The sequence below is a fragment of the Trachinotus anak genome, unplaced genomic scaffold, assembly GCF_046630095.1.
Source record: "Trachinotus anak isolate AG129_WGS33_773 ecotype Australia unplaced genomic scaffold, CSIRO_AGI_Tana_v1 ptg000016l, whole genome shotgun sequence".
In the NCBI taxonomy this organism is placed as follows: Eukaryota; Metazoa; Chordata; class Actinopteri; order Carangiformes; family Carangidae; genus Trachinotus; species Trachinotus anak.
The window spans coordinates 7,239,901-7,365,815 of NW_027273867.1; the positions used below are offsets into that span (position 1 = coordinate 7,239,901).

Here is a 125,915-nt window from a genome sequence, read left to right on the forward strand (position 1 = left end):
TTATAAAAGCAGTTTTGCTTCTCTCAGCAATTTTGCACAAACAAGGACCAATATGCTCGAGAGAAAAGCACTCGCTCAGTTTGTTTACTGCTTTTTTTCTAAGAAGGAATAATATTTTAAGACTCAGACTCGACTACATGACTCATAAGGATGGATGTTTCTTCAGCTTGGAGCAGCACTGTTGATATGACTTTCAATTCCTCCACTTCCCTTGCACGCTCTCCACAATCTGCAGCCTCCACTGCTCCGCTCTGTCTCCCCCTCTCTCTCTGGTTTTCTCAGGAGACCTGGTTAGATAAGACCGCCTGGGCTATAAAAGCAACAAAGAGCCTGGGGAGAGGAGTCTGACACGCAGAAACATTCAGCAAGTGTAAAGTACGGAGGCAAAAAACCAGAATGTGCTGTTCTGAAGTGATGAACACGCACACACACACACACACATATGTGGGCGACAAACACAGACAACCCATTTTCTTTCTCTCGTCTGATTCTTCCTCTCCCTGTCTCCTCCTCCTCCTCCTCTCCTCTTGAAAGTTTCTATTCGTGGAATCCCTCCAGGCCTGTGCGTCGTCGTTGTGCTGTTATTATTACAGCCCGGTCAGTCTGGGCCAGTGTGAACTGTTCAGCTGCTTCTCCTTCAAACACACACGCACACTCACACATGTAGATTGTCATCAGAAAACCGTCCATTCCACCTGTTCTGCGTGTGTGCCAGCGGTCTGCTATTACTGTACATACGGATCCACACCGTTGACTCAGTGTTGTGTAACAAACAGATCTCACTCCCCACTGCTCTGCTCGCATTGGCAATTGTTTGATTTCACAATCTCACATACAGTGCTGCGGCGGTCAAATTAATGAGCAGAAATTTCACCCTTCCCTCAGCGCGTTAGAGGAGGGCTGTGTAAAAATAAGCCACAAGCAAAGCGAGAAATCTCCATTCTAACAAGCTGTTTAGTGCTTTTATAAAATGTTATGTTTTCTAACACTGGTGGGTAATTCTGCCATGTGGGAGATTCACATGTTTCCATTTTGGTGTAAAATGTTTCAGGGATGTATTATTATTATAATTATTATTATTATTATTACTACTACTACAAGTTTAATTACATTTCCAAATAGCTTTTTGCAGAATTATGTAGCATTGTAAGTGCTATTTTTTCCACAAAGTAGCAGGACAGTGGCTATGTCCAAAATCACTCACTACTCCCAATATTGACCACTATACAGGCAGTTTTGTGGTACTGTCTGAATGTACAGTCAGAATCATTATCCTACAGACTAAAGATGGATGTAGCCTCCATTACATCACCCACAGGTTTCTGAGGAGTGGTTTTGAAGCTCAGAGTGGGCTGCTCCACTGTCGCCATCCTGCCAGTGCCTGACTCCACCTAACTCCCAGCTAATCCAGAAATGGGCAAAGAGGTGGGGCTCACCTACCTGTCACTCAAAGCAGCAATCCCTCAATTATGCATATTTAAGCCTTAATAAAATTTAAATGGGTGAATTATATAAAAATTCAACCCTGTAGAATTGTCATGAAGAGAGAAATTAGCTGTAGAGACCAAAACCATTTTTTATACCGGGCTGTAAACATGGGAGTCTATGGGGACCAACTAGCTTTTGGAGCCAGCCTGAAGTGGTTTTCACTTCGGTGTTGGCTTTGTTTTTCAACCTCTGTTTTTTCCCTATCTAGCGGACTCATAGTATCCCACAATGCATCGTGAAAAGTTGTGTAAAACCGCTGGTCACTAACCAAGCACTATATACCATCATACATTGTGCTTGGACTGAAAACAAGTGCAGAGAAAATGCTCACTATATAGTCCTCTGCATAGATGTGTCTAGATAGTGAGTAGGGAGGAATGAGTGAGTGAGTGATTTTGGACCCAACCAGTGTGACTAAATGCTACACTGTTAGATGTTCCTCCAGCTACTTCTTCAGAATAGATGTCAGCACTTGACTTGGTGAGTACAATGTTATCAAAACCAACAGAGGAGACGGCCTGATCTGGAGATAAACATGGATTATGTTTTCCACTTTTATCTACTATCTACTTCTCTACCATCACAACTCAAAGTCTGAATGAAAGGCTCCAGCCTGGTCCCCACAAAACTGTCGGACCCCACAAGTATAGTAAAACGAGCCCACACACACACACACACACACACACAAGCACAAGCCTATAGGAATGAACAACAGGCTGCCTCTCTAAAGGTTCCCCTGTCATGGCAGTAACACCACTACACTGCTGGCTCAAGATGTGACCAACACTCAGACACTAATCAATGCAATACACCCTGGGCATTGCTAGGGAACGACCCGTGTGTGTGGCAGTGTGACATACACACACCTCTTCAGACAGCCAGCCGATTACGCATCATAACACAGCTGATTTGCCCCATGGGTTGACACTGGCTGTCCGGTTCAATCACATTACCCTTCCCGGCCGGCCCAGTGGTGTGTGTTTGTCTGCGCCCAAGTGTTTACATGCTCTGGGTTCATCTAGATATTGCTGTTATTCCATAGCGCTTTCAGCAACTTAATTTGTCACTACTTATGAAGTGTTCAGCAAAGAAAAAAGCTGAGGACAACAGAATGGAAGAAAAAGTATGTCATGGATTGCAACTGGGTAGCGCAGATTTTTTTTTATCTATTATTTTTTCAGAGGAAGAGGTCATGCTGGGAAATACTTGGAAAACTCTGCAAGGGCTTTGACAGAGCACTTTTGGCTTTAAATAAATCTATGCACAAAAACAGTACTCAGACTGAGGCTATTTGTGCCATTCTGATGATATACAAACACTTTTCTATAACTTCACATGCTGAATCCCCCCTAAGATCGAGGTGGCCCCATCACAGCGGATTCCTCCTGACCTGTGGAGCACAGAAACACTAAACTCTCACCGCGAAAAAAACACTGCTTGCTCGCCTGTAAACTCCCCATTAAAAAGATCTGCGGGTCAAACCGCACTCCTGCACCGCTGTCAGATGGCTGTTTGTGATGGCGGAGGCACAGCATGAAAGGGTCTGGGGGTTTTAAGGCAGCTACTAGTTTGGATGTCATACAAGAAGGACATTAAGACAAAAGAAAAAGGCAAAACTTAAAAGCCGATGTGAAACACACCCTGTAGTTATGATAAAATTGTGAGATTTACTGTAGGAGAACCATGCACACAGGCTGGGATGTATGTGCAGATGTAAGATATACGCCAGATGGAACCAGACAGACACACACACACACACACACACACACACACACACACACACACACACACACACACACACACACTAACTCTGAGTCCGCTCTGTGCTATTTTGGGAGACGGGGAAGAAAAGGGTCTGACTTGGCAAGTGTACATATGTGCACTAGTGTAAGCAGTGAGTCCCTGTACATATGGGGAAGTATAGGGTCTGGCACATGTTGAGTGTGGTGACCCACTTTTCTTTGCATCTGGACCTGATAACTCCTCTCTCCAGCAGTAACTGGGAAAGAGAGTTAGACGGTGACATCTCTATCTGTGTCTATCTGGACTGACTTTGAAAGTTGGCTGCAGCAGTCCAGACGTTCATCCATAATCAGGCAGCGGGGAGTGTGCCATGTGAAATGAGGAACATACTCCCGTATAGAAACATATACATAAATTACAGCAGGGACTGACTCTGGTTTTTAAAGCTGCTCTTGTTTTTGTGATTTAAGTGGATGTTTACATTTCATATGGAACAAATGGAGGGCTCTGAGAGAAATTTCACCATTGTTTAGTTTTGAGTGGATCAAACAAGTCATTAATTTTTAAAATATAATTTTTCTTAAAGGTGCACTCCCTGATTTAGTCATAGCTCCAAACTGCACCTTCATATCCCTGAATGAAAAAACACTTTGTGAAACTTTCAGGTACTATTCTGCACTAGAACTGTTCCAGATTGTGCATTTGGCTGTAGCTCATTTCATTCAAGGCAAAATGAGGAGGGAGGGATGAGAGGGAAGCTCTCTCTCTGCATTTGACAAAACAATCTCAACTCAATGTCCACTTACTCACTTGTTGTGGAGCTTTTGACTTTATCACATAATCTCATTTGGCAGATGGCGTTTACTTTGTTTTCAGGGAACTGTAGATGTTCAAACTCTCCATTGTTCTGAGCACTTGTAGGACTTCTTGCCCATGTTGCCTTAAATGTTCTTGAGTTAAAATAGTTAGTCAGCTGCTGTGTAGAAGGTCAGGAATGAAATGATGTGTTCAGCCTATTTGCATTGCTTCACATTCAGCAGAGTAGAGTTATATATAATTAATAAATGATGTGACAAAACGGATATGATAACTTCGTCTGTTCCCTTCATTCCCTCAAAGGTCACCACTGTCAAGCCAGTTTGTCAATAGTGGAAAAACAAATGTACTTTTGCGTAACTTTGCCTCAGCAGAGGAAAGTCCCTTGAAATGATTCAATTTTGATCCAGAACTTTTTTTTTTAAAACACTGGTATGACAGAGGCCTAACAAAATCAGTGAGTGTAACTTTAAAGGTCCAATATGTTACGCTTTTTGGGTGTTTTATTTTAAGTGTTGATATCTAAGAAGAAGATAGTGATAAGAAGATATATTTGTGGTTTTAAGAACTAAAACCATCTCAATGTTTTACATCTCCTCTTGCGGGCTTTTCCCTGAAGCTCTAGTAACAACATGTTGGTCAGCCAATCAGAAGAGAGGCTCTGATACTCTCTTCTGATTGGCTGACTGCTTCCTGAGTGATTGAATAAAGAAAAAAGCAGATTTCAGAAAAACACTGGAAGAAATCAAATGCTGCAAGTTTGGACACTGGGTCCCGGTGGGCCGAACTGGGAGCAGACCGCTGAGGGCGGTGACTGTTTTCTTTTGACATCACAAAGTTACGCAAGTCCTGATGGCTCATTTTAAGACTCAGTTTTTGAATACAGGCTGTGTGCATTCTGTTCATTGATTGCACATTTTCATACTTTGATAAGCTATTTATATTAGCACCTAGACCTGCTTTATAATAAAAAAAAAAGATGGACTACTCACTTTCTACAATATGTTACCTTTAAAAAAAAGGTTAGAGAGTTTGGGAAATGCTTTTTTATCTATTTCTTGCCAGGAGTTAGATGAGAGGATCAGTGTTGCTCATATGTCTGTATACTGCAGCTAGGAGGTGATTATTTTAGCTTAGCATGAAGACTAGAGGCAGAGTGAAACAGCTAGTCTGGTTCTCTCCAAAGTTCAAGAATACATCAAATGTTGCTTCTCATTTATCATCTCGTCATTTAGCAGCACAGGATCATACAAGATTCAACAGTGCAACACAGTTGATGCTACAGTTTTCTCCTTCTCCAGTTTCTTGGTTCTCTCTGTTCCCTCAAAGGTCAACACTGTTAAGATGGTTTGCTGTTTGTCAACGGCAAAAATTTGTGTGTCAGAGTTCACCACAGTTGAAATTTTCTTTGCGCCTGCAAGCAAATCCATGGACTCCATTCGCACTGAAATAATCAGTTTCAGTCTTAAGATTTCACGTTACAAAATATCCATTCTCTTGGCAACAGTTAGAGGAGCAGATCGATACCACCCATCCATTGGTGCACTAAGTACGGAGCTAGAGCCAGGAGGCAATGAGCTTAGTTTACCATAAAGAGTAGAAGCATGGGAGAAACTAGCATGGCTATATGTCAGCACCACTCAAGCTCACCATTAACACATTAGATCTCATTTATTTAATCTGTATACAATCATTTATGACAGGTTGTGGTTTTATGAGCAGCTACGTCCTGTAACTATTTTATTTATTTTTTTGCCAGGTGCAGTGAGTTCCTTAAGTCTCTGCTCAGAGCCTGGCAATCTCACTGTAAAACCACAACCAGTTGTTTTGACATTTCTGTTTCTGTTTTTTCACTCATGACTTACGTGAAAAATGACATTTGAAGACTTTTTCTGTGGGTGTCTCTTTGTAGAAACTGCGCAGAAGGTGAAGAGGGGGGATTTTCTTTTCTTTCGTTTTTTTTTTTTTAACAACAGTATTTTGTTTGATTGCCACTGATCTGTTCAATCTCAGCAAACCAGCTCCTCTAATATGTTCGCAGACAAAACACAGGGGTTAGTCCCTCATAGATGAACTGTGAGGACTGACAGCTCCCGATAAATCAGGCGGGCTTTCAGAGAAGAAAACTAACTAACCCTTTAAATGCCTGGACCATCTTCAATTTTCAAATCTCTTTGTGAGTCGCTGACCTTACCAGGATACACTGACCCCGCTGGATTTTACTGTATCGTCTAATACACTCGCCTTTTTTTTTCTAACTCCCTTGGGCCTGTAGATGTTCACCTCAGGATAAAGACATTGTTAGTGTGACTGAGAAATGTTGCTTCAGAGGCAGACTTCCACTGTCACGTGGGGTCCCGGGGGAGCCACGCCAACGTTAGCCTGATCTATCTACTTTACTGTTGGTATTGATCCCTGTTTAGTGTCAATGCCGTCACTGGGGAGTAATGATCACGCACAGCTGGTCAGACACACACAGGAATGGACACAATCAGTCTAAGCAGTGAAGCTGATGCATGGACAATTGTTACACACAGACACACACATAACCACACCCGCCTGAAGACACACATGGTACAAAATGTTCCACTCCTGCCACACTGCAGAGCCTCTGCTGCAGCGACAGCAAGAAAAAAAACAAAAAAAACAACAAAAGACAAACACTCACAATAAACTGAGTCGAGCTGATACAGCCACAACAACTCAGCAAGTGATGCCAACCTACCCCCCCTTCACACACGCACACACACACACACACACCTGCTCCTCCTCTCCTCCGCCTCCTCCTCCTCTCTCTCTCTGCAGCCGAAAGCCAGAGCAGACAGATAAGCAGGCAGCCGGAGACGGACTAATCCTCCCACAGTGAGAGACGTTTCGGGTGGTGTGTGATGAAAATCAAGCTGAACTGACAGAGAAAGAGAGGGAGAGGATGAGCGAGGAAGAGGGATGCTACATGGGGAGGGATGAGGGAGAAGTGAGGCGAGGGTAGAGATTAGAAAGAAAAAAAAAACATGAGGACAAAAAGAGATTTTTTAAAGCGTTATTAGTGTGAACGGTTTGAGTGTTAGTTAGGAATTAGATCCAGCAAGTTTTTTTCTTTTTTTAAATTTCTCTCCTTCCATCTCTCTTCTCCATCCCCTCCGCCTCCCTTCTTCTTTGCATCATACCACTGTCTTGCACCTTTTTTTTTTAAATATATAAATTTTGATATTTCGTAAGCCCATCCACCCGTTTGCCTGCCTACCAGTCTCTCAGTCATTCTCACCCATCCTCTCTCACTCTCTCTCTCTGCACCCTCCACCCCCACCCAGCATCCCTCACTCTCTCTCTCTCTCTCTCTCTCTCTCTCCGTCGCTCTCTCCCTGTGTGACTGAGGCTGATGTAGGTCAGTGCGTCTGGAGCCTGTCTGGAGCTGCGTAGAGCCTCAGAGCTCCACGCCTGGTCCTCGCCGACCCCTGCAGCGGCTGCTTCCTGTGCCCGAGCTGAGGACACCGCTCCCTGGGCTACGTGAGGACAGGACCGAGCCTGCCTGACCTGATCTGCCTCGGAGGAGGATGCACGTGCAATAGAGGAGGAGGGAGGAAGGGGGTGGAGAGGGGAGGGGTTGCAGGGTGATATGAGGTGTCTGTGTACTATCGAAAGCTTAGTCAGCGTATGTTGTTTGCATGTAGGTCTGATGCGTAGATCTGCATGTGTGCAGGGAGAGACACGGCGAAAGGTAAAGAAGCAGGAGATTGAGGCAGATCGGCGACGCAGTCGTCTGTCTCTGCGTGGTGATGTGCAGCACCACAGAGAGGTTGGGGGAAATTTTCATGCAATGTTGCCTCCTTGTTCCCCCCTCTTCACACACACTCTTTATACTCTGCCGTCCCCTCCACGCGCCGCCTAACTTCTTCATCATGCTTTATGTCTCTTCCCCAGACTTGATTCTTCCATTTCTGCAGCCGTCATCTATGTTTCTGCAAAAGCCACAGCGACCCGGCAAACTCCAAACTCCGATGCGACTTCCTCTGCCCGAAAAATAGGAAGAAAAAAGAAAACTCTTTGTTCTTTTCTTTCTTCTTTTGCAGTACATCCATTCCTGTGCAGCTCGATATGCATCCAGGTCTGAGAGACGCCGTCTCCCGAAAATGCAGAATATCGAAAGTGTCCGTCGTCCGCCCGTCCTATGTTGAATGCCATTTTGATGGAAACCAGCAACCGCGAGGACGATGACTTTTGCAAAAGATCAAAAAGCTCCGCTGATGACTTTTCTATCTCCTGATTCTGCTCTCCTTTCCTTTCCTTCCCCCTCCTTCTCCTCTGCTCTCATTCTGCGCTCCTTACCACTCCTCTGGCTTTTAGACAATGCCCCCAAAAAAACGATCGTTGCATCAGAGTGTATCAGAGTGCAGCTGTGAGAGTGGCTGAGTGTCTGTGTGTGTGTGTGTGTGTGTGAGCGAGTGTATGTACGTTTGTGAGCGAGTTTGGTGTGTGTGTGTGTGTGTGTGAGAAAGAGCGTGTGTCTGTGCTCTCAATTTGACTCTGCCGCACGTCTGGGTCCTGCAGCGGTACGTTGGTACTTAGCTGGCTCTGTGCCGCTGTGAGTTTGTGCGTGTTTATGCATTTGTGTGTGTTCTCCTGCGTTGCCATAACACAGCAGATCATCTGACCTGCCTCCTCACTTTCCAGAGCGAGGGATGTTGGGAGTTCCTGGGGCGTGGCGTCACCGGCCTGACCACACCTCCGTCTTGCTCTCATTCATACATCTCTTCCCCTCATCAGACTCCCATCACTTGACCAAATCCTCTGGATTACAGCGGCGGCAGAGGAAAGGCTCTTCTTCTTCTTCTCTCTTCTCAACAATTTATTTTAATTTGCCTTCCCCTCTCTTTTCCTGCTTTGCATCCTACTGTCAAGGACGCTCTGTCTTCATCTTTACATTCACGTGACTCACTTGCTCCTCTGCTGTCATGCTTTCTGTTTCCGTGTCTCCTTTGACATAGAGATCGAGGAAGGAAGAACTGCTTCTCTTTAACTTTTCCTGTCTGTGCTTTTCCAGATAGAAGCTTGATTATCAAACGTACAGAAGGAGGCAGAAGAAGAGGACTTTGGGTCATCCAGAGAGAGCATGTGTGGTGTGTACAAAATAACATGTACACCTGTGTAGTGTAATCGAATCCACTGCAGCAGCATTTCAAAATAAGGCCTCAAAAATCATGAACCGACCGCTCCAACTCCAGCCTTGTTATACTTGATTGCATTATATTGTACAGTGTTTCCTGTTATTTTGTGTACTGGCCCGCTTCAGAATATGATTAATGGAGGAAGGAAGGCATAAAAGAAGTTATCTTATCTCTCCACATCTCTCCTGCTTTCAGCCCTGATTGTCAAAGAAAGACGCAACGATGCGAGGAAGCATCAGGGACTGTGTGTTCCATGGCAACTTAAAAATAACTGTCTTGGATGGTGGTTGTTGTGTAAGGGCTGACAGCAGTAGGTGGGTGACATTGTGAGATGGCCACCTGCACTGTCTGCCACATCCACACAAAACACAGAGAGGACAAACTCACTGTGGATGAGTCACACACAGGCAGTGAGAGAGAGAGAGAGAGAGAGAGGGAGAGTGTGTGTGTATGCAAATCAGTGCTTAGTCTTCAGTTTTTCTGTTTAACTGCAGGGTGGAGGGGGACTTCCCACTGGTTTTTAAACTTTCAGTCCCTGGAAAAGCTCCAATTCAGTTAGCTCTGGACACACATACACACACATGTGCACACACACACATACACAAAGACCTCATTGTGTTTGACCCCGGATGACGAGCATGAGGGTCAAAGTAGCACGTCAGTCCTCGGCGGCTGAAAAAGGCGAGTGCACTGTAATGACTGCCTCTGTTTGACCGCACACAGAGACACACACGCTCGTACGCACTTTCTTTTCAAACTCAGCTCGCTCCCTGCGTTGTCCATTTCCATCTCCTCACTTTCTGTCACTGGATTCTTAACTTAACCCCTCGCTTTTACGACACATTATGACGACTGTGTTCCTTTTTTTTTTTTTTTTTTCAGTCCTTGGTTATAATAAACCCAACTCCCCTGCAAAGAGGCACACACACACACACACACACAGTCATGTGCTGTATGCTCATTTAGCCCGCAGTTTGCTTTAGGGTTAGCCTGACATATCGGGTTAATGTTTATGTTTTATTAAAAAAGGCATATTAAACAGCGTGTCAGTCAGCTCTGAAATAATGGAGAGGCCTGCCTCGCTGCAGCTGTAGTAAATGTGATTTTAATGTTATTTTTTAACGTCCTTAAAATAACGTAACTACCGCAGCTTTTAATGGAGTGTTTTAGTGTCCCGAGGTTAGCAAAATGCTATTTTACAGCTTTCTCCACTGCGATCGGAATAAAACCCTGTCAAAAAAAATCCCAAAGTTAACCTGTATTTCATGTCTCTACACATGAAAATACTCTGAATCTAACCCAGAAACATCAACATCAGCACGTCATCAAAAAAATAAATAAATAAATAAAATAAAAAACACAAAACAAAAAACCCACAGCAGCTTAACTCGAGTCACCGCACACACTTTTAAGAAGTCGCTGTAAGAGCCCCAGTCTCCCACAGCACTCTCTCATAATGACACCATCCCTTTAGGCGTCAACAGAGCTGAGACAAAGCGCCGGTGTATTTGGGGTAAACACATGGCTCCGGCAGCTCTGAAGATGACAGAGCGATAGGCCAGTGTGATGAGGCACGGTGTCCCGCCGCTGCCGGAGCCGTACATCTGCCAGTGACAGAGTGGAAAGCTACCTGACAGCTGCTTCTCACACATCAGATAAGATTACAGGTATACCTGCTACACCTGTTTAAACAAACCTACGTGCATGCCACTGTGTGTGTGCGGTGGCCTGTGTGTGTGTGTGTGTGTGTGTGTGTGTGTGTGTGTGTGTGTGTGTGTGTGCGCTGAGCCAGGGAAGAAGATAGAGAAAGATAGCAAACTAATCCAGTGGCAGGTGCATGCTTGTCATTGAGGCAGCTAAAGATATAGACTGATGAAAGAGCTCATTATTATTTATGTGTTTGATTTATGTAAGCACCGAGGGGGGTAAAGAGGCTGAGCTCTGAAATTTTAAAGAGTTTATGGGGTGTTTTTTTTTAGCTTGACATAAATCTTGTCATAAATTAAGAATACACATTATGACTGCATAGCTGATGTTATGTTCCAGTGCATTAAGATCTAACCAGACAACATGCATAGATTTTTATTTTCTATTTTTTTGTTAGTTTCTGCTTCTGCTTTCGGCTCTCTGTCCCTCAGAGTCCAGCCACTCTTTATTTATCTCCACCCTGTGCTGTGTGAAGGTGGTGTGAAAAACACTTATGTCAGTGAGTTCTGTTGCAGGATTAAGGGGGAGCCTTCACAACCAGCTAATGACATCACCTGCATGACTTAGCGATGGTGGCTCGCAGCAGCCGATCACAGGACGGAGATAAACCTGCTGTACGCTGTTAACACACAAGCACATACATACATACACAACGTACACCTCATCAGCTCCCATTGGCTCTAGCCTGACATCTAGTGACACAGGCTGTAACGTGATCCTATATGACACAGACATGTTAACATGATGGGGCTGTGTGAGGAGCAGGAATCTGAGCATGGTAGAGCAGGAAGCTCCTGAAGTGTGTATGAAGTGTGTGTGTGTGTGTATTTGGCCCAATTCTACCCACTTTCTCACTGTTCCTAATTATTGCTTTTCACGTTGCTGGTTTTACAGTAACGCACTGATGTAGAGCGTAAATAAAAACCATCATCACCTCACTTGCATTCTGTCTACGCTGCCTTCTGTGATGTCACGGTGTTGAGGTGGTGTCGTAACGATTTGTAAATAACAGGTTGGGTGAGCTATGTTTGGGTGGGTGTACCCTCCGCTGCAGCCCCGCTCACCACACTGCAGCCTGACTAACACAACATGTTGTGGCTGCTTTTGTGTTTTCTCAGCATTTCCTCTCTGTTACACGGGATCTAAATTTAGCCTGGTACTCATCCTCATGAAACTAATGTAATTCTCAGTATATCCTTGTAATCGTCCCTTTGCAGTACAGGAAAGGACACTGTGTTCCCTTAAAACACACACACTCTTATGTATATATAAATATATAAATATATACACACATACACACACCAAGTTCGTCTTTCTTCCAGTGGAGTCTGACAGGAATGAGGTCAGACACACCGATCCTCGTTGCACATTATTATTATTATTACCCGTTTTTTTAATCGGCCAATAGGAGGCCGGGGGGAGTGGCTTCGGTGAAAAATCAGGATGGAGACAGGCGCTGATTGGTTTTTATATCTCGCGATGAGGGTATATAACGGCGAGGTTCTCGTTGTTGTGTTTACAGTAATATTACAGAGCGCTAAGGAAACAGGGAGACTATGAGAAAGCGCAGCTGCTCCATTCAACCACATGGTTCCTCAACCGCACAGACAAGCTGCGCTGCAGACAGCCAGGTTCACATAAGGGACTTGCACTGCTGTTTCCCACAGCGGCGCGTTTCCAGTCTTGCAGGGCGAGTTTTCAGCCGCACCGGCAGTTGAAAGTTGCTGTTAAATAGAGTCGGGATTTATTTTTACTGTTTCCGTGAAGCGCACTGGTAAAAAAAGTTTAGAGACTGGGTGTTTTTCAAAACGGGCTGAATTGAAAAGAGACAGAAGAGACTTGGATGAACTTTTTTTTTTCTGTGTCCATCAGTGATCAGGCTCACGGCGCCTGAAATCAGAAGAAGTGAGGAATAAGCCTACAAGTCGTTTTTTGCGCACTAGAACTTTGTGGAAGCACGGCACTGAGCAGAGTGTTTCCAGACACCTGGAGGAAAGGATGGTGCAGCACATGAGCCAGACAGAGAGCGCCCACGCTCACTCCCCCGGCGGGGACTCCACGGACACAGGAGAAATGGACTTGGAGATGGATGCGTCTCCGACCCCCGAGTCTCCCTCCTCCGGGGAGCGGAGCGACTTGGCGTGGTGCAAGACTCCGACGGGGCACATCAAGAGACCCATGAACGCGTTCATGGTGTGGTCGCAGATCGAGAGGAGGAAGATCATGGAGCAGTCGCCGGACATGCACAACGCGGAGATCTCCAAGAGGCTGGGGAAGCGCTGGAAGCTGCTGAAAGACACGGACAAGATCCCGTTCATCCGTGAGGCGGAGCGGCTCAGACTCAAACACATGGCCGACTACCCAGACTACAAGTACCGGCCCAGGAAGAAGGTCAAGTCGGGTGGCGGAGCGAGTAAGCAGGCGGACCGCGGGGAGAAGAGCGGGGAGCGCAGCGCCAAAGCCGGTGTGAAAAGAAGCCCCGCGTCCAAAGGAGTGAGCAGGACGCACAAGCAGGGCAGCGTGAAGAGCGCTGCGGGGCAGGACTATGCGTCTCCCGGTGACCACCAGGCGCTCTTCAAATCCAGGTCAGTGTCTGGGGCCAGGCAGATCCCGGAGAAGCGCAGCGGAGAGGCCAGGCGCGGCCACATATTCGGCGGGGCAGGCAGCCTGGAGAGCGGGCCTCCCTCCGTGGGAGTCCCGGCCAGTCCCACGCTGAGCAGCTCGGCGGAGTCCAGCGACCCGCTCAGCCTGTACGAGGAGCAGAGCCCCGCGGCCAGCGAGCCATCACACACGGCGCGCCTCAGGTATGTTCGCGCCTCCTCTCCGACACCGTCAGCCTCTCACTCTTCCTCATCGGTGTCATCCTCATCATCGGATGAAGAGTTTGAAGACGAGCGGCTCGACCTGAACCCGAGCCCCGGGTTTGAGAGCATGTCTCTGGGCGGCATGGGCTTCTCCGACGCGGAGCTGGACCGGGACTTGGACTGGAGCTTCGGGGAGTGCGGGGCGGGATCTCACTTCGACTTCCCCGACTACTGCACCCCGGAGGTCAGCGAGATGATCTCAGGAGACTGGCTGGAGTCCACCATCTCCAACCTGGTGTTCACCTACTGAAAGGACCACGGTGGAGAGGAACCGCGACGTCCCCCCACGTTTTGAACTGTTCAACCCCCCCAGACAGGCGTGTGAGTCCAGACCAGAATATTTCCGCCATTCTTTCACTAAATAAGGGAGAGTGAAGACAGGAAAGAAAAGGTGGCCTGTGTGCGCGTTGAAGCCCAGGTACGCGCCGCTCACAGACTTGGACAGCGCTCGGTGCGCTTGACGGGAACGCGCAGACGGGGGAAATGCTTAGTTTGCATTTGGACACAGAGGAGGAGTGAATGTAAGCAGAGAGCAGTGAAACACACGGACTTCAGCTCAAATGTTCAACCCAATCCGCAAAGGATGAGGACTGAGACTGAACTCTGAATCTTAATGTTATTTCGGGGTCGGGAAAAGGGACACTTAACCGGAGAACTCGTCATGTTGGGTTTTGTTTAAGATACAGCCAATTCACATTGACCATCAAGTTGCTATTCAGGTGTAGTTTTTTTCCAAACTCGAAATAGTTTCAATATCAACACGCATGCCCTCCGAGATTAGGAGGATTTTGTTGTGGTTAAATGCGTAAAAATTGTTCATTGCTGCGTAATTACGCAATTTGTGTGACCATAGGACACAATTCACTATCACCAGCTTCTCTTTCAACGGCAGGACTTAAAACAAAGACTGACTCAAAACTTCAGAAACCCTTTTCTGAACCTTTTTAAACACTCAGTGCACAATTCAGGACCAATGTTCCCCGACGCGCATCCTTTCTGCCTAGTGCTTCAACTTTGTAGTTCCTCTGTGTCAGATGACGTTTTTTTATATTGATGTATTTATACCGGCCAAACTTTTTTATACATAGAAGTATTGTTCTCGTACAGGTCTCATTTGTGTTTGTGCACATACACCTGTCTGTATCCTGCGCGGAAGGGCTAGAAGTGTATCTTATTTAAAATGTCTGACTTCTCTCACTTTTAAGGAGATTTGAGTGTGTCATGATTTTCTACTTGTATTTTTGTACAAAATCTATAGAAAGGGGGTTTTTCCGGCGAGTGGGTAGCCTACAACATTGTTGTTTGGATCTACATTGGTGTTTAGACGTGCAGATGGGGGGTTTGTTTGGCACAATCTGACCTCACACAGTGTTTACAGTATTTACCCACATGCTTCTTAATGGCACAGTGACTCCAGTTTCACCAGCCAAGTAAACAAAGCGCCACTGAGGCTCCCAGTCTGAGTGGTGACTGTGTTTCCAGTACTACACATAGACCTAAAGTATATGAGTGAAAGATCCCAGAGAGTCACTGTTTGGATAGAGCTAATACCTCTGTGTGCTTTTTATCAAGATAAGTTTTATTTGAACCACTGGATGGAATTTCACACTCATTCCACTTTGCCTAGACTTTGGAGGGAGGGAGATGTATGAAGTGCTTCATCTGTTATTGCGCAAATTGCATCAAAAAAATAGTATTTAACCTTTCTGTACCTGTTGGCTAAGTATAGCAGGCTAATTGTTTTCCTATATTATGGCATGGCAAATAGCATTTGTATTTCAGATTCAGGTATATGTAGCTATAGCTGTTGTGTTTAAGATTTTTAAAAGAATAATAACATGAAGATATTTATGTAAACTGACTGTACTATAAGCAAAGATTGTGTGTTTTATGTATGATGATGATCAACGACAGGCACTAGGACAGCCATCTTTGGACATCCATATGTTGAAGATGATTGTGGTCCAGGAGTTTATTTTTTGTTTGTTTTTTTTGTTTGTTTTGTTTTTTTACCTTCAAGACATCTTTTCTATCGTCCTTTTTCTTTTTTCATTGTGCAATATGCTGTGTATGATCATGTTTTGTCCAATCATGCCAATATCATTTGATGTTTATTGCTCAAAACCAGCCAATGTTTGGGTCAATCACTGCCTCTCAGACCTCTGTACAGATTGTCGTTTTTTTATTTGTTTTTCTTTTCTTCCGAGAAGGAAATAAAATCAGCTGGAACTGAAAAGCACAATGTGTTTTTATTTATTTATCTTTTCCCCTCACTCTCTTGTGGTTTCCCCATTATCTGGGCCTTTAAAAGAGCAGAAGTAAGTACCATCCACTGGTTACCTAACAGTTGAAGAGATAACTGGAGCGGTCTCAGGTGAAAGCATGCTCCACAAAAGGTGAGCCTTCATTATCACATTCCATAGCTGAGCCAAGCTTGTTCAAAAGCTCCAATCTGATGCTGGATGTTGACACTGTTTTGTGCATGCGTGCGTGTGCATATGAATGTGTGCACATGCGTGTTTGCTGTAGGTAAGTGTGCAGCTGCAGACTGAATCAATAGCAAGCCAGTGAATCGATAGGAGTGGTCTCTTTCTCCCTCTCTTACTCCGTCTGATTCTACACGTGCAGAAAACGTGGCTGCCATGGAAACACTGTATCCAAGAGAGAGGGTGCAATCCGCTGGGGAGCAGCGTGCCACTCAGTGTGTGTGTGTGTGGGGATATATGTGTGAGTGTGTGTGTGGGGGGGATAAGGGACACAGACTGATCCATCAGGGTGGGGGGTGTGGGGTGGAGGGGCGACAGACATTTCTGCAAGGCATGACTGGAATAAAGGAGGAGGAGGAGGAGGTGTGTGTCTGGCTGTGGGTGGGAGGGAGTGTGTGTGTGTGTGTGTGTGTGTGTGCGCCAAAGGGAGGCAGGCAGGGAGGGAGGAGAGGAGGGTGCAGAGGGAGGTGTTTGTCTGTCCTGGTGGATCGAGCAGGAGACTGCTCCCAAATCCAATTAATTCCTTCTGGATGCATTCATTTGTCTGGTACATCTGACGAGAAGGAGAGAGAGGGAGACAGAAAGAGAGAGACCCCTAAGGTACAGTATTTAGTGTGTATCAATTTACGCCCTATTCCACAAGAGACATTGGTAATTATTTCCATCTCTCTCCCTCTGTCAGGAGAGCGGGGTCGTCTCCAGCTTTCCTCTGACATCTTGGGCTGGGTAATGAGAAAGATAAGGCATGGTCATTACACACACCATCCCAATGACGAGATGCCGCTACCCAGATGTCTGCAGTGAGCCTGACATCACACAGGAAGCAGCGAGTGTGTGAGGTGTGTTCGAGGTGTCTCATTGTCTCCAGGGTCTGATGGATATTGATGGATAAAAAGATGTGGGTGCCCTCCTTATCCACACACACACACACACACACACACGTGTTCGCACACTGACCCACTTAAAGACACATGTATGAGTGTAAACACAGTTGCTCTGATGAGAGGACCGGTGTGTTCTGTGCACTCCACCTTCACGGCTGATCACAACAGGTTATTGTTTCCTGTGTTGAGTCTCAGAAGATCAACAACATACAACACGCGTTTCGGGTTCTTTGCTCCAACAGCAGAGAAGGTAACTAAGTACATTTACTCACAAACTGCGCTTTACTATGAGTTTGACTTTGTTCATCCCCCTTACTTGACTCCGTTTGTCTGACAGCTATTTTACATTACAGAAAACGTGATAAACTTACAACACATTAGATCACATAAGATCAAATCGGTTGCTCTCTACCTCTTAGGCTTGTAATAAAAACAGGCGGTGTCACATTTCAGATGTCTGTGAGATGTTTGCAGTTCCACCACAGAGATGTTTCCCCTCCAGACTTCTCCGATAGTTTCAATGAAATGAATGTTTAAGGCTCAAAGAGGAAAAATGAACCAATATCAAACCAGAAATCAAATATAAGAAAAGAAGTTTTTGAAAATGGATTCAGCTTAACTTTGTTTTTTTATTCTTTCTGCCCCATTAATCATCTCATGATCCTCCAGATTTATCTTGCAATCCTTTAGAGGGGGCTCGACCCCTAGGATGGGAACCACTGGAACAAACTGTGCGATTGTATATACAGTTATTAAAAATACTTCCACTTCATGTACACCTGCAACAGCCAAATAATGCAATATATAAAAACACATCAGTCACAGTGGCCATTTCTCTGCAACAAATACTGCTTTTACTTTGACAGGATTTTTATATGCAGGACTTGTAATGGAGTAGATTGTTTGAATACTTCCTCCACTGTGTTAGTGCTTAATGACACTGTATCCTATTATCCCCACTGAGCCCATTCTGCAAGTTCCACTATGTCTGCAGTGACATTTATAGTCAGCTAATTTACATGATTCAGACAGTTGTATAGAGAATGTAGGATGGCATCATAGTCGTAATGGTTTGTATTTCCACCATGTGAGAGTAGAAGGTTTCATTTATTGTTTCTTTACACATCAAAGTCCCCAAGAACCAAACAGTGCATGCACATGTAGATAGAGTGAGAGGAGATCACGGCTCACTGCTGGGCTGATGCCCTGTAAACCTCCCTGGGAATATTATAGGGGTGATATAAAATATTATATTGATAGCACAGGAGACACAAATACCATTAAGTCAACATAAACGCACATTTGAACATCACAGACGCTCCCACGCTCCCCACAGTAACTCTACAGGGGCATTGAGGGAGATTTTTTTTTTCTTTCCCTCGCTGCCGGTGAAGTTGAAGGCGGGACACAAAGTCATAAGACACGCACAGACGAAGAAATATACAAACACCGCTGTCATGGCATGCAGCCCAACTTTTTGTTTTCATTGATTTCAGCCACTTGCGCCCCTGTCGCCTGCGCAGCTGGGAAGGGTCGGATAAACCAGAAAAAAAGAGGGCTGGAAAATGATTTGATACGAGTGGAATGTGGGAGATAAAGAGTTTGAGAAGTGAGACTAAACTTTTATCCCGAGTCATGTGTCAGCGTCATGATTGGAGACAAAGGAAGAGGAGTTGAAGTCGGGATGTTGATGCGTAAAGTTCGGAGAAATGGGACCAGCAGGAGCTGGAGGAAGGCAGGTAGGCTGCAACCACCTCTCTGTCATTAATAACGTGATGTAGTGTTTGTTTTTTATTATTATCATTTAAAGCAGCATGTCCATGTGTTGTTTATTTTTTGTGTCACAATAGTTTCTTCTTACAGTCATTGCTCTGTCATCTTTAAGATAAGCCTCAGTTTGTAAAGAAACACTTTCTCTCAGAGGACTTGCATGTTTTTATTGCTGTATAAAAAACGGCCGTAAAAGTACTTTGTAGGAGGTCCAAGGATGTCTGATACTGATTCTGCACTTTAAACGCAACCTCTGCCAGGCGAGCTGCAGCAGCTGCTGTCGGTAAGAGGCGGCTGCAAAAGTAGCTCCAAGTTTGGTCCAGTAAATTATTCTGACAATTAAACGCTGTGTGGAGAGTCTGCTGGCTGTTTCAGCACAGCAAGGGCTGGACAGCGGCTGCCTGGAATGGTGTGTGTGTCTGTGTGTGTGTGTGTGTGTGTGTATCTTTAAACAGTTGTGCACTGAGCAGTAATGACAGTTTGTTTGCTTAACCTACAGTATCTGATGGGTGGGAACTTGAGTGGCCAGATGTACATTAGAGTACAATCCAATATAGAGGACAGTTAGTCGAGGGTTAAATGATGTCTGGCGCTGCGGGGGGGGGGGGGGGGGGGGGGGGGACGACATGTTTGCCCCGGGGCTCCTGGCAGGATAAACAGGGTAGTGCCCCCACCATTAAAATTCCATCAGTAGATAAACTGTGGACTGACACAAATTGACAAATCACAGCAGAGTAACAGTTGTAAACATATGACTGTGGCTCTTTACTGGCGAACTGCTTCTCATAACAAACAACGCATAAATCAGTCATTGCAGCTCATGTACAAATCATCACCTGTCACATATCAGTATGTCTGTCAATAACAGAGTCAGTTAAAATAAATCCTGGTGGTTTCTTTGCAAGATGCTTAATGTTGATTTAGGGACTGTATGAAAACTATTGGAACAGGGTGTTGGGGGGATACATGCAATGCCCTCCCCTAAATACCTTAAAATAATATAAAAGTATTTAATTGGTACAACTCAATGAATTACTAATAATTAAAAGAAGCTATGCACTAAGAATTTTGCATCTTAATTAATTTATATCTTAATGGAATAGTAATTCTCACATAGCCACCAACTGTACATAAAATAATAATTAGCAATTTCCAAATTTAGGGCAATTATAATAAAATGGTGAATGGGCTAATCACTTTTTTTAAATAAAGAGATGCTGAGCAAACAATTATTACAACCACTTACTGAGCGAGCTGATCTTAAAGTGTCGCGTTGATCTCAAATCATATTATGGGCTAACTTTACATACTTTATATTTTGGGATTGTAGTCAGTTAGTCAAATAAAAAAAATGCAGGAATATGTGGGGAATTAGGATTTTTCACTATTGTCAGACACTCTAAAGACAAAATAATCAATAATTTAATCAAATAATCCTCAGATTATCCAGTAATGAAAATAACCCTTAGTTGTTGCAGTAAATACCTTTATGACCCACTGTGTACACTAAAAGCATCATTTACTATTTGATCCTTTTATATTTTGGAAGGGAAGGCTGAAATGAAATATAAATCATCGGTGAGAAAACAAACAAAATCAATTCAGACAAGCCTCCCTTCAGTAACAAGCAGAAACGCATATACCTTACTTTCCTCACCTCACCTTACCCTGTGATAATTTCCATACAGTCCTCTACTGCATCAGGGTCTGAATCACTTTGCAGAGTACATGAAGTCCAGAACACTTTAGGTGGCATGAGTGCAACAGGAAGAGAATTCGTGAGAGTAGACAGTGGCAAATAGCAGCAGGTCCTCACGATAAGTGCTTACGAACACTGCGGGACACAAGAGACAGTATCACTCCACCTACATATAGACTCAGGCCTCAGTGTGCATTCAGACTCTGTGGCACACTGTGTACAGCACATAGAGATCTCATTGTTAAGCACTGTGCTGAAGCAGTTTAGCATGACAGAGGAATTCTGAGTCATAGTGGTAGGTGTTGTTCTGTAGTGTGCTTGAAAAGATAGGGAAGTTCAGAGAACACTGAGGCTTGGATCATAATTTCTAAAGGCTTACATGGCAAAGTGAACAGTCTGGTAACATTGACACCGCAGCTAATAGAGGCTGAGCCGTGTATGTCTTCTTATATCTTGACACAGACATGGCGTTTTTCAGTTGCTATCTGGATCATATGGGCCTGAGATTCAAAACTGCATCCCGAGACAGGCGACCTACATGCGGCTTAAATTCAAACTGAAATGTGTCATTGTTACTGTGACACAACCTAAATTACATCATCTCCTTGGACAGTTGTCATAATTTCAGCACTCAGCCTGACTGAGCCTGTGCCAACACGGAGGACAACAAAAAGAATAATGAAACAAGAAGGAAACAGTGTGACTTGTTAAGTAGATTCAATTCAACACTTCGTTCAAACAGTACAGTCAAACACACACACACACATGTGGGGTAAAAAATACTCAGGTTGGTTATAAAGGCAAAAGCACATCCAGTTTGGCTGTTCACCCCACTGAATGCAATTGGCAGTATTCATAAATGGGAAGCCAGTGAGGGATCAATCCTTGTCACTGTGAGCTTCCTGAACGTGGTTAAGCTCAACACCTGAGGTGGTCTGTGGTTAAAACCCAGTATCTCCGAAATGTAAACCTTTCATACGTTGAAGAAAACAGGCGTGTTTACAGCTTATCCAACTGTTCTTGAGACATGCTACCTGCACGGCTCTGGAGATGGCAGTGTTGGTTTGTCTGGTGTTTGGTCCGCCGCTTTGATCCAGGTTTTGAGATTTCAACAACCACTGGATGGATTGCCATGAAATTAGATAATTGCCCTCTTGGATGACTTAAGAAAAATGCCCGCCACAACCCCATAAGTTACCTGCGTCATTCACCTCCAACCAACCAACACCCTGCCGAACTGATCACTACTATAAACCTAATGTATCTTTCCTTTGCAGTTATGGCAAAAATAAAAGTCAGTTATCTTGCATGGATGCAATAGATTGCTTTAAACCACTCACGGAGCCCGTCTGGCTTCATAAATCATATCATTTTGATGCCAATCAGTCAGATTGTCGTCTCTCTGAGTTGATACCAGTCAGGATCAGCAGCAGACGGATTGTAAAATATATACAATCTGTGAACCATCATGGCACTGGCAGAAAATCATCAAAATCATATTAAACCTGCTACATTGAAGTCTGCCACTGCGCTGGCACTTTTCATTGTGAGATCTTTAGTTAACAAAACCTCCCTAGTTAATGACATTTGACATATATGTTAATAACATATCATATGTTCCAGTAAACCTGACTATCCTGCTCACTGAGCTTACCTGGCTCTACAAGACAGGTAACAATGCGCTGACTGAAACAGCACTTGCTGATTCTGAATTTTCAGGTTGCACGGGAAGCAACAGAAAGAGCCGAGTGATTGTTGCTCTCTGTGCTGAGTACTTAAACTGTACAATTGTTTGATCCTGCTGAAAGGCTGAATGTAAATGGTGATAGACCAAGCTGAATGCAGATTATCAAATTTATAAAAACACACTTACCTGCTTTAACAAAGAAATGGAAACTTCAAGACAACATCACATCTCACGAATTTATAAATGGCTAGATTTTGGTTCTCCACAAAAAGCAGAGAACTAAAAGAATAATCTAGACCCATCCATGACAAACAACTATAGGCCAATCTCCAACCTTCCGCTTAGTAAAATCCTTGAAAAGATTGTCTACAAACAGCTGCACTGTTACCTAGCTCCCCCACAACCAGTTTGTACCAGTCGGGCTTTAGAGTCAATCATAGTACTGAAATGGCTCTTGTCAATGTAATCGACTGTTTAAAACTCAAGAGTCATGCAAACAAACTTTCTATTCTAGTGTTGTCCCACCCAAACTGTACTGGTGTATATGGACCTGTTTTTCAGTGGTTCTACAGATTTAACAGGAAGGATTTTCTCTGTATCTACTTGTAACTTCACATCTGAGCAGGTCAACATTTTCTGTGGGATTCCACAAGGGCCAGTTCCTGGTCCACCGCTAGTCTGTCTATACCTGGTACCATCATACAGAATCGTAGTGTATCCTACCGTTCCTGTGCCGATGACACAGCTGTATGTCTTACTTTCCTTAGACTACCTCAGTCCTGGAAATGAGCTTGTCAGATGCAAGGATGACGTCAACTACTGGATGTCTCAAAACCTTCAACAACTGAACAAAATAAATAAATACATTTCTGATAGCAGGCCCAAAAGTACAAAGCAGGAGATTATATCCCTGCTATCATCTTTTTTTCTCTCAAGTTAGCATTTTATTATTGATGCCAATCTTAACTGCCAGCATCACATCACAAAGAGAGCTTCCTCCCATCTGAAAAACATTTCCAAACTTTGTTGTTTTTCCTCCGAAAAACTGGCCCATGCATTCATCTCCAGCAGATTAGATTACTGTACTGCTCTTTTTGCAGGACTTTGCAGAATGACAATAGGTAGGCTCCAGGTCATTCAGAATGCTGCAGTGAGAGTGGGACTAGGAAAATACAACACAGTACACCTGTTCACTGGCTGCAGGTAAAGTATGGACCGACATGAAAGTATTACTGATTGATCACAAGGCTCTAAATGGTATGACTCCTACATATATTTCTGACCTGCTCACTGGCTGTAGCCCAATCAGATCCCTCAGATCGTCAAATGTGTCTCCTTAATGTACCTAGAACTGAAACTAAACCAAGTGGAGGTGCATTTAGTCACTATGGTGCTGACCTGAGACCTGCTGCAACTGTATCATCTCTTAAAACACTGCTTTTCTCCAAGGCTTTTGGTAGTTAGTGTTATTGTATTAATGTGGAGTATTTATATATGTGTGTTGTAACAGTGTGTTGTGTGTTAAAGCACTTTCAGTTTACCTGTGCATGAAATATGACATACAAATAAATTGACTTGACTATGGTATCTATTGTGCCCAGAGGATGAATCTTAATGAATTTTTAATTTCCTGTAGCACCACCAGCACCATGAAAGATTTCACTTACCCCAAACTTTTGTACAGACATTCATGCTTCCAGGAAGAAGATTTCTTAACTCTTATCTTCTAGCTGTCATGAGGTTGACATTTATGGTTTTGAGTGAAATGTGAAAAAATATTTGTCCAGTACATGATTTGTAAATACGATCTAAGATTTAAAAACTGAGCTGGCAGCACTGCTGTGCCCAATCTCACAGAGCTGCTAGCGTAGCTGTAGGTTCTTAAACACATGGTTTAACAATGGTTTATTCAACTTTAAATTTTCATTTAATTCGCTTAAAAAACAAAAACCAAATGTAGTTTTCAAAGGACAGCAAGCACATTAGCAGAGGCATACCCACAGTTAGGAGACATAACAGGAAAATTTTGAAAATGTAATAATTGTAGATACAAAAACACACATGACTTATTTTGCATTGTTTTTCTGCAGACTGTTGTCAGTTCATGTTGCTGCAGGATCTGGAGTTACACCCTGGAAGAGACAAACTCAGACATAGACAGTAATTAAGCAGAAGGCAGGAGGGTGTGAAAGCAGACTAGGCCTACTAATAAATAGGATATGCTAAATAGCTCCAGAAGTAGGATTACAGCTCCGTAGGGGCCTGAGGTGGTTGGAAGGCTGTCAGTACCAGACAGAGGCAGACAGACTAACACCTGAGCAAACTGCTCAGGTGTTGTGGTTTGTTTTGCTCTCAGTGGATCAGGGCTGTCTCTCAGATGAAAAAAATCATGAAACACAGCAATAGGAGACTTGATGACAACCTCTCCTGTCCTTTCCCTCAGCTGGCTGCCCACTGAGCAGCAATACAGCGAGGCTTAGAGCAGAGGCGCACAGGAATGGAGAACGTAAAGATGCTTTTGATTACTAAACCTAAGAACTGGTTGTGAGGCTCTGAGCTACCTGCGGGGTCCTCAGGAAGAAAATCCTCTGGTGGGCTTTAGGAGATGTTCTCATGCTATTTGAGGGATGATGGTGGACTATCAAAACATGACAGCCTCCACTGAGTTCACTGTTGAGCCCTTCATCTGCAAGGGATGATGAGCAGGCAGTTTCCTTCAGAAGTCAGTCCTCCGTGTTTCCTGCAGGTTTCAGTGGTCAAAGCTAAGTTATTATTCTTTCCCCGTGGTGAGAGCCTGTCCGCAACCTTCTCATAATGTACCTCAAATGCAACACAGCCCTTAAGAAAGCATAGATCATGTTGTTTCTTCCTCTAACGTAACAAGATAAACATCAAACTACTGGATTTAGTTAAATAAGATACCGTTACTTGTGTACTTACCTGTAAAAAGTGCAGTATTGTGTGCCCTCCATGATACTCTGCTTATGCATTGCGATGCCTTAGGAGCACCACTTGAAGTAAGGTGTAGCACAGACCAATAACTGTTCAGTGTTTGTGCCGTTCACAAAATTACGCAGCTTGACGGGGGCATTACAGGAGGCACAGTCTGATGCTCAGGCAGCAGAGGAGGGGAAACATTTCTCTGATGCATCTAAGCGCAAAAGCAGGGGAGCAGGGGAGTAGAGGGTCTTACTGCCCACTTAGAGATGGACTGGACTAGATCAGGTACAGTAGACTGGTTCTTACTATTTATGTTGTAATTGGGATATTTAAATTATTAATTTCAACATAGGAATAGAAAAAATATATTTTTGGAAATCAGGCCAGCAGTGCTATATGAATGCTATTTCTTTATGACCTTGTGAATTTAAATTCAGGCCAGTGGGTACATTGTTTAATTCTCCCTGGATGGAAAAAAACAGTACTGAGGGCCAGAGAGTTTGTGAAGTTTTCATCCGTGCGTGAGCCAAGGGTGGAAAGCTGCAAAAGGTCACTTTTGTGAAAATATTTGCAGGGTCAGAGAGCAAAGAGATATTTTTTCTTTATACACGGCATCTGAGCTGTAGTGACTTTTGACAGGAATAGGCTGTTTTGATTTTCTGCCGCTGCCTTAATAGCAGTTTAAAGTTCAAATATGGACTTTTGTAGCCCATTCCTAAATGAGGCCCCTGTGGCTATGGCCATGCCTCCGAATGAACACTGAAATGAGTCCACTCAACAGCAAGAGAAAAAGTAATGCTACTCATTATGGTGACTCACTGGCGGTCGGTCTAATCTATTTTCCTTTTTTTTCCTTCTTTTTTTTTTTTTGGATTATTTTGTTTCCTCCAAATTGGCTTATTAAGGACACTGTTGTGTATCCCACAGTAACCCATGCACAAAACTGCTGTGACTGCAGTGAGTCACCTGTGCAGAGTTTCTTAGCCTCCAAACTCATCAAACAGCATAAAAGCATTCTGTCAAGATTGGAAAAATATGAAAAATAGCTGTGTTAAGAAACACCTTCAGGTTGATGATAGGTTTAAATTAAGAGTGCAAAGCCTTATGTAAATATATGACACTTTTTTCAGCAGCAACCACGTCTTTAATCCATGAGGTAGGGATGGTTTGTCAAATCATTTTTAAATGAATGCATTTATTTAGAACTGGCAAGTGAATTAGCAGATGTGTACAGCAGAGAGAAATTGTGTTATAATCTTTCCATTTTCTCATTTGTCGTGCCCATGCCTGTCAGCAGCAGTTAGGTGCAGAGTAATGATTTCTAATTGTATGCTTCTCACTGCTGCCAATTTCAGACCGTGGTAAACCGGTGGTTAGCGATGTCAAGGAATTTGAGTGATCTTCCCTGTTCTCTGGATACCTTTGGCTCGTCCTCGCTTCTCCTGAGGTGAAAAATAAAATAAACCAAATCTGTTCTTGGACTGAACAAAGCAAGAAAATTATGAGCAAGAGAGCGAGGCGGAGGCCCATATGTGCGCTTGTTGTGTGCTTGTGTGTGTTTAAGTGTGTGTGTGTGTGTGTGTGTGTGTGGATGCGTGTACATTGCTGCACGTCTGGAGGAACTGCGAGATATGTTGTTGTGACATGCCTTGTCTTCCGTTCTGTAGAAAAACAAAGACAGCCACTGCTGGATCCAGACAGCATAACTAATTAGTCACGAACACACATGTGAGCACACACATCCACAGGCGCACATATACACAGCATAGATACAGGAGGGAGCCAGCGAGTAGGATATGATGTCACCTCCATAACCATAATTACCCGTCATAAATCATGTGGTGTGACACCCTGTCACAGAGTGAATGGGTGTCCTATGTGCCAGCTAGGGATGGCTGCACTTTACTGCCTGCTGCCACAATGGCACCGTACTACGGACTCGCTCCGACTCAAGTGTGTGTTTTGACGTTGGTTTTTCTTCGCCCATCATAGCCTCCCTGAATGATACAAAGTGCTCTTTTATGATTCCTTTGCTATCGTTTAGTAACAGTCAGTGTGGGGCTGACAACACTGTGTAGAGTGGGGATTTTCTCCTGGTGGTAGTTTGTCTCTTTGTGAGTTGCACATCATGGGATGAAGTTAAACCAGTGTGGCTTGTCTTTGTTCACAGATTTTTAGTTTAATTACATTTGAGCACTATCAAATTAAAAAGATTTAAAATGAATGCAAAGAAGATTACACTGATTTGTTTATATCCCAGAATTATATCCTGATAAAGCACATTATATTACACTGCAGTTACTAATCCCAGTATTGCTCAGTTATGTTGACAGTTTAGAGGTAATCTTGTTTGCTTTTATCAGGAGTTATTCTCAATTTCTTCTCGATGCGATCAGAGGCCAGACTGCTGCAGGTCACGTTAGCTTAGCACAGAGGCTAACTGTGGTGAAGCAGTTAGTCTCTTACAAAAAGAGGAGAAATATGCCTCTGGGTAATTTAAAAGTTGCCTTATTTATATGTTGTGTCCTCCTAGCTGTTAGCTAGCCACCAGTAGCTTTGCCTACATTCGATGGGTAATCGTTCAGTTGGGGATGCAACTTCATTCGCTGGAGCTAAGCTAACGTTAGCTGTTGGTTGTTGGTGAACATATCCTACATTTAGGCTAGCCGCTTGAGAAACAGCATCTCATTCTCTAAGGTTACATCCACACTATGTTTTAGTCTTAAAAAGTGTCTCTTTTTAAAATGAAATCGTATCACTGTGGACATCACATAAGTGCTGAAAACAGAACACGTGACAAGAAACTGAGTTGTTCAAATGCACCTTTGACCAAGCTGAGCTGAGTGATGAAAGTAAATTAACGAGTAATATAAGTAATTACTTGTGCTGTTGTAATTAGTAAATTAGTTAAGTAATGTCATTAATTTTTCAATGAGTAATATGTCATGAGAAATTGATGATATTTTTCAAGGAATGTGCCCAACGCTGAGTGGCAATAATATTCATGCATACATGTGGGGATTACAATCAAAATGTCACATGAATTAATTAAGGTCTTTCCAAAGACAACCAATGAAGTATTGAATAATTATACATCAGACATGAAATGAAATATATTTCATCATTTAAAAGGTGAATGAAAATGAGTGGCTGATATCTGAATTTTAATAAAAGGGCTCACTAAGCTCACTAATTATCAGTGTACTGAATAGTACCTGGCCATATAGTACGCGTGTACTTGTCCTCTGTTCCTATGTACCAAAGTGTCCTTGCTGTATGGAACAACAACACGGGGAGTTTTCATTCCCTGTGGATAGGCACACATGTACCACATGCATGCACTCACACACATTCATGAGCAAAACTGCTGACAGTGCTGAACAGAGCAGCTTCCCTGTCACTAAAGCCCTTGAAGTGTGGAAGCAGCTCCCGCAGCCCTTCTGCTGTTTAAGTCCAACCCACACCTCCACCCCCCACACCTCCTCTCCTCTCCTTCCTTCTGTCTCCTGTACCTCCTTTTTTGTTCTCACAGTAATTTCACACATTAACTTGACTGCTGTGACTTTCATCAGAAACAATACTGCCAAAGTTGTATAAAATGTAAATTTCCAGCAGCCCAAACAGTTTATACATTCAAGCCGCGCTGGGATGATAAATTGCTCTCCTCCTCCCAAACCACAGTGAATGTGTGCAGACCCCTGCCTCCTTCCCCTCCATCTCTGTCTGTCTGCCTCCACCCCTCTTTGACATATAGAGTCATGCACATCCTTTCTTTCAAACACACTCCACTGCTCCCCTCACTGTAGCTCACAAGCTTGATCAAATATACACGCAGATTCACTGAGCTATATTCGTCTGCTCCTTGCGGTGTTTTTTGCTTGTGTAATCTTTCCTTATATAAGTAGACTGGAGACAGGCGGGGTCATTACATCTGATACAGTGCACTCAGGAGAAGTACTCGGGTTTTGTTTGTGTGTCACGGCTTGTCTAGACGCAGATCAAGGTCGAATATTGGCAAACTTATGAGACTTGACACAGAGTTTTGTGTTCTTTTCATGTTTTTATTTATTTATTTATTTTAAAGAGTTCGGAAGCAAAAGTAGAGCAGGCAGATTGGATAGGAGCAGAAATTGATAGCTGATAAAGATAAAGGCCAGAGTTGGTGACCTGTAGTACAGACAGATCATCACGAGGCATATAACTGCCAACAGGAACACAATTCATCTGTGTTCAGCTCTTCTCACAAGCGTCTCCCTGTGCTTGCATATCTTAGAAGATTGTCATTAGTTCCTTATTACACTGCTTGAAATATCACAGCCCATAGGTTGCTGCTTTTGCTCTTGATATTTTTAGTGCTGAAAGAGCAGAAAATACATTTCTTTTCATTCCAGAGTTTTTCAATTCAAAGTGCTTGGAGAAGCATTTGTGTAGGTAATAAGTTGTAAGATTATTTTTTAGTTTGGTAGGTTTAATCTTCTGATAAGAGTGTAATGTAGGGCTTGTTACAGTAAGTTACTTATGGAAAACTTACTGATCCCCTTCGATTAAAACAATGGTTTTAATCTTGTTAACATGTCCATATGCTGTTTTTCATCTAATACAAGACATATCATGGACGAAATAAGTACCATGACTCTGTATTTCCACCTTGGAACTGCAGTGAACTAATGACAGTCTCATAAAAATAGATTCAGACAGTCAGGGATTCATATCTAACATAACTAAGGACCCAGTGCCTGCAGCTTGTGGGAATAAACCCGAAACCTTGTCAGTACAGAGAGTAAGAGTATGCATTAGCACAGCCACTAACACTGTGTCAGCCACTGCCAGTTACAAGCTAACAAACAACATAAACAATTAACTATGCTTACCGTTCTGAAATGTTCAATTATGGTGCACAATTCCTCAAAAACTTCTGATTCTGGGTCTGACTGAAGCTCAAACATGTGGCTGAGTCTCTCCAATGTTTCTTCCGCGAACCATCTTGATACTCTGCTCTTTCACCTGTCAATCTAGCGCAAGTGGTGGGTGGAGTACAAAGCCTGATCCAGAATTTCACAATAAGTAAGCGTGTATCAGCCTCCTGCCCCAGTTTTCTTCACTTTCACTTTTTATGTGGGAGAACCATGTTAGAGAGAGGAACTCTAATGTTTTTGGCCTGATGAATCGAACTCCAATATTCGGTCTCTTCTCACTTTGTATTTGGTCTCAATCAACTCCAGAGGGAAATATCTGGCTTTTTAGCTGCTAAATGCTCCGGCTAGTCTCTAAATGTGTCTGTCTGCTGTTTGGTGCTGAGCTGATTTTTAGCTCTTTTTCACAGAAACCAGCTGCCTGCGGCTGACAGTGACATAACAAGAATGAAGAGAGTGGACCAAAACAGTAAAAGTGTGGGCTGGACAGCAGATTTGGGTGATAATTTGCTTTGGGTTCATCACTACCAGTGACTCATTTGACATTGTCATGTTGTTTTCGCTCATTTGTTGCATTGTTATTATTTAAATATCAATTACAGCTCCTTTAAGTTGAAGATAAGATTATGCCATAAAAAGTGTCCAATGAGGTCAAGAATGTCCACACCTACCCTGTTAGTGTGCTCCCACCACTGATTGTATTTCATTAGAGGAAACCGGACCAGGAAACTAGGAGAAAATAAAAGCTTACAATGTATTTAACCAGGATAACCTGAGTCAATTTAACAAAGCTGTTACTTCTTGGTTTCTGTTGATGAAACCAACATTTCTGTAGGTACTCTCAACAAATTGATGTTGATGCTTCTGTGGGGGCAAAACACATGAGTCTCTGTAAGCCAGAGGTGTTTTTGACAAAAGGCTTTTATGAACTGGCTGCTGGTTGAGTCACTACACTTTGGCAGAGACTGAGGTGAAAATAGACCTTTATTTATAGGAAATATTGTATTTTTCACTTTCCTTTAACCTCTAGTATTAGTTATACATATATTTTTCACATGTTATTAACCATGTTATGAGAGTATTATATACCTATTATAATCAGAAAACTATTCATTCATACTTAAACGTTGTGTAAAACATTGTGACTGCCAGAGCCGGAAGCATATTGTTTTTGGGTTGTCCATCCATCCCATTCTTGTAGACACGATATCTCAGTAAGGCCTTGACAGAACTTCCTCAAATTTTGCACAAACATTCTCTTGGACTGATTAGATTTTTGTTAGTCAAAGGTCAAAGGTTAAATGTGCTTTTGGCCTTGTGTATGCAATATCTTGTGTAACTCTTCAAATGAATCCCTTCAAATTTTGCACCAGTGTTCACTTGGACTCAAGAATGATCTGATGACTTTGGTGGTCAAAGGTCAGGAGTCAAGGTCATGGTGACCTCACAAAATATGGTTTTGGCCTCGCGAATGTTTTCTGAGAGATTGAATAAAAATATAGCAGATTTTAGGTAAACACTTGGAAAAATCAAATTGTACTGGGTCCAAGTGGGCCTTGTTGGGAGTATGGCTGAGGGCAGTGACTGTTGTGTTGTGACATCACAAAGTTATTGAGGTCCTGATAGCTCATTTTGAGGCTCAGTTTCTGAATACAGACTGTGTGCATTCTGTTAGTGGATTGCTAACTTTAATACATTCACAGCTTTAATATAGCACTTAGACCTGCTTTATGATAAATAAAAATGGAAATGCAACTTTCTACCATATGGGACCTTTAATGCATCAATTTCAGATTAAATACATTACATCAGATGTTTGCAAACTGGTTTTAGTTGCCTTACCCTCCCCTACGTCTCTGATTAGAAGGTGAGGAAAACAGGAGGAAAGAGAGGACTAAAGTCCTCTTTTAATATGCTCCTATATGTCAAGTAGAAGGATATATTTTCCAGATGGAAAGCTCCATGAGGCTACACAGGCACCAAGTGAGGCACAAGGCAGAAAACCATGTAAGTAAAGTGCAAGGGAGAGAGAGGGGGAGGCAGAGAGAGAGAGAGAGAGAGGTGGGTGAGTGTTCATACAGTGTACAGAGAGCACATCTGTAAAAGCCATTTCTCTATAAGGTATGGAGAGGAAGAAGGGAATAAAGATAAATGTCCTGTGACATTCTGAAAGTGGGCCAAACCAGGGTGTGTTTTAAACTGATCCATATGTGGTGGGAAAGAGAGAGAGAAAGAAGGAGAGAGAGACAGAGACTTTATCATCGTACTACAGTTTGAAATACAGCAGTACAGTATTAACTGCTGCATGTTGGCTTTTGAAATATTAGGTTTTGCTCACTGTTTTGGCCCTAGTGTTTCTGATTAAATCTTATGCCAATACCATATATAAATAAATTCGTACAGGAGGCAGACAGGAGAGAGAGAGAGAGTTACTTTTTTCACACAATGTGGACAAAAGTATATAGACACTTCTTTTCATGTAGGTTTCTCATTACTTTGGTCTGCTTTTGGGGCCCCTATTTCCAATTATGGGAACTCATGAAGGGAGCACAGAGAAATGTTCCCCCTTCAAAAGATGAATGTGAGAACAGGCTTCTGGTGTCAAACTCTGCTCAATGAAGGTCAAACATCAAGTTGAGCAACAATAAATGAAACACATTTTTTTGAGGAGGGGCGCTTTAATTTGGGATTGTACTTGTAAGAGATTGCATACATAGCTGCTTTAATATGGCTAAATACAAATTAAACTTAAACATAATGGGTGCCTGATATGACACTACATAACCTATATGTTATTGCCACCTACAGAAGCATTAGCAAGGCTGTCTGCTGTCCTATAAGACTAAAGAACCACTTTCATTAAATGAACATACTGTAATACAGCAGGAGAGACGTGACATGTAGCTGTTCCTTAGCCATTAGGCATTGTACAGCTCTGGGCAATAGATCACGCATGTAACTGCCATGTTTGACCCCAGATTCTCCAGTTTCCATAGTTCCTAATCCCATGGGATAAATTTATAGTGGCTCTCTCTCTCCAATACATCTCTTCATCACTTAACCACCACATTTTACAGTTCTTTTTCATCTTGAGTTTTGATGAATCACATTAGAGATTTCTCCTGTACTGGAGAGGCTGGTATAGCAGTTTGAGCTTTTCATGGTAATGAAATGTGAAATGGGTGGACTCAGGCTTCGCCATGCATGTGTGAGAGTTAATGTAAACCAGCTTTACTGTAGAGGGGAAATGTGATTTTTGGCAGGCTAAGATGTGGTTTGCAGTCTCCCTCTATTTCTCTCTCAAACGCCAGCTGGGGTTAGACTGATATGTGTTTTTGAAGGCCAATACTGATATTTTTGGTTTGATATTTTTCAGTCATCAGTGTAACAGTTTCAATGTCAAAGAAATCCCAGTACAGCTATATTACTGATGCAGTTCTTATAGGTGAATTAGCCACCCCCTTAGCCTGTTATTTCTGAGTTTGTACAGGTTTTATCATGACAGTAATATTAGATAATGTCAAAATATGTTCACCATGAAAATGAAAAATCACATCACAATTATAATGATTGGCAGTTTTGTCTGTACACTCTTGCTGTACTTCGGGGTTAGTCTCTGTTCCTGTAGCTTTTAATCCTCAATGTAATTCATCTTAGAGGGCATCTGTCATCATTAGTTACAAAAAGCTGAAACATGATTTTGAGTTTGTAGTATTCTGCTGGCTGCTGAAGTCTAAAAACTGTGTCATTTCAAACCAAAACATAAAACTGAAATTTGAGCATGAAAGTTAATCCATTACCTTGGGAATAGTAGTTTGAATGTAAACTCAACGTCCATTTACATTTGCTTGAAAGCTCTGGGAAAAGTTGGTAAAAAAAAAATAAAAAATACTAGCAAGAGGCATTTGAGTTAAGATTATTTTGCCAAAAAATACTGAGAATTTTATCATTCAACAATTACAGCTCCCATGAGGCTCTGAGAATCTTATATCCTAATACAGCAGAAAACACTTCCAGTAAAGAGAAAGAATGAATAAATACTTGTGAAGTACTCCATCTGGTCCTCCAACATAAATGACCATATACTGCGGGTGGTTGGTCCTTACGCCCTGATACAACCAGTGACTGAATCTAAAGATTGATGACATCACAGCTACCCAAAAGTGAGGCCAAAATCCTATCGATTGCCTCCTGGTGGCTGGCAGCAGTATAGGTCATAAACCCCGCCCCTTCCATGTTAGTTGATGGGACATAGGCCAAACTAACAAATCAAAGTCAAATCGTCATTACAGGTCGTTCTTATCACGCTGATGTATGTTCACGTGTTCATTTTTCTGGTAAATGTGGTTTTAATCAGTCATTTGATGTTTTGAAAAGGGAGTCTAACGTCATGATTGACAGCTGTGATTGGCTTTCAATTGGGTTGGGCAGTCCCATCAGCAGGAACTTGGTGCCACTCCCTGATCTCTATTGCACAGGCTCTGGCTCCGAATGACGTCACCATGTGGCTGTCCGTGCGTCCATCTCTTCAGGACACTCTGAATGTCAGATAAGGTTGATTATTACTCCTTGTACTGTAAATATTTAAACCATAATCAGCAAAGAGAGCAGCAATAGAAGTCTGTGATATCTCAATCTCTAGTCTATGGGCTACTGGGGCCAGGGAAAGACACTAATCAGCATGTGTCGTGGGTGGCACAGTGTGGAAGCAGACCAGAAAGTATTTCGGAGCATACGCTGGGTGATCAGCTTTAATTATAATGAATGGACACCATCCTGGAACACAGTATCCACTGCTGGTATTGCAGTATTGCTTGCAGAACACCCAAGACACAAACCACTAGCTGGCACTAGCTAACCAACACATTCCTGTGTGAATCAGTTGATTTATAATCAGTTATAGTTGTCAAACAGGATTAAAATAGACACTGTAGTATGTCCAGAATGAGGGGCTTTCCCCTTCACTTTTTTTCCATTTCCCTCTCTGATATCTTAGCTGCTACACGTTAGCTTAAACATACTTAAGGCGTTTAGACTTTTATTTATTGGAGGAACTGGATATAGGCCTACACAGTGTGCAGGCCTGTATGCAGTGTAATCCATAGTTCAATCCACAGGTGGGGACCACCCTCACTGAACACACACATACACGTGTACTTTCGTATAGACATGTATGGGCACAGGCACACACAGAAAGCCGTACCTGCACATACACTCTGACGCACCTGGACACGCAGGAGAGACACACATGGACACACACATACAAAAATGCAGACAAACACATATTTTAAGCCGCACACTGATGTGCACACATGTTCATGCGCGAATGTGGACCCACACAGGCCGGCGTGAAAGGATTCCTTGTTCTTTTATCACTGGATTGAGATGACATGGCAAGTCTGCTAATGTCAGAGAGGCTTTCTTCTACTATTAGACACACACATATACAAACCTGAATGCCAACAGCTGGCTCACCGAGAAGACCACACACACGCCCAACAAACACACACACCACAAACTGAGTCACAATCAAGACTACTGATCCCTATCACACGCACGCACACACCCTCGGCGGCGGTGCCATATGGGGAGCAGCATTGGTGGCTGTGTGTGGGATCAATGGGAACACTGGTGGCAACTGCAGTAAGCTCTGGAGACACACCATTAACCTTGAGTGAAAGACAGACAGAGAGTGAGACACAAACTTCTGCAGAGTTTCAGTGCAGTGGAGGGAAGGTTGTCACACAATCTCTCTGATACATGTCTCATGGTTTCTATCTTCTGTCTTCTCCTTCACACAGTGTGCAGTAATAACTGGGTCATTTCCACTGTGGGAAAGAGAAACGAACTCATACACAAGACAACCCATCCATTTTCCCTCCTCCTGTATTTGTTCCTGTCCTCCGTCGCTCCCACTGTCTGCTTCCTCTCTCCCTCCTTTTTCTAGGATCCTGGGGAAAGTCCCAGGCAGTCGCCTCTCTCTCTCTCTCTCTCTCTCTCTTTCCTTGCATTCCTGTTGAGTTGAAGGCAAGGGCCCCTTCACACTGCAGGAATTCTGTGTTTGTGTGTGTGTGTCATACTCTGTTCGAGTGTGAGAAAATGTCTGTCCATTTCTAATTTCACCCTGAGTGTTGAAAGTGGTCTGTAAGAGCTGTGTCACTAAATATAACAATAGACAGTAAAAAGCAGGAAGCAGCAAATATGTTGGGGTTTTGCATTGTGTGTGTGCGTGTGTGTGTGTGTGTGTGTGTGAGAGTGTGCTCAATTGCTTCTACAGCTGCAAGCCCCTTACAGGCCCACTGTAATCAGTATACTTCAGCTGCACATTTCTCCCACTCAGTGGACTAAAGCCATTTTGTCTTGCTGCTCTCTTTACTGATGTCTCAATTTAGAATTACAGTTATGCAATGGAAGGCTACTGGCTGAAAAGAAGGTTTAGATTTTGTTTATTATGTATAAATATTACAGATTACACATATTATTTATGTGTACATACTGTACATTTAAGTACTGATCTTGTTGACTCTATGAATGTGAAGGTTATATAACTTTTATTTAAAGTAGTTATTATGTATAGTGGTAGTAACCACAGTAGTATTAATAGGAGAACTAGTAGCACTAGTTGTAAAGTAGGACTAGTACCAGCAGCAGTAATAGCAGTAGCAGGAGTAGTAGTACTGGTAGTAGTGGGAGGAGAGGTTGTACCAGTAGTATCAGTTATAGTATAGTAATAATTGCAATAACTAGTAGTTGAAGTAATGGTGGCAGTAAGTAGTGGTAGTAATAGAATCAGAAGTAGCAGTAGTGATAGTAGTTGTAGTTGTAGATGTATCACAGGAGATAAAATAGTAGTAGTCTCACTGGTAGCAGTGATATTGTAGCAGTATTACAGTAGTAGCAGTTGGAACAATAGTAATAATAATAGCAGTAGTGGTAATATCACCACAAGCAGCAGTAGTTGTGGTTGCAGAGGAAATTGCAGTCTAGCAGTCGTGGTGTCAAGGGCATTAGCTGCAGTAGCAGTAGTAGTTACAGTAGCAGTATGTGTGTAGTACTAGGTTGTAGTAACAGTAGTAGTGGTAACAGTAATATTTGTGGCAGCAGTAGCGGGAATGGCAGTAATAGCATTAGTGGCTGTAGTGTTACCTAGTAGTAGTAGTAGTACAGGAGGTAACAGTAGCAATAAGAGCAGTAATTGCAGTGGGAGTAGTAGTAGTATTAACAGTAATAATATACTAATTGTAATAGTGATACTACAACCAGTAGCAGTACTAGTTGTGGCAACAGTAGAAGCAGTTGTAGAGCTAAGTAGCTGTTATTGTTATAATAATAGTAGTAATAGTAATAGTAGTAGTAGTGGTAGTAGTAGCAGTAGCTAAAGTAGTAGTAGTACTAGTCGCAGTGTATTAGTAGTATAATAATAGTATTTGTAGAAGCAGTTGTAGGTAGCTGTTATTGTTATAATATTAGTAGTGATAGGAGTAGTGGTGGTAGTAGTGTTAGTAGTTACAGCAGATAAAGCAGTAGTAGTAAGCAGTTGTACAGCTGGTGAGCAGCGGTAGTTCTAGCTGAAGCACCAGAGGTAGTATGTTTGTTTTCTGCTTCTGAGGTTTTTCCACCTTTCTTGGAATCACATTTATGGAAAACCCTGAATAACAGACTGATTTGTAAAAGTACTGAGTATTGGCAGCTTCAGATCCCAAACTGTCAGTATCAGCCTTCAAAGACTGTGTATCCTGTGAGTTGTAGTCTCACTGAATCAGTGTCCAAGCTAAGCCTGAGTTCCTGTTTGCACAGCACCACCACAGCATTAACTGTACTGTATTTCTTTTTGTTTTCATTAGAGGGTTAGACGGCAACGCCCGAGAGATTCCTCCATTTCTCCTACTTTGCTCACTTCTGCCTATGCTTCAGTGATTGATATTAAATCTGTTCTGTTTGATCAATAATTAAAGTGCAGTGCCTAGTGTTCCCAGACTAGACTGAGCATTATGAATTATATATTGTTATTCCTGCTGGTCTGATCAAAGAATAACAACAACAGCCCTTTGCCGGGTTGGAGCACTACCAGTACTGATGCTCTCTGGATAACACAGGATTATTATTTCATCTTTCTTATACTGATCCTCGATCAGGGCTTTTGCTGCTTAGTGTGATGGTCCAAGTTTCTATTCAGGAAGAGAGAGATCCTGGAGAGACGAAGACGGAAGGTCTTTGGCCAGATGGATTCAAACCCTGCTGTGTTGATGCCAACACTGGCCAGCATATGCAAAAGACAAGCTTGTTTTAATTACACTTCCCCACAACAAATTGAGTATTGTCACGCTAGGATGAGGTACTTCTGTACACTGTCAGTGATCAAAGTCAGAACACACACAAGAAGACAAATGAACACACGCTCATATACACATAAATGTGTGCTCATGCTTGGTCTTTTTTCTTGCTTGAACGCACCTTTGTTGTGCCTCCTGTAGTTACACCAGTTATTGTCAGGACTTCCTTTAGATGTCAGTTTAGCTTTTCACAAATTAAAAATTAAAGCAAAATTTTGACATTTGGGGAAATGCACTTAATCGCGTTCTTACTGAGAGTTAGATAAGAACATTTATACAACATTGTTAAATATAAAGTTACAATCAGCAGCCAGTTAGCTTAGCTTATCTTAGCCCAAACACTGGTAATGCTTGACTCTCAATAGACCACAACAAACTAATCTGCTAGCATGTTTACTGCTAGCTGACTGCTGCCGGCTGTGGAAGCAGTTGTGTTACCTAATGGAGCCCATGGCTGACGTGTTAATGCCATTTTATGAGGTTTTAAAGAAATGTTAAAATGAATAAATTTCAGATGGAACTAAGGAAAAAGAAGTTTGTTGTGTATTTGTTATGATGGTATTGAGATTCCTCTTCTTCATTATCTGGTTTTGCTCCAGATAAATTGATGGAAAGAGGTTGGCTTCATTTTTTTCTTTCATAAATAATCATTGTTCTTACATTACAACATTTTTGTTCAACTTACAAAACTGGTGAAACAATAAAGAAACATGACAAGTTGATGAACAGTTTTTCCTTTTGTGGTAAAAAGCTTTTCTCATTTTTCAAGAACTGTTACGTACTTCTTTGTGGTTTCCTGAGGATGACCACATTTTCAAACCCTCAAATTGCGGTGTGTCACATGTTCATACACACACACACGTGTATGCGCTTATGCACACACCATCGTCATATTCAGGTTAGGGGACAGTTATTTCAGCATTTATCACACCTACTGCACCTAACAACACCATGGACGTGATTAATACTGTGTTTTCGTTGCCGTGTAATTTACAGGGGAAGGAGTAAGCCTCCTGGAGCTCTTCAGACAAGACAGACTGTCTCTTCAGCTAACAGCTAACAGCTAACCATTAGCATACTGACAGGCTCTGTCCGATAGAGCCGTTAGCGTTATAGCACATGACCCTTGCCTATGACTCATAGCAACAGCCTTGACAATGACACATTTATTGATTGACACATACAGACCAATCAGTGTTCAATTCAGACACATTGTTTATGTTTTTATATTGGACCAGGTAATAATGAGTGTGACAGGACATGATAAACATCTATGTTAGTGCAGAAGTATAATATTATTAATTATTATTTAAATTGTGGTGAAATCCAGGACAATTTGTCAGGTAATGTTGGACATTTTAGTATTTTATAAATATTTGTGAGGACTCAGGACATCCAGCTTGAGACAGTCCTGGACAAATGAGGACTTCTGGTTACCATGTGTTCCCCTGTTCTCTGGTACAAATAGGCGAGCTTGGAGGAAGACTGTCTCCTTTAGCTAAGACATAGTCTGGAACATAACCTCTTGTAAACCACAACATGCTGTTTTGATACTTAAGTTTTTCTGCAGTTTAAACAAACAAGATGTAACGTGTTACTTGGTGTTTACTGCACAGAGCCAAACTAGCTGCTTTTCCCCTTTTTTTAGTTTTTTATGCCAGGCTAATGACCACTGGTTGATATTTAACAGACCAAAAACCGAGTTAGTGTACTCCCCACAAAGTCAAACTATTCATCTAAGTTGGTATTGTTACTTCAGTGTGTGTAAGGGCAGCTTGTTTTATCTCAATAGAGCGCCATTTCCCTCCATGGCTAAGGAGCCGCATACATAAAACTTGCAAGTAAGCAATAGGGAAAAACAGGCCATTGTCTCTGTGTGTGTGTGTGTGTGTGTGTGTGTGTGTGTGCACGCATTCTGGGCCAAGACAGAGGCAGTCAAAACAGGAAAAACCCACCAGCCAGCTGCCCTTGTCTGTCACCCCCACTCACCTCTGGCTGAGCTTGAGCACATGTGTGTGTATGTATGAATATATGTGTACAAATAGTATGCAGCGTGTGTGTGTGTGTGTCATCAACACCTGGCAGTCTCTGTCTTGTCCAGTCTCTAATAAAGTGGCTGAATGGAGTGAAGCTGCCTTCAGTGAGACAAACGTTTTGTTAGAGACAATAATAGACCATTACAGTGTGGGAAACTGAGCTCTCTTTTCAAGCCCTATTCATTCATACAGGAAATGGAGAAATATACAGAAATCCACACACTTCAACACACACATCCAGCTGTTACACATTTCCTTTGTTCACACACTGTACCAGAAATGGGTTTATTTAATAATAAGCATGTAGAGCAAGGGGATGTATCACTGCCTAATATGGCTAATTTAACATGTTAATTCTGAATTCAGGGCTTGTTTATTTATATCTACAGTGTCTTTTGGCACAATATTATTTTCATGTGGCAGCTCTCCAGATCTGATGCCTTGTTTTCAACTTTTGCCAAAACCTCCAAACCACCTTCCTCCTTTCTAATTCTGATTTCACTCCCTCTGTCCTCAGTTACACCCACACACACACACACACGCATACGTGCACACAGACCCATGCTGAGCCTCGGCTGTGGTAATTAGATACAGTCTGTCTAACTGTCAGACATCAACTGGTACCAGACACCAGACTCCAGCCTTATTGGCTAATCCTCCAGACGCTGCTTCGCATTCCAATTGGCTGTTGCCTCCTCCGCTGCTCTGACTCTGACCCAGTAAACTCGCGTATGAACCAAATCCACACATTACCATTGGCTGTCTCCGAGACACATGACTGGTGCTCACAGACGCTCTCCGGCTCCGCTGCTCCCAGAGGAGGATACAGTTATCCTCCTTACAGAGAAAAACAACACCATTCATCACCTCCTTCTCTCTCTCCATCCCTCCTCATCTATCTCTCTCCCCATGTTTAGGTTGTTTTGCTGTGTTGTTATGTTTCTGTCTTTGTCCCTCTGAAGGTTTTGAAGCCACTCCAAGTCCTCTGGATGCCCGGGTCAGACTGAATTACCTGCTCTCAGACTATTGGACAGCTAAAGTTGGTATCAGATCCAGGCTGGAGTGAAATTATCCCTGGGGATAATTTATCTACATTGGTCCCCTTATAAAGTCAATTTTTTTTTGACTGGGAACTCTATTTTTTTTAGGCTTCCATTTCCTCCCACATCAGACTCTCACACCCCCGTCAACTGGTGGCCAGTGACCGGGATAGGCCAAGTCATGGAGCCATAAATATTTATCCCGCTCACTCATCTAGTTCCTACTGCTCAGCGGCAGTGTGATGAGGCAGGATCGGTTTCACACAACAGGTTTATGTTGTCATATCCTGCCGCTGACAGTAGCGGACAAACTCTGCTGCTCCCTGAGGTTCTAAACCAGGAAGGATATATGAATTCTTCCTTTATTGTATTCAGCCCTGACCTTATTTCTCATGGTATTGTTTCACAGGGACCTATGTGGGGCTGTGTACTGGTTATAAGGGCTGACTTTTGATTGAAAAGTCACCAATATTTAAAACCCAAAAAACTCCAAATTATATCTTCCACATGAACAGCTACTCCTTGAGCAAGGCACTTAAACACAGTTGCTTAATGTCAAACTGAAATTAAAAGGCAGTTTTGCTAATGATAGTCCTACCTTCAATACTTTTCTCCAGGAAGGGTGAATTTTTGGATCTTCAGACAAACACTGTCGACACTGATAACTGATGCAATATCTGTTAAGTTAAGCTCTAAAAATACCCCTTTGGTTCACACAACGTGGAGGCAACGCTGGTAGTCATTATGTAGTTCAATCTATTTTTCAAGCACTGTCCACATTTGTAAGCGTGCTCAGGTAGGACTCACTTTTCCTGAAGTATTGTATTGTATTGTAAGTCGGCCAGCAAATCATTCACAAAACAGTACAATTTTGCTGAAATGATGTAATTATAAAAAATAAAAATAGAAATTATGTTTTTAAATGTTTTAAAATGAAAACTGTGATAAGCCAGTGGTAGGAATGTTTATGTTCCCATCCATCCAGACTACATCATATACTTCTTTCTTCTTTATCTCAGCGCTGAAGGATTACATCCATGGAAAAATTGGAGTATGAAATTGATAGCAACAGGAAGAATTAAAGGGAAAGAGAGTCAAGAGACAGATGGTGAATCGACAAGTGAAACCCCCCAAAAGGTTAGGAACAACTGGTATAGTCATTTGCACACCACATCAGAAACCCATGAAACAAGAACTGCTAATATAAGACTACCCCCCTAGAAGAGGATTCTAGTTCCCTGCCCAGCTCTCATTCAGAAAAAGTTGAGTATTACGTGACAAGAAGTGCAATCTACCCTCGTGAAATAAAGTTAAAAAACACATTTGCATGTAATACCTCCCTGGAGACACGGATGCAATTCTACACCATGATGTATGAGGGTCAATCGGCTTCATGTCACCCTCATATCCCTGCCAGCCATCAGAGGATATTTGATCAGCTAGTCCCATTAACACATACAAAGCACAAAATGTCACGGTACGCGGAGCTTCGACACACACAGAAGATCACAGATAGAAAGCCATTCAGCATTCTGTATCGCCGTGTTCACATGTTTGATCAGGCTTTATGTTTGCTCATATGAAGTATCACTGTATATGGGTCTATGTACTCACACTCAATTATCTCCTCTCAATAGGCCCTGACTAGAGCTGTGGAGCCAGCAGACCAGTGGTGTGTGTAATCCACAGCGCCTGGGCATTAAAGCTGGTCAGTCAGGCTTGTGCACACATTTGGTAACACCGCAAATGGTCTGATCAAAGTTTTTTCAATTCAGTTTATATAATGGGGACTATAAGAGCATACATGTTATATTATTTCTTTTGTTTTAGCCACACCGTGTTTCACACATTCACACCCGGCCGCTTCCTGGTAGGCTACACTTCATTTCTTTCATTCAGGTTTCATTCAGGTCACCAGCTGCAACTGCAGGTTAAGTGCCTTGCTCAAGGATAAGTTCTCAAGGGTTTGCTGACAGGGTGAAGCTGGGGTCCCTATTCATTTCCCCTTCCGGACAAGATTCTCCCAGCTGGTGTGTATTTCAAACAGCAGCAGATTAGACAGTCAAAACAGCTTGAAGGAGAATAAAAGCTGAACAAAAGTTCAACCTTAAAAACAAGTTTTAAAGTTAAAATGAAATGATAAGAAATCAATATATTATTGGTGTATGTGTCGATTTTTGACAATGTCAGTGGTGTGATTTGATTGGTGCTCCTGTAAAAGTGTCGGAGCCTCCGTGTGAGACACTTCAATCAGTGATTGGGAGTTTTTAAAGATTATTTTGTGGCTGCAGCTCACACTTTCATCCTCAAGCACACTGTAACAGGTGTGACGTGCTGGGCAGGTGTCAGGTGTGTCTACAGTGTCTGTGTGCACTGAGAGAAGTTACAGCAGGAAAAGGGGTGAAAATCAATGGGTTTATCTAGAGAGACCATATGGTCATTTGACCTGGGTGTGAACACCAATTGTATCCTTTTCCATAGCTGACAAAAGCCCGATGTTAGCAGATCTTAGTGGGTTTTTTGCTAGCTTTCACTTTCCAAGTGGAAGACAAACTTAATAGCTCCCAAATGTTGAATTTGAATTTGAAGGAACAGAGATGGAGGGAAAGGAGCGAAAACACCTTATATCAGCATTTGTAGGTGATAACATGTTCTCCAATCAGAGATGTACCCTGTAGGTTGACATAGCAACACCAGCTGTCAGTCACATCTGCTGCCATGAGAGACGGCCTCTCAGAGGCTTGAAGCTTAGATGCTAGTTCTAGAGATATGTCCATAAATTGTTTGGTTCTCTATTGAAATTATCATTGTGAACTTTACTTATATGAAAAGCGAGGCAAACTGAAATATCTGTTTGACTTAATGAAATCTTTTCTTTTATCTTCATTGGTAAAAATATCTCCAAAATGTGAGATTTGTTAGGAATGATGGTGAAATTGTTTCACATAATGATATAATGCGTTATCTTGCATTTTAATTTAAAAAACACTAAAATCTGAGCTAAGAGATCACTACATGACAACACTGATATGATGTACCAAAGGCAAGGACAGCTCAACATGTCTGTCTACACATTTGTTTGGGAACTCAAGTCTCACCAACATCCTGGAGTGATTCCTCATGTGACTACGTGAGCCCGATTTCATGCTTTCAGCCTTTACACCCAGATAAGTCTCAGAATCCTTGTGATGTATGAGTCACATACATGGACTGTGGCAAAAGCAAACGCGTCACCCCCTCCCCCATATGTGATGCAGTCCCCCTCTGGGCCAATCAGCAACAAATATTTCACCTTGATTTGACCTGTGATTGCATAGGACCCCTATAGGCCGATTATAGGCCAATTAGCATGAAGAGGAAAAGGGTTGATTGCAGTGTTGAAATGCATCATCATCCAAGTTTCAGAAATTGTTATGACAGATGGATAAAAAAGCAAATGAAGAGAAGAGACAAACAGAAGAAATACTGTAGAAATGAATAGATGAATCATAGTCCTACCCCCACCTACATAATTCAATTGTCAGGAATACTGTCATACTTTTGTTTATCAGTATGGGTACTTTCCGACTTTAAATAGCTGGGAAACTATTAACCTTATCAGTGGAGTCATTTCTATCTGAGGGACAAACTAAGAGCTCAGTACCAGGCCACTGAAAGATAATAAGAGATATATATAAAATAGATTATTGATCCTCATCCAGTGATACTGTCAAAGGAGAAACACTCATGTTGACAGACACTGATAGCAACATTAGAAACATTTAGAAGCACACACATGTACTCTTCAGAGGTTAGTCAGTGAGGAAGTGTTGTTTATAAGTGTCTATGACACTTGGGATCATGGGAAAGCTTGACTCATCTTGGCCTTCAGACAAGGAAGGGCCGCCACACTCGATGAGTTTGTTAAACATTTATTTTTCCTGGATATGAGTGTAATACTACTGCAGCAGGAACAGCAGTTACTCCACAGTTTCCCCTACAGGTCTTTGATGAAGTACTTGGCTCTTTCTGGTTCTTTCCCCACAGCTTTGCTTTTGTGTAACTGTGGAATAGACTCTGAATGCCCCTTGCAATTTTTGTTTGCTCGTAACTTCTCTGGAAATCTGAGTTTACTCTCCAGTCGTGCACAATTTAAGTCAAACCGGATAAGAGCATCAGCTAAATACCTGAGTGTAAATGGAAACGATTAAATGAAAAACAGAAAATCTTTCCGTCGGTCTGATCCATAGCATAAGCTGTTTTGAGCTACTTTTCACTAAAAGCTGAAGCACACATCCACAACTCCTCACTGACACCTTGGGGTTAATCTCAAAGAAGAGGTGGTTTTGACTCTCTCACACACACACACGCACACACACATATACACACAATAGGAGTTTAGTGCAGATTAGACTGTTAGAGATGAGCATCAGCAGTATTATAAAGCTGATTCAGGATTTTTTTTTTTCAGACTAAAGAAGGAAATGGGCTAATCTCTGCCCGGACACCTACAGCATGTCTGTCAGCTGAGGATTTACACCTACAGGGCTGTCTGGGCAGGGGCATATGCTCTGCACAGAGAGGAGCATGATCACCGTGCAAGTATGAGTGTGTGTGTGTTCAAGCGCGTGTGTGTGTGTGTCTTCATGTGCATGTCAGTCAGCTTGCCGTAGTGACTGCCAGTATCTTGCTGGAAGCATGACCACGTCTTTACCAGCAGCTGGGCTGATGATTAAGTGACACGTGCTCATTAAGTTCCTGCTATTGTCCGTCCAGTAAAATGAACTGAAGTAGAGAACAGGAATACATGCAGTATTTGTTGACTGGGAATGATTAAGCATGTTTATGTGTCCACTTCTGTCCTTTCCTTTTTTTTCTTCTACTCCTTACATGGCCACTCTGGCCTTTTCTCTCCTTTCCTATCTTTCCTTCACTGTCCATTCTGTTCCTACTCTTTCATTTCTTTCTCTTTAGTCTCCTTCCTACTTCATCTTCCTCACCCTTCCCTGCCCGTTTCTCTCCTCCCCTGTTGTGCTTTCCCTGTCCCTTCTTACCCAGCATTTCCTTTTATCTCGTCCCCTCTCATCCCATTTCCTCTCATATCTTTTCCTGTGCTTTCTTTCTCTCTTCTCCTTCCTCTTTCCACTCCTTTCCTCCTCTGTCCTCCTTCCCCCTACTCTCCTTTCCATTCATTCTATATTCTCTTTTCCTTCTTCCCCAACTCATCTCCATTCCTATCAATTCCTGTCTTCCTTCCCTTTCCTTTCCTTTCCTTTCTGTAATAGCCCACGGAGGCATGCCTGAGTCCCGGCCACCCTCATTAACCTTATCATTAAGCTGACCCCCAGCTGGACTGCACTGCCCTCACACCGCTGTGTGGCTTTGAGGAGTTGTGTCAATACATACACACTCGACCATTAAGCTGGAAAAAGCAAGAGCTGAAAGGGAGGTAGGCAGAGCTGGTGGATGCACAGCAAATTTATATAACAGCTGAGGCAGCGAGGGAGGAGCATGTGAGAGAGAGGGAGAGGAATGAATGATACATCCAGGTTGATCTGAACTTTCCATGTACTCCATTCCTTTTGATGTGCTTTGAGTGTGTGCATTATGAAAGCCTGCGGTGATTATGTCTATGTCTCTGCGATATGAATAAGACCCCAGGAGAGCAAAGATGTCTAGACTTATTCAGAGAGGCAGCCTTATTATCTGCTGTACAGCAACTATGAAGAGGCTCCTATTCACTTTGCAATCCAATGGCTGCAGTGGCCTTATGCAACAGACCAAAAGCAGAAGTCAAATCCCAATCAAGTCATCATACAGAAGAGTGGAAGAGGGCAGAGTGAATAGAGAGCGAGAGATAATATTTCTATATATAGCGTACACATTATCTGTTGACTTTTGCCATATGAATATTTACATATGAATACTGCAGCTTCAGTTCCAAAGCTAAACGTTGCATTTTAAGTACAATAAATAATTAATCCCACTGTTTTGAGATATTACCGTACAAACAAATAAAATCAGTCTACAAAAGCCTCTACGCAGCGTGTTGTACTATATTTAGATACACTGCATTTCTTCACAGCTTCACAGACAAAACTTGCTGCTCTTTCATTTCAAACAGAACCATTGTAGAGCTTTCAGTGTATTTCACGATAGCAGATAGTGAAACAAGTAAAATGCTGATGAAAAATGACTTCCACTGACCTTGACCAAGGGAGCAATGTCGTTTTACTTTAGTACAAGAGTAGCAGTCTATGGACACAATCACACAGCAGTGCTTAGAGCTAAATGCTAATGTCAGCATGCTAATAATGACAATGCTAACACACTGATGTTTAGGTATAAAGTTTACCATGCTCGTGATTTTAGTTTAGCATGTTAGCATTTGCGAATTAGCATTAAGCATAAAGTGCAGCTGAGTTTGATGTCATTAGTTGTGCAGATTTTTGCTCATAAACCAAAGTATGAGACAAATGGTCATTTTGACCTGTTGATGGCGTTGGACAGAAGTTAAAGGTTACCATTATATGAAATATAATGGTAACCTTTAACTTCTGGTAGCCATAAAGTATTTCAAACTTTATGGCAATCCATCCATTACCTATTGAGACGGTTCACTGAAAACCACAAATATCAACCTCATTGTGGCACAAGAGGAAAAGTCAGAATGGTTGTGCCAATACATCAAGTACATGCTGAGATATTTGACAAGCTGAGAGAAAACTTTCCCAGTGTTGTCACTCATAGACAAAAGTTTTCAACTTCATCCTCTGGGGACCATGAATGACAGTATAATTGCATGGCAACAACTCAAATATAGCTTTTGAGACATTTCACTAAAAACTAAAACTGTTGACCTGATGGTCGTATTGGGGGTGCTGTCTGTGTTTCACAGCTATGTTCCTACTGTGGCTAACAATCATTATGAAACAGCAAGTTATTAGAACTTCAGTGTGAGAAACACACAGCTAGACTGGACTATACAAAGCTCTAGTTAAATGTCAAATATGCCAACATCTAAGCTTGTTTTCACCAGCTACTGAAAAGTAAGGCCTGCAACTTTTTTACAATGAACAGTGATATGTTAGATAACAAAATAACACCTCTGCTACTAGACTTCCTGCTATTTATTAGGGCAGTGGTGGTAATAAGTGGCTGTGATTACGCATGGAGAGAAATGCATTTGATTTTCTTCATACTCGCAGCGAGTGGCTATTTAAAGAAGTGTTGCTTTCATCGTAATGATAGCCGAGAGATCTCACTGTGCTTCACACATTGTCATGGTGATGTGGGGGGCGACTGAATCACACCAGTTCCTCATCTCCAACAAGGTGAGAACTTGTCATCATTGAGCTAAAACGCTCAATGAGTAAGGAGCAAATTATTCTCTGGATTTCTGAATGACCACTGGTTTCATGCACTCTTGTCCTTTTTCTTTAAATTGCTATGTTTCTCTTCCTTTTCTTTCCTTTCCTTTCCTTTCTCCTGCCCTCTCAGTCCACAAAGATCTTTTAAGGCAGGTCTTGATGATTGAACTGAGGGACAAATATCACTGTAACGTATGTAATGTAGATGAACATGTAAATGAATCTGTAATATATTCAGATTGGCTCTTTGTCTTCATGTTTTGAGCTCCTATAGGTGATTCTTGCCCCGGGCATAACAATCATTCAATGTGTTAATGGGTCGCACACTGAGCTCGTTAGCTATGCACAGCCCTCATTAACATACAAATTCAATTAACTTTCACTGCAAAAAAAAAAAAAAAAGAAGAAGAAGAAGAAGAAGAAGAAGACGAAGGAAAGAAAACAAATCTTTTGTCTGATGTCTACTCTTCCTGCATTTTATCTTCATCTTAGTCACAGTGAGTGGAGGAGAACGCCAGCGGTTGCGGTGACTTTCTCTGTTTTGGGCTCGTTGATGAATGCTTTATGGTCTTTTCGCAAGGTGATACAGTTCAGAGCGTAGCCAGACATCCTTGCGCGGGGAGAATGAAAATGTTTTGCCCTCACACTTTATGAAGGAGACTGTCAGGTATTTGTCCTCTGCCATTAGCTGTCTGTGCAGGCTGGATGGCAGCTGTTTTAGAGGGCCATTGTGAGAGGACGGCACGGCTTCCTAACTGTGGCAGAATTTAACAGCCCGCGCTGTGTTGATTGAAAGCCAATTTTCAAAGTGGTGTGTAGTCAGAATGTTCAATAGCTGTGGTCTAGCAGGCAGACCCTTCATCTTTCATCATGTATTCTATAGGCAATGCTCTAATCAAGGGAATTGGTAATTAGTGGCATGCATTGTGTCAGAGGACATAGCACTGAATACCAAGTACATTAAAGGGCTGATGAGATAAGAAGAGTGTCTGCTTGCGCGCTTGTGTTTGTCACCGTGTGTGTGTGTGTGTTCCTACTCCTGCGCTCACATCCGTGCTCCAGGGACAATGGTTAGGTGCCTCGGCCATGCTAATGCATGACTTCAATTTACATGTTTGCATATTTGACAATTAACCAAATTGATTTCCTGTGTGTGTTGAGCGGCAGCGTTGGGTGACTGTTTTCCCAAGGATTTTCAATAGCACGTCCATCCCCATATCAAACAGGCCCAATAATGGCAGTGTCTCATTTGCACACCATTAATTAGACATTCATATTAAATGGCTAATTAGCATATATAGCGTTCTGTGTTTTGTCAGGGTGAAAGCTATAGCAGCAATAACTTTTCCTTTCATATCACTTGTTTTTGCTATCTATGCAAATGTGAGCAATTTGTGATGGTTTTAATCAGTGTGTGTGTGTTTGTGAGCAAAAAGGAGACTCAGGGAAAGATGTTCAACATACCTTTTACAGTAGCGGTTGAGAAGAAGAACTGTCTTGCAGGCATGGTGAAAGAGACAAACACACTAATGATTATGTTTTTTCCACCACAGAGCGAAAAGAGACTAATGATGCTTTTTCTTGTTTGTGGTTGACATTTTCTTTGAAGGCTGATAATGAAGCTCCTCAGAGAGGTGCAACCACAGCCAAACTTATCCAAGCAGTTCTCCAATTACTATCACTGTTATTAGTGTCACCTAGGAATGTGGCGCAGGATAAACCCACCTGAACCCACATTAAATAAAACTCTGAGTCTGCAAACTCACAGTCACAGCATTTATGTAAGCACTGAGTCAGCAAGGGGAAAGCAAACATAAATGACTGTTTATTTTATTTTTTCAAATGACACACAAATATCTGGTGTTGTGTCTGCTCACAGGGATACTGTATTGAATAACTGCTAACATGCAAGTAAGCTGAGACAGGTTAGAGCTAGTTCCTCACACGAGTTTCCAGAGCTTCTGTTTTCTGCCCTGAGCTGTTGAGTCTTTCTTTCATTGGTCTTCTTGAAGAGTTCTTCACGTCTCATCTGAAAGGCTTCTTTAGTTCTAACTGACTGGTCACTGATGGGAAGTCCCAGGAGTCTCTGGGATCTGACCGACTTTTGACACAAATTGCGAGGCCCCTGGGAAGGTGGATCTTGCAGTTTATTTTTAAAACCTCTGGTTATGGAAAGTGATGTTTGTTAAAGGGTGCAAAAAACAGAAATAATGAATAAACAACATTTTTTTTGCTTATTCCTTGTCTAGTCTTAATTCCAAGGCTAGGTTTGTAGTTGTATTCTGAAGTTTCCTTTTTACAAATTTCAGTCAGACATTAAATAAAGTTTTCCTACTTCTGGAACAGAGTCTGCAAGATCAGGTTTCACTTCAGCCCTCTATTCTACTCTATTGGTCAAGGGTGAAATTTGCAGGGCAAAGTTGAACTCAATATGAAACATTTGTGCGGATTTACTGTGAATGAATCCAAAAATCACAGCAATTCCATTGGAATATATTGCTTTTGCCGCACATTTTTTCATTTTCAATGCCGGTATGACCAGTCCTTCAGGAACTCATGGTCAAGGATAATTCTTTCTTATCTACCACCACATCTCTACTATCAGCTCTGCTGCCAACAGTTCTGCTGCAAGGGAAGGAGCGCCTGAGACTAGTGCAGTGTAAAGAAAGATGGAGAGAGAGTGGTGGGAGGGATGGGAACGGAAAGAGGGATGAGGTAAGCCCTATGGGAGAGGCCTGCGCCGGCTTTCTAAACCTCTCCAACCTCCTACACCTCCTCATTTCTTTCCTCCTCCACTTCTCTTTCCAAGGAGAGATTAAAAAAGGGGAGCAGGCATGAAGGGGAGAGGAGTGACATCAATGGTGACATCAGGAGGAAGAGGGGTCAGAGGTTAAACAGATGATAGGTTGTTTTCACAGAAAAGAACAAGAGTCGATGCCTTTGGAATTTATTAAAAGTTGCAGACCTGAGAGGCGATGGCGCTCCGCTTCGTTTGTTTTGACCTGTGCTTGCGTGTCACCCACGGGTGTCCTCGGGGCAGCCTGTCGGGTGCTTCCCAAGGGGTGAGGCGATTTTAGATGAACTTTTTGCCTCCCTCCGCCCTCCTGTGATCCTTCTTTGCTTCAAGCTGAGCTTATACACCCTGGGGCTGCCTTGTATCCCATGGCGTGTGTGTCTTTTTGGGATGGGATTGTCCCGTCTGTAAACTGTGTCTGACTTTGTGTATTTGGAGGGCTCTCCCCATACCCACACACACAGACACACACACACAACAGAATGCTTCCTTAGTGGGATACACAGCATGATGTGATGACTTTCCTCTCAGTGAAAGGCCTCTTTGATTGGTGAACATCACATCATTTCATGTAACACATGCAAAAGGATGTGGTGTGTGAGAAAGAACAAGCGCACAATAGCAATTCACACTGAATACGCTTTTGATTCACTGCATAACTGGAAGCGAATCTACTCTGCCACATACTACGATCTTTGCTGGGCTTTGTTATGCATCCACAAGAAACATCATTTTTCCTGTTTACAAACAAGAAAACAGTGTAATTAAGGTGATTCATGTTGTTTTTCCAGCTACGACGAGATTCATTATCAAAAAAAAAAAAACTCAAATGAAAGAATGTGTGAATGAGAAACATAAGAGTGTGACAGCAGTTTACTTTTTAATATTTCATGTTTGGAATGTGCAGAGTGATGTTAATGCACTGTATTGAGAGGAACATATCTAATAGTTTGTGGTGTTTCGGCTCAGGCTAATCACTGTGTTTGTTAATAGTCTCCTTGGGGGAAGGCACGTTTCTCTCTCAGTCCCTAATGTAATAAAAGGCTTTTAGCAGCTCCTTCAAATGCATCAGGACTGTGCTTTTCCTTATTTCCTTTGTATCTCATTAATTTCCATATTTAATTAGCTTGCCTCATTAAACGCCATGCACACAGGAATGTATGCAGGGAATAATTGCATGCAATGTTATAGACACAAATTATCCATAATGTTCTTGTGTGAGTTGTGACAGAACATGTAGGCCTTGTTGATTAGTCCACTCTAATAGACATGGCACTTGATTTGTTTGTCTCTCAGTGTGTATGTGAATGTGTGTGTGTGTGTGTGTGTGTGTGTGCCCTTGGGTCCTCAAGTGTGTGTGCACAAGAGGATATGATAATGGTGCATACGTTTCATATGTGTGTGTTTATCCACTTGTGTGTGTGTGCATGTGTGTGTGTGTGTGTGTCCATGTGTGCCAATCTAGCCGTCAACTCTAAACCATGTTAAAGAGTGAAATTACCCATCAGCTCTAGTGAAAGCATGGCTGACAACCTGTAATCATGGTCATGAGAGAAAACAAATCATTGTCACATGTGAGCACACACACACACACACAAACACTCACTCACTCCTGGTCATGACAAAGACACTGACCAGAGAGAATAGAAAACACAAAATTTAAATACCGTTATCCAAAGAGCACTTTTGCATCCTGAATCTTTTTGCCTGGAGCGAAGCTGAAACTTTTTACTAAGCGAAGAGAACGAGACGCAAGAGAGCAACTTTATTGTAATTGTCTCACCGTTGACTCTTCACCAGTCTCCGTGCTGCAGCCTGCCTCTCATACATCACAGCAAAATAATGAGGGCTCCTTCCACGGACGCTGTCTCCCTCCCAAGTACATGTTTACATCTTTTATATGAGATGTTCTCTATCACACATTTGAAAAAGAACTATAGGTGATTTTTAATCATGCGCCGTGGTGAGACACGCATGAATAACTCTGACATTTACAATTAGCTGTTGTCAGCAGTCAAAGGCAGTAGTGCAATTTACTAGGTACACATTACTGTCGTAAATGGAAGTGACAACAATTTGATATGTTGTTTGAAAGTGGCGTGATAGCGAATTGTATTTGACCCTGTTTAAGTGGGCTCACTCTTGATAGGCGAACACCCTTTATTCAGAAGAGATAATTGGTTTTGTAAAATGTTGTTCATGCAGGCCCTGAAATGTTTTAGGAGAGAAAGCACCGGGCGCTGATTAACCTTGTCATAGTTGTTGACATCTCACGACCACACAGCTCTTACATTCAATGTGCTTTCCTGCATTGAATGGCGGTTTTTTATTGATTTTTTTTTTCCCCTGCGTGCGAGGGATAAGTGTTAAATTAGTGTTTTTCTTTATCATTGTCTTTGCCTTGACAGATGCAGTCAGAGTAGAAACACTGCTCTTGCAAGGGTTAAAGACTGAGAGAGTTAGTTTCCCAACCTGAGCTTCTGAGGGAGGCAGTGATAGTTTATGACTCAGGAGGTTGAGTGAGAAAAAGGGGGGAGCAGTTTGGGTTAGAGCAGTGGGGGGGGGGGGGGGGGGGGGGGGTTTGGGTGAAGTGGGTTGGCCTCTCTGGTCTCTTTGGTCTCCTTGCTGTGGTTTTTCCACATTTGGCTGGCAGACAAGTGCATTGTGCACGAGTCCTCTCTGATGTGGCGGTGTGACGATGAGTAAGCACACATATGATGGAGTGGGTATGTGTGTGGTATCCAGAGCTCTGCCTGACACATGGCCATGAGGAAATTCAGAGGCGGGATTCATGAGGGAGTTTGGAATATATATTACATAGTGTTTTACCGGCCAAACTTTTCCTCCTGTCTAATTAGAGGACAAGCTGTGGGTTCCGCCAGTTACGTAACTTCCTAGTGAAGAAGTGATACATTCAACATGACACATCTGGATAAATTATTCATAGATTTGGTTCCAGTTCAAGGATATACCTAAACTACTTACCTAAACTTTACTAAGGTTTTCCATTCTTTTTATTAATTACTTATGTCAGATACTCGGGATGTATATCACTGGTTATAAACAGGCAGTGCCTACCCGCAGACCTTTGTCACAGGTTCTAACTGAGCCGTGAGAACCAAAGAGTGATGTTCACTTCTCACATTTGGGGTACACACTGTACACACAGCTTACACACTTTCAAAATGTGAGAAAAAGGAAAAATAAAAGAAATTACAATTGAAGCAGCAGATGCTGAGGTTTGCTAACAATCAGTCTCTAATATGGGTCAAGCTTCAGAAACACTGGATCCTACATTTCCCAAAATGCAACTCAACAGCATTTTCCATAAGACTTTTCTCTTTGTGTTAAACATCCTCATCTTTCAGACTCCAAACACAAACCTTTTGTGAAATATTTGAAGCCGAACTCAAGATAACCCCAATGACATCACTGTTTACAGAGATTACAGAGAGAGAAAATTTTTTTTTACAGGTTTATTAGTAGTCTCCATGACGACAATTTGAGATTTTGTGAGGCAAGAATGTTTTTCTTCCTTCCTATTTTGGTAATAATATTGCAACCTACCAATAGTTGTTTTTCACAAAAGCTTTGGGAATATCAAGCATCATTGAATGCGATACCGCTTTCAAATAAAGTATACCTCATAAAAGGTTTATAAGTTGTAACGAAGGAGCATATTAATATTTAAGAACTGTTTACTTATGATTTATAATTAAAAAGGGAAAGCAGGTTATCGTAGAGGAGGCTACACTCCATTCAGTTTTTAATAGCTTATTACTGGTCTATGACGCAATATTAAATGATTCATTAAAAATCAATAGGAGCACTTCATAAAGCACACTTTAATATGAAGTAGAACCATGAATGTTTTATAAACCAGGCTAAGACACTTTGGCACAGTCAGCTAGATGCTAACATCAGCAGGCTATCGGAATTTGTGTTTACCACGTTTAGTTAGCATGTTAGCATGTTGAAGTGTATCTGAGGCTGATTGTAGATATTTGGTGTAGCCTACATCTTCTAGATCTCATTCATCTCAACTTGAAGTATCACGCTGTGCCATGACCCCCCACCCACCTGGCACACACAGAAGATCAAAACAAACGTTGAGGGTTTATTGCACACGCTGCTCAGTCCGGGTCAGATGGTGTGTTTGTTCAGTCAGAGGTTTGGAGTAGCTTTGATTGAGCCAAAGCGTGTGAGTGGGTTCAGGCTGTGTGTCATTGAGGTGGGCCTGTGTTCATCATCATCAGCTCAAAATGACGCCAACACCGCCACTGTTATCGCAACCTCTCTTTGTGGGTGGTTTTCCTCTGTATGTGTGTGTGTGTGTGTGTGTGTGTGTGTGTGTGTTTTACAAGAGTGATTCAATAGCGCTACTGCTCTTGATCCCTCTCATTCTCTTGTTCCTCTCCCTTTTTCTTTCTTTCTCTTTTTCTTTCTCTCTTCCCCTGCTTTTTCCCGTGTCAACATCTGAAACTCCCACAGAACTCCCAAGCAGCTCAGATTCAGAGGAAGTCCTTCCTGGGATTAATACACACACACACACACACACACACACACACACAGGCGTAAACTTCCTCGTCAGATTTACCCTCTCTCATTCGTCCTCCCACAGACATCCTGTTTGTCTCCTGCAACTCCTCTGCTCCTTCAGATGAACATAAGCCAGGGAGGCATGGAGTAAACAGAGGAGCAGTTTCTGAGAAGAAGGCGGCACGGAAGCACAAAGAACTCCAAAAAACAATTCCTGCTGGTCGGGTCTCTAGCTCACATTTTTATCCTCTGTCACCTTGTGTTTTTTTTCTGTCTAAATTTAGAACTTGTTGAAGCTGTGGACTGAATTCACTGACAATCAGATTTAACCAGGATCTGGGACCTCGACAATCATATTACTGCCACGTTTTCGAGCAGTGCTGCTGGAATGAGAGAAACCTTGTTGATTTTTTCTGTAATCAGTTTCCATTATCTCCCGCCGCGGCGGTAGGCATCAGCTCTCCGTCCTGTCTTCTCATCCGTAGAGTGGTCTATCCAATCCATTTTACCCATCTGCCAATCTCCATCATTCTGATCTTGGTTTGTCCCCTCTTCCCTCTCTTTTCTGTCTCCCTTCACTCTACCCGTGGCTAATCCATTACATCTTCTAATGACTGTTGTTGCGCTCTATAAAGAAAAGTGTGGGGTGGATTGGCATTTCTGAAGCCACATGTGTGTGTATGTGTTTGTAACTACCTCCTCCCCACCTTCTGTGTGAAGCCTTATCCCATATACTGTAGGATCTGTATGTTCACAGAGAAATTACAGCCGTGAGAAGGTTTTTAATGCCAGAAGATTTCAGACAGAAAAATACTCCTATGATTTTATAAAGACTCACCTTAGTTTTAGTCTTCTCTACCTTTTCTCAGGAAGTATTTTTTTTTAATGACAACGATCTAACATTCACGATTGAACAGGAAGCAGGGGAAGCTGAGTTTTTCCTTTTTGTTTCAAAGGGGAGAGATCACTTGTCATTATCATCTTTATGCTGATGATGTTCAGCTGTCTGGCTCAGTCTGTCCTAAGGAATCAAGGTGTTGTTTTTGACTCAGCAATGTCCTTGGAGCCTCACTCTAAACAGTTAATTAGAAACTGCCACTTTCAACTAAGAAATATATCTAAGCTTAGAACTTTAGTGTCAAAGGCAGAATCGTAGATGATCATACATGCTTTTTTTCATCTCGATTCAATTACTACAACAGCCTTTATACTTGTCTTAATAAGAAAGAGCTTGACCGTCTGCAGGCTGTTCAGAACTCTGCTGCAAGGCTTTTAACCCACACTTGCAAAAGAGCACATATTACACCTGTTTTAGCACCGCCCCACTGGTCAGCTCAGAATTGAAATGATTCAAATGATTTGTCAACCCACTTGCAATACCTTTGCGGCCCACAAGCGGGCCCCGGGCCACAGGTTGGGAGCCATTGGTATAGATAATATGAAGAAGCTATCATCAATATCCTCTTAATCATGGATCATATGACTGCTTGTGTCTGAAAGATGTTTGCTAGTAATGAACCCACAGACAATTATCACCCAACTCTGCCTCAGCTCCACAGGGCGTTTTAGCTCCTTTCAGCTCATTGTTTTGGTTCACTCTCACTGCTCTCATCAGTGTTGTTTGCAGACACAGCTGCCAGATTTTCTTTCAGTGAAAAAACCCTAATATCCCACTGTTCACCTGCCAGGCTCCAAACAGCGCATAAACATTGAGGAGCATAGTTGAGCATTTGGCGCCAGATATTTCCCTCAGGAGTTAGTGGAGAGCATGACAGGGCTGAAAGGAGAGTGAATGAAGTGAAGTTTCCCCCATCGAGGTAAAATGATGATAATATGTCAGTGTTGTATTCATAGCTTGTTTCTGTTGCCCCCAAGTGGCCAAACAATCGGTTATTAAAGTTTTGTGAAATATCAGTGGATTTTACATCACATTCTGCCACATTACCTGGCATTACTAACCATATGATAGTGATTATTGAGTGATATATGTTATTTGTCGCTCAAAACAACACCTTTGGGACCTTGAAACAGTAAAAATCTGGCGTCTTGATCAGCACTGGTGACGGCAGGCGATTTCAAAAGTTGCAGACAGGCTGAAAACCGGTTTTCGGGGAATGGTAAAGATTTCAATGTCTCTTTTTGTTTGTTTTTCTTCAACCTGCAGTGCTATAAACCTCTTTACTCTTTTTTAGGCAATTCATTCCCTCACTGTCTAAAGACTGTAAAATGAGCATTAAGCTTTCAACTACACTATTAGTAGTCACATGTAATCTGTATAATCTTTCTTTTATATATCCTGCAGTTGGTAGACTCTTACTATCAGATGGCAGATGGGGTGGACAGATTTCAGTCTGTTTTAGATTTGTAATTCTTTATCCTGCTTTTAATTACATTTTTTTATTTGTCAAACTTTGTGATACACTCTGTTTAATTTGCTTTAATTGGATGCACAGAAAAGATTGAGCTTAATACATAACTGGTTAATGAAGGATGGTTTTTTCCAAGGAGACCTGTGATAAAACATAATAACATAAACTGTGCAGTTATTTGAATTGCAGGCATTTCTGAAGATATTACCAGAATAGGCAAAGATATGGCTTTCATATGGCTATCTTACCTTACCACACACACCGCTGCGTGCTGCTAGGATACAATCGGAAAATAAAAAACATCTCTTCATCTAACAGTTATGGTGCCCTTGAAATCGTAAAGGGCCATTCTGAGACAAATTAGCAGTTGTCTTCGCTCTGCTGGAAGCCCCAGTGTGCCAGTCAGCAGCGCTCCCCTCTGATTTAAGATCATGAGCCTTCAGTGTTCAGCCACATCCACATGACAACTCTCTCCATTCATATGCTTTATGGAATCATCACTGTCGCCACCCAGCAAATGAGCACAGCAATATTTAGGACTAATGCCACTGTCGAATGGCCCCGCGAAACAATGCTTTTGAATATTTAATCACTTTGAAAAGCCATATTAAAGCCAGGGAGGAAGATGACATTCATTTCCTAAAGCTGTGTGGGTGTTGCAGTGCTGTACCTCACAGGGAGGTACCAGGATTAGCAGTCGGTGCTGAAGCGCTGCTGTGGCTGATGGGTTGTTTGTGTTGCAGGGTGCAGTTTCCTCAGCGCAGCGAGGTCTGGCTGCCAGAGAGGCTGTGGAGCGCGCTGGCTGTGGCCTCTGCTGACTGGCTTTCTACACAGCGTCTGTGGAGGCAGAGATAAGCAGAGACACACACATAGTAGGCACACACTCTGTTGACGTATGACGTCATGGGTGGATTTTGTGTGTGTCTGTGCAAGTGTGTGATGTTTTTGGTTCATCTATTTTTAAGAGCCAGGGGGCATCTGGGTGAGGTTCCAACAGGATCCTGTGGCCAAAAGTTCAGAGAAACACAGACGGGGGGGGGGGGCTGTCGAATGGCAGCTTGTGTGGATGAAAGCAGAGGGAGCGGGGCAAAAAGACATGAGAGCTGATGATGACAACGGTGTGAGCCACGGACAGGCTGGACAGCCTCAGATGCAGCACACACTGAGCTGGTTATTTTCCATTTACTCCCATCGCATTCTCACAGGCTGCAGTCACAGAAAACAGATCACCATATGTATTATTAATCCAAACATTCCCTTCCTCCCACCGGGTCGAGTGGCCCTCAGAGCTGTGCAACCCTCCCTTGCCTTTGGAGGCTGGGCCAGCCTCCCTGCGAGGCAGCTCCAGGTAATAGCCTGTGAAATGACTGGCCTTTTGTTGGTCAGGAGGCTCACTGGAGGCCCAGGCAGCTTATTTATGGAGCCACTGTGGTCTTTCTCCTGGCCTCGACACCTATAAATACATGGGGAAGGTTAGCCTGCTAAAACAAACAATGATGTGAGCCTGGGACGTCTGAAATAGAATATGCAATTCTGCAGCTTAGCCCACTATAAAAAGAGCTGGAGTCTATCTTTAGGTGGGAGGGAGGATGGATTTAGAACTGTGGCGTGAATGCTGGTTCAAATCTAGGGATGACTTCAAGACGTAATAAGACGGTATTAGAGTTTAGGCTTTATTGATCTGAACTATACTTGGTATTCGACCTCCTACTCTCAGTGCAATGTGTTTACAGTGGGTTTTAAGGCAACCACAGTGTGAAGGTACTCTTAATTTTTTTCTATTACAATGACATAATACAGTCAAACTCTTATATTTTGTGGGAGTTTTCTTGAAAATTAATCAGGCACAACTGGCAAATGTGCTTCTCGTTTGTATGATGTATACTGTGATTTTTTTTCCTTCTTATTTTAAATCATTATACCTAGCTTCCATGGCCCAGAACACATAACAGTCAGGTTGTAGTTGGAAGACACTAGGTGTCAGTGAAATAGGTGTTGGCAGGCAGGTTCCGTATGTTAAACCTGGACAGGTTTCAGCACATATATAGTACAGCAGCACATGCATGCCGACAGTGGGAGCCACGGTAGATCTACATAATGGATATACAAGGAGCTCTTGTTAGTGTCTGGGTTTAGCTGAGCAGAGCTGAGCGTACAGCAGACAGGACTGGAGAGCAGCCCAGTCCTGGAGATGGCAAACGTGGTTAAACTGATAAAACTGTCATTACCGTGTTGCAGGCAGCTGGCGAGGTGCAAGGGCTAGAGAGAAAGAGTAAGAGAAAAATGTGAGTGAGGGAGCACATCCTGTTAGGGTTGCTGGTTTGTAGACTTTCGGTTTAGACCAATATACAGGGCGGATACTAGCCTTTCAGATATTGGCCTGTCACCAGTTTTTCGTAGGTCACAGCTCTCAACCAAATAATTAGTCCCAGCAGGTGTAAAACTTTACAGGATAGATCTAGTTTATCAGAACTTATTTTAGTTGTTTTGCCTTCATTTCTATCAGTAATTATAACCCAGCATTCACACTGTAACACTGCGCTCTGAGATTTTGGTACATGACAACATGCTAAAAAGAGGTTGATGGGGCAAGAAAATGATCATTCAGGAGACACATAGGTTTGAAACAAAGCATATGTTAGCCAAACATATTTGGAAGGCATATAGTAAAATAATTACCTAAACGGTCCATTGACCATATTTGGGGCATATTCACTTGTTTCTTTTGAAATAAATGGTGTAAATAATCTGTCTAAACAAGCTAATAAGAAACTGTTTTAGCTAGCGGTTCAGACAGTTTTAGCTAATGGCGCAGAAAACTACTTAGCTTGTTTACAAGTTAATGGTTTCACTGCAGTCTCTAAAAACTCTTTTCTTCACCATAACAATGTTAACAAACCACAAATTATGAGCCATCATTTCCTGTTTTTTGTTGTAGGGTGCTATTGGTCTGAGTGTTACCATGGTAACATTGGTCTTGGACTGAGTTAGCCTGTGGGTAAGGTGTCTAATGTTTTTAATGGGTCAGTCTTTATTTTTGTGAAACAGTCTTACTTGCATCAGACTAATCTATGAGAGAAATTAAGACTGACCTAACAGTACCAACCAGTCTGAAATGTCTCTGTGAAACCGGCCCCTGAAGTAAGCACGCTAACCAACTTGCCCTGACCCGTCAATTGATTTTTTGATAGCAGCTCACTTTAGCCTCCAATCTGCCATGCATACACTCAGAGGGCACCTGTTGTCTTTTAAACACAACGATGGCTGCAGCTCTTGTCAAGCAACAGTCACCACCACCCGCTTCTGGCAAACCACGTCCAGCAGCAGGGAGAACGGACAAATAGCCCCTTTAAGGGCTCCACGCTGTTTCCAGAGGCTCATAGCATTTAGGTGAAATGAAGTAACATTAGCTTGTTGTGAGTCTTCATCTTGACCATGTCCATTGTTATCTTCATCCATGGAATGATTTTGCTTTTTTGTTGATCTTCCAATGTCAACCAGTTGAAAAAAGTTGTCACAGATATATTTATGAAAGTCTCACACTCAGAAGTAGCTCTCACAGCTTGTTGCCTACCCTGTCATTGGCCAAATTGGCTAAGTGACAGATAAAACTTCAAAAGTTGTTATAAACCACAGCCATCCTGTCGTGTCTCACTCTGCCTTCAGGAGCCGCTGAATCAACTATAAGTTTTTCATGAGTTTTAATGGAGCATTTTCCTTTCTCATGGTCTGATGATGTTTCACAGGTTTTCTGTTCTGAGCGAATGATGAAGGAGCCACTGAAAATACTCAAGGTTTTGCTACAGCAGTTTAAATCCAAAAATATCAGTATCGGCCTTGAAAACCCATAAAGGTCAAACCCTAGCAGAGTTAGATCCTGTAAAATCAAACATGCTGTTCAGCCGTGCTGAGAGAGGAAAAGGGGAGCAGTGCGAGGGAGGGAAGAGGAGGGTTTGGAAGGTGTTATGTTGCAGTATGGTGCCAGGGGAGCTGTGAGGCTTGGCAAAGAGGTGTGTGTTCACATCCCCAGTTTCCCTACTGCTGCTGGAGAAAGGGGAGGGAAAGAGTGCGAGGGGAAGGAGGGTGAGATGAATGGAAAGACAGTAGGCGGGGAGGCTACGGAGACGTACGCCAGGAACAATTTACCCATCTATCACTCTCCAGCGTTAATCAGAAACTAAATGTGTGGCTTGGTTGCAGAAGAATCCCCAGCACCTTTCCTCTTTATGTCATTACATACTCACATCTCTGAAATGACAGCCTCTCAAAACATTTGCATCCCAGGTGTAAATAAACCACACTGATCTCTCCTGCTGGGTTTGTACACTAGCCAGATATGGCTGCAGGATATGAGTATGTAAGATTTAGTTTTTGCAGCTCTGCCCCAAGTGGTAGACTTGCAGACACTTGAAAAGACATTCTCTTACAACCACATGAACATGCACACCATACTTAGACAATAAAAGCACTTAAACCAACCCTGTATCTTAGGGATTGCGTTTATATGGGCCATTCTACAGAACTGGTTCAAAGTCAGAGCTGGAAAAATCTTGACACTAGAATGGCACACATTAGAATGCATACCTCCAGCAAGGCCAAAAAAATCCCCCACATTGGTCAGCCCCAGATTATTATCTGAATCATAGATCATCAAGTCATAGATGTAAACAACATGAATATGTCTGAAATTGAAAAAATGGTGAAAAATGCAGTTTTAAGGAAAGTGATAGAAAATTATCTTGAGCAGCCCAAAAATCTAGGGGCTCTTCCCTGGCCCGTGTCCCATCCCTCCACCAGATTCGCTGCAAAACAATTCAATACTTTATTCCTTGGTAAAGGTAATATGTCTTTTTCCAAACTTTTTAGGTATGTAAATTGAATAACATCCATGGTTCATATTTCTGGTAATTGCACAGTTAATTCTGATATTTTCACACAATTTTTGAATATTTTTCTTTCCTAGAATTTGTCAACACAATAGTATAATAAGAAGGGTTATATTGACTTATTAAGTTTGCTCATAGATATGTTTAAAATCCTTTGTTAAAGTTCTTACTTTTAAGTGTAATTTATGAGATTCATTGTAATTTGAATCCAATTTTTTATTTTAAAGAAAGTAAAGTTGATTATGCTCAAACTTAAGGATTCATTAGTTTAATAGTGAACCAAACACCATTGCATCTTAGTTGATAACTCAATATACTTTATTTTGAGAAAATACCCTATGTGTCGGTCATGACTGCACAGCTTTGGTAGTGAGTAGTGACCACAATATGTTGTTTGCCACAGCTGTATCAGACTATTAATGTTGCACATAGGCAGTCAGCAAATAGCAGACACACTTCTGACAGTAAATATCTGAAAAGAACAGATAACAGTACATGGATTTCAGATTACATCTGACTGAAGAGCTATTGGATAGTCTGGATCTTGAGCAGAGTGCAAGTGAGAAGAGGTATGCACACACATTGATCTTTCTGCCCATAAAAAACATGTTACACTGTAGAAGGCTTCAAAATCACTTTCAGTTTTATTTTTGTTTTTTCAACTATTCTTGGTTCTTCACCGGGTCATACCTCAACCTGAGAGAATAGAACCTGAGAGAATACAACCCTTTTTGTATTCTCTCAGTCTCTGCTCCAGCTTTTACATTTTGTTTTGGCTTATTGGTGTTTGATGTCTCTCTCCCTGTATAAGTTACCTGTAGAAACTAACATTACTGGCACATTTTAAGAAGTCAATAATACTGGCAGAAACAGTGGTAGTCTGAGCCTGAGTAAACCTGCTCAAAACCTTTTTTAATAACAGTAACAATGTGGGTAATTGTAGATTGTCTTGTGTATTTTTATTCACCTGTGTCTGTACTAGAGACACTAATGTAACATGCTGACTTTAAGGTGCAGTCTGTGATTGTGATCTAATAGACAGTTTGTAGTGGATCTCATGTTTTCGTCACTGCAGTTCACAGTGCATCATGGTGGCCAAAAAAACAGTGGTGGCAGTGGAGGGAAACAGGCAAGAATAAGGGAAAAGGATGTCTTGTTGTGGCACTGGATGTTCAGAATGAGAATGCAAAACAAGATGACCTCCATCTTTACAGAATACTGTCATCAAGAACGGCCTTTGAAGCTAAATGCAGATGTTTATGGTTGCAAGCCATTAAACAGACGGACTGGACTGATGAAATCTCCACTGTTTATCACATGCAAAGGCAAAATCAATGATAAACAATAAACAATGTTCTAAAAATGAAAGACCATGCTCTCAAACAAAGATAGGAGAGAAACTTATGCTTCATGTACTGTATATCATGATCTATTCGACAAGCCTGTTTCTATTGCTTTTTGTCACATTTTGTTTTTACTGATACACTAACTTTTCCTCCTCAGCCAAATGTAAAAACCCTTTTGTGATTTGAAATTCTGCCATATCAACTCATTTTTTCTTAATGGACAAATATCACAATCTCTCCTCAACCTTGATTGACCTGTTTTTAGCCACTTGGGGGCAGAAGAAACAAACTGTAAGCACAACACTGACATATTTTCACTTTTTATATTGATAGGATGCACTTGTTCGCAAACAGTGGCTTATTTACACATCCAGCAGACACAGAGCAAGAAAGAAGGGTCATGTTTCTGCTCACCTCTGTTTCCGTTCACTCTTTTAGCCCAGGTTTTTGGTCTTTAACAGCTCCTTAGGGAAATATTTGGCTCTTCAGCCTGTATATACTCCACTATGGTCACCCGCTAGTCGCTAACTGTGACTGTCTGCCATTTGGTGCTGAGCAGGTAGTGCACAGTGGGTTATTGGAGCTTTTTGGCTGAAAGTAGCTGCCTGCTGGAGCTGAAAGCGACACTGTGAGAGAGCGGTGAGAGTGATCCAAAAGTAAAAACCTTAACAATTAGCTTAAAGACGCTGTAAAGCCTCATAAAGCTGAGGGGAACTGCTGGCTGCTCACAATTTTCTCTGGCTTCATCAACACAAGTGTCACCTTTCATATTACACATAGCCACGTTATCGATTGTTAATATAGCTTGTATTATATATATTATATAATATAAGCTATAGGCCATATTATATATAATATGGCTTATAGCCAAGTGCTAATGCTGCAAACAAACCAGCTGTTATAGTGCACATGCGGGTATTGTTATATTGTCAGTGAATGTTATTTAACTTGCTCATACACTTAAATGGACAGTTCATGAATGGCGCTAAGGATACAGTGTGATTTCTATCACACACCAATGATGGTGTGTCGGGGAGGGGGGGAATGGGGTTCAGCATCTTGCCCAAGGATACTTCAACATGTGGGCTGGAGGAGCCAGGAATTGAACCCCCGCCCTTCCGATTAGTGGATGACCCGCTCTGCCTCCTCAGCTAAAGCCGCCCACTTGCACTGCAAGTGCGTATTCAATATCAATATTCAAGCCTCACAAGCCTCAAGGTAACAGAGATGAGTTTGAGACTACAGTCTTGTTGTGGAAGGCCTTGTGGAAGTCAAATCAAAAAAACCTGAAAAAAACGTGAAGTCTGACAAAGTGTGATACTACCGGGCTTCTGCTGTTGATCTGATGTGTGAAATGGTGGAGAACGTGTCACCTCCACTGCACCAGCTCTGGTTTGAACATGTTTTATTGGCGCTGTCAAACAGGTGCAACCAGACGAGGTGACAAACACTCTGGTTTTTCTGTTTAACATTACTACGCTACACATATGAATATATTAACGATATGTCATAAACAGGAAACTTATTTCTAGATCAAAATCCCTGTCAGGAAACAAGGCAAAATAAAAAAACACAACACTGCAGGAGGAACAAAAATCCTTCTGTTGTAAGAATGACAATGATTTTATGACAAGACATGTTAAGATGAATATTTTTTTTACACAGTGCTCGTATACAAAAGCCTGTAGTGTCAAACAAACACACACACAAACAAGTGCTGAAGCATAAAGTAAACCTGACGCCCAGAGGCTCCTGCTACTGCAGTGTGAAGTCAGTTGAGGTCATTAGGATGATTTTATGAATACAAACTATTTCAGATGAAGTATTCATGACAAGAGGCTGCGGTTGGACCAGTGATTAGTCCAAGATCTCTTTCTTGGAACGTTTAATTAGCCTCCCCACCCAGTGTGAACACCCAATGCTGCACAAAAGAAATAAAAGGCATTGATCATGAGCGATCAATAGAATGTTGCCCCGGAGATCTTAGCGTTTGAACATTTACGAACATTTGAACAATGTTGTTGTGAAGTGCCGCTCTTCTTGTACACTCCCCTCGGCCCTTCCCCGCCCCCCTTCTTCTCATGCGTGTTGTGCCTGAGTTGGGAGGGTAGAGCGATAGAGGGTGAGGGGTGAGCTTAGGTGAAACGAGGAGGGGAAAGCGGGGTGATGACACCGGAGTGAAACTGAAGGTGTTGTTGCGGAGGACTGGTGCGCTGTGGTTTGGGATTGCTGCTGATGTAAAGTGTGATCTGTCTGTCACTTTGACTCACTGTCAACAGTCTTTGCCCCCATTAGATGCCTCACCTGCTGCTGAGATCTGGCCTGTAATGTGGTAAGAGGTAGCACAGACAGTTTGGTGTCATGTTGTCCGGGGTTCGCCTTATTGGCTCCCAGCTGCACGGGCACGCCAACTGTTAGATCCATGCTGGAAATGCTGGAATGGCTCCACTGGTTGCCAGTAGGAGTGCATGCACATTACAATTATTCCTCTCAGAGTAGCATTACTCTGTGCTGCCCAGCCGCCCTAGTGCAAATGGAGGCATGTAGTCCAATTTAAATGCTAATTTCCTCATGGCAGGAGTCAGTATTTGGTAACATAAGCTTGACAATGTAGATTAATACACAGTTGGTTCCATAATACACTTTTTGATAGCTATTTATTGTATTGCATTTTGTGGATCAAATAACACAAGAGTTTGGCCGCTATGGAGCCTGAAAGTATCAGGGAAGAAAAAAAACAAATCACTTACACACAAATTTCTAATTCAAGTTAAAACAATTGATCTTGAGCGTGTTGATTCATTCTTGATCTTGGGAACACATATCTGTGATAAAGTGTTCCTTACTCAATGTTCACTTACTACTTTCCAGACCTTTAAACTATATCCCACAGCATACTCCAGCAAATGAAACAAGCTCAGGTATTCTCACTAAACCTGTGAGCTCAGAATAAGACTTTGGGTTACGGCTGAAAGTTCCAGAAACAGTTAGAAAGTGTCGAGAATATTTTACCACTGAATACTCATTATTTTAACATATGATGTAGGGATGTCAAAAATAACATTTTTTAACAGGGCAAGTCGTAAGTTTCCCTCAGAAATAATAACAGAATTCTATTAAAGCCAAATGGCTCATTTACAAGCCTTTACCACCACAGGAACCTTTATAGGAACCTTACCTGTGTTTCAACTGGAGGAACCGGGGTGTAACTTTAGTCACTCACCCTCTGCTCTGGAGGTAAGATTTTCTGATCTGAAACACATGTAGTGCCACAGTAGTAGTTAAACAATAACTACAGTACTAACAATAACAGTATAAATTCTCTGTAAATTCAGATTATTGCTGAGTAGGTCAAATATACGTTTAGTAATATAATAGGTACCCAATAGTGATTTATAAGATCCTGAACTGTTAATCCCTTATTCCCAGTACCTATATATATGAACTGGTTGTACTGTACTGGTACACTGTGCAGATTACACATGTCCTGAAATAAGACAGTCCTGGACAGAGATGCACGTCACCTGCAAATGAACAGATTCACTAAGTTATGGTGAAAATGGGTTTCCCATATACTACGGTCAGGGCCGCTTTTTATGCAGTTGACAAATTAATAGATCCTAATAGGTGTTGTTCTGGATGTCTCCCAACAAGTCAAATCACACTTTTATTACTATACCTCCCCTTTTGTAATGTAAAATAGTAACAGGAAATTCGATTGGATATATATTACTAAGAAAAGAAGGGTAAAAGGAAAAAAGAAGAAGATCTACTATGGCTGCAAGGTTACTTCTTCTCAACTATCCTCCAAATAAAGAATTGAAAAAAAAAAACCAAACTAGAATTACTGCCTTGCAGCTGTATGCTTCCGCGACTCAGACTAGTTTCAGATTAGATTTATCCAATCATATAAAATATGAACCATTTGCATGAAATTTATCATAATTGCAGTGTGAAGTCTTGAGTAATGGCTAAAAAGTGTTTTGTGAGGTCACACTGACCTTGACTTCTGACCTTTGACCACCAAAATCCTATCAGTTCATCCTTGAGTCCAAGTGTTTGTGCCAAATGTGAAGAAGTTCTATCAAGGCTTTACTGAGATATTGTGTCCACCAGAATGAGACAGACAGATGGACGGACAACCCAAAATCAATATGTCCGTGGCCCTGGCTGGCCCTGTTGATTACACTGTGCACACATTTGCACGACATCATCTCACCTGCTGAGCCCCCTCTTAACCTCCTTTGTGACCGACAGCAGGAGCCACAACCTGTAACTCCAGTGTAGTGACTCAACACTAATTTTAGACCACAAGTTATGAGTTTTATGCACAGATTAGCAAATTCAATCATACAAATTACAAAGTCCTGAGCACAGGTTCAAAAAGAAACGAGTCCCGCTCCCTGCCGAGCTCCACAGTCCTCCTGACAAAAGTTTTTCTTGTTGTCTGAAGCTGATTTGGCTGATTTCATTCTCCTAATGATGATGTTTTACAATTTGCCGTGAAAACTGAGTGAATGTTTTTCCCTCGTCTTGGCAACTGTTCCTCGTTGGCAAGGCGCACTATGTTTAGAGGGAGCGCTTGGCCAAATCAACATTTATGATAGACTACCCCAGATGGGATGTTGCAGATGGTCGCATGATCGGGCCTCTATTGGGACAGTTTCAGGCCTACCCAAACAGTGTGCTATATAATTTGCGAAAAATATTAATGCTCTGCTGAAATAGTGCGTTTTGTGTTGTGTTAACCTGCCCTGCAATCAGGAAAGATAATACCACTATAAGTTTTTCACATAATCACGTTTTCTTGAGAAAAAAAAAACCTAACAAATCCTGTATCACTTCTTCTCTGCATCATCCTCATGCAACCTAATTGCACACGCACACACATACGAGCTCACACAAACACACATGCACAGACAAAATCATTCATATCCGTTCAGACGTTTACTGCAGCTGTTATGTTTGTGGCGCAGCCTAACTGCAGCGTTAATCATTTCTGCATGGTGAAGAAATCCGCCCATCCCTCTCTCCCATCTCACAATTAATCCACATCCTCCACGCTTGGAAGGGTTAACACTGCAAGACGACAAATTATTCCCAGCCGTCCAGGAACCCATGTAAGTGCCTCTCCAGCTACACACGGATTGATCGATTGCTTTGTTTATCAGTCATAAAACTATTAACAATCAATCTCTTTCCCCCCCTTTTTTTTATTCCATCTCTCTCTTCCTGGAGCAGTTTTGTATATGGATGATTATACATTCATTAATGCATGGGTAGTTGTGCGTTAGGCAAATGATCCGTGTGCGACTGGGATGCAGGGAACACAGATTACTGCACAGATGCCCACTGAGGAATCTTTTAATTAACAGCATGGTTTACGTCTCAGGGAAGACCTCTTTGTGTCGGGGGGGAAAGCGATGGAGGCTAGGAGTGAAGGATGAAGATAGAGATGGAGAGAAAGAAGGAGAAGGAGAAGGAGGGGGTGACCCAATTCTCAAGGGAGCTGATTGAACATGACAGCAATAAAAAATAAAATGTTGAGACCTTATGCGTGAGCTGTAACAGGATCTGTGCAGCAGAAGTTTAGTGTGACCCTGCAGGGGTCAGACACCATTTCTGATTCTTTTTTTTCTTTTTTTTTCAACTTGAGGACACGGCTCTGCTCTGTGGATTGACTCCAAGTTTCAATCTGTTGCATAATGTCTCCCCACACTGGGAAAAAAAACACACACACACACACACACACACAGTTGTTGTTATTGTCTGTTTGCATCTTTGAAGGACATGCACTTAATTTGTTTTTTCAGACCTGTTTGCCTTTGATTCTGTGTCCATCCTCCTGCTGCCTGAACCTCCCCTGGCATTGAATAATGCATCCAGACATGTTGTCAGAGATCAGTTGACCCTGAAACTATTGGATTTCACATTAAAGGCCCCAACATGCTGCAGATAAGTGCAGAGTTCTGCAGACAGTTTTGGTAATCTATGCTCAGACCTTGCCTGAGGGCGCACGGTGGTGAGGTAAACGTGGCTTGAGTTATGGTGCATATGTTCATCCAATTAGCTTCAGTGATTTGACCGTGCAGATGAAAGATGAGGGAGCCCAACAAAAAACACACAGACACACACTCTCGCGCGCTCAGGGGGAGCGTTTTGTGAAAGATGAAGGCAGAGGAGCACAACAGTCCAGCTCTAACAGAGCAGGCAGTCACCTTGGGTTAAAACTTTATATTCAATATTTTGTAACTCAAGCGCCACCGGACAGTCTGCACGCACCAGCGACTAATCACCCCCTGCCCCGGCTGGAAGCCCTCATAAGAGCAGCCTTGTTGGAAATGTGTTCCCCTGGATAACATCAATTATTGACACTAATTCTCAAGTCTTAGCCTCAGCCAGAGTGTCATAATCACTGGGTGCAGATAGAAATGAAAGATTCATCAGTGTGGTGTTGTACTGATGGAGAGTGTTCTTATTGAAGGAAGCATACCAAGGCTCTGTGTAGCCAAAGACAGAGGGAGAGAGAGACAGTCTGTGTGTGTGTGTGTGTGTGTGTGTGCGTGTGTTCCAGTAGGGATTAGATAACATGAGTTCATCAGGTTTACCGTTATGTTTCCTCCCCGAGGCGGATGTGCTGGCGTTAGTGTCTGTAGAAAACTCTCTCTCTCTCTCACACACACACTCTCTAAACTCACTTAACCATCTGATCTCTCTCTCTCTCTCTCTCTCTCTCTCTCTCTCTGCTGTTGGCTTGACAGCAAAGACACAACAAATAACATGTAATGTCATTTGTAATCACTCCCCCTTTCTTCTTCTTCTTCTTCTTCTTCTTTTTAACAGTGTAAATTGAGGTAAAATCTGGAAGCTCATGTTCTGCTGCTGCTGCTGCAGATGATGATCTGTGACTGCTGAAGCTGCTGCTGCTGTGGGTTGTTGATGTTTGTTTCTCGTGCAACTGCCCTGCAATCCTTGTTTGTTTCGCACACTTCGACTGCCTTCACAGCTTTTTTTTTTTTTTTTTTCCCTTTTCTTATTTGTGTCATGTCATCAGGAAGAAAGACAAGAGGAAAGTGATTGAGATTATAAAAAACAAGACGAAGAGGCAAAGGGCGGCAGCAACTGAGAATTTGGAGGGAATGTCAGAGTGTGTGTAGTTTCTGGAGTTGCACAGGCGTGAGGTTCTTCTGGCGGCAGAGAAGCTGGTAATTAAAACTATGGGAAACTCCTGTGAGGGATACATACGCAGAGATCTGAGCACTATTCAGAGAAAGGGATCAACAGACGTTATTGGACCGTATGGAATACGTAGCGTGTACGGCTGCTCCTTCTGGATTTTTTTTCTTTTTTCTTGTTTTAACTCTCCTAATCTTTTATGCTTTCTGATTTGTTTGCAGCTAATGGGTGAAGGCGATTCCTCTGTTTTGAGTCTTTGTATTCTCATCTCTCTTTTAAAAAAAAAAACTTCATCTGAAAACATCACACAAGCCCTGTCCTCGCCTGGCACTCCACTCCCAACCTGTCTCGCTGTCACTCGCCACCCTGACTCCTGACTTGTGCGAGGCTGACGTGTGCCCGAATAAGGGAGCGCTGCAGTGAATAGTGGCAGCTGAAGAGGCACAGGGCTTAGCCGATCAGTAAGACACAAACTCCTCACACCAGCGAGATTTCAGCCCCAGCTTAAAGGCTTCAGGGGAATGGATTTGGACTAACATCACATGAAATTGCTTCTTCAAAGTCTCCTTATCTAGGCACGGGGAAAATCTCAAAATGGTTTTGCAAGTGGTTTTACCACAAAAAAACATGCAATCACGTTTCACACTTTTAAATTACATACTTAGCTATTTTCTTTAGCAGGGCAGAGGGTCAAGTGCTTAAAGATTTGCCCCCCTTTCAGTCTCTTTCAAAAAGGTGCAATATTCTTGTTATCTTACTTTCACAGCCAGACGACTGCCCATTCTAAAAATGCATATTTCTAGCAGATGAATACTGATGAGCATTATAGGCATACATGAACATGAACACACACACACACACATATATGGTGGTGGAGTCCCGGTACGATTGGACCTCCTCACAAAAACAAACCCTGAAAGGGATGATGGGACTCAGTTCCCATCTGAGAGACTTAAACTTGACTAATCTGATAAGTACAGAGCTGAACCCAGCTCTGGAAGCTGACTGTTGTTTGTTCACCTGAAATATGGGACATCAGCAGTATTTATAGTTAAAGCCATGATTTCTGCATGCCTGACAGTCCCATTTCCCAAATGATGCCAAACATGCTCAGATGTGGAGAAATGTGAAGTCACACACACACACACACACACACACACACACACACACACACACACACACACACACACAAACACCGTTCAAGTGATGAAATTCAGAGATGAAGTCATGCATCATTATTGCAGCAAGAACCACGAGGGATTTCTTTACTCTGATTACAGGTGTGATGGTGATGTGGCTACGTATGTGGCGCTGGCATCATCACGATCACTATAATCAAGATGTGATTGGCCTCTTGGGTAAACGTGACTTTTAAAATACACACAACATCCCAACAAGTGAACAGTCTGAACAGTGAATAAGAAATTTTCTAGAATCGCTAAAAAGATGTGTTTGGTTGAGTAAAGAGAATATTTTAATCATCAGTCTGATGTTGAGTGAGATTTAATCCACTGTATGGCTTGTAGCTATTGCAGCCCAATTACATAAGGACACCGCTCTATAAAAGAGGTCATGGGAACATCCAGTTAAGTCTGGCCATGAAGATTTTCAGCCATCCAGGTCAGCTAGCGGCAGATATAACAGGCAGTTTCACAATAATTCAAACCTCACAGTAATTCCTGTGGCCACAGTTTCATGGCTGTTCTGTGACCTTAATGATGCACATGACCTCAGCTAAACTCTCATGCAACAAAGCAACGTCCAGGAGAGGTCTTCATGGTTGGAAACACTATCTCAAAGAGGTATGATATCTATAACAATGTTGGACTCATGATGGAAAGTTTGAAGAAAAGTATAAACATTGATGCAGCGCAAACAGAGATATCAACTGTGTCCCAATTCAGAGGCTGTGTCCCTCAGAGGATGTGGTCCACGAAGGTGCGGCCCTTCATCGCCAACGCAGACCACAAAGGCCAAGCTGAAATGAAATTATGTGGACTACAGAGGTTTCACACCTTGTATCACCAGCTGTACCCACCCTTAGCGTTGCATCTCAAAGCATGAATCCTGTCAACTAGCAACCTTGACAACACTTAACTTCTTTTCACAAAAGCGCCCTTGGTTTTAACAGTTGTAACATTTCCTGTTGAACCGATACATTTAAAAGTATATCCCTCAGGCTCTCTGTTGGTGTTGTTTGCCGCTATATTATTTTCGTTACCAGCACGCAATGAATCTTGGGATAGGTTGGACCACGAAGGATCCAGTGGGTGGAGCCTTTGTTGCACAGGAAAAGAAGGACGCATTTCTCAGCAGCATGTGGAGAACATTTCCAAATGGGGCAGCCTAGTTGCGCCGCTGTGACGCAGTCTTCAAATGCAGCCTCTGAAGGATGCCGCCCCTGAATTGGGACACAGCTACTCTCATTTTTATTCCGTGCATTCTTATTCCTTATCATTACCCACAATGCAACTCGACTGTGGACAGCGGGTCAGAGATTCTGACCCGACTGGCTGCGTGAAGCACTGGGTCAGCATTACATGTACAGTATAGTGATGAGTTTACATGCGGTAAACCGCGTGGATTGTAAACATGATGGGTGGAAAATGTTCAGGATTCCAAAAGTGAAGCATCCCCACAAGTTCTGAGTATTTTATCTACAGTATGACACAGACTGCATGCAGTGATTTATAAGCACAGACCTTTCTTAGTTTCTGAAGTGGGTCTAAAGCTGCAGTATTTGGCCAGACGATGATGCTGGGTCATTTGGACTCACCTCATATTCCAGTACTCTTGGACTCACCGCGTATTCCCGAGCTCTCATATTGATCCCGGTTAACTGGGCCAATGGCCATGGACCTCTAAGTCAATCGAGCCCACAGCTGTTGGTTTTCACAGACACAGGCAGAGCATGCAGACCTCGTGCTGAGAAAGGAGAAATCAGACAGCCTGTGCAAGTTACGCCTAAACTACAGGGCACCCTGATTAGCTACCCGTCATTTCCTTTCTAATCAAGTGAGTTTTAAAATACATGCTGGCCCTCAGTTTGAGTATTTGCTGGTTTTGCTCTTTTCTTGTTCTGTTGATGCATGTGCTCACTAACAATTTCCAGACAAACCCACACTTTCTCCTTTGGGTGACTGGATTTTAACCAGGAAAGACTTACCAGTTACAGAATTCACACTATAACAAATGGACACACTTGAGATGCCTCAAAGATGAGATGAAATCTGATAGAAAATGACACATAATGTGGATATGATGAGGTTGTAAAATTCTTGCATCATGTTTCTGATATAATTTCAGCCACTACTGAGTCTGACTGAGCAGAGAGCAGCTGAAATTATTATGGAGAGAAAGAGACTAATCCGTGGAGGATCTGGTTACTATCACATCACTCTCTCAGTCTAACAGCAGGACTCTCTCTCTCTCTCTCTCTCTGTCTGTCTGTCTCCCTCTCTCAGTGGTTATATATGTATCACAGATTCAGATAGTACATGACTCACCACTCCTCCGCTGTCCTCAGCTTTTGATCCAAAACTGAAAAAAGAAAAATGATTCTTAAAAAAAAAAAAAGAAACAGCAACACAGGGAAAAGCACTTTTACCTTTTTATGAACACACACTGCCAATCACACAAACACAGCAACACAAACACACACACACACACTCACACACACACTCACTCTAGGGTGTAACCCTCTGCTAGCATGTTGAATAACCTGTGTTGCATAAGTGAGGTCAGATATAAAAAGAGGCACATCATCCCCTAAGACACACACACATTCATGCTGCATCTGGGTCACAGAGTACAAGAGAAATAATAACACAGAAGTCATTTCAGATTACATAGCTGAGATCAATAGCCCTCACTGTCTGAGCATGAAAGCTTCATTTTGCCATGGCCGTCCCATGAAAAGGGCTGATTGTAGTCAGGATTGGCAGATTTATGGCATGATGATGATGATGATGATGATGATGTGTCCCACACACACAGACAGACACACACACACACACTGAAACATACAGCCTGCATCATATAGAAACAGTGTCATCAAATTGTACTGAGGAGAACTGAAGATATGGACAATATTGTTAAATAGGATACAGACACAGCTTATACATACAATCATACATACAGAGGCATTGAAAATACATTTACACTGGCATGACTGAGGAATAATGAAAAAGTTTGTCATGTAATATGTCCTGTTGGGTCATATGAAAAAGGTTTACACAGCCGTAACAATCCTGTAAAGCCAATACCACAAAAGAATAATTCAACTTTTTTAGGAAAGTGCAATTCTTTGCAGAGATTATCAGCAGATTGATTCCACTCTCATGGCTGTACACTTAATATGAAGCAAGAGCCAGCAGACAGTTAGCTTAGCTTAGCATAAAGACTGTTAAAAGACAGCTAGCCTGGCTCTGTTAAAAGGAAAAAAAAAACTCCATGTGTAACTGAATCCTAATTGTACACATTTGTGTTATTATTAAGTGGTGCAATATTATTTGAGTTTTATTATCATATTACTAATTTATATTACTTCATTGAGTCTATAATATAATTTCATTATCAGTTGTAGCACTTTATTATTTTATATATAATATGTATTTTGTAGAGTATTGTATTTTTGAAATGAATGCTGAATTATAACCCCCTGTAGTGTGGTTCTCACTTTTGGTTCCCGCCTGCCGTTGTTTACAGGGGGACAGCTGTGAATGTGACAGTCTTTGGGGATGCACATGTCCTGTTAAAAGAGCAGAATAAAGTTGTGTTAACTGTCCTGCCGTGTTGGTGATGACAGCTAAAAGGAAATTGTAGCCTGCTTGTTGCCCGCAGCCCAGAGAACCTGGAGCATGTTACCGACCAAGAAATCAAAACCGCAAACAGCGTTGCCAGTTTAGCGACTTTGTTGCTAGATTAAGCGACTTTTGTTGGACATAAACATCTAGTGATAGTACTGCGCTGTGAGTGAGAGTGGGAGGCTCAGCAGAGCAGCTCATTCAGTCTGCACAGCAGCTTATAGAGCTGTGCGTGTGCAGGCTGTGCACCGTGTGTGAGAAAATAATAAGAAAAGTGTTCTGTTGCTTCTAACTTTCTCTGTGAGTGATAATTTAACAAGAAAATATAACCAAAACCACAGCACAGCCGTTATCTTTAACATATATGTGCAGTGTCAGAGGACATCATGGTTGGTTTTTAGCAGTGCAGCTTTGAAATGGCTTGGAGGTGAGTGCTGGGTAGCATGTAGTCTTAATGGGCTGCGTTTCTGACTCGTTCCATTGTTTGGCAACAGAAACAGAAAAACATGTAAATGAAAACAGCTTCATTAGAAATGTATTAGAAATGTCAGAAATTAGACAGTAGGAGAGAAGCAAGCGGTGACAGGGCTGAAACTGGCTGACACAAGGCTGAATGCACATTTGACACGATGTCACGAATATGCTAATTAGCATGTTATGTATATATAATTATCAACTTTTTAAGAGGCTTCAGCTACTTTCCACTGAAAGTACATGGCAATAATTACCACTAATTGTTTTTACTCTGGTTTTTATACAGGATAAAGAAAGAGGTGTAACTTGGGCAGATGTTGTTACGTTTAGACAGAGTGATGCCAGCTCCGTCCCTCTGCTTCCAGTCTTTTATGCCAGTTACGCTAATTGTCTCTGGGCCCATATGAGTGGTATCAATCTTCTCATCTAATTCTCAGCAAGACATGTTTTGAACTTTTGCTTTTAACACGCAACAACGGTTTTGTTGACCACTTGAAAACAGGCTGGAAACACAGCACTGACACATTATCGCCTTCAGTTTTCATGGCCAACTTGAGAAAATAAGTTGCTGGCATTAGTATTCATTTAAAATGTCACTTCAGTAAACTTAAACCACCATTAATTGATTTTTTTTTTTTTTTTGGCCACTTGGGGGCAGTGCATCAAGATGTAAACACAACTTTGACCTGTTAAAGCTGATATGGCTGATGTTATCTTACAGTTACGTGTTGAAACATCCAGCAGACTCTAGCTAGTTCTAAACTCTCACTGTTGCTTGGTGCAGATGATAGTGTAGCTTTCACACTGAAAACAGCTGCCTGCTAAAAATCACACGATGAGAGAGATCGCTGAACTGAAATGTGAAGTTGTAGCTGGAGCCCAGTTAAAACTTAGTTTGGCCAAATCACATTTTGGTGCTTTGGCACCTTTGTTTTTGAAACTTTCCATGCCAGTAAAGCACATTTGAAAATTTGAAACTGAAATTTAAGTTAAAAGATGCTCAAAAGCTCCATAAAGCTGAAGGGAACCACAGAGTTTGAATCTAATTGTCAGTAAATTGGCTTTATAGATGCTTCTAGAGTAGAGTTATGATATTACTTTGTACACATGTACAGACTGTATGTACAGATTATATTTATGTAAACTTGCAGTTTTACTCTGTCAAACAAGCTTAAAATCTTACTTTCATTCTCCCAGGGTTTAGCTTGCACCAGTGTGGTTCTGTTTTCACCCCTGTTGGCTAATTTGATTACCTTCTATTAGATTTGAGCACATTTTGAATTTGGACAGTTAGGACTTGAGCCAAGGAACAAGTGATTAGATTTTAGTAGTTTCCACTATTAGTCAAATATAGTCTTTGTAGCCATAACCATCAAACAAAGATAGACGCCTGTTACAAAATCACAAGATTAGCTTTGCCAAGAACTCAAATTGCAAGAAGAAGGAAGATGTCTCTGAGTTTAAAAACTTGTCTAGATGTTAGGGACTCTTTTCCCATTTTCAGGTTATAAAATCACTGGCAGTCCTCATACCCCGGTGTCATCACCTCTCATCTAATGCTTCTATGCCAGCCAGCAGACACACATACACACACAAACATTCCTGCTTTGATACAAATCCCTATGGTGAGCTTCTATCATCTCCAGCAATAACGAGCTGTCATTGGTCCTCAGTGATCTATCTGTCTGAATGTGTCAGCGAGCAGGCAGACTGACTGAACGTCAGGCTAAAGCAGTTCTCCACTTCCAAGGCCTGCCAGTCAGCGCTGGGGGCACCTGAGACAGCCCCCGTATCGGTGAGGGATCATTTCTGAAGGCTGACACTGGATCACAGACAGGAAAAAACCAGCCATGTCAACGTTTGACCCCACCCCCACATGCAGAAAATAAAAAGGAAGTCGGGAAGGGGGAAGACAGCAGAATAAGGTGATGAGGTACTGACAGCTAAATGCCAAATAGGTTGTCTCAGGAGGATTTTATATCTGACCAGCTCCTATTTTAAAGATAACAGCGAGGCATCTGAGTTATTAAAGTTTTAGCACAGGTGCCTAAACATATGCATTTACATGTTGAAATGAGTTTAAACTAAGTCAGCGGGCACCTTGGATATTCAGAATTTGAATGTCACCGTGATACAAGATAAACCTAAATAACCCCCACAGATAACAAAAAGATGCAGCCATCACAACACACCCATGTAATGTATTCCCTCCACACTGCATGAGATATATTATCTAGCCTTCCTTATTGTGTCGGTGATAAATGCAGCACACATTAACTTCACCAAATGTGTTTCTCCTATTTCCACAATAAAGGGGCCTTACTTTCCTCTGACCTTCAGCGGGCTGCAAAGCCAGCACAAAATATGCATTTAGAGGAAGCAGCAGGAGTAGATGTGAGGGCTGCAGGAGATTGCTTTCTTTTGTACGGCGTCATGCAGGAACATGCATCACTGTCCGCCTCCAACAAACAGCCAGTAATATGCAGAAATATTAAGTAGGATCAGCAAATAAATATATGGAGTGGAGCTGGTGCTGTGACAGATGTTGGCTATTTGCATGGAGCTCCTCTGTCATGTCATTAACCAACTCTCTCAGCCAAGCAGGCAAAATGAATGAACTGGCTGCTCAGAGCAGTCGGGTGGAGTTGAGGTGCTTTGTGCGATCGAGGAGCTTGTGAATCAGACCTGTGAAGTATCTACAGCCTCTGCAACCAGGTGTTTGCACATATGTGAGTGTATCACAGTAAGAGAGAGAGAGAGAAAGTGTGTGTGTGTGTGTGTGTGTGTGTGTGTGTGTGTGTGTGTGTGTGTGTGTGTGTGTGTATTTGTTATGCTGCTGACCTAGCTGCTGTGAGTTGAACTTTCTTTGGTGTGTTGAGAGGTGTGGGTCAGTTTCAACATGCTCTAAAAAAGAAATCCCTCCTTTAACATTTATGTGATGTGTTATTATTTTATAACACACACACAAGCAAACTTACACAGGCACACACACACACACACACACACTGTACATGCTTGTGCCACATGGTCAGTGGTTTCTGTATTTCTTGGAAGGCAGCAGCATGGTGTATTAAAGATTGATTTAGTCAGTGAAGCAGAGAATGTGTATTCACAATGCTCTCTGTGTTTTCTGGTCAAGGCCACTGAGTTTCATCCTGCTGAACACATACACCCTACTGTATGGCTTCAGGGACAGTGTGTCTGACCTCCACCTAGCCGAACATAAATGAGTAAAGAGAAAATACAACACAGAACAATCCCCTTTATTAACCCCCCCAGGAGCGTGCAGGCTCTTACAATCAGCGGCAGCATTGTTCATGCCGCTCAGCGTGTTGAGCACGTCGCTGACGCGCCTCCCAGTCTGCTCTAATGGCGTGGGTCATCAAGCACTGTTCAAGATGGAGAAAAAAAAAAGAGAAACAAGTATTGATTTGAAAATGTCTTGTTCTGTTATTTTCAAAAAGCTTTCATCTGTATTTTTTTTTCTCTGAGCCGGCGTAGAGCCTCGGGTCACAGTTGTGGGGATTTTATAGAATGTTCTGTGATCAGTGTTTTTTACCTGAGTGCGTGTATGAGTGTGTGTGTGTGTGTGTGTGTGTGTTCATGCATGTATCAAATCTTGTCAGCTGCAGAATACATACGAGGAGGCAGGAGAGTCATATATCTGACAAAGTGCAGCCAATAAAGTATAATTCATGACTGTTACAGTGCCCGTGGATAGTAGTCATTACTCTTGTGTTGGTGTGCGTGGAGTATATCACGCCTCAAAACAACAGCCCTCATCACTATATTGATTGCCTGACACCTTTTGAAACATGTTTTTTTTCTTGAGAGTGCAACAGAGTGCAAGATAGGGAGAGAAAAGAGCAGGGAGAAAGAAAGAGAGGAGGAACAACAACTGTCTGTCTTAATATTGCTGCAGTTCTGCTGTCGTCTGTGTTGTAGAGGTGGTCTCATCCCACCACCAAGTTCAACATACCCAGGACATCTTTTCGCTATCTGGCTTCACTTATCCTAACATTGACATCCTGAATAACCTGTACTACAAAGCTGGTTATCAGCTACGATGACCCTGGGTTTATGTGTCCAGATACGAGCATGTTCATGTGAAAATGATTTTAATTATCAGTAACATCATCAGAACCACGAGTAAAATACTTATTATGGTATGAGAAGAAATCCTGATACCTGACGGCAAATTCATTTACAGCATCATCCAAACGGGACATTCAACAAGGTGAAATCTGAACAACACGATCATATGACTTCAATAAAAAAGAAACAATAGACATAATTTCCAATTGTTAAAGTCAGACGAAGAAGAGCATGAATTATTGTTAAGCTTCTTACTGACATAGCTCACATCTGATGAGGTCGGTCTGACTGAAATGTTTTTTTATAATCATGAAATATTTAATAAAAGACATCAGAGGTTTAGTCTTTATTTCAAGTTATCATCATAAAGTTTCCTCATGTTATTCTGAGCTGCAGTGAGGAAGAAGAGAGTAAAAGCATCATCACTGTCAGAAATCCTGTTGGATTAAAGAATCGTTGTTCAATGAAAATGAAGCTATAATAGTTATTATATATTTATTAGCGTGATAAATTCTCCTCTGATTGTTAGAAGCTCTGTTTTTAATCCAGAGTGGACACATGGAAAGACGATTCAATTGATTTATATAAATATGTACTGTTCGTTATTATTTATCACTTAATTGTAAACTCCTTTGTTCCTGTCAGGCTCCTGTAGGAATGATGATTCAGTTTTTCCAGGTATCTGATCAGTAGTTGGGCTGTTGACAGATTTTGATCTGATCCTCTGAAGTTAGGAGTTCAGAGTAAGTTACCATGGTGATTTACCCTGGTGACAAGGGGTAGGACTGAAAACTCAAAGTTAAACCTGAAGTTACCTCAATCACCTCAAATCCTGCTTTGTAGTACAGGTCTCAGCACATATACTGGAGCTCACATACTCGCTGTGTCACAGGCTAATTCCAGGCCAGATATACAGTATGTGTTGTCCAGTCTCAGTTTCCTCTACTTAGACAGTGCAGTTTGTTCTGTTTACACACAGTACACTGCATTGTTTTCTAATAATCAGCAAGAATTTCCCTTTCAAGCCACAGTTGCTTCTCTGTGGACTGTGCTGCTAATGTGTTGTGTGTGAAGGGACGTGTCCATGTGATCATCTTCCATCTCTCTGTCGTGGAGTTGGCCCCGTGTGCAGGCGTCCCTTAAGGAAAAAAATGGTGCTGTCTGTGGAGTTTTCTGTCAACCCTCTCCCTCACTGTTGTGTCTCCATCAGTGTTTCCTCGTCACTATCAGTTCATGTCAGATCACAGAGTGGTTGCTAGATGTGTATGTGCTGGTGATGACAAAGACCAGCCTCTTGCCATAGGTTTATATGATATGAAAGTTCAGTTTAGCCCTGGTGAGGATAAGATATCCAGTTTAGCCACGTACTGGATTAAAATCCAGATTGTCAGATCATGTAAATTAGGATTTCTTTTTTCTCTGGTGGTGTCTTGTCATGAAAATATCCAGAGGAAAGGTTAATGATGAATATTAATTTTTTTTTTCATGCCGTGAGCACGTCAAACAAATTTTAAGTCATCTTCATCATATTGGGGTGAACGCAGAAATCTTAATAGAGGCTTCTTTTGAAATCTTTTGAGTCTAAGAATCTGATGTTTGATTTGTTTCAACACGATTAGATTCAGATCTTTGTGTCTTGATTCAATTAAAAATCAATTCTCAATTCTATGAGTAGGAGAGGGGCCAAAAATTCACAATTACATTTTACAATGTGAAACATAACTGGAGTTAAGTTAATTAGTCTTGATGACAATCAGTGTCTGACAAACAGAAGAAATAAGAAGTAAATGTGCAGCAGCTTTTTCTGTCTGAAAAGTTTAACTGTGTTAACTCAGGCAGATGTTCCAGACCTCTGCCTGTGTGAGAATAAGGAAACTGTAATTAATGACTAAAACAGTACTAAAGAAGAAGAAGAAGAAACAGTGATTTTGTCTTTGTGTTCTTCAGTAAGAGAAACTCAAACTTATGAATTAAAGAGGATTGGATACCACATTCAGAGATAGCTTCCCATTATTTTCCTCACTGGGTTTTACATCTTTAAGTCCACAGAGCAGGTCCGTCCTTCTCCAGCCAACCTTCCTGTTGGCAAACATGAATGTGATAAAATAATTTAATCATATGGATCCGAAAGTCTTATTGGATGGGGTTTATGGCTCTCAAAAAATGTATTCACCGTTTTATAGCCACTCTTTTTCTGGTGGTTGTGTATGGGGAAAATACCAGTGACATCAGCTGGTAGAGTGCAGGGGCTTTAGACTGAAACCAACTGAAAAACAAGTTATTTTCTTCAGCTGAAGTTATGTAAGGTTTTGTTGGCTGGTCCAGTCCCAAAGGCTGTCACTTTATTGACTGCCTTTGGCTGTCATTGTCTGACTTTTTTCTTCATAAATATAACTTTATTAACAACGTGACATTTTTGGAATCAATTCAGAATAGAGGAAGATGAGGATTGGGGTTTTCATGTGAACTGATTTTCCTCTCCATCACTAAACCCTGGAGATGAATATAGAGAGTGACTGTTTAAAACAGTCTTTGGAAGCTGATTTGAACTAATATCAGTGCTATATTCCCATCCTGATCTTATAAAATGATGCACACACAGTTATGGATGACTGCTGATGTCATCCATTTTGGCTCCATATTTCAAGCTGGCAGTGTTTCAGGTATATTTCTTCCAGTACAGGCTGTCATATCAATTTGTTTTCAGTGTCACAATATTTGCCGGGTGTCGGTCCACGTTCAGTCTCTGATCAACGGTGTATTTTCATTTTTATCTCATTCCGTCTTTCCTCATTTAATCATCCTCCTCATGGACTTGCTCATGGACTTGATGGAACCTCAGATTTTTATGTGGCCGCTGATATACGGCCGTATTAAAGACGGGTGCTTTCCGTTTGACGAGCATGGTTTAATCTAAATCAAGATACGGGTCCCTGGAGGCCGGTGCTGTAATCATGTCAAACTGGCGGTACCCTTCACTGTCACTCTCTCTCCATCTCGCTTGATCATCATCTGCATTGCAATTATTAAGCAGATTTAGATGTTATCTGGCTCTTAGGTAATCAGGAGGAGAATGGGATTAGATGTAACGTTATACGGTCATGTTGTTAATCTCAATGAGATTGCATCACAGAGCTCATCTGCCCGTGGGATATATGACATCTGGATTTGGGGTTTTTGTGCATGGTTCAAGGTTAAACTATGGATCACTGAAACATTTCTGCATTAGAAAAAGCCTTGAAGTGGATGTGGCTGGTTGGTGGTTGCAGTGAAAACAATTACTCACACAATAAACGGGTTTTAATGTGAGAGGATATACACACGCATGCACAGAGATATTATAAAGTCTCTTTATATTACTTAATCAAGCAGTCATGTTAATTGTGTAATAGGCTTGTATATTTCCATGCTGTCTCATCTCATTTACATATATACGCCCATGTTAATGAGGAAGGCTAGATTACGTACCCCTCCTCCCTCAGTATCACTGATTTATTTATACTTATTAAGCCGCATAGCACTGATCTACATTCCTATCTGTAATAAGGAAAGGACTGTATTAAATTTCACGGACACATCACAACAAACTGTACTGTCACGAGTTATATAAGTTGGCTTCTGTGCGCACTTTAAATGAATACATTCTCAAGATGGATGGAAAATCCTGTTGCGATAACATTTGAATGCAGCAAAATAAGAGGATGAATGAGTGAGTTCTTGGAGATTAGAAGTGGACAGAGTGAAGACCCCTTTATCAGGACATCGCTGCCGCAGAGACACTAGTAGTAGCGAGCCTGTTCTCTCCGGGGCCGTAGCAACGATGCAGAATAATGAAAATAAGTGTGTCCATTAGACCAGTTAATCTTATTTCGCCTCTAACATTGGTCTATGTTTCCATCCCAGACTAAAGGTCCCTTGTTCTCTGCTCTTTTTATATGCACATGTACTGTAGAGGGTCACACACCACACACATACACACAAAGGAGCACACGCACAATCCCAGCCTTCATGCAGACACAGTGATTTAGCGGTCACACACAGACAGTGGCTTCACTCCTCTGTTCTCTTGCGTCTCCGCTCCTCCCTTCTCCTCCTCTTCCTTTTCACAAAACAACACAGGACTCTTCTGAGCCCCGAGGAGAAAGAGCAAAATTTACAAGAGGAGCACAGGGGATCAGTGGTTCTGTTGTGTGCTGCTGAACAGCACCCCTTTGACTGGGAACCAGAGGTCAGGGCATGGCTCCCAAAGCCTGCTGGGTTCTTTGGTGCCTGTGTGTGTGTTTGTGCTTGCATACGTTTGTGTTCTTTGAATGTGTGTATTGGCATTTGTATGTGTGTTAGCCTTGGGGTGCATGACACCCTGCTTGCTAATGTTACGGGAAAGTCACAAACTGTTTTTTGTGGCAAACTGAGGTCACATGACAGCACAGCATGCGCAAAGTCTTTTTATACACACTGTAAACTATAGCATTTGGCTTGTGTTGGTGTGTGATGTGCTAGCATGGCAGTGTGGGGGGAGGGGGGGGGGGGGGGGGGTGAACAGTTTGCTTACAGGGTGAGTGACATTGAGAGATATTCTCACAACACAGTTTCACTTCATTCCCCACCATGCCTTAAGTAGCTTATCCTCTTTAACACCAGTAAATAGTTGCAACACTCAGAGTTTAATAAGATTAGGCCCGTAATTTTCACCAAAGTGCCCCCTGAAGACAGGGTATTTTGGGTCTTCTTTTTCACCATCCCACACAATTATTCTCTCATCAAGGATTAGTTCTTTTTTGGAGAACATCTGCAGCCTTGAGTGGTGGAGCGTGTAATGATGGGCATGTGCAATCAAAGACTTCTGCGTCTGGTTCTAGGTTCCAGAAACTGCCGCCACCCTTTGTTTGATGACTTTCTGCAGTTGTGGGATGTAGGGCAAAAGATGTAGGACATACAGTATTTCTGTCACGGCTGGAGGCAGGGGCAACCCGAGCACAGACACAGGCAGGCTGACGCAATGAAGGAACTATAATAGAGTAAGTGATGAGGACCAGGTTTACAGGCAGGTCCACACAACAGGTAACTACACACAGGGAGTAAGAATGAGCAGCACAAAAGGAAGCACACTGCGAATGATCTGGTCACTGACTGGGTGAACAGGGCTGGTGTAAATACCGGGGAGTAGGGGAGGGAAATGAGGAGCGGGTGTGTATGTAGGACCTTCCAGTGATTAGAAATGGAAAACAGGTGAGCAGGTGGATCTGGAAACAGGAAGAAAGTCCAGGGACATCTGGTGGGCGGGAGGAGTAGGACAGGAGATGTGTGATGTCCAATGTGATATGAAGAAAGCAGGATGTAGGATGTAACATATAGGATGTCAGATCAGATATGTGGGATGCAGGAGGTGGATGTCGGGTACAGAGTGAATGATGCAGGACTTAAGACAGGGTTAGAAATCGACTTAAGAGGAGAAGATAGAATATGTCTCACTAGATCTGTGTAGGATGTAGGACATTGGACAGGAAGTATGAGTCTAATGTAGCGTTACATGTACGACAATGGAGGGATATAGACTGTGGAATGGGCAGTGTTTGACATGAGACATTTGATATAGGACTTACAACACAAGGTGTCCAAAGCTGAACACAGGATATAAGCAGCAACACAACATATAGGATGTGGAATATCATATGTAGATATAGAGCACAATACACTGTTATATCGGATAGAGGACATTCGTGAACACACTTTGTACAGCATTGTGATCAAACTGTACTGATTTAAGATGTAGAGTGAGGGGCGTAGGATGTAGGATGAAAGACATACAGGAGCACACTTTGTAGGATTTGACAAAATATTAGATGAAGGATGAACAACACATAACTGAAAATAGGATGTATGGTAAGTTGTAACCTAAGTTGTTTATGCCTCCACACTGGCGACAGCCAGGGCCAGAGGTTTGTTTTTGGGTTGTCTGTCTGTCTCTCCATCCATCTGTCCAATTCTCATGAACGCAATACTTCAGTAACTTCTTAAGGGAATTCAAATTTGGCACAAACAACAAAATGGATAAACTAATTAGATCTTGGTGGTCAAAGTTCTTGCAAAATTTGGTTGCGAATGCAAAATCTCAGAAACTCCTCAAGGGAATCCCTTTCAAATTTGGCACAAACATTCATTTGGACTCAAGGGTGAACTGATTAAATTGTGGTGGCCAAAGGTGAAAGGTCAATGTCACTGTGACCTCACAAAACACAGTTTTGTCCTCTTGAACGTTACATCTCAAGACCGCCTTGAGGGAATTTCTTCAGGAAGGGGATATTGTGATCATATTTCAACTTTGCTGGTTGGCAGAGGTATAAAACTACAGAGTGCTAATTCTAGTCAGGCTTAGTTTTAGTTCAACTCAGGCCCAAGCAAATTGTAGGATAATGGATGCAGGACAATACGGTGGGTTGGACCTACCACTTGAAAAGTAGCTTTTCGATGAAGGACAAGGAAGACTGATGTAGGAAATGGGATTCAGCAAAAGATGAAGGACACAGAATGTAGGACAATGGTTACATACAGTATAATACAGTCTGATTTGTACTTCAAAATCAATCATGGAATACTGCCAGTGTAAGGGTGTTTATTTTCTTCAAACCCTGACAGGAAGACTGACAACAAACACATTTGGTGATAGAGGCTCACTGTTTATAAATGCATCAACACAGGGTAAAGAAGCAACATCAAAACACCATTTGGAGTCACAGAGAGGACTTAAAGCAGGAGGGGGGACCACCTCCATAATGGCTGAGTGGATGAACATATGGATGGAGCCGAGGAGCTGCGGGGCGTGGAAGTGTTTCATCTCCAGGCTGTACTCCAAAAGGTGTAAGTAAGTAATGGGTGCTAGCTGTCTTCCACCATCGCCATCATCATTGTAGTCAACACCTACACACTCATACCTGCACACACACGTACACACAAACACAACCTGAAAGCACTTTAACGACACAAGGAAGCAAGTGTTAAAGGAAAGAGCCTGTGGGGTCAGTAGTCATCAGCTGAGGGGACTGAAATCATGTCAGACTGCACTTATCTCATCCCCCTCACATCACATATCTCAAACAGATGTGCAGACTGTTTTTTTTCATTGTTGATGCCTCTCAAAAATGAAATTCAGGAAACTCTCATTGATATATACCCGGTGGCAAGGTGATCGTCCCTGTCCCTCCTTTAATTCAGTCCTCCCCTCCATCCAGGCTGCCTGAGTGCTAGCAGCGGAGCAGTGATGGATGACGCAAGGCTCATTAGGATAAGACAACAAAATCAATAGAGCGAGCGTGGAGGTGTCAGTGCCTCAGACACGCCAGTAAAAACCACACTGATAGTCTATTCGCCGGCGGTGAGGTGTATCTGAGCCTGTGTGTGACTGTGGACGGGGAGCAGTTATGGGGTGAGTGATTGATGCTGATGGATGTGGATAATGGATAAACTCAAATATAAGAGCTCTCAACAGCGGGGTTGTGTGTCTGTGTTTGTGTATGAGATGAAAAGGAAGAAAGAGTCTCACTCAGGGAGAAAAAAAAGACTACTGTTTGCCACACAAACAATATCCTCTTTATATATAAAAAAAAAACAAAAAAACAAAACAAAACAAAACAAAACCATGATATTAAAAAGTTAGTGAAGTCATTGTTCCTCTTCTGAACACCATAAACAGCCCATTGTCTCAGATCTACATCAGCTCTTATCTGTGACAGAAACTGTGAGCTCCCATGTCTGGGAACTTCCTGTACGCTCCAAGGTATATTACCATACTGCAAACTACAAAAAATATCCACCGGAACATTTAGTCATTTAGTCCATGGTTGACTCTTTATTCCTTATTTTCCACACAAAATGAGATAACTTTTTACTTCTTCCTACCTGATTCTACTTTGTTTCAAAACGACTGAAATTTGAAATGAAATTGGAAACGCAACGTTTTTCCCCCCATGGAGAGATTTTCTTCGGTCACACATGCTCTAATAATTTCTATGTATGACGCTTTTTTTTCATATAATTTGCCAGTAATTGCAAATCAAATGTAATCAGTTCATTCATTTCCAATTAACTGATTCCATTTAATTTCCAGTCTAACCCAGAAAGTCGGTTCACATGCAAATGTGAAATTTGCAATTTGCATGTTTCCAATAATAAGTGAAGAATGAATGAATGTTTACTTGGAGGCAGTTCTGTGGAGGGAGTTTCTCTGGAAATCATCAATGGCTGATCAGCACAACTCGAGAAACTGTCTTGCAACCTTTTTCTTCATTCTTTATAATTGGTACCAAATTTGTTTCTGAGAACTTCTTTGGAAATTATACAGAAATGACTCCTACAATAAATGTGTTTTTAAGCCTTTTTACACAAAAAAATTTGATCTTATACTAAATATGAGAAAAAACTACTTTTTTAGATTCCACATTTTTTCAGTGGGGCTGCTGTGATAGCGGCATCTTATCTTCAGGAGGTAGTAATTTATGGTGCCATCGAGATGTGTTAATGCTTATCTGTTGTTCTTGCAGTCACAGAGCTGCACAGACATGTGCAGATGCACACACACAGAGACAGAGGTTGGGGGGGGGGGGGGGGGGGGGGGGGTAGATAGTTGTTGACAGTTTGCTGCTTGTGGTCTCACATGTAGCAGATGTCTTCCTGTGTGAGGCTCTGCAGTTTTCTGTTTAACCAGAGCCTCGATGATTTCCCTGTTTGACAAGAAGCGGCAGTCGCAGCAGACAGCAGACTGTAGACGGTTAGTACTCCACTTCATTCCAAGGGGAAATACTGAGGGTTAATATCAGCCTTTCTCTCCTCTACTACCCTATTCCCATCCAGATTATGGACTTGAATGACTTTCTCAGTAGTAATGGAATTCCCAAGTAAAGTTCATTCAATGGATCTCCACTCTACTCCCCTAACAGTCCAGTAATTGAACTGAAATCAAACCTAATTGGATTGCTGCAGGAATGTCACTGAACAGTGTCTCTTTTCCTGGGAAGGAAGGGACATACAGCACAGGGCACTGTGTCTATGTGTGTGTCTATGTATGTGTGTGTGTGTCTATGTGTGTGTGTGTGTGTGTGTGTGTGAATGAGGATGGAGATGGAGATGAGGCGACACTTAGCGATGAATTAGATTAGACTAATCATTTCACTGTGAGAGCTCAGATTCAGTGGTGTGGTGTGGTGTGGAGGATGGTTCCCAGCGTGTTGGTAACATGCTGACAGTCAGCAGAAGCCGGAGCTCACTCCACCCTGCCGTCACTTCACACAGACAAATGAACTGAACATCCTGTACAAGATGCAGTGTGTACAGCAGCCTGCACGCAGCATGTTTACACAGAGCAGTGTGAAAGCACAGACTCTGCTGAACTGCACCTACTGTAACATACGCCTCTGTACTTTACTCGCCTCTAGTCTACAGTCCTCTGCTCTGCTTTACGTCAGTTTTACTCCGTTCCCCTGTACCACACTGTGATTCACTGTACTTTACTCCTCTGTACTTCTCTATGCTCTGCTGAACCTTACTCTGCTCTACTGTACTCTGTTCTGCTCTACTCTCAGCTCTGTGCTTCACTTTTCATGGCTTCATTATATTCTGCTCTACTCTTCCCCACTGTTCTGCCTCGATGTATTTTATTGTACCGTACTGTGTTTTTCTCCTCTCCACCATATTCTGCTCTACTCTAAACTCTACTCTACTCTACTCCCAGCTCTGTACGTTCCTCTTTACTACTGTCCTGTATTCTGCTCTACTCCTTCCAATACTCCACAATTTTCTATTATGTTGTACTTTTCTATTATACATATACTCTTCCCATACTTTGCACTTCTCTGCTCTACTTTATTCCTCTCCTCTATTCTACTCTTCTCTCTTCTACTGTTTCTATATTTCTGTGCCTTTCTACTCTACTCCTCTCTACCAAAGTGTGTTCTACTCTATTCAACTCTTCCTGTTGTACTCAGCTCTACTGTACTCCTTTACTCTACTATAGTCCTTTGTATTTGAATCAATTCTGCTTGACTCCTTTGTACCAGACTGCTCTACTCCTATGTACATCCCTCCTCTTTACTGTACTCTTCACTTCTAACTTCTCTGTTGTACTTTACTCTCCAGTCCTCTGCTTCACGCAGTCCTCTTGTTTATCTGATTGTACTTGTTTTTCTTGTTCAGCTCAGTTTCCTTTAATTTGTGGTTTTGCTTTTGGTTTTAATCACAGCCATAATGAAAGACAAAGACTTCATGCACTGATGCCATTACAACCAGAGTCGCCTATGATGCCACATTTGTTATGACTGGGACTTTGGGGTGGTGCTCTGACATGAAATCAGGGAAATGTAATTACCCCAAAATGCAAGTTTTTGCAACTGTTTTGCTTTTACCTTTTTCTGTTAAATCTCTCAGTGGATCTGCAAAGATTCATCCCAAAATGATTCTCTGGTTATTTCTCATAGAAAAAGACTGGATGCAATCTCTCGGGAAGGTCAAAGTGTTGGGTGCAGAACCGTACAGATGCCGCCTAAGTTTCTTGGTCAAGGACACTTCAGCAGAGTTGAAGCATCTGCAACAGTAGGTAAGTATTTGAGAACAAGAAATTTGTTAAACATAATTTCCTCTGCTGAGGTGCACAACCCTTATTTTCTGCTTGGAGACCTTTAATGCAAATCACAGTGTGATGGTGAATTTCTGATGTAAACCCCTTCACATTTTCTGCTTCGCTGCATCAGTTTGTCAGATTACAAAGTTCAGGTACTCCTCCAGTCTCATTATTTTGAATGAATACCGTCCAATTTTAATCAGCGTCCAACTGAGGGAGTTGGGGACATCCCAAGGGTCTGTATTGTACATGAAGTCTTGATTTTGCCCAAGGTTGTTCCCTAGATATGAGTAGCTCTAACTTTTTCCCCTCGCGTCTTTTTTTTTCTCATTAGAACTCGTTTCGGACTTCATTTTAGCTGTAGGGTCCAACAAGGCTCCAATTAGATGGACGACAGAATTAATGAAGTCTGTCTCTCTCTCACTCTCTTTCTCTCTCTCTCCTCCTCCTCCTCTTCCCTTGCTCTATTTATCCCGGTGCTCAGGGGGACACTCGGTCTGGATTCAGTCAGCGTGGCGGCGTTTCTTCTCTTACTAAATTAAATATGTGTAATTGATGGTTTCATAAACAGAGCTAACCTTGCCAGCAGCAATCGAGAGCTGCCACTGAGGAGGTCCATGTGAATATGTATTGTGTCAGTGAAGAGCCCACAACTACATCCACAAGTCCTCAGGTTCCTCACCCACAGTAAGAGTAAGAGAGGAGGAGGAGAGCGAGATGCACGCAGCAAGATATTGACTACAACAGTTTCTCGCCTTAACACATGACATAATGTCTCCTGCAGACAGCCTCAGCTGAAAGCAGACAGCATTGTTCTTGGGTAAACTCTCACTTACAGGATGTTCTCTCTTCTCTCTCACTATGTCTGTCTGTCTCCTTCTCTCTCTCTCTCTCTCATTGTTCTGTCTTTATCTTGCCTTTTTGCCACTGTGAAACTGGAGTGATGAAAGCAGTTTGAACTACACAGACAGAGAGATAAAGGCTGTTCAACATAAACGTCAGGTACAGGGAAGCGACATGCATTTACAGCAGCCATGTGGGAAAAGAAAACAGTCTGATAACACGAAGAAGAAGAAATCTTTCACTAAAAAAAAAAAAACTAAACTAAAGGACACTTCCATTGCCTTAATACAGTTTTATTACCTTGTTGCTATGTCATGTCAGAAAAGCTAATTTTCTACTATTGCCCAACAAATGATATAATGTAAAAAGCAAAAGTGCAAATTTCACATCATATCTTTTCACAACATCCATGTTTCCTCAACGTTTGTCTTCTGGCTCTGACAATGCAGCACATGGATGCAATACTGTTTTGGAAGCCCCAGATACCGGAGCTTTCAAGCATAAACGCACCACGAGACCTGTAGATTTCTGGTAAATGTGTATGTTAGCTGACCCAAACTGCAAGATTGTTTAATTTTCATGCCTGGATATAATAAAATGTGACTTTGGTGAACTCTAACCTGCATGTATTTGTTTTTATGGACACCTTTCTGAGAAAGTTGCTGTGGCGGACATGTTGGCTAACAGCAGCAACATTGGCCTTCATTTGGAGTCGTGTTTCCTGCCTCTCTGATGAGAGCAGAACCAAAACAGTGAAGATGCGGGACATAAAACCAAAACAACACTAACATGTTGCGCAGGACTGAAGGTGGCTGCAGAGTAGTGGATCTTTTTTCACATTACAAATGGCTTCATTCATTGAATGTGTGGACCAAAGCTGCTTTAATGTCCTCTTTTAGCAGCTTTTGTGGTGGTGATGTAGAAACTGAGGCTCTGACACCTGACACTCCTCTTTTCCTGTTTATGCAGAAAATTTCCTGCCAGTGTTGATACCTGAAACTACAGTTTTCTTTGGTTACATGTGGTCAGTCTTAAAGTAGGTTCGAAACTCTCCTCCACTGTAGCAGAGGAGAGTTCATGTAGTTCATTTTTCATAAATATCCGACGTGCAGCAGCTTTAACGCAGGTCAGAATTCAACATTTCCTCTTGATGCCACAACTGTTTGCTGCGATACAAAGATCTCACCCACAAGGGCAATGACATGTCACCCTGTATGGCTACAATATAATGAATGCATAAAAAAGCTTATACACATTTTTTCCTGCAGTCCTACTATCAATAACACAGACATATCCATTAGTGCGAGAGGGGCTAGTACGGGGCAAACACTCCCTCTAGCATTTAAACAAACCTCCACTGGGACTCATTCTCCCAGACTCCCCTGGGGCGGGGACACACCAGTGCCAGACCATACTGTAGTGCTGGGATCTGTCTCCTTCACGCCTGCAGTGCTTATAGCAGCAGAGAGGGGAGGGAGACGCACAAAGACAGAGGAGAAAAGAGGGAAACAACACACATCAGGGAGCACGCTCGTTTCCGCCGCCAGTGTTGTGTTTGCCAAGAACCGCTCAGTTGGGGTTGGGATATTCAAATTAATGAATGAGAGTGAGGAAAGTGAAAGATGAAAAATGTGCTGGGAGAGGCTCTGACTTTGAGTAATGCTGGTAATTGGAGGGAAACATATAGAAATGCAGTGGGCATGTATTAGCAAATGAATGTGCAGGAAAAAAGAAAAGAAAAACCCTTCCTGGTGCACGTCTCATCACTTATTGCATCTTTGTAGTCGAGACAGAGAAAGTTGCAATGCAAACACAAAATTGTGCCCACAATCCAATGCTTTGGAATTGGGAAAGGAGCCAGCTGCTTATGGCTCGCTGCTGTATTGTCAATTTATCAAGTGTGTTAAAGCTGCAGTGCAGCTGATATCTTCTGTTAGTGTGTTACGATCTTACAGCCTTGTCTGATTTATCTGCTGTCTGGCTTCAGCACTCTCCTGTGTGTTTAGGTGCTAATTAGAGAACAACACACACACACACACACACACACACACATTCTCACTCACATACCCACTCTCTCACACACACACACACACACACACACACACACGTATACACACACAGGCTCACGAGTGATATAGACTGTGTTTTTTCACAAGAGAAAAGTGGGTGTTGCACCAAAAGAGGGCCTTAAATTACTGGTGACATCTCAAATAAGGCTCACCCACACACACACACATAGCCACACACATAGGGGGGCCTATAAACTGTACATTCACACACACACACACACACACACACACAGACACACACACACACACACACGTTACAGTACTCTCTGGGACAAATAAAATCTTCCTGTATTGTCCAAAACCAATCTTGACTCTTCTCTCTTATCATTTTTCTTTCATTTTTTGGAAACCACTCCACCCCTGGCCTCCCATCCTCCATTTGACTTTTCATCCCTCACTTACAGATACCCTCCTCTCCACTCTTTCAACCGACCACCCTCCTCCCTCCCTCTTCATAACCATACCCCAAACCCCCTCTGCTCACCACAGCTCAGTATGTGCAGTAACCCTGGATGCCTTGGAGGGAGAACTGCACCGAATCACTCCATAAATGTATGAGTGTCCAAAATGAAGAGGAGCTGAGAAATGTGTGGGCAGCGGGCTAGGAAGCATGTCCAAGCTTACTAACAGGATGGGGGGGGGGGGGGGGGGCACAGCGTAGGCGAGGTGGAGCTGTAAGTGGGTGAGTGGGTGGCTGGGGGTGTTGTAGGGAGAAAGGAGAGGGAAGGAAGCTCATATGAAATGTCTGTTTTGACAGAGGGGAGGCTTTTTTGCAGTATTTATTTTGAGATGTAGACAAAATGTGATCAAGATTTTGGCCTTCATCTGTGTATTTTTTTTTCTTTTAATTATATTCATCCAAGCTCAGCACCATATTGTCTTTCAGTCAGTGCAGCAGTTAAAGCGCCCTCCTCATACTTAAAGGTCCCTCCTCATAAAAATGTGTTTTGCTTATTGTTACTTCTCTTGGATGTTTGACCTTCACTGTGCAGTGATGTACCATATATCAGAGTTTGATACTAGAAGGCTGTTTTCATATTAATCTGCTGAAGAGGGAAAGTTTCTCGGTGCTAAACTTAAATCTGATGTATACATGTGAGCAGGATTTTGTTACATCACCACTAGCCAAATGTAATCCGTTGTGTAACTTACACAAGTGTGATGTGGAAATTTGAAACTTCCAGCACACAAACACTGAAATTGACTTTCTGCTGAAGAAGGGGACATCCTGGAACCAGCAATTAAAACTTTGAAATGAAATTAGCATATTTTTCATTATTGGCAGAGTAAATGTGTTTTTGACAAGTTTATTGATTGCCAAAAACACCTCATAAGTCACAAATTCTTATTAAAAGCAGAATATTTATCATAGGTATTTTTTTCTATATGTCTTTAATGTTTCTGATGGGGACCTTTAAGGATAATTCTAGTTTATTCCAACATGTGTCTAATTTTGTCTTTCATGTTTTCATATTTTTGGTGATTGGGTCAGTTGCTGAAAAGAAGCAAACAGGTGAACTGATTGATTGATTGATTGATTGATTGATTGATTGATTGATTGATTGATTTACTTTATTGTCATTCACAGTGAAAATTTGTCTTTAGCTTCTCCCAAAGAAAATACATGTATAAACAATCTGCATAACACAACACACCATTAAAAACATACAACATGTACACCATACATACAGCAGTGCAAATGAGCAAGTGTCATGTAAATCATTATGAAGACGATCCATTGCTAACAATCAGTGGTGTTTGTGGTGATTTCCTGGTTCGGATTTGAGCTATCGTACTTTCTGTGGTGGTGCATGAATGTTGACATTGGATAATTATACAAACACAACGGTTTGTTTTTATTTTTCCTTTCGAAAATATGGGAACATGGGAACTATGCAGTGATTAAAGTTAGGAAAACATTGTGGCAGTTAAACTGTAGCTAACATATAGTCAGGGTAAGGCAACTTAAATACTGGTTTAGGGTTAGGGAACGATTGTGGTGAAAGTTAGAGCAGAAGTTGTTTCCAGGTCTGTAACTGGGAGCAAACAATAATAAAGTAAATAAAGATGGAAGTAGCCTCCGTGATGTCACCCATAGGTTTCTGAGGAGCGGTTTTGAAACTCCACTGTCGCTGTCTTGCCAGTGACTCCCAGCTACTCCAAAGCTACTCGAAAAATGCACAAGGAGGTGGAGCGCATGTGGAAGTGAGACTATGGTGCATGTTGGTTTGTGGCAAGGATACACTCACCCACCTGTCACTGAAGACAGCCACACCCTCAATTGTGCAGAACTTTATGCCTTAATAAAATTTAAACAAATCAGTTATATATAAATTCACCCCCTGTACAGTTGTCATGAAGGAGGAAATTAACCACAGACACCAAAACTGTTTTTTTGTACCAGGCTGTAAACATTTTTATTTTTGCTGTAAAGCTGGATGTTTTAACATGAGAGTCTATGGAGATTGACTCACTTTTGGAGCCAGCCTCTAGCAGCAATTCAAACCACGCCAACCTGAATTGCAGTTTTTGGCACTTCAGGTTGGCATGGTTCTTCAAGCTCAAAGGTGGCCACTTGGTTTCAACACCCTCACCCTCCACACCCTTGCTCACCAACTTGCTACATAAACATCACACTCCATCCTGCACTGGTAATGAACCTCAACTTTGAAAGCAGAATAAATGCTGACATGCAAAAATGTTAATTATGGACATAACTCTTAGGGACTCTGCACTTAGCAATGCCACCCTGTTTCCAGATCTCAGCGATTGCTTTGGTGAGTACAACGTTATAATAACGATAGAAATGATGGCCAACTGAACTTCATTCCAATTTTACTCTCCCTCTGCCAATTATGTTGATAGACAAAATGACTTATTTACATCCAACAACAACCGTTTTCCCTACTTGTCCAGGGATTTGACCTAAACAACCTTTCAGTCCCAAACCTCATTTTCCACTTCTTTGCTTCCTCCTCCTCAATTCTCTCCTGCTTCACTTTCCTCTTAAGAAGGATACTTAAGGGTCACAGGTGAAGTCATTTAGTTGGGTTCAATTATTCATATTGAGTTGGCCAGAATCAATACATATTAATAATAATAGTGCAAGTGGGAAATCATATGAGCACATGTAGAAATCCATGTGTTATAGATAGCACAGATCAATAGAGTCTACGCAGCTTGTGCTTGAGAAGAAAAGACTTGTTGAGTTTCACTTTAGAGCCAAAATCATGAATTATCGAGGGTCAGGTCGAGTAAGAAATGAGAGCCTGAGGAGTGTTTCATTGAAGGCTTGTCTGCTTCCTCCTCCCTTGGCATCTCTCTCTCTCTCTGTCTCTACTTCTGTCTCTACTTCTGTCTCGTCCTCTGCTCGTCCTAACCTATGTCCCTCAGTCCTTTTGGAATGATGCACATTCATTCACCTTGTCACTTCTTCTCCACACTTCCCTCATCTATTCTCTCAGTTGTCTCCCTTTCTCAGCCCCCAGACCCCCTCCCTATCACGTCTTCTCACTCCCTCGATGACTTTAAAAGACTACAGGGAAAGTTATTTGGAGTTCAGGTAGAGTTCAGACACAGACCTGGTAGCCTTTCTGTATTCTCCCGTCTAAGCCGACACGTGAAAGTCTCCCATGGCTTCCTCCTGACATGGGGATCAGCCTCGCAGCTCAAAGCCCCTGGAATGGCAATCGTAATTCAGTCCCCTGTGGCTCGGGCCATTTGATCAAACGAGCCGCAGCATCTGCGTTTGACATTGGGCACACTTTTGTTTAATGACATTTTCTTTTGCTTTTTAGCACAGACAGATTATGAGACAGTGGGTCCCTGTGCAACCCCCCAACCCCCACCTCACCCCCCCCCCCCACCCCCACCCCCCCCCACACACACACACACACACACAGGAGTAAGACACACTGATGGAAAGAGATGCAAGACAATTAATCACTTTGTTGTTTCTTGTTTTTCTTCTCTTTGGTCATTTTGCATCTCTTTGTAGTAATGTGTCTATGTTGTCGTTATGTGGGTCTATAGTTGTCTGTAACTCTTTGGAGTCATTTTGTAGTTGTTTTTTGTGTCTTTTTTATGTTTCATGTGTCACTTAGTAGTAGTTTTCTCATCAATGTATTTATTTTACTTCTCCTCATAGTTGTTTTGTGCCTCTTTGCAGCAGTCTTGTGCCTCTGCATCAGTTTTGTAGCTCTTTGTGGTCATCTTAGATCTATTTGTAATCATTTTGTGTCTCTTTGTCGTCATTTTGCATCTGTAGTCCTTCTGCGTTCGTCAGTGACATCCTGCAGGTGAGGCAGGACTCTCAGGTGCTGCTGATATTTGAAGAATTGCAGCTGCACTTCATTATTTAGTTCACACTGGAGACCAAGGGAGGCCACCTGACTCCTGTTCAGAGCTTCCTGCTACAGCAGATCCACACTGACACTCTACCTGCACAGATATTATATTAAATACTGCAGCAGACCAAATCAAATATTATTGGACAGCATCAAGGAAAGCCTGAGATGTGAGGTCTGTGTTGTTAAGGCAGAGCTGTCACATTGATTTAAATAGTTTGACTGTGTTTGAATGAAATGTTACCGCAGCCTCAGTATGAAGGAAAAAATCAATAAGAATCAATAAAACAAATATTGGATTGGGTTTGATTGACAGATACTTTTATTAAAACACTGATCAGGATCAGCAGCAAAAACAAACAAAAACACACACACACACACACACACACACACACACACAATCAGGACATCCGTACTTTTAATTGAGCTCTGTGACTTTCTCACAAGAGTTGTTAAGAGTCACCTCAAACAGCAGCTCTGACCCCCTGAGCTCCTGGACCTGTGTCCTGGTACATCAGTAATCCATCCTTTTAAGGGAAAGAACATGATCAGGAATTCACATCAGCAGTTCATTAATGAATATTTTTTAGAGCAATGTGCTGACAATAAGGGCTAATATACAGTAAGTATGCATAACATGATCTGTTGCTCAGTCGAACAACATGGCAATGGGATAAGTCATGTGAGTAATTGAAGATCCTACATTTCAGCTTGTTATGAGGAGCTTCACTGGCTTTTTGTCTCCATTTGGCAAAGCTCACCCTTGCCTCCTAGTGGTCAGGGAGGTGGTTGCACCTCCTGGCTCCACAAGAGGACGAGTGTTTTGTGTGTTTGCATGTGTCAGTGTGGGTGTGTCGCTGCCAAGGACCTGTCCATCTAGTCCATGGGTGTCCTGTAATCTGCCTGACACGTGCGAGGCCCCCAGTGACTCTCTGTTATTAGGCCCATTAGACATCCTGGGATGAGGCTGAATTTTCATTAGCTCCAGCGAATGTGTGCACATGCATGTGCACTTGGACGCGTGTGTGTGATGAGTATGTAATCTGTCTGACACCAGCCAGCCAAGAGGGAGAGACACTCGAGGGATGACGGATAATAACTCGGCATTCGCAGGACAGGGAGAGCAACCCGGAGTGACTGGATGGCAGCGGAGCTTGATTTATTTTACAGTTTCTTGTTGGTAAATTACAGTATTGATGGTGAATGTGATGTCAGTTTGATCTCTGAAGTTTCTGAACCCACCGCTCTGATCACAAGTGTGAAACTGAGGCTGCAACCCAACTTTATTTTCAGAATTTCCTATTCAACTCAGGCCTCTAATTCCACGGCATTCTTTTCTCTCTCAGCCATATCGTCCCATTCCATACTCATTTGTTGCCCTTCTATCATATCACAGTGCATTTCCCAACCAATAAACGGAGGCACTCTTCTGTAGAAATGTATTTATCTTTCACATAAACTCCATTCCAGCTCCACTGGTCTCTCTCCAGTAGCTCTCGCTGGCACTTAATTTCTATTAATGGTTCTGCAACTGGCGCTTGAATCCAATCCGCTGCTAGTCAGGGAGAGCAGGGAGCACACATGAGGAAATATGCATAGGCAATTATCCTCTGTAATGTGCATGGCCCCAGCCACTAAAGCATCTGTGCTCATTGTGTGTTGCAGGAAACACTGTGAACCGGTGGCTGCGTACATGCATATTTTAACTGTAATGCAGAGGCTGAAGTGGAGGGTGAGAAGTACCTACATGAGTAGGATATTAGTCAGGTCATATTATTGTTACCAGTGTAGGAGCTTGTGAACAAGCAAACAGAAGGATCGGTTGCACAGAAACACACACACACACCTGGTATCTATCAGTGCGCAGCAGCAAACCGGCTCGTGATAAACATCATCATCAGCATTGTCCGCTGAGTAGCTTGTAAAGCCCTGTCTTTTTTCCGAGTGATAGCAACAGTGTTTCTCTCGCTGTGCCATTGTTCCTGGAGAGTCCTCCAATATCTGCTCAGCTGTCAGCTGGTTATAGATTTAACACAGCTCACTGGGACAGTGACAGGAGGCCAATAACAGGCTCCTGGGCTTGGAAAGCCTCCATCTGCAGAGGAAACACATAGCAAATAAACCCAGAGGAGCCAACAACACACACAACCCTATTAGAGCCGCTGTAATGACACTGTGGAGTGTGTTCACGCACACCAAGGTGTGTTAAAGTTTTATAGTGTGAGGTCAGTGATGAGGTGGGCTCAGATATGATGGGATGAGGTCTAATAGGGTGTTTTATAGATGCTGCATGTGTGTGATTGTGTCTGTGTGTGCGCGTGTGTGTGTGTGTGTGTGTGTGTCCTCAGCAGTAAAGTAATATTTCGCTGCCATGCTGTCATGCTTATCAGCCACCTTCAGATCTCTGCAGTTCACTTAAATGTTAAATGTTATGGATGGGAGCCGACCCTCTGCATCACACCCTCTTCCCTCTGAATATGCCGAGATACGACACACAAACACACACCGGCACAATCACATACACATGTTCCGAACCTCCTGACCCTGCCTGATATGAGGGTTTACCAGCCGTCTCTCTCTGGTGGAACTCATCTACCTTGAAACCTGCATCCCCACCGCGCTTTCCGCTCAAACGACTCACGTTCCTTTTACTAGACATCCATCGAGTCCTGTAAAAACGTCTCAGCGCGCATCTCTTGATTTCACTTTGGTTTCCTCGCAGGAGTGGCGGTGGACGGAGACGCAACTGTCAGCTGTGGCAGCGGCAGCAGAGGCAGGTAGCCTTCTCCGCGGCGAACACAAGGACGCCAACAATGGACCTGTCTGTCAGACTCTGACAAGCAGAAGAGAGGGAAAAAGGCGCCTTTGCTTTGTTTGAGTGCAACGAATAATCAATGTAAAAAAAAACAAAAAAAAAAAAACAAACAAGCGTAAAGAAACGTGTGAGCAATGTTTCCCAAAGAGAGATGACAAGATTGAACAGGCCTTGAGAAGATAAGTGGAAAACAACACGTACATTATTTCCAATATATATACTTTTTCGAATGTATGTACAGTGCCGTGCACTTTGTGCGGATGTGTGTTAAAAGCAGGCCTAAGGGGAATGCAATTCTAGCCACTGAACTCCATCCCAGAGCTAAATTACACAAGCCAGCCATGATTTCATGCTTCACTACATTACTTCTCCTTTTCCCTCTGCTCTCTGCTCTCCCTCCCCTCCTCTCTCTGTCTCATTTACGTCTGCTTTAACCCAGCATGGATCTTATCTGGTTAAAGAGCAAAAAGAGGTCAACCACACAGCCGTGCGGCATGAATATTTCATCTGTGTTTGGATTACCATTTTCTCCAAAGATTCATTGTTCTATGTATAATACATGCAGCGTCACACCTTGGCGCCTAGATCATAACCCCCTGCCCTTCTAATCACAGGTGAGCCATGCCCTCCCCTCACATGCCATGCCAGCTGTGTGTGTGTGTGTGTGTTTTGTATGTGTACGTATCAACATGTCCATATGTGAATCAGGAGGGTGCTTTCTGTGTAGGTGGATGCCTGTGTACAATAGTGCAAACCTGTATTTTTTATATGTGCACGTTTGAGTGTGTGTGTGTATGTGTGTGTGTGTGTGCAGGGAGTTAGGGGTTAGAGCGAGGCTAAGACCGGCTCATCTTTCACACACACACACACACACACACACACACACACACACTCCTCTACCCTCAGGCTGGATTAGATGATGAGGTGGGAGAGTGAGTGAGATTGGAAAGGAAAGAAGAAATGTGTTGGTAGGAGGGAGAAAGAGAGTGAGTAACAGATTAAGAATGAAATTCAAGTCTTTTGGCTGCTGGCGAGGCTCCAGATTTAAGTTGCAGCTGCGATATTCTTTCAAATGATCTATTCTGGATTTTGCCGGCCCACACCATTTGACTGTGTGACGGCTCGCTTCTCCCTTCATCTCCTCCCCATCTTTCTATCGCTAAATGAGCGTTGAATGGAGAAGCGGGCGAGGCTGTATAGATTTGAATGGCTCACTCGGTGGGTGTTTGATGGAGAAAATGGGTGCAGGAGCTGCTCTGACCTAAACCGCCCCTATCTCTTCACAGTCATAGAAATGGGCTCTTTTAAATGTATAGTTTCTCCAAAATTACCATACAAGTAATTCAAAAACACTGAGCCACAGGCAGGCAGTGAATACATCAAGACCGTTTGACCTGACCGTATCTGAAAAAAAATCTCAATGCATTCACCTTTGGCTTGTGTGTGTGTGTATGTGTGTGTGCACATGCGCATGTATCTGTGTGTGTGTGTGTGTGTGTGTGTGTTTGCCCAAAAATTATGTTATCTTACTATCTTGTGGAAGCGTGAAGGCAGACGTCTGACAGACTTAAGCAAAAGCTCATCAAAGAGGAAATTATTCTCATTTACTCCATATCCAGGAATAATCAGAGTTGTCTTGGCGCTAAGGTCACACACACACACACACACACACACACACACACACACTAACGCACACATGCACACACACTCTGGGTGTGATGAGAGTTGTGATCCCACATCTCATCCTCACGTAGCTCTGTCACTCTGCTACAAATTCTGCAGAGATCCAGAGACATCCATACTTGATTGCACTTACGAGTCGCACATATGGATTTAAACGTGATGTGTTTCACGCGTTTCGCCACATCCTGTTTCAGAAATAAAGCTGCAGCCTCGGAGACATCACATTTTGGTTTATCAAGCAGAACTGCTACAATTGTCACAGATGTGATTTTTCATTTTTTCATTTTTTTTTTAAACAAATAGCAAGTTTGAGTTTTGGAGTTTGTTCACTGTCCTCAATTAGCACAATTTATCGCTTATGTCAAAGCGAGAAAAAAAAAAGTGATTTTGGGAACAGAAAACTTCTGTAGCATTAGTACCAAAGCGTTTACCTTCTTGCTCATCAAAAGCTGATGAAGACGCCTGAACATGAAAGTTAATGTCCTGCTTTTACTTTGAATTCGACTCCCTCTTTGAACCGATCCTTGTTTGTTTGTGATGGCAAGAAGCTTTTGCAGAATTTGTAATCAAACCCCTCGGGACCGCCTGTCTTGGTTTGGCTCTTCAAGCTGCCGTGTGCATCTCATTGTCTTTATACTTTGCTCTTCTTCTTCTCTCTGCACACATCATGAAGCGTCTCGGGCTGGGCTTTGACTCCTGTGTTCAGTATCCTCTTGGTGTGTGTGAATAAAATGCACTTTTTTTTTTTTTTTTAAACCTACGGCATGCTGAGAACTGTTGTTGTGCAGTTGAAACTAAGTCATAAAAGACAAGCAATCCACATGGGAAATATCCAGTTAAAGCGGTAGATTTGTGGTCCTCTAGTGGCCTTGAGTACACCTTCAAGTTTGTTGATCTTCATTTCTCTTTGCTGCAGTCATCTCAAATGTCAGCGCAGCAGAATCAATAAAAGGAGAGGAGGCCGTTTATGAGGGAAAATATCCTTTATTTTCATTGTTCACACAGCACAGAAAGGGATTATTATTTTTAACCACATCATACAAAACTCATGTTTTCAAGTGCCAGCGCTGGCGGTAAAACAACCATTAGATTCACTGTGAGCGATTGCAAAGGTTAGTCTCATTCTGCCTTCATCGTCCTCCTCTTCCTGTCAGTTCCTCTGTTTCCTCCCCAGTTGAATTTGAACGGTCTCACGCTCCAGGTGTTTGCTCTTCCCTTTTTTTTTCTTTTTTTTTTTTTTTTTTCATCCAGCACGAGTGTCCTTGTTCTCATCCTTTGCTTTGTTTTTGAAGTGGAGGTCTTCCCATCTCTCCTCTTTTTCCTCTGCAACCAGTGTGGGAACTGGACCAGGCCAGACAATAAGAGACAGAAGAGGTGTCACAGGTCCTGGCTGACGGATTCAAACCTTCAACCTTCAATTTAAGGTAAGAGAATTTTAAAGAGGGTATATACGCTGTGTGATTGCTTTGCTGTCCCATATAAAAGATGACCAACGTCACAGAAACGTGGAGATGTCTTTGGTCATGGCTCCAAAACTCTGGTCCAATGTCACATTTTCAAAGATGGCTGATGTCATGGACTTCCACCTAAAGATAGCCTGGGACAAATTTAGGAGGACCATCTCACAATGTGACCGCTGCCATGACCCATGTCTATTAACCAACCAGTAGGAATGCAGCATGAAATTATGGCTGAGTACACGATGGACGACGCACACTGATGACGTTTTATTCGTCTGTGTATGGACTTGCCTACGTGTCAGCCCAGATGCTGTAGTCTTCATCATCCTTACCTTCCTTCATCATCATATCACAATAAGTTCCTCAACAACAGCAGGTTTCAAACATTTTAATAATTAATATAAAGGCCACATATACATTAATATGTATATCAGCGTCAGCGACTGCCGGGACCAGAGACGTTATGTTTTCAGTTTGTCCATCTGTCCGTCTGTATGTCTCATCTCGTGAACACTGTATCAGCAGCACCTTGAAGGAATTTCCTCACATTTGATACAAATGTTCACTTTGACTCAAGGATGAACTGATTTAGGTCAGGTTTTACTGCACAAAGCACAGTTTTGGCTTTGTGTACACCATGTCTCAGGAACTCCTCAAGGGAATCCCTTCAAATTTGGAACAAATGTACATTTGGACTCAAGGTGCAATAAACCTCTGGCCTTTATTCAGTGCTGCAACTCAGGAATATGTCCTGCAACTAGGCTGGTTGACAGAGGCACACAACTGTGAGGCAGTGATTATAGTTTTCTGATACGTGAGTGGTGCCAAGGACTTAAAAATGAATGTATTAAACACAGTTAACTACTTTGTATGGTGTAACACTTTAATTTGGGTGCACAAAAACACCAGGTAATGGAGTAATGTTTAAGTGATCAGGAATGCGTTTTGTGCTGCTCAGCAGTGAGTTCAGACTTAATGAAGAATGACTCATGATGAAAGTGGTCAGTGTGTCAGTTCACTAATAACTAACTAATTATGACCTCATGATTTATTAATGTAGCATCTCTCAGTCTGTTCTCTTGTTACTCATCATTATCTACTTCATAGTGCGGGAGTCTGAGTCATTAGGGAACTCATTATTAACGAGGTCCTGAATCACTCTTCACTTGTTTCTTAGTAAATATGCAAATTTTCTAAGATGTTACCTTTTACAGTTAGGGAACCAGGCATTTACTTATATCATGTTATAATTTATTATTCCACACAAAGACTCACATTTCTCTCTGACATAGACCCCGGCCTGACCTGTTTCTCACAATCCAGCACACTCAGTCTGGCTGGCAGGATGATTTCAAATGAGGACACAGACGTTTCATATCCAGAGAGCATTACATCTTATATCATTTCAAACAAACTACATTTTAGTGGCACATTGAGTAGCTCTCAGTGCAAACTGGGACTGATACTGACTCAAACTTTTGTTCAAACATGGGAAAAATTTACACATTTGAACTGCACTGAACTGTTCCTGATTCAGACGTTAAAGTGCAGCAGATCATCAGCTTGACCTCCTGCGTTCCTTATTCACCCCACGGTAAACAAAGTTAAAAATGGTAGAGAACATTAGAGCGATGGGTTAGATTCAACTCAATTCAAAGGAATTACATGTGTGTGTTAGGTACAGAGCTAGAGCCACAGGGCGATTAGCTTAGCTTGGAAAAAAGGCTAGAGGCAGAGAACAATGGCGTTCCTAGATCTGTCCCAAATACAAAACTACACCTAACAATTAGTCTTGTTGTCGCTGTGAGACTGACAGACAACCAGTAGAGTTGCTGCACAGAGATGCTGGGCTCACGCATAAACTGTCTGGTCAAGAAATAGTTAGCTATGCTAATGTAACGCCCTCTAACATTACAAATAGTTGATTTTACATTTCTGCATACAACATGTTACTTAGTGAGCATTAAAGGTGCTGTTACATGGAATTTTTTATAACTTTGATCAGAGCTAAGCTAGCTATTTCCCCCAGTTAGCTTCTAGCTAAGCTAACCAGCCGCTGGCTGTAGTGTTATATACTGTACAGATATAAGAGTGGTATTTAACTCTCAGCAAGAGAGCAAATAAGCTTATTTCCAAATATTATACCTAAGTTTCATAAAAATTTCTCAACAGGCTGAGACAAAAAACAGAGAATTTCAGTATAAGTGAGAAGGCAGCAATTATCTAGCTCCTTAACATCAAGTTAACTCTACTGTACCAATATCAACTTCAGATTTCAGACTTCACAGTGTTTATATCAAATGTGACAGATGGTTTCTAAATGTGTATTTCCAGTTTTAGCCTGTTCTTTAAGACAAGCTGCAACCTCCAATACTCACTAAACACCACCACATTTGGAGCAGTATAATCTGTCATTTAATAGTCTTATTCCTGTGAATGCACTCTAAATTAAAGGATGCAGCTTAAGGGTAAAGTTAAGGTTTTTTCAAATGGGTTTTACTCTATCTCTTCTCTGTAAGCCTGTGCTGAACCAGGTCTTATAGGATCTATTCATAACTAAGAAATCACTACAGAGAAATCATTCTGTACCGCTGTCAGCTGTATATCCATTTATACCAATTAGACACATGGAAGGATTAGCCCCTAATTACAGTTTTATATACATACCTTCTGTATTCGACTGAGCGAACAGTATGGGCTGCATTACATTCATCATAAGGTAAGCTCGCCTCCTAAGGTGATTTACCTCTCTGATAATAGTTGTAACACACGTCCGCCCCGCAATTCCATAAACACTCACACACACACACACACACACACACACACACACACATATACACACATACACACACACACACAGCTTCAAACACTCAATACTTCACCCTGTCTGCCACAACTGGTGCGGTCTATCAATCAGAGTAAGCTGACAGCTATGGCTAATGCTCTCTTATTTAACTGTGCGTCATAATTTACCATTAGATTACATGGGTTTAGATCATACATAGCATATTTTGTGTTATTTGTAGTGCTCCTTAGTTCTGATGCACAGAATACTGTCAGTTTATGACATTTCACTAAAAGGCATTTACTAACAACAACTACCGCATCTTATATATTTGACATAAAGGGTGTCGAGATTACATGCTGGTCCATGAAAATGTGTAATGAGGGATCTAATTATACAGCCTAGCTGTTTTTAAATGTTGAACATAAAGCTAAATGTTACATGAAAGCAAATAAAATAGTCACGTAGATTTGCTCCATATCAATATAAGTGATTTGCCACAACATCTGCGTATAGACATGTTAACAACTTTGACAATCACGCTCCATAATTGGCAGGCCAGGCCTTGCTTAGCTATTCAGCGATAATGAGAATATCTGCTTCTCTCTCTGCCGCTCTCTCCCTCTCACACACACACACGCACACACATGCACAAACAGACACACAAACACTTCAAGAGAAACAGTGATTTGAAACATCAGCTCTGCCCAGTGTGCCAAATGGATGCTCGCCCTTCATTGAGACTTGAGTAAACATCAGAAGAATCGTCTTCGTCGTCATCAGCAGAGCGGCTGACTTGAGGGAAAGCACAAGGCAAGTTTTAACTCCATGAACGCCGTGAACTTTAATCGACCTCCTCGCGAGCTTGGATCTATCATCTTAACCGAGGAGATCCGGGGATGACAGCCCTGCACATCCATCAAGAGAAGTGCTCAGGCCTGACACACATAAAACCTGAAACAGCACAGAGTCAGACTCAACAGAACAGAAGAGAAATTCAAATTTGATACAGTCCAACTTTTTCCAGTCTTTCAGGACATGAATCAAACCTTTATGACTTTGCTTTGACTTTCATTATCACACACATCCAAAACATATATATGGAAATATGCTGTAGTGCCCTCTGTTAAACTTCACTTTACATTTTAATACTTCTCTCCATTCTAGCAGGTCTATTTCTTTGTTAAATCCCCTCTGTTCTGCCTGCTGTATCCCTCCATATAGAAAGGTTAAACACACCTAAGCAGAGGCAGTGTGACTGATGCCGGGGCTGTTTCTAAATGTTAATGACACCCTGCGGGCAGAGCGCTGTACACCGCAGTATCCCACTGTAGAGTTATAGTGTGGCGGTTATGCTATAGTGGCTTCATCTGTGCACGCACATCAGAATATGTGTGCTACTGGAGACACACACATACACACATACACACACAGACTCACACACCAGGGACAACCCACTGTACAGCTGGCACGCAGCCTGCAGTCCTTCCACTGAGTGGTCAGGGAGAGAAATCAATCAAACATGGCTTGTCAAGCCCCTGAATCCATTATGGCAGAGAGAGTGGTGAGGCTTGAGTAAACAGGGATGACAAGGAGAGACAATTAGCAAGAATTCAGGCTGTTGTTAGAGGCAAGCTTGGGGATTTGGTAGTCCTGCATGGCCTAGTTTGGCCCACCTCAGTTTAGCTCCATCAACAGGGTTGGCTCACAGCTTTATTGCTGGTAATTCACTAGCCCTCAGTGTTTTATGCCTTCTCTCTTTACAGCCTAAGCAGGCCAAATCCATTTAAATAAACACCAGTGCTGCAGAATGATGGCTGAGGTGTTTAAAAGCACTGATGCAGGACTAGCACATTCACTGCATCACAGCTGGGGCCATTACGACATTTCAAGCCAATATAGTGTACAAGTATTAGATCAGACACTGGAGATGTCACTGAAACTGAGAGCCTCTTTGAATTTATATACCATACAGTAATGGCGTACATGACTGCACCACATTTATTGTGTGCATGGTATAGATTGCATACATGGTACACACCAATTTTCATGCAAAGGTTGTTTGCTCGAAATTATTCCCCCAACCTGCAAAATTAGTCGCAAGATTTGTTTCACTCGGATCTGGAGATGAACTGATTTAGAAACAATGTGCAAAGAGCACTCTGTGTGAGTAAGTGTGCAGCCATTACTCATATGTAAACTCATTACATTGGTCTAATAGCTCTGTCTCATGACTCTGCCTGAGACTGCCTATATGGAAAGAACATTAGTGCAGCCTATGTATGGAACACAGTGCTGGAGTTCATTCATTCTTCTCTATGGTATGGATCAGACAGATAATTAACTGCAGAGACATGAAGTCATTGTTCAGTTAGAGATATGGACCCGGTCTAATGAGAGCTCACACTGTGGAGTGGCGAGGAGAGAAAGGGACGAAATAACAGGGAAGGGTCTGCTAATGTCTAGTGAATGACCTCAGCTGCTTCATGTCTCATACAGTACACCATATCCGGTTGTACCTATAATATAGTCTCACTGTGTACTGAGTTCATTTTTAAAGCAGTTGGTTTTACTTTAAAAATGCGTTTAAGATGTGTATATACCAGCATGATTTTGTGACTTCACAACTATATGCAACTCACCGAATTGTCATTTGGCAACTCTGGACTTGAAGTAGCAGACGTTTAATAGCCAGCACTTAAAGCTGCCCTGAAGACTTAAACTATAAACAGCCAAGTTTTGTTTACATTTACTGTTTCTCATCAAAATGTAATGTATGTATGTTTTATAGACCTTAAACACATTTGAATATGTTTTTTTTTTGTTTTTTTTTTGTTTCCTGATTAACATTTACAGAGCAGATTTTTTTGGTGTCTTGTGTTGTTTACATTCCTGTATGCTAGCTTGAAGTCTTCTTCTTCTCTCCCTTCATGGCTGCATTGCTGCATTTCTTTACCTGATACCACCAACAACTGTTGATCAGTGGAAAAGTCAGGAAGACTGTGCAGTATGTCGCCCAAAACATCACCTCAGAGCACAGCTAGTGGTGAAAAACTTCACATGGTACCTTTAAACCTCTCAAATAAAAAATATTGGCGTAGTTATAGATTCTGTTCTTTTCATTAAGGGAGAAAGCACAGTGGATTTGAAATGAGATAATTAAACTTGTTTTATAGAATAACCATATCAGAAATTAATTGAAGTTTCTTAAATACAAATTAATTTTGGTCAACTTTGAATTGTATTTGGTTTTTTTTTGTTTGTTTTTTGTTTTTTTAATCAAATTTGAGTCCACATAGAATATATAATATCCATGTGCACAATATTTGAATATTACTTTTGAATATTATTTGAAATATTTTTAAATTTTAGTTTCCATTTAAACATTAACAAATTATTATTATGATTAATTATTAACCATAATCAAACTGTAAATATTTTATACTCAATACTCAGAAATGCTTCAAAACTTGTCTGTTTTCATGCTCTGGTAAAAACAGTACAATTTGTTATAATTGTTAAATTAAGTAGTATTGATTTTGATGTGCATGGTGACTTAAAGAAGGATGGTGTGAGTACTAAAAAGTGGGCAAAAAAGAGGAGGAATTAAAAAAAAGGAGAGAAAAAAATGATATAATTATGTTCTGCTTTAAATGGGGCTCAGCGAGCTCCCCTCATAAAGTCAAATTTATGTCCCCTGCCCGGGTGTTGTCTGGGGCTCCCACACAAGGCCAGCCTGTGCTTGGCCTGACCCATAAATCCCAACCTTTGAGTCTTTGAATGGACCTCTGTGATGGACCCGGGAGCCCCACTCTGCAGGGCCGTGGAGGGAGGGCCCCAAATTACGGAACCTCCACAAGCGATCCAGTAGGAAAACAACTGTGAGGTTTATCACGTAATTCCAAGAACTGCAGGGAATCCCTCATATTACAGGACCATAGAGGAGAGGCCACTAACTTTATTTGTGTGGTATTTATGTGTATTTGGTGGATGTGAGGCTGTGTAAAATCCACAGCGATTGCATGTCTCAGAGTGCATGGCTGCTACATTTGATCTGTCCCTGTGGGATAGCATGCATGTGTGCGGGTCTGGGTGGAATAGCTAATGCATTGTGTGTATACATGTCTGTGTGTGTGCTAGAATATTTATCAAAGGACAACCATGTGGACTAAAAGCATCAAATAAGCAAAGACTGCATACTTTCACACGCATACTGTACTTATATGGGTCCCACTGATTCCCACTCTGCTTCATGCCGGAGGCCAGTGCAGACGACAGAGACGGGGCCAAGTGGAAGATTATTCAGAATAACATATAGTTCTCTGTGGGAGACGAGAGTAAAGTGAGTGACAGGATCAGAACAAATTGTGATGAAATGGTGGCATCACCCTATCTGATAGCCATCTCTATACTTTGTATCCTCTCCTCTCACATGTATGATTCATATAGATGCATAGAGGATTTCTTCAAAGCTCTCACATGTTTATGAGTCCATAACATCTGACGTATTCATGTTTACGCTCCCAAGCCACATTTGACATTTTCTGGATATGATGAATCATTAATGATGACCTCAATAGGCTTTCACATCTTTGGCCCACAGATCAATAAAGTGGTTAGGGGAGTAGGTCAGCAGCTCTCCAGAAGTGCCTGTCAGTGTGTGTGTGTGTGTCTTTGAGCGTGCCTCTGAACAGTCACGCCCAGCGAGCGACCGTAAAATGTTGGTGCTAATTGGCGGCCAAGTGTGGCCCGGTCTCGGCACAATGTTCCGGGACTGACAGAATTGCGGCTGGTTTTCCAAGTTTTTTTTTTCCGAGCAATCCCCGCCTGCAAGGCTGTGGGAGTTCCATCCATTATTGATCAGATCCAAGGATGAAAGCAGGAACACTCAGTGGGGACCGAGCATCTTTGGCCCCACACGGAAAAAAAAAAAGAAAACAGCCTTGCCTGCCAACTCTGTGTGAAACGAGACAAGGAAATATCTTTTTTAATTCATATCGGACTAAGCCTGAGAAACAAAACTGTCTGAGAGGCGAAAATAAACACAGCAAATTCATAGAAAATTAAATAAAACTCGTCATATGGTGCAAGTCTTTATTCACCCCTAACATTTACAGACACAATCCTCACTGAGACTTTTTTTGTACCCAGATGATGACATAGTGTTATGCACTGCGTTGCCAGCCTTGGCAGCAGCTCGGCTCGGTGCTGCTCAATGATTCAGCTGTGTAGAATTGACCTCCACCTCACCTTGGCAATACTCCCCAACCAAATGGACGTTTGGCAGCCAGAACACACACTGGATATACAAGCGTGTGTGCACGCCAGTGATAACGCACACACACACACCAACCAACTCGCAGGAACACACAGATATACACACACACTCTGGGAAAGGTTACAATGCTGCTTGAAACAAAGGGGCAGATGGTTGACAATGATACAGTGCCAACACTGGCAAGGTGGTTAAAATATGCATTTCTGTTTGTGCGTGTGCATGAATTTGTCCCTATACATCTCTCTCAGGTTGTTTTTGCTGGGCTCATGTTCTCCCAACATCAGTCTAAACTTCTCCCAACAGAGTGCAGCTCTGTATTTGTTTTGGCCTGTTCGTGTGTGTCTCTCCAGCCCCACAGCGACGCAAAGTGCTTTGCCAGAATATACTTTGAAATTTCCTAACGAGCTATAAACTCAGCCACCAATGGTTTCAAATCAGCATTTAAGAAATTAAGAGGTAATTTGCACATTTGAAACAGTCTTTGGGAAATGAGAAGGCAAATTAGAAAAATGCATAAAAAAAGTGGGATTCTCTATTATATTTCAGTCTAACAACTTCCCACTGAGAGATTATTTGGGATACAGATATTCTTAAGTTAAAACCTGTAAGATTTCAGAGCTGGTTGATTCTGAGTGGCTGGTTTTATCCCACAGGTGCCACAGTTGTCAGAAATAAAGCAGAAGAGTAACTAGTGTATCTGTGTTGACTGCAGCCAAATAAGCTCTTTGTGTTTTACTGAAAAAACAGTGACAGTGAGTTAATATTGGGACTTTTTCCATCATGAGCAACTGTGATGGGAGTACGACATAAAGGCCTGAAGCTTTTCATCTAACAGCTGACTTCCTCCATCACTTCCCGATACATTCAAAACTGATCTGGATCAAAAAATACTTAACGACTATTGTCTTGTTGAACAAACAGCATCAGCGCCAACAGTAGCGACAAATACACTGATTTTACGGTGAGTTTCAGCAGCTGAATGCTTTTAAAGTGAAGCAGCAGCAGAAAGACGTTTGTATTAGCACTGAATACAGCTCTGATGGTGTGTGAGGAAAGAAAACAATAAACAGTAACTGGGTTTCCATCACAACTTTGCTCAAACTAGAAGCAGTTTCTTTTAGAAAAGTCAACTAAACACAAATTCAAATGGTCTGTTTCCATTTAGTGATGACATGCGAATAACATCACTCTCGGTTGGAACTGACTCCCTGGGACATGACGCGACATGACGATCATGACTTGAGTGAGAAGAAAGTGTTATCACCCATACAAAAAACGTGTGTACTTTTTTCTGCAGTATTTGGGGTTTTTTTTTTTTCAAAATTCACATTTCCATTCCTCATTCACTAAGTTCGCAATTTCAAATTGCACATTCAGCAGGTTAATGGAAACTCACGTAGTGAGGATGTGATCAGTGAGATAAAATTAAAAACGGTGATGCTTCGTTTCGTGTGAATTCCTAGTGTGCATGTAGGCAATTTAAATATAACACAGGCATGTCAGACAATATACAAGGAGCTTCACTGTTGTTCAAAGGCTGTAAACAACACATCGATGAGCCTAACAACCGTTGCACTGGCTTACATGTTCTTACTTTACCATGACCGTGAATCGATCCCTCAACGTGTATTAGTCCGAGGCTGAAAATAGTCCCCAAGAAGTGCAGTATTTATTCCTGTGTTTGTGATGCTGGCTGGAAATCATGGTGCCCAGCTGTTTTAGAAACTACTGAGCCTTTTTAAAACATGGGTCTATGTATTTGTGACCTGTAATTAGAGATTTTTATCTACAGGAGGTAGAGAAGTCAGATGGCCTAACATATTGATTTTGGTCTTTTCATGGGATTTGTTGACAATAAGAAAAATATAGACAGTCAGCAGCGTTATCCTTCAACATGTCAGATAATTACTGAATATAAATGCACAGAAAGGCTACTGCAGAAAAAGAAAAAGACTACAATAGAGTCAGTGATTTAAAAATCTATTGTAACTTTAATCTTTTCATTTGCTGGCTCAAGCCCTTTCCTCCAGCCTCCACACCTGACTCCTTCTTCTTTACATGAATGAGACTGTCCACTCCATGTCACTGGTGAATTCAGCGGCCATCCACTCTAATCCATCCTGGGTCATTAGCCCTGTCTGCGAGGCTAATCATCATCTCCTCTGGCTCAAGTTAGCCAAAGAGGGAGCATCACCAGAATGAGACAGTTAAATATTCATGTCTCACCGCGGTGTAATATCCTCCTCAATGATGTTTGAACCTTTTGACCCGAGGTAATCAGCGGCAATCACACAGTCACGCCGAACAGTGATAAATTTGATCTGTAGATGGTTGACTCTGATGGGCTTTTGACACCTCACAGCGCCACGCATCTGGGCGACAGATCAAACTATGATCACCACTTCCAGCACACACACACACACACACACAACACACACGCTCACAGGCATCGTTCCTGGTGACAGACAGTTCATTTCACCCGCAGGCATGTAGGTATGACATCACTCGATTAATAATGGAGCAATTAATTATGACCTATTAGACTGATGAATTAGATTAGATAGAGAAGAGAAATGTAGCCATGTGATAATATTACACTAGGATACATTAATGACTTCTTGGAGAGAGAGGTGTGTGGGGGGGGGGCAAAATTTATATGTGCCGGTTTGGAATGACATACAGTCAGCTATCTAATTATATCAATGATAAATGGTGTTATTGGTATGATAATGATTCCTAACCCCAGCATGGTAATATTCTACTGTTGTAATGTGATTACACGGAAACTGTTGTGAGACTTTGATGTTTTCGCAACGTGACAGCAGACACCGTCTTAAATGAAAGTTTCATATTGATGACACACTTAGACTCATGAAAACCACTGGTGCATTCAAGGTATCTTTGAAGCAGCTGTATGGAGGGGATCTGGTGCATAAAGAGCTTAAATGAATATGTATGCAGTTGTTGCAAAGATGCTTGCATAAACATAAAGGTTTACTCTAATCACTGGCAGTATGGCAGCACATAAAAAGATTTGTCTTGTGTAAACACATTTGACCTTTTAGAAACTGTGGCTGAAACGTTACAGACTTAATATGAAATTATTAAATGAGTTTAATAATGCAAAGAATTTGACTCATCACACAAAGTGTTAACTCAATCCACTGGCATTCTCTGCTCCCTGGCATTACATATAACCTCATGGAAATCACCGGTGCGCTCTAGTTGTAAGTGAAGCAGCTGCATGGAAGGTTTGTAGAAGATAAACACATTACGTAGCTTCAAATATGTATGCTGTTATTTCACTGTGTGAGGACTGAAGAAACAAAGGAGCTCGCATTGATAAACTCCAGTGCTCTCTGCACACTCTGCTGCATTCCACTGACATCTAGTGTCAGATTCAGGAACTGAGATAACACACTGCGTCTGACCCTGTGCAGGTGTGTGTCTGTGTACCCCCACCACCACCCTCTCTCTAGACACACACAGACACACGTTATCCACTTCGCCATACATCACTGTAGTCTTATTGATCTGCTCGATATGACCTTGAATGATCAGACAAGTGGAAGCGCCGCGTTGGAATGAAACCCATCCATTCCCTCTGTCTGCTATCTGCTGCCGTAATGACTTGAGGGAAGACGGGGAGGCAAAGGAGCCCATTGAGATGAACCCCTGAACCAGTCAGCTCTGCAGTGGCCTTATGTCGTGGACAGCTTCCCCTCCAGGCACAGTCTGTTCCAGGGTAAAGGAAGACAAGTGGGTCAGTCTGTCTGAGGTGAGACAAGATGAGACGTGAGCTGGGTAAAACTGCGGGTTGAATCAGATAGATAGATAGATAGATAGATAGATAGATAGAGTGCAATCCTGAGTAGGATTATGTAAGTGGATTTGTTCCCAGGATAGCTCCACATCTGCATATGGAATATGGTATATTAAAATGATAATCAGTAGACGAATGATGAAATTTATCCTCTTGGGGCGAAAGATGAAGAGGATTCATGCTTCAGGGTCTATGAGAGAGCGTCTTTGTTGGGTGTGTTTCATCCTCTAACATGCAGAATCTTACAGAATATGTAAAACATTTTTCCCTGCAGCTGAGACATGACTAGAACAGATGATAATGATGATTTGGCCCCGATTTCAAATCAGTTGCATGACGACTGAAATCTGTATGTGGTGTAAAAAAAATGTCAGTTTTTCTCTACATTCTGCTCTAACAGTGCTGTAAAGATTTGGAGGATGATGTGCTATTGATGTTGACATGACATGACAGAAACGTGACTAAATACATTTTCTCAAATGATGTATTTAAGTAAAGTTTCAAGGTATTTGTGTACTTTACTTAAGTATGCATATTTTCTGCTTCTTAATACTTCTATTGCATTTCAGAATGTACCACTTACTACGTTTATTAAAAACCATAGGTACTGGACCCTAATAGGAACTGCAATACGGCTAATGAATGAATGAATGAATAAAGGAGTTACTGGCTACTTTGCAGATTAAGATTTTTCTTACAATAAACTGCAACATTAAAGGGCTAGCCTGGTGATCTTTTATAGTTTTTATGATCAACATATCCCATGAAAAGATGAAAAACAACAATGAACCGATCATATGCACAAGTAGTGTCTGTGTAGCCAATTTCTGATATAACTTGTTCCTCTGTGCCACTGCTCCACTGTTGTTCTTATTTTACATTGAACATGGTCACTGTGAATCAATCCCTCAATGTGTATTAATCCACGGCTGAAAATAGTCCCTGAGAAGTGCTGATCTATTCCTGTGTTGGTGATGCAGGCTGGAAATCACAGTGCCTGGCTGTTTAGGAAACTGAGCCTTTTTAAAACATGGGTCTATGTATTTGTGACCTGTCAACAAAGATTTTCATCCACAGGAGCAACAACTGGGTTTTGGGCTATAGACAAGGCAGGGAAGTCAGACTGTGGTAAGAGATGGCCGATCATACTGATTTTGGTTGATTTGTTGACAAAAACAAAGCTATAGACCGACCTTATCCTTCAAAATGCTGTAAAATCCAACATTATAATAAACGATAACTTAACTCTTGATGCTTTTCCTTAAAAGACTCAAATTTCATCAGGAGAGTTTTTCCCAGTGGAAGATAATTAAGTAATTCTTAAAACAAGTTTTCTGCTTCTGCTTTGACTGGTGAGTGTGTTGACATTAAATTTCTGTGTAGCTATCACAGGTTTTGGTTTTTAATTTGTTTTTATGAACGTATGTGTGTTATTTATGTAATGTTTATGTAATAGTGTGCTCAGATAATGTTTTGCTGTGATGGCCTAAGTGACAAACAGGTTCCAGTGCTACTTCTAGACAGGAGGTTTGGAGTCAGATTTATCACTTTCAGCCTCTTTCTGCACTCAGGTTGAATTCACCTTGATCTTCTTTGATTCATGTTGTTACAGGCTTGTTGTTGTTTACTTCTATCTGTCTGCAGGAGGAGCTTGTTCAGGAGCAGCCAAATGAAGCAATAACTTGCTGACGTTTGGTCGCCAACATCAATTTCATAGGGGAGCTGCTTGAAATCTGGCTGCTGAGGGACGTCATTAGTCACGACTGCATCGGTCAGCTTCTGAGGAAAGGCGACCAGGAGTCTCCGGATTGCCCGATCCATCTCACCATGGCCACGGCCAGCAGCTGGAGGTGGAGACAGCCAAGTGGTGTGCTGATGGATATTTCCATGAGCTGGATAAGATTGTCAAGAAGAGAAAGACTCATCTAGAATATGTTGAATGCTTCAGAAGCTTCCTGTGCTCCACAGGAGGCGCTGGCTTCCTGGCAAAGAGGGAGCAGTGGGGCAGCCGTCCCCTGAGTCTGAGCCTGAGCCTGCAGACTCTGTGGAGAAACCTGCTCCACTGAACACACTAAGACTCCAGCTGCACTGAAGCCGAACAGTGGACCTGCACAAAGAACCTCAGGACACTGAAGCAACACATCATGTTACTGCTCTGAGGCTGAAGAAAGGTGTGAACAGCGTCTCCTCTGCTCCTGCTGCACATCCCCTCACTGAGGAGGAGACAGCAAGCCGCCCACCCCGCAGTGCCTGAAGGAAATCCAGGTTTCAGGTTGTCAGAGTACAACCAGGCAGATTACCTTAGATTTGGCTGCACCTGGCCTCCTGGTGACAAACATCATGAAGTTGCTGGGCCTCAACCCTCATCCTCACCCCCCTCTTCACAGCCTCAACCTCACCTCTACCCTTCACCCCCCCACCCCAAAACACACCCATGATTGTCAAATAAAAATGCAGATAAAATTTACTTGCTTTTCTCTCAAAATGAAAAAAAAAATGAAACAACTATTAAGTATTAATTGTCTTCAGCTATTGCTCCTCACTCATTCACCAACACCAGTGTCTGAAATATCTTTTTGTTTCTGTTTTTGCTGAATTGATGAAGAACATTTTGATAATTCTAAGTCTTATTATTATTATTATCATTTAGTAACTTTCCTTTATTCTGTAATTGTTTCTCATTGCCTGCTTGTGGATGGAGCTGGGGGGGCTCTTGATATGTTAATACACTTGATGTACTAGACTTTGCCTATGTTTCGTACTTCCAATTATAACAACAAACAACAAACAAGAAAATAAATCGATCAGAGCCCCCGTCAAAATATTGGTCAAAAGAAGTACCTGTGTTGCCAAAGTATGGACATATCCTGACAACTTTATTTTGGCCTTACAGTGCAGATTTCCACTGTCTGAGAATGTAATTATAGGAACTACTGCACATGCACCTCTTACAATATTTTCAGACGTTTCCTCCGTGACACGCACGACTGAGAACCATGCAGCCCGGAATGAGAATACATTTAAAAGGGGGTTTTTGAGCAAAGGTTTTATAGCCCATATTGAACAATAACGAGCAGCACGGTCATGCAGGCAGACCGCAACACATTCACACAAACACACATTTACACACACTCTCCTGTGCCTCTTCATCATAGGATGTGACACCTGACGGCCCATTAGTTCCCAAAGTGCTATTCTATTCTATGAATTTCTCTCCTTATAGAATATTTAGACTCTGTGTGTTACGCTACGCTTGTCAACACGGGATACATTATTCATGTTACTGTGCCATTATCTGACGCTCTGCGTGATGTAACGCAGCCATTCCCCGGCCCCGCACCCACCAACACATCAAGTGACCTCCTGAACTGTGCACTGCACTCACCCTGCCTGCAGCACTGCAGCCGCTGCAGCCGCTGCACTTCATATAAAACACTAAGGGAGAGGAAGTTTGTGCTTTGCAGAGGCTTTATTGTGCAATTAAAACGTGTGCTTACTAAAAGCAGAGCCACATTAGAGATAACAAAAAACTTGAGGTTGGGTGCATCTATAACTGTGTGCCTGCAATACCTGCTTTAAAGAAAGAGATAGAGAGCGTTAGAATGAGTTTAACCAGCGTTTAATTATGCAATTAAAAAGGTATTCCTGTATTTAAGATTAAGAGAGATGTATCCTGACTGTATGCTCGAATTTAAGAGAGATATGACACAAGGGAGAAAAGAGAGGGAATTTGAGTTAACAAGCCTTTCGTGCAATTAAAAGATAAGTCAAAGCCTGCTTTCATCTGACATAGAATGAGAGAATGATTTTGAGTTTTAACGCGTCTTTTGTGAATCCATAAGGTATGCCTGTGTTTGAGATAGAGAAGAAAAGAAAAGGAAGTTTTAACAAGCTGTAAAAAGGTAAGCTTACAAAACCTGTGTTTATAACGGTGGAAGAGAAAGTGGCACAGACACAGTGAAGGCAAAGGTCTCAGCTTTCTTGCTGAGAGTTAGATGAGAAGATTGGTTATTATTATTTATGTTAAATCTGCAGCTGGCACCAGCGCTGTCTTATTTTAGCTTAGCTTAGCTTAGCTTAGTTTAGTTTAGCATAATTTAGTGTATATCAGTGTTGTGCAAGTTCACACTCCATAAGAGCTAGTTCACTTCACACTGATTAAAATTAACTAGTTCACGTTCACATTCATAGGTCACAATTTTGATTTCTGAATATTTTTAAAATTTTATTTTAAAAAATATTTTTTAAATTTTGTTTTAAAAATGTACTTGTTCACATTTATTTCTTCTGTTTTTTGTTTGTTTGTTTGTTTTTTCCAGTGAGCTTTTCTGAGCCTCAGCCAGGGATGCAAAGAGTACTTGAAGATTGTGATAAAGTAAAAGTATTCTTCATATAATGGAAGACCAGCACAGTCTTATGATGAACCGAACAGAAGGTGAAAGCAAAGCAACTTTCAAGTGCAACACGTGGAAGCTACTGCAGCAGTGTTGGGACAAATTCTCTGAACAATGTTTCATTTCCACTGTGGAAAGAACATCACAGTGTGTTCAGCTGCCGGATGAGTCAGAAATTTAGATTCAATTTAGTTTAACAAAGAGATTGCATGATTGCTTTCATTCCAGAAGCATTGTGACATTTAATGATATAAATTAAAATAACAGCTGGAAAAACTGAAGTGTTCTCATTTTGACTAGTAGCAAATCTGATGCTCACTAATTAACAGGGGACATGTTGGTTTAAAGGTGCTATATGTAACATTGCATGGCTGATGTTAGTATAAACAGCTGTTTACTTACCTATTGAGAAGATATGTTGCAAGTTCAGCATTTTCATTCCTTTTCTTGCCAAGAGCTGTCTCCAGCAGTGGAAACCACCTCCAATGTTAGCTCTCATTTCTCTTTTATTTTTATCACTTATTTTCTTTTATGCCCAGTGTTCCCTGTGGGCAGAGCTACTTCTTCCTCTCATGTTGGCCCCAGGGCAGACCGGACGCTGCAGCGACTAACTATCACGTCTTGAGGTACAAAGTGGCATTACAGACCAGTCAAGGCTAGCTGTTTATAGCATGTTAACTTTAGTGGATATCTCTGCAACACAATACAAAGACATTAAAACAACATGTTCTTACACTTTGGTTTTTGTCTTGATTAAATAAACGAGATATATTGTGTTAGTTGGTGAGCCTTAGAGGTGCTTGGTGGCTCTGTTTTTTACCTTTGGCTAGAGGTAGGCTAGCTGTTTTCCCCTGTTCCTCCGGTCATTATGCTAAGCTAAGCTAATTGGCTACTGGATAGTTACTGTACAGATATGAGGTGGTATCAGTCTTTTCATCTAACTCTCAGAAAGAAAAACATATTTGTGAAAAACTCAAACTATCCCTTTAAGTTTTGATTTTTATTGTGTTATGCATTCAGATTGTATTTCAAAAGGAAGTAAAAATAGAGTCACAGGACAAAATGAGGTGGAATGGAAACTTTGTCCATAAGCGTGAACGTCTCCATACATCATTTATCACTCTACTGAATTACCAGCTTGTCAAAAATATAATTCATGCTGGGATATCTGCCACCATCACCACCAGACTGAAAAGGATTAGACAGGTGGAGAAGATGAAAGTCTGCTCAGTCATCAAACCTAAATATTGTGGCTTTGGAAAATGCTTTACCCTTTCTATTTGCCGAGCCAATAAATGAAAGGCTTTTCACAACTAATTAACATGACAGCTCGGATGTTCCAGGATATTGACAGTGGCTTTCTGGGCTGGTGTGAGTTGATGCGCAGGTTATTTTTAAGATACCAGACAAGCACAATGCATAATTTATCACACCAAAGGATAACCCACCCGAGCTGGTGAAAGAGGAAGTAATAAGGGCAGCAAGGCATGCAGCTGAAATGACTGATAATGCTTTACAACAGCTTCTTAACAGAGTAGATGAAAAAAAAATCCTGTTTGCACATCATCTTAAAGGGAAGTGTAATTATCTATCAGCCAATCAACACCTAGCTCTCACTTCCTGAGTCTGACCTTGCTGGACTCGTCACCATGGAAATATTTTCTCTCTCCGGCACAACACAGCTTGGTCATACAAAAACCAGTGTGTGTTTGTGTGTGTGTGTGTGTGTGTGTGTGTGTGTGTGTGTGTATGTGTGAAGAGATGAGCTACAAACAAGACCAGTTTTCCATGTTTTTCTCTCTCCAGGGCACCTTGGAAACAGTCTTATCCTGTCTTTTATGGTTTATAATACTGTTTCCAAATAACAAATATGCAGGAATGATAAACCACTACCCCCAGGTGCACACGCTCAAAACCACGCACACCCTGATTCTGCCAGGTCACAAATGTTCTTTTCACACAGACATTAGATAAAAATGTGAAATTGGCAGTATTTGTTTTCTTTTCATTTGGGATCTATTATGACAGTCTGCATAAATAATGCATCTTCAGGAAATGCTAAAATATTTACAGGACACATATTGGCAGAATCTGACTGTGACTGTGTGTGTGTGTGTGTGTGTGTGTGTCTGTGTGTGTGAAGTTGTTTCTTTTAACATTATTCCAGCTACTGACTATCCCTTGATGTGAGCCTGCGTTTAATGAGAGCTACCGCTTACAGAGGCGGAAATACTTCTTCAGTTTGTGCTCCCAGAGGTATTATCAGTCACTGACAGCTGCTTGAATGCAGCGCTCAATTTAAGTCGTCTATCCTTTCAGATTGGCATTTGATGGACAGTTGTACAAAAACTTACCTTACAATATTTAGCTCATTGTTTATGACAAGTTAAAAGGATTCAACCATGAAACCGAGGGACTGTTGCAAAATGTGCATTTTTCTTTCTCCTGTGCCAAATTTAGATATTGTGAACTGAATATGAGAAACTGATTGATCTGGGTGTGCAAACCCCTTTTGGACAGATAAATTACCTTCCACATAAAAAATAATTTCAGTATTTCTGAAATTTCCCTTGAGGATGTTGTACTTACTTTATGACAGGAGTTGTGATAATAAAAACAGCTAAACTTATAAAAAGCAAAAATTTAATAACCCTAGAAGAAAAAAACCAAGGTAAGAATTCAGGATCTGGAGAGAAACTTAAAAACATGGGAATAAAATCATAGACTGTAAATAAAGATGGACGTAGCTTCACCCATAGGTTTCTGGAAAGCAGTTTTGAAGCTCATCTTGGCAGTGCATGACTCCGGCTAATCCAAAAAATAGGCCAAGACATGGGGCGTGAGTGGAGTCAAGACTTCAGTGCTCACCCACCTGTCACTCAAAGTGGCACGCCCTCAGAAACAAATAAAATTTAAATGGGTAAGTTATATAAAAATTCACCTCTGTACAGTTGTCACGAAGGGGGAAATCAGCTATAGAGACCAAAACTGTTTTTTGTACCAGGCTGTAAACCTGTTTATTTCTGCTGTAAAGATGGACATTTTAACATGGGAGTCTATGGATATTGACTCACTTTTGGAGCCAGCCTTAAGCGGTCGTTTGAGGAACTGCAGTTTTCGGGCACTTCTCTGTTGGCTTCATTTTTCAGCCCGAGGTGGCTGCTTAAATAAAAATGAATCCCAAAACTGAATCCTGTGGTACCCCATTGGTGATGATTTATATATTGATTTAACATTTCCCCCCAACCAAAAATTAGTTTGGCTTATTGTTTGTTCACTTGGATATTTGAGCTTCATTTTGCAGAATGTTACATGTTTTCACATTCATCTGCAAAAGACAGAAAGTTTCACTGTGCTCACCTTAAATCTCAGTTTAATATGTCTACACACAAACATGGCTTCATGACATCACAACTGGTTTAGAAGCCAACTGTGGTCCGATATGCAGCTTATTCAAATGAGATGTAGCAACTTGAAGTCTTCAGCACACAAACACTGAATATGGACTTTAAAGTGAAGTAGGAGACATCATGTCTCTAGTGAGTACATTTGTAAGACCAAAATATTTGCATATTTATAGAGTCAGGATATTTCAATGAGGGAGAAGTGAGGGAGTAAGATATAGTTTTTCAAATTCTAATTACATCATTATCAGATACAAATTATCATTCAAAGGAGAGCATTTATATCTGTCCTGAAATCATTAAATCACTGTAATAAAATTTGGGATCCTGAATTTAATAGGCCATCTAGACGATTTCATTGTGACACAAAGTAGGTGGACACCTGAACATTACACTGATATGTGATTTCTTAACATTTAAAACCAGGGGCACTTGTGTGCTATTTTAAAGGGTTACTCCTGCGATTTAGTGTTGCACTTCCATGAAGCTGCAGGGCCTCACAAGAGACTGATTGTCATAATTAAAGTAACAGAATCTTAAATATTCTAGCTTTTGATTCCCAGTATGGTTCATGCGCACTATCGTCTTAAATATCTCTGTCTAAAACCATGAAAAACAGCAACTTCAGAACATAATTGCGTGGCCAGGGGCCTGCACATCTTTACAGCCAATTAAGCTCATTCATGGAGATAATCGGGTTAAAACAAAAGGCGTTTTGAAAAAATATTATTTGGCTAGTTACTTATAGGTAGTTTTCAGTGGACCTAGGTTCAAGATGAGGTCATTTATGAAAAGTTTCAACCAGCTTATAAGCACCTGTGGCCAAACACCAAGAAACCCTTCAGACTAAACAAACATCAAAGGGATAATATCTAGAAAGGTGCAGGATGTGCCGGGGGGCCGGTTTCAAACAGCTCATCCCAGCTGAATCACTAACAGCAGTGCTAGACCTAGACTATATGAATAAATATATAGGGAGTCTTAATCTGGCTTTCATATAAT

At 42.0% G+C, this 125,915-nt stretch overlaps 1 protein-coding gene and 1 long non-coding RNA gene across 3 annotated transcripts; both read left to right on the plus strand.

Annotated features, from left to right (window-relative positions):
• Positions 1-12,329: 12,329 nt before the first annotated feature.
• sox4a (SRY-box transcription factor 4a) lies at positions 12,330-16,019 on the plus strand. Its single transcript, XM_071500075.1, has one exon. It carries the CDS (start codon positions 12,918-12,920, stop codon positions 14,031-14,033), a length of 1,116 nt encoding a protein of 371 aa, XP_071356176.1. The 5' UTR covers positions 12,330-12,917; the 3' UTR covers positions 14,034-16,019.
• A 2,383-nt stretch (positions 16,020-18,402) lies between these two features.
• Positions 18,403-93,459, plus strand: LOC139634563 (uncharacterized). 2 transcript variants are annotated; one of them, XR_011693989.1, is made up of 4 exons: positions 18,403-18,892; positions 88,103-88,266; positions 91,871-91,989; positions 92,955-93,459. It is a non-coding gene; the product is annotated as an uncharacterized lncRNA (long non-coding RNA). The 2 variants fall into 2 exon arrangements; XR_011693988.1 differs by lacking the exons at positions 18,403-18,892; positions 88,103-88,266 and adding an exon at positions 90,737-91,753.
• Positions 93,460-125,915: the final 32,456 nt, after the last annotated feature.

Bases quoted from the DNA above. Each gene is read 5' to 3' on its own strand.
- sox4a (XM_071500075.1), top strand. From the start codon at position 12,918: ATGGTGCAGCACATGAGCCAGACAGAGAGCGCCCACGCTCACTCCCCC.